The sequence below is a fragment of the Eumetopias jubatus genome, unplaced genomic scaffold (genome assembly GCF_037043125.1).
Source record: "Eumetopias jubatus isolate StellerSeaLion01/CBP00866 unplaced genomic scaffold, mEumJub1_p1.0 scaffold_4, whole genome shotgun sequence".
NCBI lineage: Eukaryota > Metazoa > Chordata > Mammalia > Carnivora > Otariidae > Eumetopias > Eumetopias jubatus.
The window spans coordinates 116,348,423-116,490,808 of record NW_028274810.1 but is presented as its reverse complement, the minus strand read 5'-3'; the positions used below and the strand labels follow the sequence as shown (position 1 = coordinate 116,490,808).

The following is a 142,386-nucleotide window of genomic DNA, read 5'->3' as shown; positions in this document are numbered from 1 at the left end:
TGAGTGAATAACACAGCTGAGAATAATAATAGCTAACATTTATTGAACACTTACACTGAGCCAGGTGCTCTGTTAAGCTCTTTACTCGCGGTCTTTTATTTAAACCATGAGGTAGGGACTATGCTTATTTCCATTTTGTGGATGGGGTAACAAAGGTTCAGAGGAGTAAAGAAAAATGTAGAGTCCCCCATATGGAAATAGCAGACCAGGCTTCAAGCCATGGTTGTCCAGCTCCAAGCCTGGGTTATTATCCACTGTACTCCTGCATCAGTTAGCATTAGGTCTTGCTGCATGTGCCAGAAAGCCCCAAGTGACAGTGGCCTAAATAGGAGGGAAGTTCTCTCTCTCATAAAAGAAGCCCAGAGGCAGCCCGGGCCAGCAGGGCAGTGAAGCGGTCTCCCCAGAAACCCAGGGTTCTGATCTCTCTGCTCCATCCTCAGCACACAGCTTCAGTCTCAGGGTCTCATGTCCCAAGAGGGCTGTGGCAGCTCCAGCCACAGCACCACCCAAATTCTAAGTCACCGGCAGGAGGAGGCAGGTCAGAAGAAAGCAATTTTAGGCGGATTGGAAGAAGGCAATCCTCTCTTTAAGGCAATTTTCTGGAAGTGTCATGCATGTTCTACATTGCTGCATAACGTATTATCACAAAGTTAGTGGCTTGAAACACTGTGCATCTGTCACATCACAGTTTCTGTGGGTCAGGAGCCTTGGCGTGGCTTAGCTGGGTTCTCTACCTCAGGGGCTCGTGACCCGTCCACCCAGGTGTTGGCTAGGGTTACCTCTTCACAGCAGGTGTAACTGGGGAACAACCCACTTCCAAGCTAAGGGGACTTTGTTGAGAGAATTCCAACCCTGTGGCTGTAGGATCAAGGGCCTCTGTTTCTTTCTGGTTTCCCTCAGCTCCTAGAAGCCACATGCAGTTTCTTGTCACGTGGGCTTCCTTAACTGGCCTATTTACTTCATCGAACGAGCAAGGAAGAGGCTCCTCGTAAGACAGACATTACCATTTTATGTATGTAAATATGTGCATGTGTACACGTGATCCCACACATGCGATCAAGGACATCCTATGACCTTTGCTGCATTCTCCATGTCTAGAAGCAAGGCAGAGCTTTGCCCTCCTCCAGGGGAAGGGATCACACACAGATGTGAATGTCAGGATGCAAGGGTCACAGATGCCACCATGACAGTCTGTCGACCATATCCCCTGTGACACTTGTACTAACCTCCCACGGGCTAAAACCTGGTCCCATAGTCACCACAGTGCAGAGGAACCCAGGAATGTAGTTTCTTAACTGCTCAGCAATATGTCCATTTAAAGACTGGGCTTCTATCCCCAAAAGGACGGGTATTAGCAGCTAGAAGTCATTTCTAGCCTCTCTTTCCATCACTCATAAGAGAACATGTGAAAGAAATTGTTGATAGCGCATTTTCTCCTTTCCCTCAGCATGCTTTGTCCCTAATAATATTAATTGAATTTTATTTTTTAAAGATTTTATTTCTTTATTTGAAAGAGAGTGAGAGCATGAGTCGGGGGAGGGGCAGAGGGAGAGGGAGAAGCAGGCTCCCTGCAGAGCTGAGAGCCCAATGCAAGGCTTGATCCCAGCACCCTGGGATCATGACCTGAGCCAAAGGCAGATGCTTAACCGACTGAGCCACCCAGGTGTCCCTTTAATAATACTAATTAAAAAAAAAAAAAAAACACTAAAACAGATCAGCGTGACATCCCTTGTTCCAGAGAAGTTTCCCAGTGGACTTGGCCATGCATTTCTGGTTTCTCTCCCACGCTGCTTTGTTTCAGTTCTATTGTAGACTCCATCATGACACTCTCCTTTTCTTAGAGTTGGTGGGAGGGGTGGAATCCTAAGGAAATGATCTGAGATATAACAATAGCTCCCACACAAGGAGAAGCACCAGAGCATTCGCTAGAATGCAAATATTTGATACAACCCTGATGACCAGCTATTATGTGCTGAGCGGACAAGGTAACGATAAACCACCTGTCGGGCTGACAGGCAGTCATAAAAGTCATGTTTGCAAATGTTTAACTAGGAAAAAAAAAACCTCAGGATATGTTAGGTTTCAGAAAAGCAGGATGGACAACTATATACATAAAACGATGACTTCGATCATCTAAAAAAAATTTTTTTTAAGATTTTTTTATTTATTCATTTGAGACACAGAGATAGAGAGCATGGGCGGGGGGAGACGCAGAGGGAGGGGAGGAGTCAGGCTCCCGGCGGAGCGGGGAACCCGGTGCGGGGCTCGAACCCAGGACCCCGGGATCATGACCTGAGCGGAAAGCAGACGCTTAACCATCTGAGCCACCCAGGCGCCCCGATCATCTAAAAATTAATGTGTCATAAAAAAATCTGAAAGGTAAATGACAAAAATGTTAATATTTGTCCCCGGGTGATGGGATTTCAGGTGTCATTCATTTCCTTCTTCCCACATTTTTGTATTTCCCCTACGTTATTTAATGTGAAAGTGTTGCTTCTAGAGCCATAAAAAGGGAAGATCGGCAGGAGACACGGCTTCACCCAGGCTGAATTGCCTGGATGGGGCGTGGTGGAGCTGCGGCGGCCGGTTTTATGGTTCCCTTGCTCAAGCTGAAAAGCAACACCCTTCCCAGAAAACTGCCGACAGTGGAGCGGGTGGGGCTCTGAGCCCCTTAAACCGGAGTTCATCTCCCACCGCGCCCTCGATGATCAGAAGTAGAAGAGGTGGCCGGGGTTGGGGCAGGGCCGTATGAGTCCCGCAGAGCCCATGTGGTGCCCCCCACTGACAGCCACGTCCCAAGAAAACCCGCTGCGCCCCTGTCAATGCTCAGGTGGATGCTGTCAATGCTCACCCACTTTCTCTCAGTGGCCGATGGCTTCTTTTCCCGGGACCTGCCGAACCCCCTGAGCGGAAGCAGGCTCAGCCTGCGTGTGGAGCGGGCCGGGGAGGACCCGGGGAGTTTCAGGAGCCACCTGTAACCACGGCCGCTGGTGGGTGATGTCCTGCTCTCTCGCCCCTCAGTGCTCTCTGCAGTCTCTCAGGGAACCCCAGTCGGAGCGAGCCCCGGGTGCCCATCGTGGTAGACGGCTCGTGGATTTACCAGACATCCATCCCCTTCCCTGCCTCAACTTCCCACTCCCTGGTGCTTCCTGAGATCACTTCCCCAATAAAGTCCCCGCACATAAATCCTTGTGTTACAGTCTGATTCTGGGAAACTCAACGGCTCTGCTCTGGCATTTTGAACATCCTCTGCTCCTCCTCCATCTAACCCCAGGGGCCCAGCACAGGCAAACATCTTGTCCCACTCACTCCTGTCCCATATTTCTGGCCCGGCCTGCACTCATGTCTCTGGCTCCCAACACAATGAGCGCCCCATTTCCCCCATGGCCCTAATCTCTGTGCAAAGACCCACCTGCGTTGTCTTTCCGGTTTTGCAAAACCGGCAGCCATTATCCCCAGCTTCTCTGCTCCAGCCATTTCCCTGAGGCCAGACATTCTCACTTTGTGTAAGAGGCCCTCAGATGCTGCCCTCCACCCCTCACCTGCCCCCATGCACTCCCTCTTCCTTTAAGCCAGGTGATGAGGATGGATGCTTGCAAGGAGTTTGCTGGAAACATTCAAGGAGATAGCGGATGGACAAGCCAAGTGCAGGGCCAGTGCCCGCCAGGTGCTTGCGAGTTGGATTGAGTCCTGCTGCTTACTCGGGACCTGGGACCAGGAGTGAGGGACCCAGGGAGGCAGCGCAGACTGGCTTTGTGGGCGGAGGATTACGACCCAAGTTACATTCACAGACATCATCCCATTGGATGGATTCCCAGTGGCCCCCAAATAGGGTCATGTTTAACTCAACGGACAGCCAACAATCACCTTGGAGTGTTCCAGGATACCGTGGCCGTTTTGCCCACAATAACAACAAAGACATCGGTAAACATAACCGTTGTTTCTTGACCTTCTAATGGCTTTCCATCTCACTCAAAGGAAAGCCACAAACCAGTGGCTACAAAGTGATGTGTGCTGGCGTTCTTTGCTTTGTGATCCTATTTTCTCCCCTCTGTCCTGGCTCCAGCAGTGAAACATAGGGTCACACAGGGGAGAGAGAAAGGAGGAAGACAAACAGAAGACAGCCAGAATATTATAATTAGGGTTTCTGAGAAAGAAAACAGAAAAATGGGAGAAAAATTATTCACATGTATGTATTAAAGAAACTTTCCTGAAATAAATATGCAGATTTAATGGGCAAAGTCCCCCCCACCCCACTCCCTGCCCTGCCCCACCGACACACACAAAGCCTGCAAAATAATCCATGCCAAGATATAGTTCCTGAACTTTCCTGATAAGGAAAGGACCTTGGAGACATTCAGGTAGAAAAAGCAATTAAGTATAAGAGGGACAAAGCCAGGCTGACTCTCGATTTTTCTCCAGCACTTTTAATTGGTAGAAACAATGGCAATGAAATTTTGAAGGAAGGAAGGGAGGCCCAAACATGTGAATTCCAGCCAAGTTGACTTTCAGATGGGAAGGCAACAGACAGACATTTGCAGCCAAGCAAGAAATTAGGAACCAGAGTGTCCATGAGCTCTCCGTGGGGAAAGAAAATGACAAGAGAAAACCCAGCTGATAGGAGTTCCTGTCACCCAAACGATACATCAGGAGATGGACAAGCTGGTGTCAACAGACTGATGGTGAACATTGAGTCCATTTCAATGTCACAGTAATTCACAACAAACGTGAGAGTTACAGTTCTGAAATAGAATGCAAGTTGTAGGAAACTCACTATTGAAAACTAGTAAGAATGATCACCAGCTGGTGACAATGGAGGAGTGTTGGAAACATACATAAGGGCACAAACATCCTTTTCATCATTACTCATTCACCGTTCCTTTATTTCAACAAATATTAGTCAAGTACTTACTATGTGTCAGATCCTGTTCTAGTTTCTGGAGATAAAACATGGAGCAAGGCAAAATCGCAGCCCTTGTGCTCCTCATGTTCTGCTGGGCATTGGGACAATAATTCCTGCTACTTGCTGAGTTTGGGGTCTTGTTCTGGATCCCTCGGCGAACTTCAGAATCCACCAGGCTTGTTCATGCTTCTAAGTGCCCTCTCTGTCTGGAATGCTTGTCCCACACTTCTATTTTGCTTTGTTGATGCCTACTGCACTTTAAATACTCAGTTTAAGCATTGCCTCTTCCAGGAAGCCCTCCCTGATCTCACATTCTGGCTGGATTAGGTACCCTTCTAATGTGCCTCCTTCAGTCACATCTTCTTCACCCCTGAGAACTTTTGCTATCTTGATACTTACCACATTTATTGTAATTGGTTTTCGTTCAACTGCCAGTTCTTCTAGAAGCTGAGCTATTCAAGGCACAGATTGTTTTTTATGTCTTTGCATTCTGAGCACAGTGCCAGGTGGAAAAATAGGTACTAAATACATTTAATGGATGGATGGATGGTGGTGGGTCAGCTGGTCCCCCTTGCGCACTTATCACCCTCCACAGCCCACACTCCATCTTATTATTGTAAACTAGAAGACTAACCATGTCACAGGCTCTAGATCTTTCATCTTCTCTCCATGGCCCGCTCAATAAAGTCCAAACTCTTCACCGTGATATATATGCCCTCTGTGATCTAGCGTCTTCCTTCTTCTCTAAGCTCAAGCCACTTTTCTAGCCACTTTAGCCCCTGACTCAACACAGATTAGACAGATTAGACAGATTAGACAGGCTCCAAAGCAGAATTACAGCAAACCCCTTGACATGGCCTCTTCTCAACTTTATGTGTTTGCTTACCCTGCTCCCTCTGCATGGGATTTATTTCTCCCTCAGATCTTTTTCTCCTCCCTTGGCTCTCTGTATAACATTACATCTTTATGCCTCAAAATCTTTAGTTTGGTTATGTGTTTACCTACGGGTCCCCTGCACCAGACTGTGAGTTCCTGGAGAAAATTGTCCGGAATCTCATTCAGAGCAGAGTAAGACGCACGCCTGACAAAGAATAGGTAGGTAGGTACTCAGTAAATATGTCTGAAAATAAAATCGTGTGATTAGCAGAATAATGCGCCCTAAAGATGTCCATATCCTAATGCCCACGGCCTGTGACTATGTGACTTTACCTGGTAAAAGAGACTTCACAGATGCAATTAAGTTAAGATAAAGACATTATCCTCGGTTATCTGGGTAGGACTGAGGTAATCACAACAGTCCTTAACAGCTGGAAGAGGGAGGCACCCGGGCCGGACACATGATGATGGGAACGGGGGTCAGAGGGCTGCAGTTTCGGGTTCTGAAGAGGGAGGTAGGGCCACCAGCCAGGGAAAGCAGGCAGAAGCCTCCAGAAGGACCCAGCCCTGCTTTTAGCCCATCGAGTCCCATTTAGGACTTTGGACCCCCGGGACTGAAAGATCCTAAGTTTTTTGTTGTTGTTTTTTTTTTTTTTTTAAGATTTTATTAATTTATTCGAGAGAGAGAGAGGAAAAGCACAGAGGAAGAGCGAGAGGGAGAGGGAGAAGCAGACTCGCCGACATGGGGCTCGATCCCAGGACCCTGGGATCATGACCTGAGCCGAAGGCAGACACTTACCAACTAAGCCACCCAGGAGCCCCTGGAAGATCCTACATTTTAAGGCACTAACTTCCCGGTCATTTGTTACAGCAGTAATAGGACCCCAGTGTAGAAGTAGCGGCTAACACTTCTGAGGGAGGGTTCCCTGTCTGTCTCCACTCTGCTCAGCCCACCACGTCTGCAGTTTCCTGGAGCGCCTGAGGGCTGACAGAGGTGAGAAGTGACTGTCACATGGGCAGCAAGGGGCAGGTGCGGATTGTAACCCAGGCAGTCTGGCTCCAGAGCCCCAGCAGGTAGCTGCTCCCCTTGGATAATAGGGTGCAAGGGACCTTTGGTTCTGTGATCCAGAAATGCACTGGCGGACTGGTTCGGTGTCAGTTCTGAGGGAGAATCTAGAATGATTCTAGCTCCTTCCTAATCCAGACTCTAGAGGCAGGAGCCTCTCCTTGCCTCCTCCATTTCGTATCTTCTTCCTGCGGAGGAAGCCGGCGCCTGGAGCTGTGGCCGCCTGTCCTTGCTGGGAGCCAAGTGAGCCTGGAGACAGGCTGCACCCTCACCCCTGCCTTTGCCACCCCCCCGTCCCCCAGTCCTGGCCTCCCACAGAGGAGGGAAGGCGTTAGGGTGCCAAGTTGGCCTCGGGCACTGGCCAGGTGGGCTGTGGCTTTTCCCAGAAATCTTCACACCGTGCCAATCTTCTCCTGGAATCTGGGCTGCCCACTGTGCCACACAAAGTGGTGGTTCCGCTGCTCTGATCGGCCACGAGAGCAGGCAGCCCCCGGGCCTCGGGGCAGAAGGGGGCCGGCGGTGAGCACCTGCCAGTACCCGCTTCAGAGCCCATGCTGGAGATCTGCATCCTCAGAGCCCGGGGGGGCACAGTGGACCAAGATGAAGGGTGAAGACTCACGAGCACATGGAAAATGTGGTCTCCCCGCCCCAGCAAACAAAGAAACACACACTGGTTACCCACTGGATTCGCAAAGTTCAAAATGCTAGTACTCAACGGCTCTTGAATGTCCCAGAACACATTTTCCAGAGACCAATTTAGTATTGATTTATCATATAGTATTTTTAAATGTATTTATTATATAATACATATTATTTTGAAAACTTCTTACTCTCTAACCCACTAATTCCATCTCTAGGGAATCATAATAAAAAGGGAAGCAAAACCAAAGTAGGCATCTGGATAATGATTTATGTAGAAGAATCATCACCACACAGTGTGATTTATAAGAATAAAAAAAGGAACAAAAGAAATGTCAAAAATTAGCGGATCAGTTCCACAAATCTTGGTAATCTCAGTATGCTGAATAATGAAGATTTTTATAGGATTTCATTATTTTTTTTACTTTATTATTTGTTTATTTATTTATTTATTTATTTATTTATTTATTTATTTATTTTTAGAGAAAGAGACCTCATGAGTGGGGTGTGGGGCCGGCAGAAGGAGAGAGAGAGAGTCTTGAGCAGGCTCCACCCCCAGCATGGAGCCTGATGCGAGGTTCAATCCCACAACCCTGAGATTATGACCTGAGCTGAAATCAAGAGTCAAACACTTAACAAACTGAGCCACCCAGGTGCCCTGTTCTTTATAGGATTGTAATAAGCAAAAGAAATTTTTCTGATACAGGATTACATGAAAATAATACAAATGTGTATACACTGTGTAATTCGGTAAGGATACGCACGTACCTATACACCCACACACATATTTTTAAAAGACTGCACCAGAATGATACGCATGGCTATCTGTGTGCTTGGGTTGTGGTTTTTATTTTCTTTCTTATAATTATCTGTGTTTTCCAAAGTAACATTATATCAAGTTTATGCTACTTTTAGTTTTTTAATAATTTTTTTTAAGTAGACTCCACCCCCAGTGTGGAGCCCAACATGGGGCTTGAACTCACGACCTTGAGATCAAGACCTGAGCTGAGACCAAAAGTTGGATGCTTAACTGACTGAGCCACCCAGGTGCCCCAAAGTTTATGCTACTTTTTTTTTTTTAAAGATTTTATTTATTCATTTGAGACACGGAGATACAGAGAGAGAAAGCATGAGCAGGGAGAGAGGCAGAGGGAGAAGCAGGCTCCTCGCTGAGCCAGGAGCTCCATGTGGGGCTTGATCCCATGACCCTGGGAGCATGACCTGAGCCGAAGGCAGATGCTCAACCATCTGAGCCACCCAGGCGCCCCTATGCTACTTTTAAACCAGAATAAACAAGTGTTATTAATTGAACCAGTATTAGAGATGCACTGTCTCGTTCATTCGCGACATGCACCAAATGCCTATTGTGCGGTGAGCAGCAGTCAAGTCAGGAGCCAGCCAGAGGGGAAGCCCTTGTGCAAACCCCTTCAAGAAGCTCTCGGGTTTTTGGAGGAGGCAGCAGCTGCAGCGGACCTAGGTGACCCGGAACCTTTAGTGAACATCTTTTCTGATTAGAAGAAACAGGTCTGCCCATGAGCTCTGCCAACACCAGCCCATTAAACGACTGGCCCTGGGGTGAGCCAGCTGACCTCACCTTGGAGTGGGCCTCAAACGTGCCTTCCCCGGAAGGACTCCAGGCCCCTAGGGAGGGCCTTCATATTTTTGGAAACAAAACCAATCAACAATAGGCAAAAGCGTTTTCTGCCTCCACTTTTCAGGGGCCTGCTCCTGACTTTTAGAAACCCAGCTCTGATCTCACAAGGCTCCATCACAGAGCCCTCCCTCGCCTACCCGGGTAGCCCTGGGTGTCCCAGCACCAGGCACTCCTCCCGTCCCCTTTCCAGCGGTGTAGACAGCTCCCTTTCCCTGGAAGGCCTGGCCCTGCCCATAGGAGGTTGGGAGCAAGGTGTAGGAGCCAGAGACCTGAGCCTGAATCCAGCCTCGACCTTTGAGCAAATTACTAACCCCTTTAAAGCTCAGTTTCTTTGTCTAAAAAATGGGCATAATCCAGTGCTTCTTTCAAGAAAAGGAATTTATGAGTGCTCATCAATTGATAAGTATTTCCCGAATTCTTAATGTGTGGGGGCCAGCAAGGCACAGAAGAGGCTGTGCCCATAAACCACACTCGGAAAAAGAAGAAAAAAAGCCCTGATTCGCGGCCCTTGCCAGTTTCCGTGGTGTGAATACTCCCACGGTCATCGTTTCAAGTTACCAACAGTCAGGCGGGTTGGCAAGACTCCTGCATATTTAACCAGCGGTTTTCAGGATCTCATGAGCTTCTTCCGACCATTCCTCCCCAGAGGAAGAACTTGGTTCTGGTCTTCATGGGCTCATGGTTTCATGGGAAGAAACTAAGAGCTATTTGTAAAATTACTGAATATCTATCTGTCCTACCTCTAGACTAGTGACATCGGGGTGGCAAGAACAACTGTTTACTTTGGAGAAAATTTTTCCTCACTGTGTTATCCTCAGTCCTGGCAGATAGCAGGTACCGAATAACATGTGTTAGATGAATGAGTAAATGTCTTCAATAAAAAACAAAATGTGTGAAAGTGAGCTGAATGCAGAGGTGGAGAGGAATAGGGGACGAGTCTTTCCACAGACAGCCTCTGAGGAAGAGATACCTAGAAATTAAAAGAAACTCTGTATCTAAAGGGTGTAACACGGTGCCCGCTGTATAGAAAGTACCCACTACCACTACGTGGTACCGAATATCATGAACACCACAGTTCAAATGGCTCCACTTCTTGTCACCGTCACCTCTGACTTCCTGCCCTCTACCTCTGCCCTCTGTGGAGACCCCCACAGTGGCCCTGCCACAGCTTCCCAGAGGGGTATCTCTCTCACCCACAGCCCTGGTGGCTGAGCTGAGGCCTCTGCACATTTCTGCATCTATGCTCTGGAATGTTCCTGCATGGAGTATTGGGTCTTCTCTCCATCAGAGGTAGCCCCGGGAGCCCGCGGACACTGGGAGGAAAGCTACAGGGTTAGAATTGGCTTGTGTGAGGTCACAGATCTGTTCTGGGCACAGCCCTGGGGATGAAGACCTGGCTGTATTCCTGGCTATCGCCTTGGGGAAATCTCTACCAGCCTTGGGAGTTCAGTTTCCTAATCTGTAGATGAAGGATTTAGGCCCAAGAGTGTCTGTGCCTCCTTCCAGCCCTAACATGTTATGATGCTATCAGTAGACACTCTCCTAAATGTCTTTGAAGTCTTCAAACTCTCTGGACCTCAAGCACAAGCTGTACCTTGCACATGGCCACAAAAAAAGAGCCTCTGGCAAGAACACACACTCTAGACCCCTGTGTCCTGGCAGAAAACAGGTTTGAGGAATGGGGATGTCTCCCCGACCCTAACACCTCTCTTACTTTTCTCCCCGGTGCTCCCCATCTCCCTGATGGTCAGCCTCCCTGGAACACACTGCCCCCTCCAAGTGGCTCCCAACACATCTCAAGCCAACAAGCATGCCCATATACGCCAGTCCGTATTTTTTTTTTTTTTTTTTTTAGATTTATTCATTTATTTTAGAGAAAGAGCATGAGCGGGAGGGACAGAGGGAGAGGGAGAGGGAGAGAGAATCCGAAGCAGACTCCGTGCTGAGTGCAGAGCCGAGGCGGGGCTCTGTCCCAGGACCCTGAGATCGTCACCTGGGCCGAAGTCAGACGCTGCATGGACTGAGCCACCCAGGCGCCCCTGACGTCAATCTTTTCCTACTACCCCATGTGTAGAAGTCTTATCTCTGCTGGGAAACACCTAGCCGTGGGCAGCTCCCTACCTTACAGAATGAGGCTTTCCATCGCCGGGGAGCTCTGGGAGCATGGGGTGAGGCCGTGTAGCTGGAGAGCAGAGCAGGGAGCCAACCTCTCCTGAACACTTTCTCAGCTCCAGCCACACGGACACAGCTTTCTAGAAAAATCATCTCCTGACTTGGGGCAGCATGACTAATTATTCTCATTTTAGACACAAGGAAACTGATGCTCTGGGACACTGAGCCACTTGTTTGAGGACACACAGGCGCTTGGTGCATCTGCCATCACTGAGGTGACAGTCCCTGGGTCATGCCCCCCTTGAATGTGCCCCTCTCCCACCCAGCACACCTCTCTTAGAGGCTCCGGGCCTCTGGGAACCCTCAGGGTAAACTCACGCCACTTTTGGTGTCCTGGGACTAAGGAGAAGGGAAACTCCCATTTATGGGGTACTTCTTAGGCACTCCAAATTCTCTCAACTGCCGTTCTTCCATTGTATCATATTCCCCTCGCTCATCGCAGGCTGTAGAGTTACGGTTAAGAAGCATTTGTTGAACGGACAAAGGCACGTCCCTTGTAGACGCAGACCGGGAGGCTCCGAGAGGCTGGGTGACCCACAGCTGGTGAGGAGAGCTGGGCCCTGAACCCAAGGCCAGCCGGCTCAGGGCTCAAGCCTGTCTCCACAGGAGGCCGCCTCTTCTCAACCATGTCGGGTTTGTCCCCAGCCTGAAGGCCCTGGGGAGATGGGGACCAATCAGCTGTGTTTGGAAAAGGCAGGTGTGGAAGCCTCAGGACCCTGGTTACTCATGACCTTTGATTAATTGCTGATATCGCAAACCCTCATAAACAGGCCAAGGAGTGCTAAGTCACCAAAGGGCCAAGCCAGACAAACAAAAACCTTACTGATTAACCAGCCCTGCTTCCCAGGCCTACCAGCTCCTCTGCCACCCCGGGGAGGCCAAAACGGCCACCAAGGTGGCCAAGGCTCAAAGGCTGGCCTTGTTTTCACGCCCAGCTGTCAGGATCTTGAGAACTAGCAGTGCCAAGGGCCCCTTGACTCTGGTGCCAATTCATGGAGTCTCCAAAAGTCCCCACGGAGGGTGTTTTTCAGGGAAGGCACCCTTTGAGTCCCGCTTCCTCTGACCCCAGGAGAGCCCCTGTGGGGAAACCGGCTTTCCCACCCCCTGCCTCTGAGCACTTGGGGCTTGGCTGTCTCCCTTCCCGCTGGACCGGGGGCCTCAGCTATCACCTCTACCCTGGCGTTCAAGCTGGATCGGAGTCAAGGACACTGGCAAACATCCTCTGGCATGCCCATGATGAGCCCACAAGTCTTCTTGGCTTCAGAGTTTTCATGTATTCTACGTGTGGAGAAACAGAAAAAGGGGAGGAAACTGGCCAAGGAGAGAAGCAAACAACCACTGAATCTTCCTGAAATCTTTCAAGAGCCCCCACGTCTCTGTCTTAGCTGATGCTTGCATGCATTCCCTGGGCCTGCTGTAACAAGCTGCCACACTTAGGGGCTCCACACAACGTGAATGTGCTGTCTTGTCGTTTTGGGGGGGGTCAGGTGACTGAAATGGGTCTCTGGGCTAAAATCAAGGTGTCAGCAGGACTCCCTTCCTTCTGGGGAGCTCCAGGGAAGAATGCATTTGCCTGCTGTCCCCAGCTTCCAGAGGCTGCCCACTACTGCTTGGCTCAGTGTGACGTCACTGTGGTGTCACATCTGTGTCTGGGATTCTGCTTCGCCTACGTCCCTCCTATACGTGCCCTTGTGACTCCATTGGGTCCACCCAGGTCATGCAGGGTGATCTTCCCATCCCAAGATCCTGAACATCATCCTATCTGCAAAATCCTCTTTCCTTGTAAGGTAACATGGTCCCGGTTTCTGGGGTTAGGACACGGACATCTCTGCGGAGGAGGCCATTCTTCTGCTGAGCACGGTGAGTTTGAGTGCTTTTTGCAATGATCACTGACAGACACTATGTCCTGAGGTCACCAAGCTTCCTTCCCACTGACTCACAGGCATGGGCATTCTGAGCTTTTCCTTCTGGAGGGCTGTCTGGGAGGGTGACAAGATGCCCCTGTCAGTCTCCTGGGGGCGAGGGGGGGGTTGCCTCCTCACTCTTGGATCTTGATGGAGCTTTGGCTTCTATTGTCCACCATGACTCCTCTCTCGGCCCCGGGTTCGGAACTAGACTTGGCTATGCCAAGGTCACGAGGGACCTTGGAAAAACTACTGCTGCCTTTGAGCCTCCGTTTCCCCCTTGCACAAAAGGGTCCAGGACATCTCCTCCCCAAAGCGATCGTGAGGATGGGCTGAGGCGGTAAACTCTAACTCAGGTAACTCAAATCCCCATAAAGGCCCCCTTGCCCTTTGGAAGGAGGATAAGATCTCTGGGGGTTGCAGCCCAGAGTCTGCCACTCCCCGGCTTATATCTGCCAGGGGCTTCGGCAGCACTCCCGGCTGAGATCGAGCACCAACCCCCCCCCCCCCGCCGCCCCACACCCCTGCAGACACGGCACAGTCCGGCCCTGGCCAGCTCTCCACCCTCACCCCATGTTGTCCACACTGGCCGCTCTGGTTCCTTGAACACACCAGCCAGGCCCACCTTCTGGGACCTGTTCCTTGCTTTCCTTGCCGTGCAGAGCACGCATCCCCAGCAGCATGGACGCAGCAGTGTGGACTCTCTTGCCCTTTAGATCTTAGCTCAGGTCCCATCTCTTCAGACAGGCCTGCCTCGCCCGCGCAGTGTGATCGGTTCCCCACTTAACTCGCTGTCACCGTCACCATACCTCTCTTCTTTCTTTCATCCCCTTTGTCACACTTCTCCTCCTGCTGGGCACCCAGCCAACCACACCTGCCCTCCTCCTGGCCCTGGGCTGTGGCCAGGTGACTGTACCCTTGATAATGGCCTGGGCAGGAGTGATGTGCTCTGTTTGCAGGGCTGGCTTCTTAGAATCTCCCGCATGGTCCTCTCTGCTCCCCCGCCCCTGTCTGTAAGGCCAGGAGGTCCCAGCCCATGGGGAGACCTGTGGCATGATAGAAGAGCCGTGCCCGCAAATCAGGCAAGGCCTGACAAATATCCATGCTCGATTTCTCTGCGGGTAAGAAATGCATTTCCAGCGTGTGAGGTGCTGAGATTTCGGGGTTGTCGGCCGAGGCTGACCTTTGTATTTGCATTTATTGGTTTACTGTCCATTTCACTAAAATGCCCACTCCATGAGGCAGAGCGCCAGGGCTGTCTGGGTCCCTGTTGACGCCTCGGCTCCTGGCACTGTCTCTGGGCGCAGGTAGGCGGACGACCAAAGCCTATCGAACAAAGGAATAGATGAATGAACAAATAAAATTGGCCTGGCTCTCCTTTCTATACTCTAGAAAAATCCAAAGCCCACTCCAAGCTTTTGCAAATTCCCGGGCCCTTGGGCTCCAGGGCTCAGGGTTGTGGCCTTTTGCCACCCTTTCTGCCGGGTTCCTTACATTTAGGTGTCTTCATTCCGCCTTACCCACATGATGACAGGCCGCATGTGGAGCCCCATCCCCTTCTGTGTGCCCGTGCGGGGGAGCCCCCACGCACACGGTGCACATGCACATGCCGGCGCAGGCCTTTGTGGGTCCTGGGTACTTGACTTTGGTCTGCGGAAGGCAGAGGACCGCATTCCCCCCGCAGCCATGCACACAGCTTCCAAAGGAAGGCGACAACGCGGTTTCAGTTTCTCAGGCCCCGCCCCACCGCCCCCATCTTCATCCAGACATTTCCACTGCCATTTCAGCCACACGTTCCAACGGCCTGTGAGTTCCCTGGTTTCTGTTTCCTCTTCCTCCTCTCGCTCTCTCCCCGCTTGCGTCACACTGTACTTTTTCCCCCAGTTGCGACAGTATCTCCCATTGCCTCCCATTGTGCACACTCAGCTCTGTGACCTCCCACCCTCCCGTCCCCACCTCCTGACTCTGGGCAGCCAGTGACTGCATCCCCCAGGGAGAGCGAGGGGGGAGTAGTAGTCATTTCTGAGCCCGGGCCAACAAAGGCAAGGTGGCTTCTGCCTCTCCCGCGGGGACTCTTGGCTCTTGGAAGCCTGGGCTGACACGCGACAAGTCTGGCTCTCTCGAGCCCACCCTCCCATTCAGAAGCCCAGACCACCTAGTGAAGCCATGCCCAAGGCTCTGGTCACCTGCCCCAGCTGAGGCTGCCTCGGCCACCAAGCTGGCCAGTGCACATGCCTTTTGATGTTTCCAACTCCCTGAGGTTGTAACATTCTGCTGAGTCTTCCCAGTTCAGGTCCAGGCATCCTGGATCAGACCCAAGCCACCCTTTTGGGGGCTCCGTCCCAATTCCCAACTCACTGAATTACTGAGCGTAATCAAATTGGGGGTTTCCACCCCCAGGTTTGGGGGTGCTTTGCTATCCAGTAATGTAGAAACTGGAACAGCTCTTTCCTGCTGTCTCAGAGGCAAAAAAAAAAAAAAAAAAAAGAAAAAAGAAAAAAGAAAGGAAAAGAAAAGAAAAAAAGTTCCCCTGATTTTCCTTAAGCCTGGCAAGTCAGCCGTTTCTTTTGTTGCTTGTCTCTGCCCTCAGGGTCTCAGATTCCACCCCAAGTGTCTTGTTAAGGTATTTTTCTAAACAAAACTTCTCTCTGGGAGGTGTTCTGATGCCAGCAATTAAGATAGCAAAGCGTTTTATCTCTGCCAAGTGTCTGAGTGCTTGGCGCATACATATGCTCAATTAATGTTAGTTTGAAATTCTGTATTCTTTTTTGAACTCCCGGGGAGCTGGAAGGTGAATAAAAGGGGAGGGGGGTAAGGGAGTAACTTTTGGATTCCAGAAATAGCCATTTGGCTCATGCCTGCCCCGGCATTTGTATGAAGCAGGATCCAGCAACAAAAGAGCCCTTACCAGGAAGTTTAAGAGAGACAATTAATACAGAGAAACAGGTACAATGGTGTCTTGAAGACTTGAGAAGACTTCCGTGGAGGGTTGCTGGATAAAAGACCGGAAGGCTAGTTAAATTGGCATTTCAGATAAACAATGACTTTTTTTTCCTGTAAGTATGTCCCGTGCATATTTGGGAATACTTATTCTTAAAAAAGGATACGTCGTTTGAAAAGAAAATTGAACTGGACATCCTGCATTTTTATTGACTACTCCTGGGGTTCTTTGCTCCGCAACACAGAAAGCATCTCTTCCTGGGGTGGGGGGGCAAGGGAGGAGGGGCTGATACCGGAGTCCGGGGGCTGAGGCTGACCCTGAAGCTGGCACCCTGCCAGGGATCTGCCAGCCTGGGCCTGGGACCAGGGAAGGGTTGTAGCCACTGCAGAGATGCTACCTAAAGCAGAGGGAGAAATGCCCTTGCTCCCTCCTTCCTCTTGCCCCCCTCCCCCACCCCGCATCCCTCAGGGCCTCCCAAGGCTGAACCCAGCCCACAGCATGGGCCAAGGAGCCTGGGAAATGTAGTTTGCAAGGGTCAGCCCTCGGGGACAGAGTAGACAAGGGTCCCCTGTCTGCACTATACATTTCATCATGCTTATCAAAAATGTATCAGACTTCTTCAACCATTTCTTGACCCCTCACAATGTTTATGGCACCATATTAAGCAATTCATAGGCATTTTGTCATTCGATCCTTAACCAAACTATGAGGAAGTCGCAATTCTTTTCTACATTTTACTGAGGAGGACATTAAGCCTCAGAGAGATTAAGAAATGTGCCCACAAACTACACAGGAAGTATGTATGTGCCAGGCTCAGGTCTTTCCTACAGCAGCAGGAGGTGCTTCAGCCCTCTGGGCAGGTAGAGAGAAGGGCAGAAGTCAGAGAACAGGGGGCAACATCAACTCATCCAGACAGTTGGGTCCTGGAAGGGGCGCCATCTTGATCCGCGTCCACATGCTTTGGCTAACGCCTGAAATGCCTTCTCATTCTCACTCTTCCCAAAGGCATCAAATCCACTTGATCTTGCCTTCCAACACCCAAAACGTACATGTTGGCAGCCATGTGGGGGAGAAAACAGCAGAATATAATCGTTAAGAACCTGAGCCCTCTAACCAGGTGGCCAATTCAAATCCCGACTCTAGAGTTGACTAGCTTTGTAACTTTGGGGAAGTTATTGAATCTCTCTGTCCCTGTTATTCTTCATTTATACAAGGGGGCTGATGATGATGAAGATAATGATCTCCATGATGATGATGGTGATGTCTACAGGACAGTCATGCAGACTGCTCATTGCTCTAGACTGCTTCTATGTGTAACAGATCAGCAGGAGCCCTGCCCATTGATGTGAAGGTCCAGTGAATTCATCCATGAGAGACACTGGTACAGTGCCTGGCCCATCATTTGCATCCAATAAATGTAGGCTGTTACTACATACATTCCAGAATCAGCTAAGCACAGGACAGTGTGCGCTAAGCTCTGAGGGTACAAAGTTAAAAGTCTCTGTGTACAGAGCGATAAGGAGGTGAGAGGGACAGGGAAGCACACCATTTTAGGGTTAGGGTTAGGGTTAGGGTTAGGGTTAGGGCAAGTCTCGTAGAGCATTGGAGCAGGAAAGGCCTTGGGGAATCAGGTCACCCAGACTTCTTCTTTTATAGATGAGAAAATGGGGGTTGAGGAAGGGACAGGGAGGTCCTAGTGCTTTCCAGGGTGTTGGGAATGATGCAGGGAGGGCTCTCTGATCTTCTGACCTAGGCCCCTGCCCTTCACATTCTGCATCAACACCTCCCTTCCCCCTGCTGCCCAGCCACGTGATATTTTTTTTAAAGCGATGCCTTTTTCCACTCAGCCCACATGATTCAGCACCTGTTCACTGCCAGGCACCACGCTGGACGTGGAGAACACAAGAGCTCACCCATGTCTGATTAAGAGCTCCCCATAGAATGAGGTAGACAGAAAGGTGAAGGAATAATTCTGTAGAATAAACGTGCCGGCTGTCCTGGAGGCTTTGGAAGCCTGATGAGCCCTGGGATGAGGGGTGCAAGGGAAAAGGGGTGATTCATCCTCCAGCCAAGGCTGAGAGGATAGCAGATGGCTCTCCAGTGGTCCAGAGGGCTGCTCCATCCCAGTCCAGCCAGCGAGCATAACAGCAGGAGAGGAGGCAATCCATGTGTGGCCAGAGCCGGAGGTTGGAGGTAGGGGCAGGAGGGGCACTCGGTTTTCCAGGGAGCCGGGCTCAGGGAAGAGTGTGACCGGTCTGCCCAGCCCTGCTGCTTCTGACACCCACACTCAGCCACGCATACGTGCAGCAGACCAGGACACGGCCACTGCCTCACAACACTGAGCCAGGGAGGCCGTGCACGCATTTGCCATCTTTAATAGGAAAGTTCAGCTGGTAAAGGGAAGCCACGTTTATGTAACAGGAAGCTTGGTTTCCAGGACAAATGTGGCTGCAATGCAATCACAGCCCTATTTCTGGAACAATTCTACGGGCTCTAATTTCTTTAGAAAACTCCAGTGAAACCCCACAGGCCAGCAAACAATGGAAGGGTTCAGCTTTTCTCTTTCATTGTTCTTGGTCCTTGTATCCCAAAGGCCGGGCTGTGGGGAACGTGTAACCCGAACCCCTGAGTTCAGGACTTCCGGAAGAATCCCCACCATCAGACACAGGGCTGGACAGCTGCCCTGAAACTGGGCCCAGAGGGGGCTCGTGTCTTCCTGATTTCTGGCCATGGGCCCAGAGATACAGACATCGGCCCCTAGATTCTTGCCAAAGCCGGACAGTCTGATCTTTCCACTGCTGCTAAGACCCCAGAGACTTTGAGCAAGTTGTCTATTCACCCTGAGCCTTGGTTTCCACATCCATAAAAAGGGATTATTATTAATACGTATCCTGCCACCTCATAAGGCTCATCTTATCAAATGAGAAGATGATATAGGGGAAAAGATTTATGTATTAGTATTTTAATTTTTTTAGCTTTTTTTTTTAATTTAGGTGAAATCCATTTAACAAATAACCAACATTTTAAGATGTACTACCAGTGGCATTTAGTACTTTTATTGTTCTGCAACCGCCGTTTCTATACAGTTCCGGAATCTTCACATCAACCCAGAATCTAACCCTAGGCCCATGAGGCAGTCACTCCCATGGCCCACCCGTGGCCCACCCGTGGCCCCACGGCGCCCGCCAGCCCTGGCCACCACTGCTCAGATTTCTGTCTCTATGGATTCACGAATTCCGGCTATTTCACATAAATAGAATCCTATAACATGTGGCCTTTTGTGTCTGGCTTTGTTCACTTCGTATGATGTTTAAATATGAGGTGCATCCACATCGTGACATTTCTCAGTACCTTATTCCTTCTTATGGCTGAAGAATATTCCATTGTATGGATACACCGCGATCTATCCACTCTTCTGTTGAAAGACAACTAGGTGGCCTGGACCTTTCAGCCCTCGTGAATAGTGCGGCTAAGAACATTCACGTCCATGTGTCTGAATACCTGTTTTTAATTATTTTGGGTATATACCTACGAGTAGGATTCCTGGGCCATATGGCAATTACGTGGAACTTTCTGAGGAACCACCATGCTTTACTGCGTGGCAGGTCCATTTCCACTTGCAGGGGACAAGCGTTCCGGTGCCTCCACATCTTTGCCCACATTTGTCATTTTCTGTCTTTTTGATTACAGCCATCCCAGCGGACGTGAAGTCGAAGCAATCAAAGTCCTGACTAACGATGTTGAGCATCTTTTCCCGAGCACATTGTCCGTTTGTATAACTTCTTTGGAGGAATATCTATTCAAATCCTTTGACAGTTTTTAAGTGGATAATCGGGTTTTTTACCTTTTTGTTGTTGAGTGGTAGTTCTTTATATATTCTGGAAATTATCGGAGAGATGACTTGGAAATAATTTCTTCCATTCTGTAGGTTTTTAAAAATAATTTATTTTTAGTACCAGTTAGAAATAATTTGAAAGAAAGCTATTATGTATTGGTAGCTATAACATTCGCTCATCTGTCTTTCTCCTTCCCTACCCCTTTTTTCCTCCTTCTGTTTATTCCTGCTCCTTCTCCCCCTCCCCCCGATTCTTCTCCCTCCTCTCCCCTCCCCCTCTTTCTTCTCCATCTCCCCCTCCCCCTCCCTCCCCTTCCCCTTCCCCTTCTTCTTCTTCTGCTCCAGTAAGAGATTCCAGTCATAACTTTCAGAAGTTTTCAACTCCTTTGGGATGCCTGGATGGTTCACAGAGGAACATTGCAAACTGTTCCTTTATGGAATAATGGAGCTGGTCGTCCTCCAAGTGATCCGTGCCTCCCACCCATTTGGAGGACCTTGAGCTTGGGAGTGCAGCAAAGCCCTGCCCGAGTCTTGGCCAGGAGTGAGCCCCAGCAATGGAAACCCGGGCCTTACCATCATAGATCCCTTCCATTCAAACCACTTAGCTCCTCACACTTGCACTGTGGGAATGCAGGGTGGTCGCAGTCATGAGGGGCTCACTGTCCAGCTGGGAGACAGCGGTGGGACTGTGTGCAGAGCTGGGGAGTGCAGAGGGGCTTTAGGCTGGGCTCTGCAGTCCCAAGTCCCGCCCTGCCTGCCTCTGACTCACGGGATGTTGTTCTCAGCCAGATATTTCACTTGTCAGCTCGAGTTCGCTCACCTGTTGCTGGCTGGGTGTTGCTCAAGGAGAGCAAGAATGTAAAGCACCTTATAAAATATGCATTTTATGTAAATATGCTTTCAACCACCACACCTAGCGTTCTTTCGGTGATGGCACTTTAGATTTCCCTACTCAGTCTGGTCTGCACCCTTCAGTGCTCTGCCTTTTCCTGAGGATAAAGCCCAATATCCCCTAGATTCCCAAAAGAATGGGGTCCTGCCTCCCTTCCTCAGTGTCACGAGCACCTTTGGCTTTGTGATCGTGCCACACCCTCCTCATCTCCGGGCCTTTGCGCCTGCTCCTCCCTCTGCTTGGCACCCCCTCCCACCTCTTCCTTGCTTGAGTCACCATCCTCACTCCTCACATCTCGTCCGAGTGGCCTCTCCCTCCAGGAAGTCTCCCTTGATCTCCCTAGACAAGCTCAAGCCCTGGGCTCCACGGAACTCTGAGCTCTGTAGCCACATGTCACACTGTTTTCTGATGGCCGGTTTGACCCATCTCCACCAGAAAACAAGATGGTTACATCAGGGAAGTACAGAACGTCCTCCCATGGCTGTCACGGTGCTCTATACTCCACAAACGTGGGTGGATGAATAAATATGGTCCCTACCCCCAGGCTGTCCTGGGACATCTGAACCCCCAGGCAGGGGCCAGACCGAGGTATAATGCACATGGGGCCAGTTGGTATGTGCAGAGTCTGGCTCTCTTCTCATCTGACCGCCCTGGAGCCCTCCCACCCAGCCTCTGCCCTCACGCCGACGTGCCCCGGCCTGCTCTGTCCGTCCCACGGGGCCAGGGTCAGGATGCCCCAGACGCTGCCCGCCCCTCCCCTGGCCAGGCTGGGCCACGAAGGAAGCATGTAGCCCATCTCCTCTGTTATGTGGATTAAATGTGTGCTAACCTCAATGGCCGTCCCTCGATCCTGGATTTCCAGGTCCCGTCGCATGTGGGCTCCAGGGAGAAAGAGCGGATGTGAGTCGCGCCTCCATCCAAGTAACCACCAGTCTCTGTGCCTCGTGCAGACGGTACCACTATCTTTTTCATGCGGCTGTGGGGAGACTTCACGGAGAAAATGCCTGATAAATGCCTGGCAAACAGAAAGGACTCAGACAACGGTAACACCGCCTGTTTGCCTTGTATGCACTCCGTCACTCAAATACACACATGCCCGTTTTCCAGGTTAAGAAACGAAGGTTCCCGGAAATCAGGTTTTCCCCGAGCTCACAAAGCTAATGAGTCACGGAGAAGGGCCGCAGCGGGAAGCCAGCAAAATTCCAAGATCTGGATGTCCGTGCAGGCCACAGGCCTGCAATGCCGTGTGTGGTGAGCACACAGAAAACTTTCAGCCACTCCATGCTCGCTTGGGGGTTTTGACCTTTTCCAGCTGGGTTAACGCTCTTCCTCCTGACCCAGTTCTCTTGGCTGAGGGCAGAGATATCTGTCTCCTTATCTGGAGGCTTTTGGAATTGATACTTAAAGCCAAGTTTTTTGTTTTGTTTTGTTTTTTAAGTTCTGATGGGTGTGTGTGTTTTCTCCCGTGGTTTTCATCTGCTTTCTGGGGCCCGACAAAACGCTGAGCGGGAAGCTGTCTGTTGACGCCGGCGGCGGGGGGGGGGGGGGGGGGGGGGGGGGGCATTGCACCCTCTGGTGGCTGCCATCGCTAGGTGGCCGGGTCAGTGCTCTGGGCCAAGGTCACAACAGGAACCTTTTTGGCAGCTTGGGCTTTCCCAGGGCAGGACCTGTTCTACCACCTGGAACCAGTCCGCGGGGGCTTGTCTCCAAAGTGCTTCAGTCTGGAGCAAAGCTGACAGTCCCCTGGGCCCCTGCTCTTGTGGGAAACGGAGGTTTCTCATTCTCAGCCAGGACTCGGGAACTCAGGACCTTGCTTTTGAAGTCCTGGGTACACCCCTTCCTTGCTGGCACCTTACTCCACCTCCTGGAGGTTTAGCCTCCTCATTAAATTCTCCTCTAGCGGGGGATTGTGCGTCCTGGCAGGATTGTTGCAGGATTAAATGAGATTAATGTAAGCAAAGTACTTGGCCCATGTGGACCCATGTGCAAAAGGGAACCATGGTCATTATTAACAGTCTCCCAGGGATGGGACGGCTGGGTGATAGACATTGGGGAGGGTATGTGCTATGGTGAGCGCTGTGAATTGTGCAAAGACTGTTGAATCACAGATCTGTACTTCTGAAACAAATAATGCAAGATATGTTAGGAAAAAAGAAAAAGAAGAAGATAGCAGGAGGGGAAAAATGAAGGGGGGGAAATCGGAGGGGGGAGACAAACCATGAGAGACGATGGACTCTGAGAAACAAACTGAGGGGAGGGGGTGGGGGGATGGGTTAGCCCGGTGATGGGTATTAAAGAGGGCACGTTCTGCGTGGAGCACTGGGTGTTATGCACAAACAATGAATCATGGAACCCTACATCAAAAACTAATGATGTAATGTGTGGTGATTAACATAACATAATAAAAAAAAAAATCTCCCACTTTTCCTGGTGTTGCTGCTGTCTGGCTGCCTGCCTATCTGCCCCCCTTCGGACTGTGGTCTTCTGAAGGCAGAGACCTTGTCTTGCCCATGCCAGCACCAGCCCCCAGGGGCCCTTGGTGGGGTATTCACCAAATGAAATGTATGTAAACATAAAGCATATTAGTTCTCCCCACTATCGCATTAGGCAGACAGATCAGAAATCATTCCCACTTTTGCAGAGAAGCCCCATGTCTGGATCTAGGTCTTGGACTCTCGGGGCGTGTGGGGGCCCGTGATCCAACCAAGCCCTCTTCATGGGGGGCCTCCAGGGGGAAGAAAACTTCAGGGATCTACACATCTACACCAACCAGAGCTCCCTGTTTTGGATAAAGGTTCAGGAAAGCCAGCCCAGAGGTTATAAAACATGGAGGGGGAGGAGTTCTCAGAAGTCTTGAGCAGCTACAGGAAGGTGAGGCTGGACATGGGTGGATCCGCAGGCACCCTCAGGGCACTTAGCTTTCTGTAGTACAGTTTATACAACCGGTAAGCTTCTGGAAGGCTTGAGAAAAGATGTTCTCAGTTGATAGCAATCGCAGCCCCTGGCTCCAGTCTTCTGTGCTCCAGGAAGTGTACCGGGCACACACAGGGAGCACCCCGGCCTTGCCAAGAGGCAGGCTCGCTGCATGGATCTTGGAGGCATGCCTGGGGGTCCCGAGGCCCCTGATTGCCGTCCCAGCCCCTGGCTGCTTTCCTCTGTCTCCCAGCAGCAGCCGCTGGGGTCCCTAGGGGCCCACACTCATGGTTCTGGATTTACTACCCCCCCATTCTCCCCAAACCTTTCTCTTGCTGCACCTGCCATCTGCTTACATCACTGTCCCTTCGTGCCCTGGCACCCACCATCTTGCTGCCCACTCTCCCTCATTCCTGGTGGACTTTGCAAATTCGTTAAGTGTGTTTCTACCCAATTTGTGCCTTTAGTGTCCCTGGGGAGCTCATGTATAGAACCTGCCCTTCTGGGCCCCGGACATCTACACTCCCTCCACTTCCTCCCTCCACCTTCTGGCTTGCCATCACCTGGAACCGTTCCATCCTGAAGGCCACTCAGACACCTTGTGCCTCATTTCTCCTTAAGATCCTCTCGGCCCCGGCCTTGGGGGCACCACACAGCCCCGTGCACCTGTGGCCTCTCTGTTCACTCCTTCTAGTCTCCTTATCCCGGTCCCTCTTCCTGAGACTGTCCCTACTTCACCTCCTGCAGTTTCTCATCCGGACCCACAGCCTCCAGGGTCTATAACCTGGCAAGGTCCAAGTCTCTGTGTCCAAGGGGCGGGGGTCTTAAGACCCCAATCCCGCTTTCTTGCAATGAGCTCTGCACTAACAGAGAGATTGATTCAGGAGCCTGTTGCTACTTGTACTTTGGGTCCAGCTGAATTGGAGAATGCTGCTTGGAATTGTGGCAAAAGATCCAGTTTGCTCTTGCTTATCTCATTGAGCTGAACTGACTTTTCTATCCCCGGATGTGGCCTCCTGTCTGCAGCAGGCAGGCCAGCCTGGAGTGAGCCCCTTGGAGGCCCAGAGATGGGAGCCAATATGGTGGTGGTTTCCTGAGCTCCGTGTTGCTGTGTTCACATGGTGGTAGAGGAGGTGGTGGTAATGGAGGGGGGCAGTTTCTTTTGTCTCTTCTTATGAGGGCACTAATCTCATCCGGGGTCCTACCCTGCTCTAAACCGGATCACCTCCCAAGGCTCCCGTCCAAGTAGCATCGACATACGAATTTGGGTTAGGGCTTCAACATATGAATCTAGGGGACACGATTCGGTCCATAGCAGTGGGTTGGGGTTGAATACAGCCGGTCTCTGAATCGATCCGTGTGCTCGCAGAATGTTAGGTGTAGCCAGCATTTCTGAGAAGCAGGTTACCTGGGATCCACCTATCCTGTGAGGACCCAGTGTTTCAGCTGAAGATGACCAAGAAGGCTTCACCTTGTTCTACGGGGCTCCAGGGAGTGGGCAGGTCCCACTAGAGGGGACGGAGCAAAAGGGGCACATGAATACATCAGCATCATCCTACAGATGGGTATTGTGAAGTGAGGGTGTCAGGACCCGAGCCCCGCAGGTGCCTCTACTTGGTAGGTGTTGAGTCAGTGAACGAAGGAGAAGCAGAAACAGAGGTGGGTCCTGCCCCAGCAGGTGCAGAGGGACCCTTGAATCAGCCGGGGGCTTTTCCTCACCAGGCCCCTAGAGCACAGGTGTCCTAGACCTCACAAGACTTCTTCACTTAGGAGGGGATGGGACTCTGAATGTAGAGAACGTTTCCTTTTGTGACATGACCTGTAGTGAATCCTGGTGTCAATAAACCAACTGCCTGAGGCACGCCTGGGGACAGCTGGGGAGGTCCTGAGACACCCTCCCCCTCGCTGGGTGCTACTGTAGTCTCCCAGGACAGGCACGCTTTGTGGCACCCACTCACAGACATGGGCAAAGTGACCTTTGAGGCAGACCTCTAAATACTGCAGGAACAATAATGACGACAGAGGAAGGAAAGGAAAAAAAAAAAAAAAAAGAAGTAGCACAAGTGGAAAACATGCATGATGGTTGAATCTGGAGAACGAGCCCGTGAGGTTCATACACTCTCAATCCGTGCATATATTTAAAAACCCTCGTGTTTTAGAACAAGAAGCAATTAGAACATGTCTTCCCAGGAACTTCTTTTTGATTCCATGAGCTCTTTGCCGAGCAGTCAGGTGTGTGTTTGGAGCAGCCTGAGGGGTGTGCCGGGGAGAACCTTCCCAGGGTTTCCACAACCAAATCCTGGAGGACCTGCATTTGTGGGAGGCGTGGAGGGTGCACAGCAAGGGGGGGGCTCTGGTTCTTGGCTCCTGTACCTGCGCGGGTGCCAGGTGGTCCTAAAGAAGTATCTTTAGGTCCTCGGGTCTCTCTGTGGAGGGCCCTGGCTAATTCCTTTTCCTTCCCGGGCCCCTTACTGCCCGGGGCCCGGTGGACAAACCCCCACCTGGCTGAGGGAGCATTCCTGATGGGTTCTGCCTGCATGTGTCGCCACCCGGTGGCAGCTTTTCCACATTGCAGCTGTAATGGGAGCCCTCCCAGGAGGGAACTTGGGGGAAAATGGGTCTCTAATGGAGGGGGATGGGGGCGTGTGTTAACAATATCTGAGAGCAGGGCGCTGATAGGGTGAGGATCACGAAGTGATGCGGGAAAAAAGGAAAAGAAACGCTAAAAGTTGAAGAAACCACTTGGAAAGCAATCAGAAGTAACCCAAAAGTCCCCAGCAATGGGGCTACGTAGAAGCTGGGGAAGAGGTGCAAGAAAGAAGGGAAGGGGGCCCTCTGCTCTGAGGACTGCCTTCCAGAGGGTCACCGCAGACCCACGTCCCGGATGAACCTGGGAGACTCCTCTTGGGAGGCGGCAGAGTGACAGGGAGCCCTGGATCTGCAGAGGGAAGGCTTGCCTTGAACCTCACCTCTGCCCTCAGCTGGCTTTAATTCTGCATCCATTTGCACCCATGGAGACCAGGCCGGCCCCACAGGGCTGCTTTGAGAATTCAAGATCATGTCTAGGGAGGCGTCGTGCAAAGGGTCACCCGCCACACCGATCGGAAAGTATTACGATTTACACCAATTTTACATTACAGAACTCCAATCCTGGATTTCTGGATCTATTCACAAGAGATTTGTGCCAACTTTGGATCAAACTTGGATCCATCCATGGATGTACCCATTTATCGGGAAAAGATGAACCCTAACTCAGCCCACATGGGGCCCTGGCCAAGGCTGTTTCACTCAGCAAATGCTTAGAGCAGCTGGGGCAGATTTCCTCAGGAGGGCCTCCTGAGTTGCTGTCATTCTTTTTTTTTTTTTTTAAAGATTTTATTTATTTATTTGAGATAGAGTGAATATGAGCTGGTGGTGGGGGGGAGTGGGGAGGCAGAGGCAGAGGGAGAAGCAGACTCCCTGCCGAGCAGAGAGCCAGACTCGGGGCTGGATCCCAGGACCCCAGGATCATAACCTGAGCCAAAGGCAGACGCTTAACCGACTGAGCCACCCAGGCGCCCCGAGTTGGTTTTATTCTTGATCTCCTACCCCCTCTGACAGCCGGTACCGTCACGTCCCATCTGGCAGAGCGGGCAGCCGAGATTCAAGAGACGTTAGGGGGCTCATCATAGTCACACAATAGCGAGAGGCACTGTGGCATTTGAGAGGCTCCCACTCTGCACCTCTGGGCACTTGGGTCGGGGCGGACACTAACTGAGGAGCCCCCCAGCAGGTGAGCCTTTGGGGCTTCTTTAGGACTGAGAAAAACCCGACTGGAAGCTGTGAGAGGCGGCAGGAAGGCAAGGTCCTCACAGAAGGATGACAACCACCCCCGAACGATAAAATAGCTTTGTTTTAATTCACTTTGATTTGGATCACTGGAAATATTCCACAATAAATAAAACAGAGCCGAGGCCGGGGAAGGCAGACTCCTGCTAACTTCATTCAAAATGCATCCAGATTAGCGCTCTGCTACCACACAAACACGGGAGCGAAGCAAGAGGGAAAAGAAAGCAAATTTTAAAACACCAACAACGAACCAAACATGATTGCAAAGAACAAAAAGTGCTCGAGAAACTTTGGCTTTGACGTGCATCCGGTGAGGTGCAGGCACCTGTGGGCAGCCGCGTCCATCCGCTGGGATGGCCCCTCCTGTCATGGGCCCCAGGGTCAGCCTGGCGACCGGCTCAGAGTCAACCGCAGCTGGGCACACACGGCAGTACCGTCCTTTGCGAGAAGCCGGGCAGTGAGGTCAAGTTCAACACGTTCAACGCGAGGGCCGAGAGGAAAGGGGACTCTTTCTCTCTCTCTCTCTCTCTCTCTCTCTCGACCCGTCAGCCAGGACCTCAGGGGAGGATAACCAGCCAGCGGCCTGTGGGCACATGTGCTTCCAACCAGATGTCCATCATGGACACGATGACCCCGAGCTCTCCGGAGGGGCGAAGCAGCAGCTGGTCCCTGATGGCACGTGGTCCGTGGCCAGCCACCTTTGGACTTGCACTCCCCTGGAGAAAGTGTTTTTGGTCATACCCACGCGAGGGACAGTGAGCTCTTTTCTGTTTTCCATTTTTTCTTTGTGCTCAGGCTGCCTTGAAGAGAATTGTTAAAGCAAACATTACGGTTCTAAACGTTCTCTGCGATTCCACTCCACCCTGGACCCAGAGGCCCAGTCCTTCCGGCCTCCAGAACTTGCAAGAATCGCCCTCCCCACCTTCTTGTCTGACTTTCCCATTTTCAGTCCTATTTTCTTGAATCTGGCTTCTCCCACTAAGCACATGCGCTTAAAAGCATCACTTTAAGAACTTCCTTTCCTGCCAGATGGTTCTGGAAGCCAGAAGCTACAAACCCGCCCCACTCTCTGCCCTGTCAGGTGCTTGAGGGCAGGGGCTCAGGGCGGGGGAGGGCATGTGGAACCAGGTGCTGATTTGCAGAGATGACTCCAGCTCGAGAAAAATCGGTCTCCTGGCTCCACAGGGGTTGGGGAGGGTCCTGAGATCTCTCTCCCTCCTCGGCCCCGGTCTTTCTGGCTTCGGGCTCAGCACTGGCTGCAGGCAGGGACGCCTCTGCTCTCTGCCCGGGGCCCAGGACTGGTCTCCAAGGAGCAGGCAGAGCCCTGGACTGGGAGCCCAACAATGGGGTGCACACTCGAGAGCCTCCTCTGGGGGTGGGGGGGGGGTGTCTCGCTATCCTGCCCAAAGCACGCCAAATGCCCTGTGGGAAATACTCTTGTCTGATTCTCAGCCACCCTCGCCCCAGGTATGGACGCCAACTGGCTTAAGTCCATTGTGCATTCAGTCACCCCCATGGGGATTGGCGCTCTTTGGTTAAGACCCCTTGGCTAAGCCAGTGAACACAAAGAGATGTCTGCTGGGGTGGTGGGAAGAGCCAGGTTGTCTCCCCCATGGGAGGGATGGCAGGAAAAGGCAGACACCAGAGCTTCCCAGGGCCACCACCAACCGCCTGGGGAGGAGCCCAGTGGTGAGACGCAGAGCTGCCAGAAACCTCTACCAGGTCACAGTTCTCGAAGATGCTGGATGGAACCCAGCTGGGAAGGGCCACACAGGATGCCTTTAACATAGAGCCAGTAGTGTTCTCTTTTTGCTCAAAATGTTTGACTTGCCCTCTCTGTCACAACTGGCTCACTTTTGCAAGTCACATTCCTTCTCTGGGCCTTGCTTTTCTCCTCTGTGAAATGGGAAGGCCTCTCAACAGCTTGCAGGGCCTAGTGGGAGGGAGGGAAGGAGGGACCAGGCAGCCGGCACACAGCGCAGACCGATGCTCGCTCTGGGGACCTGTTCTGACTGCACCAAGCCCAGACGCAGATGGCGCGCTCTGAACGTGTCATCTCTGAATGGACTCAGTGACCAGGACTCAAGGAGGAGCTCAGGTTTCCACTCTGCTCCCTGTCTCAGTGGGCACTTTTCTCAAGGGATGAATCAGCCAACCAACAGATGCCTGCTCTTTGGGGATTTATGATCAGAACGATGACCTCATAGGGATGTATGAGCCTTTATCGGTCAAGGGAGCCTTACGTTTTGGAGGTTTTTAAAGCTGGAACAGGTTTTTGTTTGTTGGCTTGTTGTTACTTTGTTTTTTGTAAACCGCTGTCTGGATTCTACATCTCTGAGAATCCAGTAAAAGTTACGGAATCTCTCCCCAGGAAAATGCTCCTATGCATAGGCTTAGGGAAAAAACACAAGCGTGGCATATTATTTCTGGGGACACCTGTGAACCGCCTGAAACCACCTGGGGCCCCTGAGCTCCCCAAATGCCTCCCTCCCTGTTTGTAGAGGGAGAGGCTGGAGCCGGGAGAACAGAGCTTGCCACAGTGCAGCAAGGAGCTCGGAGGACACGACCCGTGGCTCCCAACACTGGCCTGCCTCCCACTCCACCAGGACACTGTCACACGTCCTCAAAGTAGCAGCGGCCTGTTAGGAAATGCTCTGGACAGGAAAAGTGGTTTCTCTGGTTCAATGTCAGTAACTGGAGCCAACCATCACTGTCCTCCTACGTGTGTGACCCCACTCCCCACCTGGCCCCAAGGCAGACCCGCTGTGTTCTGGAGATTCGTAGCCTGAGACTGAACCCAGTCCACAATGATGGGAGAAAGAAGGTGGAGCTGAAGGGAAGGAGGTACAGAGCACTCCACGAACCCACCAACCTGAAACCCCGGGGTCCGCCCAGCGGCGAGCCCCCAAGCCCTAGATGCCCCCCACCCCAAGTCTGAGCTTGATTTAAGCTCCCCACACCCCAGCCGCCAGGTGAAGAAAGAGCAAGCTTAATTAAAAATCAGGACCGGCCACAGAGCCACAAAGTGCACGCAATGTCAGTTGAATTACCAAAAAAACAAAACAAAACAAAACAATCAATCAATAAATAATCAGGTAGGCTGATGAGGACGAACCAGAGCAGCCAGGGAGTGAGAGGATGAGGTATGTCTTCTCCCGCTCTGAAGGTCATGTTCCTGGGACGGCCCTGCAGCCCCCAGGACACTGTGCCGGTGGCCAGTAGGGACTTGGCCCAGAGCGTGGGCTCCTGGAGGAAGTGCTGGCTGGTGGAGGTTCTGGGTATGGCCCTGGAAGGCCGTGGGCACCAAATCCAACAGTCTGTGAACATGAGAGTGACGTTCCCTGGCCGACGCGCCTCTGGACGGCGTTGAGTGTCATCCTAGCTTTGTCCCAGCTCAGGCACTGCCTCAGGAAACTGGAAAAGATGTCCCCAGCTCTAGAGCAAGGGGCATGATGCCAGGGGTCCCCCCATTCCCGAGTCAAGGCTTTTGCCTTATTTCAGCCAATGCACACATTTCTCCCCCCAACACAAAGGCACGTGGAAGTAGTCAGATCTGCTCTCAGCCGTAATGATCGCCAAGATCGATGACTCAAGGAGACATCAGCTTGGGAAGAAGACATCTGCTGGAGTCCGAAGCTCTTTGCCAAGTGTCTATGAAGACCTTCGGGCTGGGGAGCCTCTCCTGGCCACTAGAAATGCGCTTTGGGAAGACAGCGGGGCGGGGGGGGGGGGTTGTCACGCCAAGTGAGGGAGGGGCCAGGCAGCGTGCAAAGAAAGGCGCCATCTCGCCCCAGTGTCCACGTGGTCCAACGGGGCTCTGTCCCGAAGTCCTCCTCACTCAGAAAGATCCCAGCAAGAGTCAGAGTCTGGGAGTCAGCAGCCCCGGACCCCCGGGGAAGAGGAAGGTCTCTGCCCATCCTCCCTGGGAAACTGTTCTTCACTTGGGAACACTGAGTCTTCAGTATCTGCCCCCTCCCCAGAAGCCAAAATGACTCGAGCGTTTGGAGACTGGATCTCCCCCGCATCTCCCCACCTTCCCCCAGCTGCAGGACAGCACTGAGGGGGGTCTCCCCATCCAAGGCCAGTTCTGACACTCGCTCTGCAGAGCCGGCAGGGCTTGTGGGCCCTGCTGAGTAGGTGCTGCCAAATGCTGGGGTGCAAGAGGCCACGAGGGGCACCTGAACACACCCCCGAGACCGGCCCTCAAAGTTCCCGGGTCAGAACGGCTCCAGGGAGAGGCTGGGGCTAGCCACGGAGAGGCGGGCTCCGGGGCTCCTTGGCAGCGTCATCTCCCCTTAAATATCCGGATTTTATTGATGGACGCCAAGGTGGCCGTCACGTTGGACTCAAAGTCTCCATCGTGCACCCCGGTCTTGCGAAAAGCCCCCGCCGATGGGTTGTTCTCCCAATAGTGATGCCAGTTCCCCTTACTGTCTGCCCCGAAGCCATACAAGTCCACCTGCGGGGGGGGGGGGGGGCAAAGCACAGGTCAGATCCAGGGGGCGGGGCCACAGGCAGAACCTCTAAGAAGGGGGCGCCTGCAGGTTAACCCTCGGAGCTGCAAACACCATGTCTGAAGGTTCATATAAGCCCTTCTCCCTGTGAACCCTTCTAGTTCCTTACTGAACCTCCCAGGGGCTTCGTGCACCAAAAGCAAGTTATGTGAAAGTCAAGTCGAATGCCAGAAGGCATGATGGGAGGCCCTGAGGGAGGTGGGGCAGGAGAGCCTCCTCTCCAAGGCCTGTGGAGGGGGGAGGAGAGTGGGGTTGAGAGCAGGGCTCCCAGCTCTGCCACCTGCTGGTAGAGCCTGGGACTGCCAAACCCCTGCTCCGAGCCTCACTTCCCTCATCTGGAAAATGGGGCCAAAAGGAACAACCACATCGAGGTAGGTGGTAGGAGCTGATCTTTTTTTTTCCCCCCTGGGGCTAATTTCCACGTGGTCCAGGGGTTCTCAGTGGCCGGTGGCCGGGCTGGGAGGGCTGACACATGACAAGCATTTACTGAGCCCTTATTCTGTGCTGAGCACTGCGCTAAATACATCAGCGTTCGGGCAGACCTTCATCGGGGCCAACTGCGTGGGTGCCGGAGAAATGAGGGACACAGGAGTCAGCTGTCAGACCTCGGAGCCTGTGAATGGCCGTGAGCACCAGTGAGGGACGGGGGCTAACCTCAGGGCTCCCGCACACAGAGGAAGGCAGGGCCAAGGACTCAAGGGATCTGGGAGAGCAGGTGTCATTTGAATTGGGTCTCAGGAGATGAGCTGAAGATGTCCGGGAAGGAATATTCAAGGGCCCCCCAGGGAGAGGAGCTGCTCTCTGGGCTGCAGCGTGGAGGGCAGATTTGGGGGTGGGGGCCGGAGAGAGCTCTGTGGCAAGTGCAGCTTTGTCCGGAACGCCAGCAGGGCCACAGCCCCCCAACAGGGGGGAAGAGACGAGAGTAGCATTTCTGAGGGAGCCAGCTGGAGATAGGAGGGAGATGCGGCTTCTCGCAGAGACACCAGGTTCTCGGTGGCCCTGCGGGGTGGGCGCTGGGGGATGGTGACAGAACAACTCCTCCACGGGATTTCACCCAGGAGCCAGGCGGGCTGGCAGGGGTGGGGGGGCAGCTGCGTGTGACCCGAAGGCACATCTGATGGCTCTGCCTGATGCGGGGCCAGGGAGGAAGTGGGGTGGGGGTGCCGTGGCCTCTCTTGCTTCTCTGCCCCGGGCTGCAGCGAGCCCCCCACATAACTGATGGAGACACGGGCACAGCCTGGAGGACGGTCAGGCAAGTCCACGAAGGGGAACACGAAGACACTTGGCAAGATCACTGGTTCTCCACCTTGGGGAACAGCAGGACCCCCGGGTGCCTGCTTCCCACTTTCTGGTGAACGTGGGCCTGGCGTGGTCTGGGCGCTGGATTTTAGCTCCGGGGGCGATTCTACGGAGAGGCCGAGATTGAAACCACGGCTGCCCCTATTATGATCTGCTGCATGATTCTGCCCCCCGTAGCCCCTCCCGAGCTTCCACCCACTGGTTCTGACTCTGCCTCGGGAGCCCGCACGGAGGGAGTGGGGACTCTTGCTCCGAGGACATCGCTACTCCTTGCCGTCCACTCTGAGAGTAGCACAGAGATGCACTGCAAGCACCAGCATAGAGACCAGCACTCGGAGCTTCCGCAGCAAGACCTATGTCGGGGCCCCGGGGCAGGGGCGGAGGAGGTCCGCCCGATGCGATGGCAGACGCTCACTCTACGCGCTGGGAGACGAGGAAGGAAGAGCCCTTGCGGGCGGCCCGGTGGGCACGGGGACGAGGCTGGCCTACCTCATCGCAGATGTGTAGCGAGAAGATGATGGAAAGGATGCCTGTGGATGGGTACCGCCCGTGGCCCTGCAGCCAGCTGTCGAAGACGTACTTGATGAAGGCCGGGTGGTAGATGAGGATCTGCGGGAGGAGGACCCAGCCCTTCGTGAGCCGCTACCAAGGGCCCCAAGCACCGGCGGGGTGCCCCCCCTGTTGTGGCCTCGGGGGACGGAGCAGTGCACAGGACCAGCGCCCCTGCCCTTGTGGGCCTGACGTTTAGTGGGAAGGACGGGCAGCAGCCTAACCACGGGGCCAGAGGATGCTGCACCACAACCATTATGGGAACGTGGAGAGAAATTAAGCAGACAGACAGTAAAGCACTGGAGGGGAGAAGCCTCGCTGAGAAGGAGACATCCGAGTCGCCTTCCAATCAGGCCAGGGAAGTTCCAGAGAACAGCATGAGTTGGGGCCAGGAACATCCCTGTCACACTGCAGGAAACACAGGCACGGGGACACCCATTCTGGCAGTGATGGGCTATGTGCTAGCCTTCCCTCTCCTCATGTTACAGATGAGGAAACTGAGCTCAGAGAGGCTAAGCGAGGTGCCCAGCGTCACACAGCCAGCTGGTCAAGCCGGGAGGCGTCTGGTAGCAGAACTGCCCTTGACTCCCCCCACCCCCCGCCTCGAGGACAGCAGAGGGGACTTCTCAGGCAGTAGAGGGTGTGCATATAGGTCCAGGAGGCCCAACGCCAGCCCCCAGTAATAGACTGGAGCAGAGGACCATGAGGTTTCTGCTGAACCGTTCATCTCTCAGCCTGGCCTCAAGCCACTGGCGTCCGGGAGGCTCTCCCCTCTACCCACTCAGCCCTCCAGGGATTCCCGCGTGGCTTCTCCCCCAGGCGCTGCACCCCAGTGCGAAGGGCAGGTGCTGGAGCGCTCCAGTTCCAGCCACACCATGAACAATCTGTGTGTTCCTGAGCCAGTCCCTTGACCCCTCTGACCCTGATCTCACAGTGTGTGCAAAGGACCAGTGTCGTGGACACTTCACTTCTTCCATCCTTCTGCCCTTTGCCCAAGTCTTGGCCAACTCCATTCCGGGGGCCCACTGGGGAAGATGGAGACGGGGAGGGGGCAGGAGGCGAGGTCTGGCTTTGAGAGGCTCACACGGTACAGCACCGGTTCTCACGCTGCAGCCCACATCAGCATCCCCGGAGGGTCAGTAGAAGCCCAGGCCGCTGGGCCGTTCCCCTCCCCCCAGAGTTTCTGACGCAGTAGGTCTGGGGTGGGCCTGAGTGTCTGCATCTAGGACTGTACCCCAGGGATGCTGCTGGGCCGGGGTCCCACATGGAGAAACTTTGCCGGGGTCAGTCTGTCCCTGCGTAGGGGCTCTGGCTTCTGGCAGCCCGGGGGGGCCCTGAGGGCTCTCTGCAGCCAGGTGCTGGCAGAGGGGAGACGGGGCTTTCTGTCATCAAACTGAGCCTCAGCTCAGAGGACACGGGCCTAAGCCTCGACTTACCTTATTCTTTTTCACTTTGATCTTTGCAGGGACAGGGACATAGGTGCTGCGGGAGAAACAGCAGACAATTAACGTGGCGAGGGGACCGGGCTGCCCGCACGCAGCTCTGGGGACGGGCCCTGGGGAGGGAGAGGGTGGTAGGGACGCCACCTCCCTGCCACAGGCCCGAGCTCCTGTAGCAGTGGCCCATTATGGACACCAGAGGGCGCTCCTGGCTAATTCGAGAATGTTTTTTAAATGCCGCTTTCCCCCTACAAAGCTTAAGACCAGGGGACTTGCTCTGAGCAAGCCCAAAAGGAGGCTGAAGGAGCACAGCTCACTGCCGAGGCACTGAATGATGAGCCCCACAAAGGCCCCCTTTCCATCTCCAAGGTGATGTGTGCCCCAAGATGAAGGTACAAATGCCTGGCCATCTGGCCTTAGGTTAAATCTAATGGGGGCCCTTCACGCTCCTGATCCTGTGGGAGGGGGTGGGAGGAGAGGGCAGCTGAGCGCAGGCCTGGCCCGCTCCTCCCCTGCCGGACCCCGCTTCCCTCACTGCCCTCCTGAGAGGGTGGCCCCCAGCTTCCTGCACCCCAATCCACCAGCTTGCTAGCCGGGGGCTGTCATCCTCGGGGTGCACGGCAGAGATAAGGAAGGGGGCAGAACTATCACCTGCAGAGTCCTTTCCAGCGGGGCCCCTCCTTCCGAGGAGTTTTCAGTAAGCCTAGGAGGCCTGTCCTGGAGTCATGAGGAGGGGGAAGGAGGGAACTTGCGGGGTGTTAGCAGTTTAGGGAGGCAAGGGACCAGGAGGAGCCACAGGCTGGGTGGGGGCCTGGGGCCCGGGGGCCTGGTGCATTCCAGAAGGAAGTCTGGCGGGGGGGGGCATTCTGGTGTGGGAACAGCATGGTGGGGGGCACGGAGGATCAGTGAGGGGGTGGGGCAATGGCCTCTCCACCCCAACATTCCCCCCCCCCGCCCCGGGGGGCACTCACTGAGAGATGGTGCCCGTGGTGGTGGCACTGACCACCCACTCCAGGTCGGTGGTCTTGAAGGGGACCAGGACCATGCTGACGTTCTCCGCCAGCTCCCTGAAGCTCTCGGGGTACACCAGATGGTGCGTGGTCTTGCTCCCGACGTCCATCTCAAAGCCCGCCGTGGGGGCCTTGTTCATCCTGGGGGAGAAGGGACAGAGGGGCACGCATCGCATCCCATGGGCGCTGCTTCTGGGCCCCAGCTCCCTCAGCTGGGAAATAGGGATGATTAAGACGCAGCTAGAAACCTTCTGCTACTTTCTCTTTCTCGATCTCGAGCAAGCCTGGCCGTTGCCACTACTGCCGACCTACCGTGTACAAGGCACCATCCTGACCGAGTAACGCAGCGCCTTGCACCTCAACGACAACCGTGCCCGGGAGGTATTCTGTCACCCTGTTTCATGAGGGAAGAAATCTGAGCGCAAAGAATTTGTCCCGGGACACAGAGCTAGTGGGTGGAAGCCTTGGACTCAGGTCTGTCTGATCCAGAACCTGACACCTCTCCCCTCACCACAGACATTCCTGCTGCCAGGTACACCAAGGCTCCGAGAAGCCAGGCGCCTGGTCGGAGGACATAAATGCAGAGATCACAGGAACAAGAGACTGTTCTAGAAGTTGCCTGGGAAACAGCAGTCCCACTGCCAAGTGAACAGTCGGGGTCGGGTTGGGGAAGATGACAAGAAACCAAGGATACACATCTTCCCGGAGGATCTATTTTATTTGGTGACAGGGAAATGTATTTACGTTAAAAGCATATAGTTTTATTATGGCCTCAATTGCAAAATGGGGCCAAATTTTAAAGACTAAACCAGTCTTCAAAGAAATCTTGCCCTCTCGCCAGGCCTCTCTGTGCCGAGCTCTGGCCCCGCCGGCTTCCTCCCGTGTAGGGTTTCCCATCGGGGTCCAGAGAGGCACGGCTGATCTGCCTTCTTCCTACGATGCACAGTGGGGGAAACTGAGGCCCACAGGGGTTGTGGGGGAGCCTGGGGTCTGTGGGGAAGTCTGGGCGTGCCAGCACTGGGGTCTTGACCTCCTGGCCCTGAGCGGGCACTCACCTCAGCACGAAGTCATGTCTGTCGATTTGAGGCCCGTACCAGGACTCCCTCAGGTTGCCGGAGTTGCCCACCACGGCACAGCGCCGGCAGCCCACCGACCTCTTCCCCAGCAGGGGGTCCACCTTCCCGGGCACCACCTGGAACAGCTCCCTGATGGTATCGTTCAGGTTACTGGGTTGCTTCTCCCGCTGGAGCCTCTGGGGGCCGAGGACGGAAGGAGAAAGGTCAGCCCGGCTCTGCTGCCTCTGGCGGGGGCCGCTCATGGAGCTCACTTGTGCTCACGGAGCTCCTCCCTGGTACCTTCCTCTCTGCTGGGCACCTGGAGACTGACTGAGGAGGCTCAGACAGCCATTCCCCCCTCCCAAAGCCCAGGGGCTGCTCAAGGAGATGGGAGAGAGATCACCTCCTCATTCTGCAAATGCTTTTTGAGCACCTGCTACGTGCTTGCTAATGACACCGGATGAGAGGAAAAGGGACAGGTGACCCTCCAAGGCCACCTCCCCAGCCTCGGCTCCCTCCATCCTCCTGCCCACTCCCTGGGGACCACTGGGCTCCAGCAAGACCAAAAAACCAGCCCTTTGCTAGATGCATCAAGGCTTCTGATGTCTGCCTAGCAAATTGTTTTCATTCTCTAAGACTGAGCTCCAGACTTCTGACTTCCTCACTCATGGTAAAACCTGGAGACATTTCCTAAGCAGTATCACCTCTGACCCTGTCACCAGCCGCGGTGCATACCACACCACATTTGAACTGTAGACAAGAAGGACGCCGTGAGGCCCAGACTGGTTGAACGCCACGTGTCCCACATCCAAACCAAGATTTGCACCCAGGCTTTCAGAAACCCACTAAAAAGTCTCTCCCACAATACTGCCCATCTCAGACCTTTGGAACCTGGACCTTCAGAAAGCCCAGTCCCTGGGGCTGCAGGGGCTGGGGGGGGTGGGTTGGTGGTGGGGCGGGGGGAGAAATGGCTGTGGGGTGAGTCCCACCAGCCTCTCCCAGCCCCAGGCCCAGGGCAGTATCTGGGAAAGGAAGGAGAGGTTAGAGCTCGCTGTGGCCATTGTCCAGGAGATTTGTGATGAGGTATATGGGGAGATCCAGAGGCATGCAGCCCCCCGCCCTGAGACAGGAGGAATCAGATCTCCAAAGGAGAGGCCCCCCAGGAGTGTGGCTCCTTTAGTTAAAACCTTCAGCGTCTCCTCCACCATGCCATGGGAGAGCCATGGGCAGCGACATCTGGACCACTCACCAAACCCCCTGGGAGGGTTATAATAAATAAAAAAGAGAGAGAAAGAAAGAACAAGTGTTCTTTCTGTGCCACCCTCGTGCATTGCTGGTGGGCACGGAAAATGGTGTGGCCACCGTGGAGAACACACACAGAACGCCCACGAAAGGCAGCGCTTCCATTCCCAGAGATGCACTCGGAAGGACTGAGGGTCACTCACAGTCTCGCACACTCATGTTCACAGCTGCCTTAGTTGCCGGAGCCAGAAGGTGGAAGTGATCCACGTGTCCCCTGGCAGGTGAGTGTATGAAACAAGGGTGAAATGTCATGCAGTCATAAAAAAGAAGGGAATTCAGGGTCCTGGGATTGAGCCCCGCATCAGGCTCGCTGCTCAGCGGGGAGTCTACGCTTCTCCCTCTCCCTCTGCCCCTACCTCCGCTTGTGATTTCTCTCTTTCTCAAATGAAAAAAATCTTTAAAAAAAAAAAAAAAGAAGAAGGGCTGGGCTTTAGAAACACACTTACGGCCTAAGCCAGACACAGGAGGACAAATATTGTAGGATTCCACTCTATGAGGTCCCCTAGGGGAGCCAAATTCATAGAGACAGAAGGTAGAAAGGCAGCTAGCTGCCAGCGTCCGAGGGAGGGGTGAGGGGAGGTGAGGGAGGGGTGAGCTGAACAGGGGCAGGGTTCGGGGGCACGATGAAAAACTGCCAGCTCTAGAGGGTAGTGTTGGTTACACAACAGTGTGAATATCCTCAGCGCCAATGAACTGTACACTTACGAATGGTTACGATGGCAATTATGTTATGTACACTTCAACACAATAAAACAGAACAATACCCAGATTAAACACCTGCTTGAGATACGATCTCCCGGGGCAGCTCCAAGCTCCTGGATGGACGGTCACCCAGGACCTTGCTAACTCAAAGAGCCTGACTCAGTAGTTCTGGGCTGAACCCGAGATCCTGCGCTTCCAACAGGTTCCCAGGCGATGCTGCTGCTGGTGCGGATGGAGGGCCCCTGCCACACTCTCCTGCAGGCACCTCCACGGACGTCCCCGGGGTTTGAAGTCTTGAGGCCCCAGGAGACGTGACTTGGGAGCACAGCACAGGCAATGTCTTCACCCGGCTCTGACTGACTGAACTCATCTTTAATGGCTCATTTCAGAAAAGGGAAAAAAAAAGTTCATTTTCAAAGGAAATCTCACATCCCTGCCACCAGTGGAAAGCGAGGATTACTTGGCAGAAGTAAAAAAAGTAATTGCACCCAACCGTGAAAACAAAACAACGTTATTTGATTCCCGCTCATACTGTTGCTGGCCCAGGCACGCTGCCCACACTTCGTTAGAAGGAAGACGGGCACGGGATTGGAGGAGTGCATAACCAAACATCGGGCCGGATTAAAGTCCTTGCGCCTGCAAACACAGCCAGAGAATTACCGCAGACTCCAGCCCTTGCACTGGGATGTGCGGTTCTTGAACGCCCAGCCCCGCCATCACCCTAGCCCCAGGCGGCGTGTGGTTCCACGTCGGTGATTTCGGACCCGCTATAGTGCTTCGCCGTCAGGAGTGGAGACCGAGGCCCAGGGAGGAGAAGGGCTAGGCCGTCGGGCGTGTGCAGAGCCAGCAAGGGCTTACGTGGGAAAGCTGAGCTGCGTTTCTGCAGGTTAGAATCCTAACTCGCGCACCTGCCCGCTGGGTCAGACGGGGCAGGACACTCAGTGCTGATCTGTGTCCCTGTGCCTGTCTTCCCTGGGAAGGGATACTCTGATGTCCCTGACTCTTGTAAGTGACAGCAAAAGGACCACCAGGCTGCTAACTCGCACATGGAGGGCATGTTGAGAAGTTCAAAGACATCCTCCCCCTCTCACTGTTCCGAAGGAGCTTCCAAGTATCCTTCTTGGTCAGCGCTCCACAAGGGTTTGCCCATTGGGGGGTTAGGGCTCCTTGAGGCTGCACTGTGACCTCGGGCAAGCGGAGGCTGGAGTCAGGGGTGCAGGTGCGTGGGGCGGGCGCTGCCCACAGCGAGGGAGGGCGGGGGACAAGGGTTCCACGGCGCAGTCCACTTCAGCAGGCGGGGGCGAGGGAGGTGCGCGTCCGGGACACACACTCAGGGCACAGATGGGGAGAGCCTCACTCACTCGTCCTGCACTTCTGCCTGATGGCATGGGGAGCTTGGGGGTGTAAACTGTGGCCCAGACTGTCCAGCCTGGACACAGGACGTCTGGCCTTCTGTACTCCCGTCTCAAACCCCTGTGTTGGAAAGAGGTACCCTCTCCTCCAACCCTTCCTCTCTGCTCTGCCCAGTGAACCTTGCTCTTCCTTCCATGTCCAGCTCGCCATGCGGCACCTCCCACAATCCCCCCAAAATACTGGTCTTTGCCTTATGCACGTGCTTGGCACGCAGGTCCCTGGCCACCGGCGTAGTATAATCGGCAGCTGCCGTGGGCTTGTCTGTCCGGCGCCCTGAGCATCTGAGCAGCAAGCACGGACTGACTGACAACACCCACTCCATGTGCTGAGTGAGCGAATGACCTCTGCCAGGGTTGACACGTGTTCGCACATCCACCAGACCCATCGCTGCGGAGCCCCCATCATGTGCTAGATGCCGTGTGTGGAGGGCAAATGAGAACAGGCACGCGTGCTGGCCTGGGAACGCTCGTCACAGGTGGCAGTGTTGTGTTCTGTGCTTCTACGCCAGGCCCCGCGCGAAGAACTTCATAGGCATTTCCTCATTAGTCCCTGTAACCGTCCTATGAGCAAGGGTGTATGAGGTACCCGTTTTACAGCTGAGCAAACTGAGGTTCAGCGAGGTGGAGTGGATGGCCCAGAGCCCCCAAGATAGCCTGAATACCCCGACCTGACTGCAGAGCTCGTCCTTGAATTAGAATGTAATCCGATTGTGCCCCTCATCAATGAGGTGAGCCTGACAAGTGAGAAACGGAGGTAAGGTGTCCTCACAGGTTGTGGTGAAGGTGGGGGGCAGGAGGGCAGTGCCTGGCAAGCTTGGCCTGGGGCCTGGCCAGAGTGGCACTTGGCATCGGACGGGGGTATTACTGTCTTTTGTGCACGGAGCACGACGCTTAGGGCAGGAAGCTGTCTCCCGTGGGCGGGTCCGACAGTGTGCGGAAATGAGGCCGGGCCAGAGGGGACCCTTGTCCCGGTGACTGGGACAGAGGCGGGAGGAGAGGGCCACAGGGTCTGCAGGCTGACTGAGGGCGGCGGGGGGGGGGGTGGCCCCGTGTGATTGCTCCTGTCTTCCTGCTCCCGCTGGAGCTTACACCTGCCCTGTCTCACACCTGCCCTGTCTCACACCTGCCGTCTCACACCTGCCCTGTCTCCTACGCCTGCTGGGATTACGATGCCCATTGATGGCGACCCTGAAGCTCAGAGGCGAGGTGGGAGCTCGGGACCCCACAGGTCCGGCCTCAGACTCCTCCTGGCTCAGCTGGCCGGCCCGTCGCGTCCACCCCTGTTTCCTGGGGAAGGAGGCATGAAGGGTCTGTGGGCCTGGCTCTGCCAAGGGCTGCTCACCAGGATCAGATGGGTGTCGGCGGGGGCCGTGCCCCAGGGGACAATGGAGTCAGCACCCTAATGCTGCACTCACCAGGTGCTTTGCCATTCCCAAGGCACCTCAGTCCCTTAGCCTCCAGCTTCCCTCCGCTCCTTCTCTGATCTGCCCAGTCCTGGCCTCCCTTCCATGGAGCAGATGAGCAGCCGTGTGCAAGGGGCAGGGAAGGCAGGGGTGTCGGGACAGGTGGCCGAGTCCCAGGCCATGCTCCGCACCAATGGCCGAGTGGCCTCAGTCTTCACTGGGCTGGGTGCTCCCTCGCACAGACCAAGTGGGAGAACAGGGACCCTAGCGGTCTGCTCTACCCCAGGGCTCCGAGGGGTCTGGGACAGAGCGAGTCTAGGGAGAGTTTGGGCCTGCCTCCTGGTCCTGTGGCACCAGCCACCTGCTGCTGGGTTCGGTGCCAGTTGAGCGCCCTGCAGTGGGGTTCCACAGGCTCTGAATGTCTAAAAGGCAGGGGCTCTGTGGTTGGGGTCCTGGGTCTGGACCTGCCCACAAGCTTGTCCCAGCTGCCTGGGGGGCCTGCATGCAGATCTATGATGCAGCTTGGAATTCCCAGGGTGGTTTTGATTTCAAATATTCTGTGCTCCACATGGAGAACAGGAGATCTTGTCCTATGTGGTATCCTGATTCTTTACTCAAGACATGTGACCTCTGTGTTGTCCGGGAACCCAGAAGCTCTACAACCTTGCTCCTCTCTATTGATTTCTATTCACAAGGGCTCTCTATCCCCACCACCCATTCCTTCCAAGTGGCCACGGGGGGCTGAGCTCCAGGGAAGAAGGGCTACAGAAGGGCTGGGGCTGGGGACATGGGAGAAAACTTGATAAAATACCAACAGTCACTTGGAAAAATGTTCAGCCTTGATAAGCGCTGGGCGGGGGGGGGGGGGGAAGAGCAAATTCATTATTGCTTGCCCATTCATCCAGCAAAAATAAATACAAGTGTTAAAACCTAATGTTTGCAGTGTCGTAGAGAAGCTGGTGAGGTGGCTGTTAGAGCCTCAATCTGAGGACTCAGCCAGATGGAGAGGTTCCTCAAAAGCACTCTTGATAAGACCTAGAAAGTCAGGAGCAAAACCCAGGGACCGTGATGCCACATCTTAATTCCTAAGTCTAGAAGGCACAGAGCAGGTTCCGCGAAGATACACAGGTTATAAGCAAGAAACCGAGTTTTTTTGTTTCTTGTTTTGTTTTGTTTTTTCCTGTACTTTTTTACCCATCCTGGGCTAAGCCAGCCTGAGTTTCAGAAACTGCCCTCCCCGAGGACCTTTAGGAAGGAAGTAGATGAAGTCATCCTGGCTACCCACTCTAGAAGTTTCTTATCACTACTTCCAGGGGCTGGATGGGACGTGCTCTTTGGAGCAAGTCACCTTCTTCTCCAAGTTTTTGCTTCCCTCCCCCCGTGGTCATGGGGGCAATTCTACACACCCCGTCCCCTGCCAGGGTCAACTGGCAATGTCTGGAGACATTTTGGTTCTCACAGCTGGGGGTGGGAGACGCCGGCATCTCATGGGTAGAGACCAGGGATGCTACTAAACATCTTACGATGTGCAGGATGGTCCCAGAAACAAAGACGTATCCAGCCTCAACTGCCACGAGTGCGAGGTTGAAACCCTGCCCTAATCCTTGTCAAGCCTGGTCCGCTGCCTCCTTTAGCAGACACTGGAATCTTCGAGGGGGTGAAGACCCTGCCTGTTCTGTTCTCTGTCACCTCCCCAGGACCACCCCAGGACCTGCACCCTGAGATGCTCAACACAGCTTAGTAGACTGAGCCTGGACATTCCGATTCACTTCTTCTGAGTCACTGTAGACTCTTCTAAGCTGTTCAAAGAGACTGTAAGCTCCCAGATTGCAAGAGTTGCCTGAAGAGTTGCTGACTGGGAAAGCCGGCCTCTTGCAGGAAGGCCCCCCTGATTTTCTCAGCCTACGCGCAACTCTCTCTAACTTCTTAACATGACATCGGAAAAACCTCATGAGCTACATCAATGGCCTCATTGCTCACACCCCACCCCCTCACTCACATTCGGATTTTAGCCATGATGCTCTGTACCTCCAGCAATCACACAGGCCTTTCTCATACCTCCAGGCCGATACACACACTGGTCCCTCTGTCTGGAGAGCCCTTCCTGCGGTCCCCGCCAGGACAACCTCTCGGAGTCCTTTAGGAGGAGCTCCACCACGGTCTCCTCTGGGAAGCCTTCTCTGACAGCCCCCGCCCTGGCCCCAAGGTAGGTCTGGCACCACTCCTCTGGGTCTCTGCACTTCCTGGGCCACTTCCAGAGCAACACCTATCATCCCGGCGTGTGGCTGGCTGTCTCCTTCTCTCTCGCCACCCCTGCAGACCAAGAAAGGGGAGGCTGTCTTTTCGATCTCAATATATCGGTGCCTGGCATATAGTAAGTGCTCAATAAATCTGCAAGAAATAAATTCTTTCTTACTCCCCTTCACTCCATTTTGGGGTTCAACCACCGGAATAACCTTCAAACCACTAGATCAGATCATGGGACTCCTCTCAGATTCAAAGCGGCTTCCTGCTGCACAAAGAACCAACCAGAAGCCCCACCGGTGGGTTGTCCACTGCTGGGGCCCCCGCTCCTCCAACAGACCCAGCGGATGCGTCCCTGGGGCTCCTATGCTCGCTGCTGTGTGACCTGTAGTACATTCTCTGGATCCTTCCATGCCCGGTGCCTTCTCTACCTTCGGGTCTTAGCTCAAGTCGTGCCTCCGCAGAGACCTTCCCTGATGACCCCATTTACAGAGGCCCCGGACCCCCAGCCTCCCTCCATCACAAACCTCATCTGACCTCCCTCAGAGCATTTCCACCCGAGCCTGTCTTCTTGGTTTCTTATGTCTCTCTCAGCCAGGACACAGTTCTGTGAGAGTGAGGACCTCGTGTCTTTTTTGCATCTCAGTATCTGTACTGCGTGGAACGAAGCTCCACACAAGCATGTCCAAGTCCCCACTCCCCGTGAACGGGACCTGGTGGGAAAGGGTCTTCACAGCGGTTATTAAGCATCTCGAGATGGGATCATCCCGGATTTAGGGAGCCCTGAATGGAGTAACAGGTGGCCTTGCAGAGAAAGGCAGGGAGAGACGGGGGACGCAGAGAGGCCGAGAGGGGAGGGTCAGGTGGAGATGGAGGTAGAGCCTGGCGTGATGGGTCTGTTGTATTAAGGCACCCAGTTTGTGGCAATCCGCCAAGGCAGACACGGGAAGCGAATACAGAACGTTCTGCTCTGATTTACACGTCGCGGACCCTCCATAAATGGTGGTTGCACGAACGAATGAATGCCACCACCCCGAATCCTGCTAGGCGCCTGGCAGGGCCCTCACCGCCCCCCCACCCACCCCCCGGCAGCCACGCCCCGCTCAGCCCCAGCCCCAGCCCCGGCCCCGGCTCTCACCAGCCACCACCTGTATGTGTCCTTCTCCAAGAACGCGTTCTGCACGGTCAGCAGTGGCTGCATGGACCGGTTGAACCTCTCGTCGAACCAGGCCGACACCCTCTGCTGGCTGATGCAGCGGGCGCAGGTGCAAGGCCTGTGCGGGTATTTAATGAACTTTTTGAAGTTCTCCGAGAGCTCGACGACCATCTGCCTGGGAAACCAGGTGGTGGTCACCATGGTGTGGGAGTAGTTCAGGAAGAAGGAGGTGAGGAAGATGAAGAGCACAAGGAGGGTGAGCACTTTGAGAGTCCGCTTTCGCATGGTCACCATTTCTGCCGTCCGGATGGGCACCTTCCGGGGCTGGCTGGGCTGGAGGAAGTCACGCCTGGGCCGGAGGGGATTTGGGAGAAAAATCCCAGAGACGGAGGCGCGGTCACAAGGCGAGGCAGGGATTCCCAGGGGGGCTTCCAGGCCTGCTAGGGCCGACTTCACTCCCGCCGGGCGACGGCCACGCCTGTGTGCGGGGCATCACCCCGTGACGGTCGGAGGCTAAGAGGACCCCTCTGGGGGTGTTGGCCCTTCTTGCATATAATTTGTCTTTTCAGGAAATAAGTAGGCTGCTTTGTCAGCAGTCCTGAAACAGCCAGCGATGTCTCTTGGAGCCTGAATCAAACTTAATAAAATGACTTCCTTTCCCATCCGAAGGGGTTGAGGGGTAATTAATCTCGGTGACAGTGCAGGGACTCTCGGGGGTGGGGACCTCGGAAGAAGGGTCACAGTGTGGGACAGAGGCACGATGTCTTTGCCACTGTCCTCCGGAAAGGGTGATGGGTGACGATGCTTAATTAGAACCGGGTCTTTCCCATGCTGTCTCCAGAGATGTGGCCGTTAAGCAGCATGCCGGGTGGAGGCACTGAGGCTTGCCTGTTACCTGCACAGAAAAGGAGGAAGAAAACAGGATGAAATTCTACTACCTTGTTATAAAACAATCCTTCTTTCTCCCCACCTCCTCCAGGATAAACTCTGTGATCTTCTGCTCTGGCGTCAAGCCGACGGGGTGGGTGGCTCTGGACCATTTATTTACCCTCTTGAGCCTTGGTGTGTGCATGTGTATGATGGGATGTTAACGCCCATTCTGCAAGGTCTGCTAAGGGACACAGGGGTCACCCCGCCATCTTTCCTGCAACCAGAACCGGGTCCATTTAAGCATGCCACCAAAGTCTGTGAAACGAGTCAATGATGCACGTGCAGCGGAACGCATACAGATTGCTGAGTACCTGCCAAGTACATGCTACTTTCTCCTTCACTCTTTTGGATTCTGAATTTCAGTAAGAATTGTAGGCTCCTGCCCACCTCGGCATTCAAGCTCTGCCTGTTTGCCTCAGTCCTACAGAGTAGGCTTTAGCCGGCCCAGGTTCAAGTGCCGCTTTACCAGCTCTGTGGTCTTGGGAAGTTAGTCAGTCTGCCTGGCCCTCAGCCTCCTCTTCTGTAAAGTGGGAAAACAATACCTCCACTTACCAATGGTTACAAAGATAAGATAAAATGCTATATAGGCTGAGCTGCTGGGATCTATTAGGCAACTGCTAAGCTTTTCCTTTTTTCAATGCCTGCATGAATGAGTATTCTTGGATGATCCACTCAAAGCCGGACATGATGGGCCATGCGTGTACATCTACTTCCTCCAGCAGTCCTCAAAGTAGACTGCCAGACAGATGGGGGGTCCCCATTTTGTCCTCAGAAGAAACTGAGATTCAAGGAGATTAAATGACTTGCCCAAGGTCACAGGTAAAGGAGGAAGCAAAACCTGAATCCAAATCCACAGGCCTCTGATTCCATGCGCGTGGAGGGGCGGCGGCACCAGGAACTGGGGGCAGAGGGTCTGCTCTGGGAGCAACACCATATCTCTCAACTGGTCTTCAGTGGGAAGAACAGAGAGAAAGGGGGAGTGTATTTCCATCAAAGAGAGCACCTCCTCAGATGTCCATAACACGAGCCCCCAGACTGCACTGCCTTTGTGCTGGTCACATCTCTTCACTTGAGCATGATGCCTTTGATCTTTTCTTAGAATGTGTCCCCTGTCCCCGAGCCAGTCTCTGTCTGGTCAATTCGTCCCCATCCTTAATATGTAGATGGCAACGAGCAGGATGCATTTTTTCTAGGAAAGTGATAGTTGAAGGGTTATTGATTACCTTTTGGTAGAAAAAGAGGGGGGTGCTCAAGAATCAGGTTAAATCCATAGTGCTTCCTGGAGACATCCAAGGTCCAAATGTGCATCTACTCCCTCCACTCTTCAGCTCAGTTGGCAAGGGCATTTTGGTTCACCCACTTCTCCATTTCTCATTGTCCAAAACAACCTGACTCATATTTATAACCTAATGGTGTCCAGGGTCATCCCTTCCAGCCACCCCCTGCTCCTCCGGCAAGAAGCAGCTCTGTCACTGGAGTGAGATTAACCTGCTTATTTTCAAGGGTGGGCTCTGATTTAACTTGGCTGGCGGAGATTCTTAGTCTTCTTGGTCCTGGGATGGGTCTGTGCTAATTCATGGAATCACACTGAAACCCCTACTTGTAGGGAGGGAACAAACTTTATTTTGTTCTGGGTATTTGATTTTTGCATATAAAAGTCAGGCTCGTGCTGCCCATTTTTAAATTTTTTTACTATGTAATTTTTTTTACTTAAATTCAATTAGCCAACATATAATATGTGCTGGCCATTTTAATAGCTCATGTGGAAGAGGTAACAGCTGAACAGGGCCGAGACAAGTGGTGCTGACTCCCTGATCTAGCCATACCTGTAGTCCACCCTACACCTCAAATTTTTAATGACATGAGATAATAAATCCCCTTTATTGCATAAAGCAGATTACTTACATAAAACTTGAAGCAGTGTGACTGACCCACAGGTCACAGCTGCTCCTGCCTAGGCTGACCCCCACTGTGCAGAAAGTCCATCCCATCCTGCTTGGTTCTTACTCATTCTTCAGGAATCAGCTGGTGCTGACTCCTGGAGGAAGGCCTGACCTCTCCTGGCAGGAGCAGGGTCCTCTCTTGGCTTCCACGGTGCCGTGGCTCCCCTCCCCCAGCACTGTTTACTTATCTGCCTTTTCCCTGGGTTGGGAGCCCCATGAGGACAGGAGCTCGGTCTCACTCATTGTTGGGCACCTGTCACCTGGCATGAAGGAATGCAGAAGCAAATGAAGGGAAAGGCATGGGCCAACAATTCAGAGGAGAGATGTGAGCAGAAGAGCACAGACCAACAGTCAGAAGACTCTGATTCTCAGGCTGTACCACCCATTTGTTGTGTGACTGTGAACAATTTACCTGCCCTCTCTGAACCATTTCTTCAACTGGAAAATGAGGGTAACACTGATTCTGTCCACTTTTCTGGGCTGTCAACTGGGCAAAGTCTGTCTAGTCGTCTGATTTACTCACTACCTATTTTCTAGGGGCTTGTGATGGGCCAGGCTCTGGGTGATTGGGTGATTGGGACACATCATGAAAGATTCTAAGGTGGAAGCTTTGGAGGCATCTGCAAGACCCTGGTGCCTTCAGGAGAAAGGAGGCTGGTACCCCTGGATCGATGGAAAGGAGAGGAAAGGAGAAGAGAGGGCATGTGTGGGGTGGGGTGGACAGCATGGGGCTGTGGAAGCCATTAAGCAAGACTAAGTTTGCTCTGAGTGACGTGGGACCCACCGAAGGGTCTGAGCAGAAGGGCAACACGGTCTCACTGCATCTGTCTCGGTAATGAGCACAGCCCAAGGCGCTCTCGCTGACTCTGCATCCTGATGCCAAGGTCCGAGACAAGGTCACTCAAATAAATGACTGTTGAACCACACGGACCAAATACAATTCTGAACGAGGGCTCAGGTTCCCAACAATGTCCTGGCTCTGCAAGGGAGGTATTCATGGTCTAAGTTGATGCTGGGGTGGGGTGAGATTGGGGACAGAGGACAAGGCTGGGCTGCAGAGGCAGGAGGACCGTGACACCCCCCTCCCGTCCACTCAGCACATGGTGGGAGCCATATCTCTGAGGCCAGAGTGCGTGCTCGGGTCCTACCGACCTGCAGAGGTTTCTGAGCTGCTATTAATTAGTGCTTTTCAGAGCCTTTTGAAATAAGCTGCAGTGGAAAAGCAAGAACACCCTTCCACCCCCTTCCCTGGCCCCAGGGAAGCAACGAGGAATGCGTGACTTCCCCGCACTCCAGTAAGTGAGGCAGCCTGCAACACCTGGGGGAATGCCAGCCCTGGCTCCCTGAAACAGAACCCAGACCAACCAAGATGCCAAGTGTGCGGCGAGGGAGGCCAGCCCCGCCTCCCCAAAACAAAGTGGGGGGAAGACACGGCTCCCTGTCTCGCCGGCAGAGTGGCTAACGTCTCGCAGCCACATAGTGAAGGACAAGCATATCTTATTTGTCCTGCTCTGCAGATACTGTGCTTTTTACAGACGGAAGGTTTGTGGCAAGCCTGCCAGTGTCATGCAAATCTACCCGTGGCATTTTTCCAACAGCATTTGCCCACTTCACGTCTCTGTGTGACATTCTGGTAATTCTCGCAGTATTTCCAACTTTTTCATTACTGTATTTGTTGAGATGATCTGTGATCGGTGATGACAACAGGCTGAAAGCTCGGAGGACACCACTTTTCGGCAATAAAGGATTTTCAAATTAAGGTATCTATCTTGATTTTTAAAGATAAAACGCTATTGCACATTTAATAGACTCCTATAGTATAACCGCAACTTCTTTTTTTTTAAGATTTTTTATTTATTTATTTGACAGAATGATACAGAGAGAGCACAAGTAGGCAGAGCGGCAGGCAGAGGGAGAGGGAGAAGCAGGTTCCCCGCGGAGCAGGGAGCCGGACAGGCTCAATCCCAGGACCGTGGGATCATGACCTGAGCCGAAGGCAGACGCTTAACCGATTGAGCCACCCAGGCACCCCCAACGCAACTTCTGAATGCAGTGGGAAACCAGAAAATTCATTTGACTCACTTCGCTACAATATCCACTTTATTGGCGGTGGTCTGGAACTGAACCCACGATTATCTCCAAGGTCCGCCCTGTCCTGGAGAAGGCACGGAGAATGCGTATGTGACAGTCTAACGGGGTCACCGGCACAACGTTGAACACACATTAGCACCCTTTCAAGGGTCCAGAAAGTCAAGATTTCTCAAAAGAGGGTCCCTAACAAAGATAAACCCACCCGGCAACAGGAAGACGTTGGCAATGACCAGCCACTGACAAATGAGCTGTTTCAAATGCTTGGAAAACTAGGTGAATGAACAGCATGGGTTTCTGAATGTTTAGTTCACACCCGCTCAAGTGCACAATTCTCCCCAGGCTGGGATGCCCTCCTAGCCCTCTGCAGAGTCCCCTGCACGAGGGCTGCTGGTAACAGCAGCACGTCTAATAAGGAGGTGCTGCAACTGTCTTCCGTGTGATCCTCACTCACATCAACTGGGCAAAATGGATAATCATGCTTATTTCCCTGACATACGAAACTGAAGCCCAGAGAAGGCAAGTGACTCGACTAAGGTCACACAGTGAGACAGCGGCAGAGCCAGCACTCTGACCCAGGCTTCTGCCTCCTCCCGGATCTTTCTACGTAGCCATAGCTGACCCTCTAATTCATTAATACCTGCTCTCATCTTCATTATCTCCTTTCTTGTCACCCCTTTAGGCTTGAAATCTGTCATCTTTCCAATTTCTTGAGACGGATACTACATTGTTCACATCCTCTTCTGCTGTGTGAATTAGGGTATTACGTTCATTTCGGTTATTGTCTTTCTCAGTTCTAGAATTTCCATCTGAGCAAAATTTTTATAAGCTCTAGTTCTTTTCAGGTGAAATTCCCCACCTTGTCCATCTTCCTGCAATTATTCATCACAGTTACTTTAAAGACTATGTCTGCACCTTGTGACATCTGGATAACATAGGGATCTATTTCTATTGTCTATTTTCTCTCTTTATCTCTCTTTGGTCACTTGGTTCTGTCCCCTGGCATGCCTGGTAACGATGCAATACTGTGTGAGCCAAAAGTGTAGAGGCTCTGGAGCAGGCTGTCCTTATTCAGAGAGGAAGGCGCTTTCTCCTGGTTGGCAGGTGGAGCGGGGCATGTTACTTTGTTCTAGGTACCGGGCTCCCCCCTATTCATCTCCCTTCTCTCATGGATCTTCACCTCTCAAGTCCTGGCTGCCTTGGCTGTTCTCTTAATGCCTCCAAAGAGCTGGATTTCTAGCTCATTCAGCTTTTTTAGTCCTTGGTGGGAGAAATGGTCTACAAGCCTCTGCCACTGCTGGACGTGGAGGACACACTTTCTTTCCTCTGCCTCTCTGGATGCCCGGTGCCTGGCATGGAGTCCTGGGTGTGGGGGGGAGCTTGGAAAATCCAGAGAAGAGGGCGGGGCCCAGAGAAGCCCTGGAGATACCACACAAAGCAAATCCCCTCACACCAGCCAGGCGAGCAGATGGTGGGAGGGAAGGCAGCAAATCAACAGGCGGAGGGCGTCAGCCGCAGCCTCTCGTCTGTCACCACCTGCCCACCCCCGGCTCCATCTGCTTTCACGTTGTCTCCACACACACCAGCTTCAGGACACATGGAAGGATGACTTCCCAGCTCAACCCATCCTAACACTATGAGTAATTACGGGGATTTAGCATCCAGGAGCCTTCTGATCATTGATCCCACTATGTCCTGGGTGCTTTTGGTGTCCTGGCTGCTTCACATGGTGGCCCAGGTGAATAAGAACTGACCTCAAGCTTTCTATCGAAGAAGATCTATTCTTTCCTGAACTGCTATCCAGCCCCGGCCTGTTCGTTGGACACGCAGCATCCACCTGGTCTGGTTCTGTGAGGCACCTGCTAGTGGGTCATGGTCAACAGCTGTCAGAAAAGAAAATGGCGCAGACAGACTAGGGTTCAAATCCCGATTCCTCCCATTCCTAGCCGTGGGCTCGTGGGAAAGGCACTCCATCACTCTGATATCAGTTTCTGAATCCAAGAAGTGGGACTAATAGCACCCACCTGGAGGGTCGTGGTAGATTTAAAGGACATGCCCAGAAGTGACCAGCCAGTCTGGCACAGAGTTGGTTCTAAATGTGGCACAGAGTTGGTTATAAATGCCAATTCTCTGCCCCTCCCCAAGGTCCAGGCCCTGATTGTGAAAAAAAAAAAAAAATCCAACTAGACCCCCGGCTTGCCTTACTGGCAGGGTCATTTAAAAGAACCAATGAAATCAGGCATGAAACACCCAGAGGCATTACGACAATGATGATCCCACCTTGCTCCATGAGTTGCTTCCATCCCTCCAGGGACTGCTTTTTGTTTTACTGGCCATGACCTCTGAGAACCTGCAGGGAAGGGGTCCCTAAGCAATGAAGGGGCTAGAGGTTAGCAGAGTACGTGCAGTTCACGTGGCCCAAGTTCTCTGTGCAAAGGTTAACGCTCAGAGTGCCGACCTTGTCTGCACCTGGGGGCATTAGGACATTCTGTCTCTTGCAGCTTGCAAGGCCCCTAGGCTGCGTACAGTCTACAGGAGTGAGGGCTCTTCCGTCCCTCCTCTGTGCCCTCTCCCCTACTGTAGGGCCTGAAAGTCTGGAAACCACATTTCCTGGCTTCCCCTGCCCGGAGGGCTCTGGATGCTGCTTCGATTCATTGGACTGGCGAAAGGGAAGCAGGGCCGTCCTCCCTCCCACCGAGGTGGAGGCTGCTTCGTGCTCCGAGTGCTGGATCCAGAACCACCTGCCTCCCTCACCTCTGAGCTGGCTTCCTGTAGTTTCCCAGCCTCTGGACCTCGGCCAGGGGTAGTAGGACAAGGCCTCCCTTCCTGTCAGCTTTCCAACACCTTTGGAAGCACCAGATCCCCTGAATCCAACCCTTCGGCTTAAAATTTCTGCCTCGGTTTCTTCGTCCGTAGCACGAGGATAAGAATGGTACCTACCTCCCAGGGTTGGAGTGAGAAAAACACGAGTCAAGGTGGGTCAATTGCATAGAGCGGCACCTGGCACACCCCGAGTGCTCCCTGAGTGTGGGGTGTTATTACTGCCCCGGGTTCTGTTTTCCCGCACGGAGTGCCAACACCGCACCCCACATTTCTGCCCCATTTCCGCTGACAGATGTGGAGGCTGAGCTCAGAAGGGGAAATGACTCGTCCAGTGACCCGGAGATACGGCGCCAGAGCTGAGAGGGGAGCCAGGCCCCAGATTCCATGACATGCCTGGCCTCAGAGATGGAACTGCTCTGTTCCCACGGCTGCCCCTGGTGGGGCTGTTTGCACACTTCCCCGGGAAGGGGCTCGGAAGGCGTCGCGGGCTGAGCCCAAACAGAGCAAGAGAGGTCTGGGAGCTGGTCCAGCTGCTGCGACCGGGGGTGAGGCCCTGCAGGGAAGTCCAAAGGTCCTGAGCCCCTGGCGGTGTGACCCCAGGGGCAGAACCTGGGCTGTCTGAGCTTCGAGCCCCTCGTCCATAAACGGGGGGGGGTGTAAACACCACCCTTGCCTCTGAGGGGGCTGCAGGGCAATAGTTAATCTGTCAACAGGAAGGAGGGGTTCTCTCTGGCAGATCCTATTCTAAGCAGGACAGTAGATCACACTGCCCGAGCCCACGACAGTCGTGGTGCTGGAACCGGGGATTACCTCCATCTTTCGGGGGTGGGAACAAAGGCCCCAGCGGTCAAGTTCCCCGCCCAAGACCCTCCACTGGTAGGTGGTGGAGAGGAGTTGCAGGCGAGGCAGAGCCTAGTGGGGGGTGTCCAGGGGTCTGCCCTGCCCTGGGCCTGGCATCTGAGTCACAGGAGAGGTGAGGAGCCCCACCAGGCAGTCCCTATGGGGTCTGCATGGGGCCCAGCTCAGCAGCTGGCTCAGGGCGAGCTCAGGCCCTCCCTGCTTGTTTGGTTCTCTTCCTAGTGGGCTCACTCCAGCTCAGCTCCACCCGCTGAGTCAGCCCCGAAGCTGGCAGCTGGATCCCCATGGCCTGGCCCAGACCTGAATGCCCTCAATGCCTTGCTCCTCCCCTGGGCCAGCAAGGACCAGCCACGCTGCACCCAGACCCTGTTCCCGGCACACGTCATCACCCGGGAGAAACCTGGCCACAGTGAGGTGAGGCCTGAGAGGTGGCCCCAGCCACACAGACATAAGTAGGGGTGATAGGCTCCCAGACACTGCAGAGTGGGGAGTGGCTGCTTCTCTCCTTCCAGAGTAAAAACCAGGTCTCTAATTAACCCAGCCAGCAGGTGCACTGACCTCAAGGCCTCTCTCCTCCCTGTGCCTCCCAGGGGACGAGGGACAAAGGAGACAGCCCCCGCCCTGGGGCAGCAATCCTGTGGCCCGGCAGTGACACGGAGGCACCTCAGGACTTTAGGCCAGGGCACATCTCTGGGCCTCAGCACCTCCTCTGTACAATGGGACGACAATGGCAGCCCCTGCTCACCCCAGACTCCGCTAAGAGAGAAAAAATTAATGCATAATGCATACGACGTGCTTAGCACTGAAGGTCACTTTCCAAACGGACTATAACAGGTGGCCCCCACGTTATAAGAATGCTACCTAGAGTACTGAATATACAACATGCATCAGAATCAATGCTAAGGGTTTACGGATCTAGAAAAGTGTCTAGAATGATCCTGACCTTCAGTAAATGATAGTTGTCATCAACATTAATGTTGAGGAAATTTCACCTTGCCCTGGTGTCAGCGTACATTTGAGCAACTAAGAAGCATGTGTGTGCGCTGGGGGGAGGAGGCAGGGTTCAGGATGAAGGCGCGGCCTGTGCAAAGTGGAGCACTTACCACGCAGTTACTGTGCACCGGACAGACACCCCTCTCTGATCTGCACCCCGCCACACCCTCTGCAGATTCTCTCTCTCCCTTTGATTCTCTCACACAACCATTACTGTGCACTGGCTATGCAGCAGTGGCTCTGTCCAGTGCTGGGCAAAACAACGGTTAGGGAAAGTATATGACCTTCATCCTTGCCCTCCTGAAACCTAACCTTACGGAGTGCGGCAGAGGCTGAGATCATTAAGGGCTCACAAGAAGAACTGAGAAAGGCTGTGACACATCAATTCTGTGGCCTGACTCGGCTAGGCCATGTCGCCCAGTCGGCTGATCCAGCTCTAGCCTAGGTGTGGCTGTGAAGGCATTTAATCGATGTGGTTGCCATCTATAATCAGTTGACTTTAAGGAGACGATCCGCCAAAATGTGGGTGGGCCTCATCTAATCAGTTGAAGGCCTTAAGGGCAAAATTCCCAGAGAAGGAATTTTGTCTCAAAATTGCAACAGAGAAATCAAATCCTGCCTGAGTCTACAGCCTCCTGTCCTGCCCTATGGATCTGGAAGCTGCCCGTTCACAATACATAAGCCAATTCCTGAAAATGAATCTCTTAACACGCATACACCTATACTCTATGGGGTTTGTTTCCCTAGAGAACCCTGACTGATACAACCGTCTTCAGTGCTACAGAGAAGTGGGCATGGGGTGGGGCTGGCAGGTGTCCTAGGAAGTGGTAATGGCCTGAGGCCTGCACGGCAGAGAAGACAAGAGCCTCCGGGCTGGGGAAGCTCCGGGCTGGGGAAGCTGCAAGTGCAAGAGGTCTGTCGGGGATAGCAGGTGAGTCTGAAGGAACTGAAAGAGAGAGAGGCCAAGCCAAGCAGAACCCCAGAGAGAAAGATGCAAGATGGAGCTGGCCGGTGGGCTGGGGCCACAGGAAGTCCCGGCAGGGTTGGACCCAGTGAAGTTTCCGGATCAGGCTCAGGGAGGTCAAGGCTTGCCTAAGTCATGCTGCCAGGATGCAGTCAGGGCTGAGAAAATAGCTCCTCCCACAGCAGCACCCCCTCACGGCCCCGCCTGTCCGGGAGTGCTGAATGTGTGCACCCAAGCCTTCTGGGGGTTCTGGCGGGAAGCTGGGCATCTGGGGGTCCCCTCCACCTTTCCCACCTTGCTCTGTACCCAGGGGCTGGCCTTAGTGCCTGCAAATGGGCTCCCACTCTGGCTGGCTTCCTGTGGGTTTGGCCCACGGGAACTCGGTGGGAGACTGGAGAGAAAGGGGACAGAGACTGGGGGCTCCAGCCCCTCCCTGCATACACTGGCCGTGTCTCAGGGTCTTAGCAACATCTCTGATGTCATCCTCTCACCTCCTTAGGCCTGGGGCTGGAAACATCCCACGGTCTCCATCCCCAGGGATGGCCCCAACCTCATGGTTTCTCTGCCCCAGACCACGTCCTCGTAAACCCCCCTTTCACAAGCTGCCCCCTGTGGCCCATGCTGAGGGCACCATCTGCGTCCTGCTGAGTGGCGCAGGTGGCCCCAGGGTTCTGCTTGTTGCAGGCGCCAGCCCTGCACCTCTAGGAACAGCCCTGGCAGCCTCAGAGGATTTGCACGAAGAGCTGGCTTGGGCCAGCTGGATGCCCAGAGCCCTGGCTCCCCTCCCGCCTTGGGTAGCTGATCTTTCTGGAAACTTCCCAGCCCTGCAGCCCAGGAACTCACCAATCAGGAGGTCTTCCACTGAGATGGTCTGGGGCAGCCAGAGAGCCAGAGGCTCCCCCTGGGCTCCCTTCAGGTTCCAGGCTCACCACATTCCAGGTCCCACTAGGGGGCCTTCTAACAGGTCCCGGCAGGTGACAACCACCAGCTGCCTCCAGGGCCCGCCTCCCGCAGGAACCTGCAGCTGATTGTAAGCAAGACACAGGGCCAGACCCATACAGCCCAGAGCTGCTCCCAGTGCTGACAGCAGCCTGACCCCCAGCCACTGTGCAGCCCCTCTCTGCCACCCATTCACCTGCCTCTCCCATCCGCCGGCCCTTGGAGTCCTGCTAGACTTCAATATCAAGCTGGTTTTGCTGGCAGACAAAGGCCCACAGGACATCTCTAACCGGCTCGGTGGCCACTGGCAGGGTCTCCTCCTCATCTCGATAATGGTTTGGCAGCCTCAACCGCCTCCCAATCTTCCCCATGCACGGTCTGCCCAATCGGCAGTGTCAGTATCTGGCACGTTTTTGTGCTGGACTCCTAGCAAGATGCCCAGAGGATCTTTGGGACAGGTACCCTTCCCTCTGCCTTGTGGGGGAGGAGGTCGTTGGGCTCTGAGAGTCTACACAACTTCTTAGGACTAGCCAGGGTGTGAGAGAGGCAGTTCCCGGTCCTATGAGGAAGGTAGTACTATCAGTCCCATATTATAGATGGAAAAGCTGAAGCCCATGGCCTCAGGATACTTTCTCAAGGTCACACGGCTAGGAAGCGCTGGGTGGATTCCCGAGTCTGCTCTTCAAGTACTACTCCGGCTGGCCCCTCACCTGGGCACCGCTCACCCGGCCTCTTACCTCTCACCTGTGAGGACACCTGTACCGCACTGCACACCCCAGGCGGCATGTCGATCTTCACCTTGAGCTAGTGAAGCCAGACTATGCCAGCTCCAGGATCCAGTGCATGGCAGTTCACACATGGACTGTCTGCTCCTAAGGCACATGCACCCCCAAGGCATGAACCCCAAGGGCCCTGGAGACTCGGAAGTGGCGGGCTGATGACAACAGGAGGAAGAGGGAGGGCTCCATGGAGGAGGTGGTCGTGGAGACTGAGGGAGGTAGAGAGGGTGGAGTAGAGTAGGCAGCTTCCCAAAAGTGCATGGTGGCGGCGGCCGCGGTGATAGGGGGCACCTGGCACAGTTTCGGAAATCAGCGTGCCCTGAGTGGGTAGGGCCAGCTCCTGGAAGTCTTCAGGAATGTGGACTTTGGGATAAAGGCATCGGGGAGCTACCGATGGTTTGTGAGCAGCACACAGTAGTGGCGCAACCGGCATCAGGAAGCTAGACCGGACGGGGTGGAGTCTGAGACCAGCCCCGTGTCCATCTTGGTGCCTTGGGAAGCCCATCTCCTTCGGGACCTGTTTCCCGACTCCTTCCTGCGCTGACCTGACCATCTGTCTGCCCAGGTCCCCCACACCCAGGCGGTGCTGACCGCTTGAGAGAGCCCCCTTCCTGGGCTCGACAATCCTCCTCTCCTTACCCTGGTATCTCTTGCTTGCTGGAGGGGAAAACAAAGATTCCCCACAGCACAAATAGTGAGCGGTTCAGAGCGGGCGGTTTGGAGAAGCGCGTCTGAGAAACGTGATTAAGCAGGATTAGGGTCATATGAGAAGCAGTGGATATATCTTCATATTTTGAGCTGCACAAAAGGAATTTAAATCCACAAATCTTCTTATGTGTGTAGCTTGAGCAGTGCTAAATTCAGAGTCTGAAGACACCCTTACAACATGCCAGGCACGTAATGTGGTCAGGACTGCATCTGCGTGGCCAGGCGGACACCTGACCCCACCTCAACCCCCCGGAAAAAAAAGGGGGACTTCCCCGATTTGAGTGGTGTCTAAGTCATGGCAAAGGAAAGACTATTCAGAACTCTGAGACCCAGACCCCCACCCCAGCCCTGCCTTGGGGGTCTGCCGCTGGTTCTAAAGGGCTCCCGGGTAAGTGACAGGCTGGAGTCCTGGCTGGTGTAGACTGAAGGTTTAGATAGTTGAGGTAAGTTCCCTCCCAGGCCCCTGACTTCCAAGGAGAGATATTTTTTTAACCATCTACAGGGGCATCCAGTAGGCTCCTGAAGGGGTTGAGGGGGGACGATCTCTGGTGATGTCCAGAAGACGGATTCCGATTGCAGGATCAGTGCAGTGGCTAATATGGTGGGAGGAGCCCAGCACCCCCCGGGGTTTGGAAATGGGCAGGAGCCCCAGATGGCAAGCACGAGTCTGGCATGAACCATCCCAGACACCAAGGGCTGAAGGGGTGTCATGATGTCCAGTAGGGTCACTGGGATACCGCTGACCCGCCCTAGACCCCTGGAGCCCACTCGGGAGGAGAAGAAGGGCAGCTACCACCAGAAAGAGCCACCCGTTCAACTCCCAGCACCCTGCGCCCAAGCCATCTGTGTGGGGCCTTCCTGAGCCCACCCTGGGAAAGGAGGGACATCTTGCCTCGTTGACAAGGGACTTTGGAGCAGCCCACTGTGGGGACCGGGAGTGTGGGTGCCTGATGCAGATGGGCAAGGCTCACATCATGGGCTGGGGAGCTTTCAGAGCAGTTGAAACCAGCCAGCCCTGTGAGGCTCAGGGCAGGAAATACAACAGCACAGGGCAAGCCTGGTCAGCAGGGGCCCAGCAAGTAGGGCGCAGAGGCCAGTGGCACGTGGGGTGAGCGTGTGGGAGGCGTCCCCAGAGCTGGGAGCAGCCAAGGGAACAGGAGGGCTTAGAGCCAGGGATAGAAGGAGATACTAGTCTTGGCATCCCAGAGCTGGTGAGTCCTGGAGAAATCCATGCACAAGCATGTCAAGGGAAGGAGGCATGGGCACCTGTCTCTAATGTCCACAACTGGGTGCCACACCGAGCTGGACGCTTCTCCTAGGGCTCATTCAGTCATCACAACAGCTTTGCAAGGGGATGACACTTCGTCTCGCGTAGCAAAGGCCGACGGGATGAGCTCAAGGGCACAGAGCGAGGGACGGGCTCCGGATTCAACCCGGAGTCAAAGCCTGTGCTGGGTGCGCACGCGCAGCACCTACGGTGCCGCTGATCCCCTGCCGGGTTTGTATTTTAAAATATTTTATTTATTTGAGAGAGACAGAGATAGTGAGAGAGAGCTCGAGCAGGAAGGAAGGGGAGAAGCGGAGGGGGAGAAGGAGGGGGAGAAGCAGGGAGCCCGATGCGGGGCTCGATCCCAGGACCCTGGGATCATGACCTGAGCCGAAGGCAGACGCTTAACCATCTGAGCCACCCAGGCGCCCCTGGTGTTTGTATTTTAAAGCACGTAGGGATGCTGGGGTCTGGGGAACATCCAGGCAGCTCTCTCCCCTCAGCATCACTTCCTGCCTCGTGTCATTAGCCATTATGAAGATGCCTCATCATCTAGCACCTACTGGCCACACGGGCTCAGACAGGTTAGAGGACCCGCTCAGGGTCACTCACCTGGGAAACAGAGGATGGAGGCAGAGACCTCAGGTCTAGATGCTATGTGGGAAAGTGGAGAGTCGATGGGGGTTGCAGCTCCAGAGGCTGATTAGCTGTGTGACCTTGGACAAGCCACTTGACCACACTGAGCCATCCCCTGCCCCTGTGTGCAAAACCAGAACAGTAACAGCACATGCCCTACGAGTTCTGGGAAAGAACATAAGCCAGTGTAGAGCTCTGGGATCTATCTGATCCCTTCTCTATATTAATCTTCTTGAGAGCAGGCATTTCCAGTTCACTGACTTCTGCCCAGTGCGGCTCTAAAAGCTGGTCAAAGAGCTCTATTCTTGGTCACTCACTGAATCCGTTAATCTGTCCATTTTACAGATGAGAAAACGGAGGCCCAGGTAGGTTAAGCCAGGATCATACATTGTGTAAGAGTGAAGCTCAAAAGTGATCCAAGCCAAGGATAGCCACAAAATGGAGCTTTTCAAGCTAAGTATCTGCCCTTCAGGTGATGGAGTCTATGACCTCCCCTGAGGGTATGCCCACACCAGCAGGGGTACTGTCCCCACTCAGCCCTACTCTCCCTGACCCCTGCAAGGTGTACACAACCGCTACTCACCCTCTATCAATGGAGGAGGCAGGTCGAGCGGGAGAGAGGGAATGAGTGAGCTTCGATGACCCCCAGGACAGTGAATGCCCTTGAGGCCGGGGTGCCCCTGCCCCAGCAGAGCCGGCTGCCGAGCGGGCATTCAACACTGGGAGTCTTCTGCGCACCCCCACCCGCATCTCTGCTGAGTGCTGGGGTGGGAGACTGCACAGCTTGTCCCTGCCTCCCCATCAAACGCCCCCCCCCCACTTGGGGAACACAGCACCTTTATGGCACTTTCTTGTTCTGCCCAATTTGCTCTAAAACAGGTGTCCTTTGATCTCCTACAGTGCAGCGGAGAGAGGTAAGCTTTGGAAAGGCTGCCTGCTATCCTGGGGTCGCAGAGACCGAGGCTAGACAGGCCGGCCTTGGTGCGAATCCAGGTGTAGTGGTGCATACCCAGTGCGCGGCAGCAATCACGATCTGAGTATCAGAACTTCTCTTTTGCCCACTGGGGGACCCCCACGAAGCCTTCCTTGTCTTTGAGCGTCCTGGGCCGACTCAGGGAGCACACGAGCTTGTGTGTGAGGGACGCCGAGATAAGCCTCGCTCCCTCCATATGAACAGCACAGCGTGGGGCAAGGGACCAGATCCTGAGACAGGGTGTCCCACAGGCTTCCTTTTGCTCTTTTCTTTGGCCTTTTGGGGTCCTGACCCTTTACACCTTCTCCTTCCCTGCCTTAGTGAGTGACTAACAGCATCCTTTGCCATGGAAGACACTGGTGGGTGAATTTTGCATCGGTGTGCCTGTGTGTGTGCGTGCATGTGTGTATGTGTTGTGCACCAGAGCTACATATCAAACATTGCTATGTTCTGCAAAGAAAAAGAAAAATAAAAAGACCCAGAGCGATGAACCATCGGGCTGAGCTCCCTTCCTCTTTGCTGTGTTGTGGTTTGTTAGGATTTCAATTTTACTTCTTTAGGACTTCAGCGCAGTTGTTTTGATCTCGGGGTGAGTCACTTCCACTGAGGAAGCTGTGTCAAGATGTGTCAGGATATCTCCATGGACATCTGGTTCCGCTGGCGCTTGGGAGCCCGGTGGCTGGTGGCCGAGATGCTGGGGGCGTGGTGATAAGGACACGTGGAGCAGTGGCTGTGACATAATGGACCTTTGAACTGTAAATACCAAGAACTGTGAGGACTCACTGAGTGTCTGGTCCAGGCGAGGCCCCTCTTTGCTGACCTGAATCGCTCTCTGGAGACCTTGGGACACTTGCTTCCGCCTTGGCCAGGCCATTTCTGGTTGGCAGTGGCGTTAACCTGCTCGGCGGTCTCCGGAGGACAAGGGCACCCGTTCCTGCCTCGGCGAGCCTTCCCCCATGGGCAGGGGCACCGGCCATGTACCAGTACCCGGGGCACTAACCTTTGGCGCAGCCCACCGCTAGCCGCGTGCCCCAGCATCGAGGGACCCAAGCCAGCATCTTTTACTTGGAAGGACTGACTCCACAGACACACAGCTCGTAGAAAGGTACACCTCAACTAAATTTGGACTTTACTCTGCCTGAAACAACAGTGTAATCAATCATTGCTTCGGAGCATGTTATTTCTTTAATGGCTTATTAAGAGACATCATCCTAAAGACTACTGGCTTGTGAAATATTACTATTATAAATTACCATTCCCGCAGTGAACCCGTGTTAAATTATTGCCAAAGAGCATCTCATTCTCTGAGCATAATTTGCCTCGAGTAAAATATTCTGGCCAATGCAGATAATAAGCACACCGTCTTCAGATTCAACTTATATTTACGAGGCTCACACAGTATGCCTGGCTGCTAATTTTCTCCCTATTTGACAGGTACACATAGAGAGATGGGGGCTTTCTGATAAGCCGTGACCTGGATCCAGCCCCAAGAACCTTCACTCCTTCCTGTTTCTGGAGCTCAGAATCTGCGAGTGTTGACTGGGCTGTCAGCTTCCCCCAAATTTAGAAGGGGTCACACTGAGCCCTGACTCCAGGCGTCCCCCTGGGGGACGCACTCCCCCTCCCCTTCACAACAGCCCTTGTCCACACCCCGAAGCCTCATGGCACCTTCCAGGATCCATGACACACGAACAGGCTAGCTTCTCAGTCAGCAAGAGGGGGATAGGATAAACTCAAAGCTTGGACCATAGCTTTCCAGCCCCTCCATACCCCTCTCTGCACATGCCTCACACTACCCAGACGTCTCTAACAGTTCCCTCCATGCCAAGAATGAAATCCAAGGCTCTGGCCACAGCCTGCAAGATCCTACTAGAGCTGGCCCTTGCCTACTTTCTTACTCCACTCTCCATGCCTTTTCTTTGCTCACTCTATTTACCAGCCCCGTGCCCTCCGCAAGATGACAAGCACATGACGTGGGGACAGGCTATGTGCACTGCCCAGATGCTCCTCCCACAGATAGGAGGCTAGCCATCACTTAACGCAGGATGCTGAGTCTCATGTCAGACTATCCTCGGAGAGACTATCCCTGCACCTTCTGCATCCCTGAATAATGATGTCTATCACACTCTGCATTTCGCCCACCTGTTTTCCAACATTATATACTTATGAACATCTGAAAAGATTCTCCATGCAACTAGGCTCCTTGAACTCAGTCTCTGTTTTTGTTCCCCACCATGTTCCTAGAACGTCGATCTTATATAATCTTGAATAGTCACCTGAAAGGTAGGTACTATCCCATTTCGCAGGTGATAAAACTGAGGCTAAAAGACGTTGAGCAATTGCAATTTACCTAATCTCACAATTAGTAGGTGATAGACCCAGGATTCAAATCCAGACATTTTCAGTGCCACCCTATTGTCAATAGATGCTACTCCATGGGTCTCTGGCATTCCCATGTGTCTTACTGGACAGGCTAAGAACGCAAGGCCCCACCAGTCCTTTATCTGGATCATTCTTCAGCATTGCATCTGCAGCAACCGATTGCAAAACATGAGGTAATGTCTTTCTCTGGGACCAAAAGATGGCTCCCTTACTGTTTGCTACAAAATGCTGAATTTTACAATCAGGAAAATGCCCTTACTGATGGAGCCACTTTTCTGGCTCATGCATCCCCCAGCTGGTGAACTCCGTGTCTCAAGTGCCACCTGCCCAGGAACACTTCCCTGGTTCCCTCCCCTTCCCTTCCCCTCAAATTCATGTGAGACGAGGATGTATTGGAAGGAAGGGAGCAAAAGAAAATTTGATTTGATCGAAGAAGGCTAAGCCAATGAATTTGGGGCAGACACCATGGAAGACAGATTAACACAGAGAGGAGAAAGTTTTGAATGTTTACATTTTTGTGACCTTGAGAGCAGCTCAGCCATGAACTCTCTGGAGTTCGACCAAATGAAGAAGCTGGTCAGGTTGAGCCTAACCTCCCACTGAGAGCACATACCGTGTCTCATTTGGTTCAAGGTCTCTGGTACTGTATCCACATGGGGGCCTGCTTAATGGGTAGATGGACAGAGGGATGAGCCAACGATGTTGACTCGCAATAGGCTTGCTGGTCAACCCATAGATTACCTGCTCCTTACCAGCAGGACGGGCTGGGCTGTCTTATGCTTTTTTGAGAATTCCTTTTGGGAAACTTTCAAGGGGTTCACAGGCCAGTAACCAGGCAGAACTGCTTTCTAATTATTCTTTTTCTGGCTGAATGAGATTCAGTTAATGGAACACTTAATAAGTCCTTCTGGGCCCCAAGGAAAGAGAGACATTTCTCTGCTCCTCGAAATGAATTTCTGGTTTCACAGCCACAGAGCCCAGATCAGGGAGAGGTGAGGACTGCTTGAAGCTCTTAACTGAATGCCTGAGGCAGGATTGCCAAGGTCATGCCGCCGGCATTGGGCATCCCTCTGCTGAGAGCCCTGGCCTACCTAATCAAAGGGGAGCTGCTGGAAGGCTCTGTCTCAGTGCCTGGCTGCCTCCTGCCTTGGAGGCAAAGGCTTGCAGCATTTCAGGATCACAGAGGAACACAGGGAGGACCATACCTCTCTGCTTCCTTTTCCAGGTAGGAAACCAGGGCTCAGGGAGGGGACGTGACGTGCCAAGGTTGTACATGAGTCTGTGTTGGCCCCAAGACTAAAACCTGGGGTCCCTAACTCTCCAAATATGTCCCTTCCAGCACACCTGGTCCATGAGCTACTCCAACAGGCGCCAGACAGGTGTCAGTATCCACACCGATGGCAGAAGAAGTGACCCTTGGGCAGGACAAGTCTGTCCGAGATCACAGCCCCACTACCGGCCCCGCCGGGACACAGGTGTGTCTGCCTCTGCCCCTCCCCCAACCCCACCCCCACCCCAGGTTCTGCTTGCTGGACTTCCCTCTGCCGAGGTCAGTTCGAGGTCAGTGGTACAGCCCCAGCACCATTTCTTGCTCTATTTCTGTAGCTTTGGAATCGAGGCTCCTGCCCTGCTTAGAAAGACAAGCCTGAAGTAGTGGATCAGAGTCCTGGTTCAAACATATGGTTTGAGAAAAAAATACAAAGCAAGGCACTATTGGAACTATGGAACTATTTCAAATGCCACGCAAGGGTTGACGGTACAAAGAGGATTAAGGAACAAGACAAGTAGTTTCCTGTTAGATATACACCTTCCTTCTGCCCCATTTCAGTTCTGTTTGATTTTTCTTGCTACACAGCCACAACTCCCTGCCTCACCCCCGCAGACACATGGAGGGTGGCAGATGGAGGAGACAATAGAGAGTGGTAGCTGTGTTGGCCCCAGGGCCTTTGCACATGCTGTTCCCCCTGCCTAGAACATTCTTACACTAGAATCCACATGGTTTGCTCCCTGGCTATATTCATGGTTCTGCCCAAATGCCCTCCTTGGAGGGGCCTTCCCTGATCAACGTAAAATAGCATCACTGTCACTGTCCACTTGCTCAGCTGCATTTTCCATCACGGACTTAATCACAAAATGACACTTCACTGTATACAGAATTCCCTCTTTGTGTGCCTGTCTCCCTGTACCAGGAGGGCAGGGACGTCACCTGTGGCCCTGCCTGCCGTGTCCCCCATGTAGAGGACAACACAATGTGTACAGGCCAGAGGCAGGATGAAAAGTGCTCAGAGCTCAGAAAGCAGAGGTTCATTTGGGTTTGTGTGCAGTGGGAGGAAGGGGGGGGCGATCCTTGGTCATTTCTGGGCCTCAGTGTCCTCATACGGGAAATGGGATGGTGACAGTGACGACCTCAAAGCAGTCCTGCCCACAGACGGCCCACGGCAGCATCCAGCTCCAGGCAGGTGCCCTTTCAACCTGGGACCTTGTCCTGGGGCCTCTTAGTCCCTGACCAAGCAGATCAGCCACCCCCAGGAAGGGAAGGCAGAGCTCAGCCTACAGATTTCCTTTGGCTTTTGCAAAAACAACAAAACCAAAAATACTACAAAACCACACTGTGCATCTGTGCAGTTGCTGAGGGCAGCGGCATACGAGCCTGAGTCCTGCTTCCTGGGGTCGGTCCTCTGTGGCTGAGGCAGGATGTGGGGCACACAGCATGGGGTGGGGACACCTGGCTCTGCTGGGGGGCTCATGGGCTGGGTTCCCAGAGAGCCTGGAGCCTCGAAGTGACTTCCAAAGGGAAAGCACTTGGCAAAAAAATAAATAAATAAAATAAAAAAATTGTTAAAAATTCACACAGTGTGATGTATAAGAGCCAGGCCTAGAACCAGCTTTCCAGACTTCAGGAAGAGAACATTTGTTAGCCAGTGGTTTTCAAACTTTCTTTAAACTGGAATCTCCCCCAAGCAGAAACTAGCCACTTGCACAGCGTTTCGGGGTGCGGTGGGGGCGGGAACTCCCAGCCCAGCTGCTGGGTCTCACCACCCAGGACGCTGGTTTGCAAATCAAAGTCACACCCCTTTTACCCCCAGTCCGGAGTGTTCTCTGAGGATTTAGGAGACCAAAGCAGGCAGTTCATCTGCGGTCATGTTTACTAAATGGGGTTTGTTCGTTCTCAGGTTCTAGGGAACAGGTTCTGGGAACACTTCTGAAAACAAAAGAGTGGGTTTCAAGGATGAGGGCGGGGAGACGGGCAACCCTAGTGACGGGAGGTAGGGGACGTGAAGCAGCAGGGCCAGGAGAAAACAGGGAGGGTCAGAGCCACCGGGAAGATGCAGAAAAGGCTGAGGGAGAGGGTGAGGCTCTGGCAGGACGCTAACGGTATGTGAGAGGAGGGTGCTGGGGGCCCGAGCGGGTGTTAGCCCCAGGCCGGACCCCATCTCTGCCACCCGCCCTGCCCTCCTTCTCACCACAAAGTCAAGTGTGCCTTCTGAATCACAAAGACACACCCACGGTCGAGATAATCCACCACTACAGTCTGCACATGGCGTGTGAGACATGCTTTATAATCAGCGCAGAATGCATTTCTCCGTGCTGTGTTTGTTGGTGACCTGTTGACGCATTTGAACATAGCAAAAAGGGAACACACTTGGTTAACCAGAACTTTCCAATGATGAGAGGAACCTCCCATTCCCAGAGCACTGCCCAACCGCTTGGCCTAAGCAAGCACTCTGCCTTCGAAACATCCTGTCTGTCTGGAGAGCCTACTGTGTTCTGGGTACCCCAGGAGAAATAGCGAGAGATACAAAAACCGGGTCACAGGTTTCCCCCACATGCGTGGTGGGGGGACAACCATTTCATCACAGTTTAAGGCAGAGAGAGCAAGCAATTGAGAGCACGGGTTCTGGAGTCACAGAGAGCAGGATTCGAATCCCAGCTCTGTCACTTACCCGCTGTGCGACCTCGGGGGATTTCCTTAACCTCTCTGAGACTCCGTTTCTTCATCTGAAAAATAGGGGAAAAAAATACTCAGACTCACCGCAGGGAGAAGGCATGACGATCTCTCCAGAGAGTGCCAGCGACGTGCTCAGCTCACACGCACAGAGTACGCATGAAGTGCTCTTTTGATGGCCAAGCCCCGTCAGGCCCCTGGTGAGGGGAGAGAACAAGTCACCTTCAGTGCGCGGGGTCCGAGTCAGGGAAACAAGTGCAAGGCTCTGTGCTCCAAGCGGAGAAGCGAAAGCCCCATGCTGCCTGATCTCTGAGACCACTTCCTGCCCTAGATGGAGGACTGGAGGGTGGAGTGCGCTCATTCAGCCATCTCTCATGCACCTGGCAGGGTTAGCTGCTCCGCACCTGCCGCTCCCGGCAGTCCCTGAGGCAGTTCCAGCCTCCCGGCACACCGGGGAGAAAACTAAGGCTCATGCAGAGTGGCCTGGTGGGGCCACAGGAGCGGCGAGCAGCAGAGTGGGGCTGGAAGCCATTCTGCCCCGACGACAGAGGACAGAGGATTTTCAGTTGCACCTGCAACGGGGCTAGTGGTGAGTCCCAGATCACATGGCGGTGGGGGAAGGTCTGATTCTAGAATATTCTAACTGGCAGGAATCAGACAGCTGGGCATTTTGTGAAGGAAGTTACTTGAATCTGAGTAGCAGGGAGGTGTTTTAGCCTTTTTTCCCTAGATGCTGAGTCGGGGGGAGGGCCCTTCCTAAACAGTAATAAGGACGGATGAAAATACCCACTCTGCCCGTGGGATGAATAATAACCCCCAGCTTGCAGCAGCTTCAGCTGCACGCTGTCTTGGCTCTTGTCACCTGTGAGGCATGCAAAATGCTTTCCTTCTGGGAGTGGGGTTGAAGAGAACTTTCCGTAGCGTTCCAATTTTAGTATGTGTGCTGCCAAAGCAAGCAAGAAAAGAACTTTCTGAATAGTCAAGACCACCTGGGCTGCTTTCTCTCCCTCTCACCTGAGTGCACCTGCGCCCATGGACCTGAGCTTGCTGACCTCTGCACATCAATAATAGATTCTCCAGAAGCCCATGGATGTTAATAGTACATAGCGGCCGCCCCAGCCAGCAGGAGGGAGTTGGTGCCCAGGATGGGCTGACTTGCCTCTGACTCTCCATGGACACAACATGAAAGGAGAAATTTTTAAGAACTATAAAACAGTTTAATTAAAAGTAGTTACTTTCCAGGGCGCCTGGGTGGCTCAGTTGGTTAAGCAACTGCCTTCGGCTCGGGTCATGGTCCCGGAGTCCCAGGATCGAGTCCCACATCGGGCTCCCCGCTCGGCGGGGAGTCTGCTTCTCCCTCTGACCCTCTTCCCTCTCGTGCTCTCTGTCTCTCATTCTCTCTCTCTCAAATAAATAAAATCTTAAAAAAAAAAAAAAAAGTAGTTACTTTCCAGAATAAGCAACATGTGTTGCAGACAGCCTCTCTCCCACCGCATGCAGGGGAACATTGAAGGGAACGCAACGCTGCATAAGTAACACTGGTGAGCCTCACCCATCGAGGCAGTGGCTGGGGGACCACCAGCCTGTCACTCCCGGCTGTGCATCCTTCAGTGAGCCACTTACTCCACTGTGCCTCAGTTTCCTCATCTGTAAAGTGGGGAGAAAGATAGTGCCTAGCTCCTGGGTTGCTGAGAAGATTAGTAAGGTCAACATATATGAAGTGTTTCAGGCATGCCTGGCTGGTAGTAAGTGCTCTCTAAGGGCTAAGCTGCCATCATCACCATCATTACCACCACCACCATCGCCATCATCATCATCATCTCCATCACCATCATCACTATCATCATCATCATCGTCCTCACCATCATCATCATCACCACGATCACCATCATCATCATCTCCATCAATATCATCATCACCATCATCTCCATCACCATCATCACTATCATCATCATCATCACCGTCCTCACCATCATCACCACCACCATCACCATCATCATCAACATCATCATCATCATCACCATCATCATTACTATCATCATCATCACCACCATCATCATCACCATCCTCACCATCATCATCATCACCACCATCACCATCATCATCTCCATCAACATCAATCATTACCATCACCATCACAATCATTACCATCACCATCGTCATCACTATCTCTATCAACATCATCATACCATCACCATAAGCATCACACCACCACCGCTATCATCATACCATCGTCATCACCATCAACTCCATCACCATCACCGTCATTACCATCACCATCATCCCTCACTGTCTCTACCAACATCATCATCATATTATCACCATAAGCATCACACGACCATCACTAACATCATATCATCAACGTTATTGTATCATCACCATCATCATCATCACCATCACTGTCACCATCACCATCATCATCATCTACTCTGGACCAGATGTGACACATTTTATGGAAAGTGTCATTTTGCTCCCATTTCCCAGATGAGGAAATTGAGCCTTTGAGAATCAAAATGCACTGAATTACTCATCATGCCAATAATTAATTAGCAGTGAGCTGGGAGGAGGCCGAGAACTTGCACATGGTGCCATCCACCCTGACACTGTTAAGCTGAGCTGAGTTGAGCCACATCAGGCAGAGGACTTCAAAAGGCGGGCTGTCCCTATGTCCTTTGATCTTTTTCTCCTTAGCTGGTGGATCCCTCTGCTAAACAAACACCCTCAGACACAGCCCTTCCTAAGCAAAGCCAGATGTGAATTAGGAAGAAGAAACAAACATGGAGTTTGGAGTGTCACCACTGAATCCCAAGAGGTGGTTCCGAGCCTGGTGGTTCTGTTTCTGAGTGGCTACTCAAGATGAATATCCAGATTCATGAGCAAGACCCAGAAACTTTCCTGGACACAAGGCAGTAAGAGTGAGTTCTCCTGATGCCCATCCACACCCAGCACTGTCATGCGGGATCATTATGGTGCTTTATTGGTGGGAGACAGTACCTGTGGGAGGGGGTTTGCAGAAATACTACCACTTTGGAGTTTACAAAAGATTCTTTGTAAAAAGCATCTCTTGGAGTCAATTTTGGTTCTGAACATTGCCCAATTGCCTTGGTGCAGGCATCAAAGGCCCTGAGAAAATGAAATCTGCTGAGATTTTGCTGGCACAACCTTTGGCCTTTTTCTTTAAAAAAAAAAAATTCTAGCGTAGTTACCATACAGTGTTATATTAGTTTCAGATGTACAATATAGTGATTCAACAATTTTCTACATTACTCTGTGCAGCATTATTTACAATAGCCAAATTATAAAAGCAGCCCAAGTGTCCATCAATAGAAGAATGGAGAAAGAAGATGTGGTATATATACACAATGAAATATTCTTTGGTCATAAAAAGAACGAAATCTTGCCATTTGCAAAAACTTGCCTTGATGTGTTGGATCCTGGTTGGCACAAGACAATGATGTGCCTCAAGTCACAGCAGGTTAGCAATGCCCAGGGTTCCCCAAACCTGGGTGGCTCCCAGTAACTGCCTACCGCTTCCCTGTAGGATTCCAAGAAGTATTTTCGGAGCACCTGGTCTGTACCAAGGGATAGGTGCCAAGGACATAAAGATAAATGGAATGGGGATTCACCACTACAGGCAAATACACAATCAGTATAATGGGGGACAAGCAACAACCAAGCACTACGAGCAACCTAGGTTCTGTTCAATGTGCTTCCTTGTGAAACTCTACCCCCCCATGTGATTGTATTTGGAGACAGGGCCCATGGGGAGGTAACTGGGGTTAGATGAGGTCATAAGAGTGGGACCCTAAGCCCACAGACAGGCAGCCTTGTAAGAAAAGGAAGAGACACCAAAGAGCACTCACAGTGCACCCACACAAGAACGGCCAGTAAGGACGCAGTGGGAAGGTAACTGTCTGCTAGCCAGGAAGAGAAGTCTCACAGGACACTGACTTGGACAGCACTTTGATCTTGGACTTCCAGCCTCCAGAACTGGGAGAAAATAAGCTTCTGTTGTTTAATTCACCCAGTTGCAGAACTTTGGGATGGCAGCCCCAGGAGACTAACACAGGACTGTAATTACCATCCCCATTTTACAGACGAAGAAGCTGAGGCATCAGGAGATGTACCTTCCTGAAGGCCATGCAACTACTAAGTGGTAGAGCCAGGTGGTCAGACTTATGCATCTGGCTGCAGAGCCCAACAGTTGATGGCCAATTGTATTAAGAAATATTTATTTTCCCCCTCCCTGCCCCCCCATCACCGCGAGAAGGCTATACCTCCCCACTCCATTGATGTTGGGTTTGGCCCTGTCTCTTGCTTTGGCCAGTGGGACGTGAAGAGATATGATGTGTACCATCTCAAAGCAGAAGATTTAAATTAGATTATGTGGGCTTTTTTTATGTGGACTTTTCAGCTCTGGCATGATTGTGACATGCCCTAGAAAATGACTACCTTTAGCCTGGGCCTTAAAGATAACTCAAGGCACATTGCTGGCCTGCAGTTGACCCACAGTCTACTTGTAATACGAACAAGAAATACACATTTGTTGTAAGTCACCGAGATTTGGGGATTGTTTGTTATGCAGCAGAGCGGACGCATATAGGGCTCATTCTATAATTTTCCTATCTCCACCCAACCAACCCACATTCCGTTTGTAAGAATGGAGTAGGTGCTCATGAGATCGGACTTCCAGAACAGGCTCTGTCCTTCACCAGCTCCATGGCTTTCACTTCTCTGGGCCTCAGTTTCTTCATCTGCAAAATCGGGGTAATAATAGCACCTGCATCCTGGGGTTCTTGCAAGGATTCTGCAAGAGATGATATGAAGTTCTCAGCACAGTGCCTAACACAGTAAAGGCCCACTATGACCACGGTTGCCATGTGGGACGACTGCGTGTTGCGTTAAAGCTGAAGAACCATGGCTGGGTTCAAATCCAGTGCTCCTTTTTCAGCCCATCTTACAGCTAGTGCTCCCTTGGCCAGCCAGTGTGGAGGTCCATATTCTACAGGAGGAGGGCCAGAGGCTGGTCCTGCTTAGGGAGGCAGCCCGAAGTAGGATGAGGGGGGAGGAGGGAGGCCCTTGGTTCTTGTGAAGGGGAAGACGGGCTCTCCTAGGCCCAGAGTTGTGGAAGCATGAATTGAAAAGAAGGGTGGGAAAAGAAGGTACTTTGAGGGGCTGGTTCCTCTTCTCTCAGTCCTGTCCCACTTCTTAGAGGAGAAACTGAGGCCCAGAAAGGGGAATGTCTTCCCCAAGGTCATACAGCTGGTTAGCATCAGAACTGGGACTAGAACCTTGGTCTCCTGAGACCAGCTCAGGCATCATTCCACTGCCTCCTGCTCATTTAGGAAGAAATGAGACTCATTCTTTGTGCTGGCTCAGAAGGCAAATGTCGAGTTTTTCTATCCTCATGGGTGGATTTATCAAAACTCCACAATTCAACAAGCTTTTCTTTAAGTCATTTCAAAACTCCCCCTTCTCTTTCCAGGAAACTCAGTCCTCTTCACACACCCTGGCTCCTGGAGTAGGCAGTGGGGTAATCTGTTGTGAATACCGTTCAGGGCATAAAGCAGGAGTTGGTGGTTGCTAGATTTGTTTTTTTGGGGTGGTCTCTGTTTGCTGGTTTGCTTTCCCCAAGGCTTGCAACAGGCACTGTGCAGGGAAATTCAGCACAGGAAGGTAAGTCTCTGCTGTCCAGAGCTGCCAGTCAGGAGTATGAGACTGGATGCGCTGTTTTAGAGAAGAAACAGACCGGGCTGGACAGGGAGGGTTTCAGGGAAGAGGCAACCCTAACCCTGGCCCTGGCTCTAGAAAGATGGGAAGAACATGACAAGACCAAAGAGAAAAGGAATTCCAGAGTCTCGTAGGGTAAAGTTTTGAAAGGGAGCAAGGAGGACAAAGGTCTCAAGTTTTTGTTTTCGTTTTTATTTTGCAGGGTAGGGGCAGAGCTGACAATGAGTAACAGGTAGAACAGTCCACAATTTCAACTTTCAGGGAGCGTAAGTGAAGGGAGCTTCAGTTTATTCATCTGAAAAATGGGGAAAACTGAGGCCAATTCCAAGATGTATAGAGAACGGAAGGTAGAGGTTGTGGGTCTCTCTGGAGCGGAACTCAGATCTGCTTACCATCCAGTATCATAATGTCTCCCTCCAGGGGGAAAAGCTGGGGAGGTCTGCTTGTGGCCCATTATAAAAGATCACAGTCCCTCAGCTGTGAAGCAAAGCCACGGGACTTGTGGAGCAAGTCGAAATGATGCAAACGTGAAGCTCAGGCTGCCCGGCTGTGCTGGGCGTGATAAAGTAAGTCCTTTGTCTCTGATCCAGGAAACTCATGTCTTCTGCCTGTATCTGCCATCAGGCTGATGTCTTAGCCAGCAAGCAGAGTCACATCTCAAGATTTTCACAGTTCTGCATGGCCACTGGCCACATGTAGCGACTTTTAATTAAAATTAAATATAACGTAAAATATAGTTCCTCAGTTGTATTAACCAAATTTCTAGCGCGTCCTGGCTTTAGGTGGTTGGTGGCTACTGGACTAAACAGTACGGCTCTGGATCATTCCCATGCCTGGGAAAGTTCTCTTGGTGAACCCTGGTCTAGCAGATAAGAGCTCAGGGTGTGGGGCTCAATCCTTCCTCCTACCACTTGCTGGCCACGAGAATGTGAGCAAGCTACGTCACCTCTTTGAGTTCCTCTCCCTCATCTCTAAGACCAGAAAAATAGGGCTGATCTCGTGGGTTCTTGGGAGGATTCCACAGAATAACCCCTACAAAGTATACCTAGCCTGGGCCTATGGGGAGGGCTCCCCAAACAAGAGCTAACATTTTTAGGCATTGAACAAATGCCCATTGCCCCTTCACACCACAGGGAGGTTGGTGGCGGGCAACACGAGGGATACAATGGAACAGGAAGGAAGGTGGCAAAACACAGAGGGGCGTAGGAAGCCAGGCCCAGAGGTTTGGCCTTACCCCAAAGGCAAGTGGGAGCCTTCAAAGATTGTGGGCAGAGGGATGCCTCTTCTCGCCCTACCCAAGCTCACCAAGGCAGTGTGGAGAGAAGAAGCAGATCACAGGCTTTGGTGCAGAGGACATGGGCGAGATTCTCCTACTACCACCTCTGAGCCATGAGGCCCTGGACAAGGCATGTACCTCAAGAGCCAGGGCTTATGCCTTGCAGACACCCAGCATCGTAAGACCCACCCCACAGGGTGACTGAGAGGGTTAAGTGAGGTACCATGTGCAAAGCTCCCACAACAGTTTCTGACACACAGTAGGGACACTAAGGAAAGAAACTCCATTCCTTTTTTCCTCTCTGGAGAGAAAGGCTGGCCTGGAGGACGAGCAGGAAACCTGAGTGGTGCCAAGGGGCAGGCGATGGTAACCAAGAGCTGCTGGGCTTTCCTTAGGTAGCAGATTACTCCCAGTGACCTCCGGACTCCCTTCACCTGGAAAGGCAGGTTTCGGGTTTTCATTTGCTTAGCTGGGGTCAGGCTACTTGGAAGGCTCCGGGTCCCTGTAGAGCAGAGATGCTGTTGGCACCCAGCCTGAATGGCCATTCCCCCTTAGCTGCTGTGGCTGTTGGCTCCAGAGGACTGTCTCGGCTAGACAGGAGCTGCCTTGCCTGGGAGGAGCCCACAGCCTGGCTCCCTTCACCCTGGGCAGCCCCCGGAATGACTGAGGTGCCTGGGATTACACTGAGGTGCTGGCATCCTTTGCCTCCGTGTTGGAGCCAAACTTGTCGTGGGCACGCTTTGTGCTCAGGGTTCCCATGGAGTCAGCTGAGGGTTGACTACAGCTGGAGGCACGTCCCTGCTCGGCTTCTCTCCTCTCCCTGCCCTCCCCTGTCTCCCTCACGCCCCCTTCTCCTGGAGCACCTCCTTAGTAATCTACGCACACCGAATGCTTGCCTCAGGCTCTGCTAGCAGAGAACTGAGATCCCTGCATGAGGCTGGTCCGAGCAGTGACTGCCAGTAAGAGGAAGCCTCAGGAGTGAAATGCTCTCAAGTGCATAGAACTTGTCAAGAGCAAGGAATCTCTTCTGCAACCACCTGGTCCAAGCCCTGGGCTTTATATAATGAGCAACCAGGAGCCATCGGTCATTTAGCAAGGACTCCTTGGGGCCCAGAACGTGCCAGGCCCTGTTTTGGATACGGGTGATACAACGATGAACAAGGCAAAGTCCCTCTCCTCTTGAGGCTCATGCATCAAATCAAACAGTAGAGCATGGCGAACACTTCTACAGAAAACAAAAGCAGACAGCGAGACCGTGGACAACAGGGAGGTGACACTGAAGTGAACGCTCAGCCGAGCCTCTGAATGAGTCGGCCGTGCAAAGGCATGGGTGAGGGAAGCAGAGTTCAGGCAGAGGGGGGAGGCAGAAACAAGCTGGCCGTCCTCAGTGCGGGGCCAGTGCAGCGTGAGCGTGCCCAGTGGAAGGGGTGATTTTACAAGACAAGGTCAGACAGCGAAACAGGACCTGATCACGTCAGCCCGGAAGCGCAGGGACCTGTCAGCCAACAAATGGGCAAAGGTGACTCCTCTAGATTCCCTTTTCCAGTCACTTCCTCTGGGTTGGCTCCATCCTTGGGAAACCAGGAGACCCACCTGTTCCCACCGGAGCTCCCAGGCCAAGACCACCTCTCACGTCGCATTTTCAATACCAGAGATTAAACCTTGTGAATAAACCAGTTAGTAGCCTTTTGAGCAATTTTGAGCACCAGCTCCACGTTCCAAACTGCTTCTCTGGGCTTTCCTGGGAAGGCGCCCATCAGGCACGAGGCCGATAAATATTTCATCGTCCTTCGTTTCATCCCACATCAAATGAGACCCGGCTGCAGGAGGCGTGGGGAAGACCGGCTGGAAGTCATCGGAGACGAGCTGAGGCAGAGGGTGGACTCTGGGAGGGGCCCGAGGCTCTCAGAAGGCAGCTAGATGTACCTTTTGCCACTTGCTTGCCAGGCAACCTGAAACCAGTACTGAGAGCGTCAGGAGCCCCAGTCTCCTCCTCTGGAAAGTGGGCACACCAGTAACCGTGACAGAGTGGAGTGAAGGCAGCTCACGGACTCAGCACACGGGGCACAGGTGCCTGGTCTCATCACCACTGATAGCGTCGCATGCCTGGACCCGGGAGGGGGGATCCTCCTCTGCCCAGGGGCGGCCACCATGGCTGGGAGCAACTCGGGGATGCAGGGTGAAATCCCTCACGAGGGAAGACTGGGGGTGGAGGAGGAGTCTGAGAAGGCCAGCCTCCGGTTCTTTCTTCCTGAGTCCTTACGCGGTGCAATTCTTCTACAATAACCAGTGACCTTTTCAAATAGGATTTTAAGTGATCAACAGAGGTGCTCGTGGCCACAGCAGATAGAGGGCAAAGGAAGGAAACCCTTGCCATTCTCCCTCCTTCGGTCTCCAGCATTATTATCCCGAGCCTGAATTAAATCCTTCTGATATACTTGCCCATTTTGGCAGTAAATACTCATCTAAGGGGTTTTAAAAGATCAGCAAACACAGTTTGGAAATTCTCATCAAGCCAAAGCCTGCTAAGGACAGAGAACCAAGGTTATCCAGGTGTGTGAGGAGGTAGATAGGCGGGGACCTGAAATCCCCGGGGAGGTAGCGAAGATGAAGATGGTGGTGATACCACAGAAGAGCGACTGTCTTGAGTGATCAGCTATTATGTGCCCAGAACATCACATACAACACCTGCCACTTACTAACTACTCCCACGTGCACTGTTACAAACACTTGATGTGGATTAAGCCATTTCATCTTCCAAACCACCTAGCATCAGGGGCCTAGAGGCACTGCACATGAGGCAAGCACAGAGAGGGGAAGTCACTGGTCCAAGGTCACGTGGCCAGCAGGTGGCAGAGTCAGTGCCTGAATCCAGATTGTCAGGCTCTGGGACTGACGCTAGGAGTGACACATGACCTTAGATAATCTCCCTTCCCCTTGGCTACAGACCTCAAGAGTTCCACATGATCACTTAATTCTGAAGGACTGCCCACTGAGGTGCAGAAAGGTGAAGGATCTGTCTGTGAGTGTCCTCGGAGACTCAACCCCAAGCCTCGGGTCTGCAGGGGGCCCTGAGGCTAAGCAAGCCAAGGGGGTGGGAGGTAAGCAGAGAGGGAAGGAAGAGAAAAGCCACTGGACCCCGCAAATCCAGGGAAGTAAATACATCTCCCCGTTTGCCCTTTGCAACACCAGGTAAGGTTTATGAGTTTTTAATTAAAATTTTTGACAGGCAAGCTGTATCCTGCGTGCAGCACTGGGTGTCAAAAACACCTTCAAGATCCTCTGGCTTGGTATGAAATTCACATGCGATCCTTTAACATCAGGCTGACAACCCGGTCTATAGAAGGGTCCAGATCTGGGGGGAGGAGAGCAGGCAAAGGGGACTGGCTGCTTCTGTGGAAGGTGGGGGGGTTCTCACTTGGGGTCCCATTGGGGCTGCCTAGGACTAGCTAGTTGACTGGACAGGTCTCTCAAGTGTCCCCTGAGAACACACTTTTCAAGGTCAGTGGTGAGAGCAAAGGTCAGAGAGGAGGGCACGGGGCAGAGGAAACCCCTCTGGAGTGCCATCCTCCAATCTGGGCCACCGTGCTCGGGGTCCCGATGCCACTGGCCTTGACCCAGTCCTGTGCCTCTCCCTACAGGGGACTTGGGACGGGCCAAGGTGCAGGGCCGTGTCGGCACGTCCAGGATGCTCTGTCTAGAACCAACTGGCGGAATTAATCACTCGTGGGGCATTTGGCTCACACTACTTTTGAGTATTTTTTTCTTATTCTAGCTCCCCCTACCCCATTTAATCTTGGAGTGGGAACGTCCTCTGTTGAGCATAAAATTCCATATTTACATAAAGGAAAAGATGGAACACATTAGAAATGCAAACTTTCCTAAGGCAGGAGCTGTAAACTGGAGTCTGGCCCCGTCTTTGTAAATAAAGTTTTACTGGAACACAGTTGTGCACATTTATTTCCATAGTGCCTGTGGTGGCTTTTGTGCTATGACGACAGGCGAGTAGCTGTGACAGAAAGGCTGTGGCTCTCAAAGCCTAAAATAGCTGAGACCTGACCCTCTAAAGAAAAAGGTGTCTGGCACCTGCTCTATGGGATCAAACGCCCTGAGCAACAGTGAAAAATAAAGGCGAACCAAGAAGCATATATTTGCAGCCTGCCAGGCACCTGGCTAATATTCATAATACATAAAGAGCACTTACAAAATAAGGATACGCACACAATTTCTAAAAATGGGGAAAGGACAAAAAAGGCAGATCAACGGAGAAGAAACGCAAGTGACCCATTAGCTATAAAGAGTGGCTCCAGGTCACTAATAATCGAAGTGATACACACAACAAGGAGATGTCATTTCTTACCTACGGGAATCTCAAGGATTCAAGAATGATCCACAGGACTGGCCAACCCCTAGTTCATCCTTCTTCTGCCCATCTCCCGTTGGGTACAGCATGCTCCCAGGCAACGGGGAATGGGTGTGTTTTGCTGTGGTTTCAGGGTCACCGGGAAGCTCAGAGTGCCCCAGAGCCACCTACACCAGCTCTCTCTCGTGTTGCCAGCATGGCGCACAGAGCAGACGCGCCTTCCATACTGTGGAAGGGAAGCAAATGGCCTGGGGTCAGGAAAGAAGGGGCCACCTGTGGCTGCCCTTCTTCCTTCTAGCAAGTGCCCAGGCTCCTTCGGGTGAGCCCCTTCTCTCCCCTGCGTGCCTGCTCTGTGGGATGGTCACTACACAGGCTGCCTCTCCACGGCAGGAGTGGAGGGGTCCCAGGAGGCTCCTCAGACTTCTGCATTCTCAGGCAGTGAGATATCCTCCTGGGGCTGTGACTTCCGAGCAAATAAGTGAGGCTGGAAGGAATGGGGGGTTCCTGCATTCTCGGGGCACAGGTGGACACGTGGAGTCCAGATATGACATGGGTGTGCCTGTTAAGACCCCCGAGGTCCTCCGGGTTCCTGGCCTTTCCAGTCCAGGGCTCTCCAGGCTTTGTCCTCACTCCTGAATCTCACGACAGCTTTCCCAGAGAGAGGGAAGCAAGCCTGCTCATTTCCATGCCGGCTCCGTGGCTAATCCCAAGCCCTACCTGGGAAATCTATCTACCTCTCACCATCCAGCTAAACCCTACTCATGCTTCACACCCCAGATGATCCACCCCCTTTTCCTCAATGTCTTTCGGGGTGATCCCCCTCCCCCACCCTACTGTCTTCTCCATTTTCTGGACCTCTCTGTTCTCCTGCCCGGCAGGCCCCAGTAGAAAGGTGCGCCTCAGAGGGGTGAGCTCCTCCCCACCATCTTGGGGGGCAGCACCTTCCCATGAGATGCCACCAGCCACCTGGCCCTCCCTCCAGAAACCGCACCCTGCTCCTGGCTGTCCATGGGCCACCTCTTTCTGCTTTGCCGCCCACATTCTCCCTTGTCGTCTCTGTTCCGATCCTACAAACTCCATATCTGTTCTTGAATTCTCCAAGCTCATTCTTGCCTCAGGGCCTTTGCACCTGCTGAATGTTCTGACTCCTCCCTATCATTCCTGCTCCAGTTCAAGAGGAATTTAAGGCCAAAAATAATTTCCATTTCTCTAGCATTTTCTTTGGCAATCTGGATCCAACTGCCAGACTACACTCTCACAATAAATAGCTTTGTGAGGTCAGCAGGGCAACAATTACTCTAATGGCCAGCCAGTGTCACGGCTAGGACATCATGAACTGGAACTGCTCACAACTCTCATAATTCCAAGCCCAGGTTCATTTTCCTAGGCCATGAGGCTGGCCACAAAGGAGAATAAACATCCCCCACTCCCACACAGGCAGACTCTTTAAGAATGCCGGTTCAAGGGTAAGGACACGTCCTTCAATCAGACTCCAGGCACGCAGTTGGTGGGACCCTTCAGAAAGAGGCCAAAGGTGTTCTCTGCACCGTCAGGCTGAGATCAGTAGCTCCATGAGCCTACAGACTGCCCACAAACTGCTCTCCAGGCCGCAGCAGGGCCTCGCCATTAATGCCCACGGGTGGGCCAGCCACTTCCTGTTGACTGGCTGCCACTCAGAATGTGCCCTGTGCCAAGCTCCTGGCCAGGCTTTTGCTGGAACCATTCCAGGGTTGTTTCTGGCAGCACAGTGGCTGGATAGTCCCATGCAGGAGGGCTCAGAAGCCCCAGCCCTCCTCCGGACTCTGCCATTGCAAAGCTGTGTGACTTAGAGAAAGGCCCTATCCCTCTCTGGGCTTCAGTTCCTGCCTCAGAGACAGGTAGCACCGAGGGGCCCCTCAGGGTGGTGGAAAATGCGCCTACACTAAGCCACAAAGGACTGTGTTTTATATCCCTTGGGTCACCACCCCCTGGGGGACTTTGGCAAGTTCCCAAATTCTGAGCCTCGGTTTCCCACTCTGTCAAATCTGGTGTTAAATCAGAGGGTGTTGAAACTGCTGTCTCATGGGCCTGTTTTGTCTGGGCCATACAGCAATTGACAAAACTCTGAATTAGCAAACACTTATTTTTTTTAAAGATTTTACTTATTTATTTGTCAGAGAGAGAGAGTACAAGCAGGGGGAGTGGCAGGCAGAGGGAGAAGCAGGCTCCCCACTGAGCAGGGAGCCCGATGCGGGACTTGATCCCCAGACCCTGGGATCATGACCTGAGCCGAAGGCAGACGCTTAACCCACTGAGCCACTCAGGCATCCTGCTAACACTTTTAAAAATCAGAAAACTTCACATAAAAATCTGGACCTCTGGCTTTCTTTGCTAAAGGAAGAGAAGATGCAGGAGCCCGGTGCTCACATTCCCCCGGGGCTAAGCAACAGCCATCTCCTTTGGTCAGTCTGCCGGTCTGTCACAGACCCCACTACTCCCTACTGCTGACCCAGGCCTTTTTATCTGTCTGTACTCTCCACACAGCCCCTGCGGACCCAGGAGACTGTGACCCCGGACTGGATATTCTAAAGGCCCCCTCTGCTCTCGCTTTCCATGACGTTCCTGATATTCACACGCCACCAGAGGCCGCCCTGCCATCCCTTGGGGTAGGGGGCGGAGGGCTGTCTCTTGTGGGTCTGAAGGCTGAGGCCCTGCCTTTGCCAGGATTCCCATCCCCTGGTCAGCGGAAAGAGGATAGCTCCTGAGCGTACCGAGCAGCCATCGGGCCACGCAGAGCTCCGGCTGCCACTGCGGCCTCTATAATGACCTGCAGCGTGTAATCAAGCCCCATTGAGAGACCTTAGGAAGGAGGGCTTTTTCCATTTCCTGATCGTAGAATTTCAGGGTTGGAAGGGACTTTAAAATGGCATCTAGACCAACCCATCATTACTGTCTTGCTGTTGGACCAGCACGCTGGCAGCTGAAAAATTTAAGATGAGGCAAAAGGAGCACCACCCCCCCGCCCCCGCCCCGGAATCCTCCCAAGCTGCAGAGGCCAGGAAAGTAAACAGGTAATGACAATGCAGGATTACAAGGGCTCCGGGACCCCACAGCTACCAGGCACTCAGCCATATGAGAGGCCAAACACTGCCCATAAATAATCTCCCCTAATTCTCAAGAAAACTCTCCTAGGAGGTGCTATTTTTCATACTTGGTTTGCAAGGGAGGACTCTAAGGCTCAGAGAGGTTAAGGCCCTTGGTGGAGGTTGCAGAGCCCGTAGGGTGCTGGAGCAGACTTTGATCCCAGTGATGTGAGACTCCACAACTGGATTTGTGCACATGACTTTATCCTGCTCTTCTGGAAGGGCAGTGTGGGGAGCAGAAAGGAGAGGCCTGGGACCAGAGCCTGCTGAAGGGGCGAATGTCTACACTTCCCTTGAAGGACAAACAGAAGAGCGAGTGAGCTTGGGATGGAGGCGCGGCCGGGCTGAGAGCAGGGCAGGCACAGAACTCCGGGGCCTCCTTAACAATCCAAGAAACGCACATGCAGACAGGAGGAGGCACCACTTGACACCGATGAGCCTGGCACAAATTAGCAGGCGCTGTGATGCCAAGTGTCCGGGGTACGTGTAGACACAGAACCTCTTGCCGTGCTAATGGGAAGGTAGACTTGTCAACCGTACAAGGAACCACCGGCGGTATTGGGGCAAGTGACATATAGGTAGGTTCTATGCCCCAGCAATCCTACTCTAAGGTGAACACCAGAGCCTTCCAAAGTATGAAGGAGAGTGTGAAGTGCATTCTAGAATGTTCTTCTATGTGTGAGAGGAAGAAAAATCGTGGTTCATAGAATTTTTTTTTTTTAAATGAGGAAAATGTTTCTGTTATAATGTTAAGGCGGCAGGAGTCAGGAAACAGGCTGATAACATCCGGCATCCCTTGTAGGATGGCCCAGGAGGTGTCCAGGACTGGATGCCAGGCCCAGACGAAGAACTCGAGAAAGGAATGCAGGCAAGGATTGTTACTTCCAACGCTTATGCTTTGGGACCTGCCAGACGGTCTTTACATTCGCTCCCACTCACCATTCATTCATTCCATACATACAGACTGCACACATGCTATGCACCAGGTAACGCACCGGGTGGTAGGAGGGCAGCAGGGAACCAAATGGATGAAGCAGCTTAGATCCGAGGTGTTCCAGAGACTCAACAAAGAAGCAAATGTGTGATCGGTCAGAGGTGCAGAGACCAGTGACAAAGAGTGAAGAGTAGGGCCCAGAAGGAGCCCGCGGCTTGGGGGTGCATGCCTTTTCGTGCATAGTCTACGGGGAGCTCCTACAGCAAGCCTATGCCAGCATCACAGAACCTTCCGTGTCCTGATGCTTCTGCTTTCCAACCACTACCAGTCGTCCCAGCTTCGGGCGGAACTTAACCTAGACCACCATGACTCCCAGAGCTGCTGAGCTTGAGCCTGGCCCCACCTGGAGCCTTCCCGAGCCTTCCCTTGGATTCTGACCTCACTTCAGGGGCATCACGAGAGCCCTCCCCCTCCCCCGCAGAGGAGGCCTTGCTCTTGTCTGCTGTGCAAGACCACAGCCTTCTGTACAGAACAAAAGGACATTCATGTGGGGCATCGAAGGCCTCAAACAGTTCTGGCTTCCACTCTGTAATTTCCTCCAGGAATCTCTGCTCCAGGAAATGGGCTGACATGTGGTTTTCTGCCCAAAGAGGTTTATCACCATGTTATTTTTTAATAGCGAAATGCCAGAGGGCTCCAGCTTGCCCCACCTGAAGGAGATCATGAAGAGCAGCGTGGCAAGTTCAAGGATCCGTCCTCTGACGCTAAAGTCTCCATCATTAATAATGCTCATGAAGAGTTTAAAATAACACGGGGAAACATCTGCCGTACTGTTAAATTGGAAAAAAAACAACCAAAAGAAACAATACCAGAATCAGAATTATAGTCTTAACAAGAAAGGAACCAAAAATGGAGAGAAAAGAAATACTCTAAAATGCTAAAATCAGTACTTTCTGGGACGGTTTTGTTTTGCTTTGTTTTGCTTTGTTTTCCTCCGGGCCATTATACTTTTCTCTATTTTCAGGATTTTCTTCAGTGGTCATGGCTGCTTTCATGGTTGTAAAATGAGGCGACCAAAAACAAAACAGACCCTCAACAAATAATGGCACCTTTAAAATCTTCTCTCGCAGCCCAATGCTGGGCTGGCGTCTCCCCAGAACCCTGACCTAGCAAGCTCCCAAGGGCTGTATTTAAGGAGAAAGCCTCCCAGGATTTGGGATTTCATTTCCAGAGACTTAGGCCCAAGGCAAAGAAGGGAAAGTAGGGAGCAGTAAAGAAGACCAACAGGGACAGAAGGTAAGGGACATGTGACCGCACAGACCCAGCAAAATTTTCTAAATAAAAAAAAAAAAAAAAATACAAATGGCTCCCAGGAATGAGGGCTTGGGAAGATTGTCCGGGACCCCCATGCTCCCAAGGGCCCAGCCCCACACTCCCCAGCTGGAAAGTCTGTGGGATGGTGGCGCTGTCCTTCGGGAATGTAGACAGGTCCTTCCCGGACTTTGAACGCTGTGGCCCAGGCTCACTGTAGCTGCACCTCCTCGTGCCCTCCTGGTGGGGACGTAACACAATGTCACATGTTACACGTCAGAGCTGAAGGCCCAGCTCAGAGAGGTCATCCCACTTGCCCGAGGCCACATAGCTGGTCAGCGACAGAGCAGGACATGGGACTCAGGCCTCCTGATCTGACCCGGAGGTACTCTAACCACAGCACAGCTGGCCCAGAAACCACGCACTGGCATCCAAAAGCCTGGGTTCAAATCTGCACCAGACGGTCACTCGGCGGCTGTGGGCCTTGCCCGTTAGCCCAGACCGGGTTTCATCTGCGAACTGGAGGTCCCCCATCCGGCGCAGACAAGGTGCCGGGCAAACGGGCGTTAGAGCAAAGAGACCGGGATGGAATCTCAGGAGGGGAGTTGGCTCCGCTTAGACATTTGGCAGGCTGTTTCCACACTGCTTTCTGGCCTACGAGAGCCAGTTGCTGGCCAACTGTGTTCAATGCCTAATTCCAAACAGATGGGTCCGTGCCCTGCCCCCCACTCCTCCGCCGTGGCCTCCCACCCATCCCTCCCCAACTCGCTCCGGGGGCCTCCTGCCTCTGACCAGACTGGGGGGGGGGGCGGCGGGTGCTGCGCAGGGTCGGGGGAGGGACAGCCCTTGCTGAGGGCTTGCTGGCTCCTCCTAACACCACAGAGGCAGAGACAGGGGATCTAGACCTGCATTAGCTGAAGGATAAACAGACCCCATCCCCCAGGCATGCCTCTGTCCCAGCACGAGTCAGGTGACAACCACCGTACAGGTGCAAGCCTGTTTCTCCCCACGCGCCAAGAGGCAGGGCAGCCTCATGGTTAAGCACGTGGATGAGGGCCAAGCTGCCTGAGTCTGATTCTGGCTCTGCCAAGTCTTCGCTGGGACAGATTTTGCTGGGCAAGTGTCTTCCCATCTCTGTGTCCTTGTCCTCCTCTGTAAAGCCGGCGTGGCCATGCTGAAACGAAGCCGCCTTTCAACGAGCCAGAGAGTTTATGCCAAGACTTAGAAGAGGCGTGCCATGGGGGCTGGGGGATGGGAGGGGGCAGATCGGCAGGGCAGTCACCTCTCCTGCTCTGTGTCAGATGCTCAGTCTGCTCTCCTGGGACTCCCAGGGCCTCCCTAAGGCCGGCAGCGGGTTCGGCACTCTCCCCACGTAACAGACTGTGGACCGCTCAAAAAAATCTGTCTTTAATGAGGCTTGAACAAGTTGTAATCATTCCAATTTTTCAGAGGAAAATCAGAAACACAAAGAAGTGAAGAACGCCAAGGTCACCCGGCCCATACTCGGCCCAGCCAGGACACAGACTCGGGCAGTCCCCCCAGGACAGAGCTCTTAACCACCAGGCAACAAGACCACCTCCAGCAGACAGCACCGTTCCGCAGGCGAGTGGATCCTGCCACTTCTCCCAAAGGCAGCGCTGAGTGGGGAGGCCGGCCTGGGCTTCGGGCGGCCTGCAGCTGGGCGAGCTCCTGAGCTGAGGGTCCCTTCCTGGCCTCACACATGACAACTCACCCCAGCCCTGGAGGCTCCTGGACACCGGAAACCTGCACCCCTGCTGTTCCCTCTCCCATCATCCACTCCCCAGCCGGCCCCCAGGGTCTGGGCTCCCACAGATTGTTCTAGATCAGGAAGAAGAAGACAGAGCCGATGAAGAACTTTAAGGCTCCTCACATCCAGAGCCAGCCGATCCATGTGGCGTTCTCATTAAAGGGTCTGGCTAATCATAGCTTTGGCTTCAACCAGCTAATGTCTTCTTTTTGACCCAGACATCTGCCTCCAGAGAAAAAGGCCTCCACTGAGGGGCCAGGAGCCTCACTGCTTGGGTTCCTGAGATACGATTATATGTCAGAGAGAAATGAGAGCAGACTAGGACTCTCGGGCAACAGAGAAACCACCGTAAAACCCTGCCAATTACAGGCTGAGCAAAAACACGGAGCTGCCATGGCCTCCGGGGTGGAGAGAGCCCGACCTGGTTTCCTGGACTTGCAACACTGCCCCGGATGAGGTCAGAGTGGTCGCTCTCAAGGAGTCTCCGCATGAAGTTCTGCAGCTGAGTGCAGTGAATGGGATGTGCTGCCGTTCCTCGGGGCACAGTGGGCGGGGGGAGCTTTGGGAGGGAGTCAGGAAGTGGGGAAAAGAGGCCACATTTGCTGAAAACCCAGGGCGTCGGGATGGCTGGACACTCAGGTACATCGGGGCACTTAATTCTCAGGACACCTCTGGCAAGGTGGGCCTGGCAGTCCCAGGAGCCAGAAGAGAAAAGAGAGGGTCAGAGAGGCAAGCGGACCTGCCCGAGCCCACCCGAGTCCTGATTTTTGAACCCAGATCTGGGAACCAGATCCCAGGACACCCAACCACGGCAACTAAGGTGCATATCTGCACTGTCACCCCCAGGAGAAGGGGCTGCTTTTTTAGCAAAGGATGAGGTGAGAGGTTGTTTTACTCTAGGTGGAAGGAGGGACCTTGGCTCTGTTTATTTATAGGTCAAAAGTCAAAGAAAGGGTTCGAGTGTGTGGATAAAGCACTGGATTAGGAATCGAATCAGGCAGCTTTAAATCTCTCCTCTACGATGAGGGACACCTGGGTGGCTCAGTCGGTTAAGCGTCTACCTTCGGCTCAGGTCATGATCTCAGGGTCCCATGTCGGGCTCCCTGCTCAGTGGGGAGTCTGCTTCTCCCTCCCACCCCTGCTCATGCTCTCTCTCCCTCTCAAATAAATAAACAAAATCCTTAAAAAGAAATCTTGCCTCTACTACGAATGTTGGGTGACCTTGGGCAGATGACTTCAGTTCTCTGTGCAAAGGTGTCCTCAGCCAGAGAGAGGGGGTTGGAGTGGTAGCTTGTTCGATCCACATGGTTCCCTCCAGCTCTGGATCCTATCTACTGCGTGTCAGCTTGGCATTGAGGGTTATGAGCAAAGGCCCCAGCGTCTGGTCGCTAGGTTCAAGTCCCGACTCTGCCCCTGCATTACGTGAGCTCAAGCAAGTCACTTTTCTGTGACTCAGTCTGCCGTGTATAAGATGAGGATAATGATATCCGGGGCCTAGGCTGTTATGACAGTTACGTGAGATAATATATGTGGAGCACGTGGGGTTTTCCATAGCCTGCCTCAGTGTATGTCAGGTCTCAAGCCAGGGCCACGCAGAGCCCAGGACAATCTCGATGCAGGAGGGAAACGGCTTGCCTGCTGGGGGTCTCACACCTCAGTGCCTCCTTTCTGGGGGACTAACAGCAGGCAGGAAGCTCCATCTGCCCCGACCCCCACCCCAGCTCCGTGGACAGGTCAATCCAGGTGGGCGCTGATCAAGGCTGGGTGCTTAGAAATCTGTGGGTTTGTCCACTGGGCTTCCAGAAGGGCGGCATTCCCAGGATGTTAGAGTCTAGAGAGGGCTGAGCCGAATCCTCCCAGGGGAACCTCGAGGGGACTGCGCCCATCCCCACCCAGGGCTCATTAAACTCATTCCAGAAATGGTGCAGTTGGAGGGGGGGATTGGGTCTAGTGCAGGGGTGGGGGGGCAGCTTAGGTGCCTAGAGGGAAGGGGCAGGTCTAGCCTAGAAGACTAGGCTCAGTAGCTGTGGAAAGGTCATTCCCGCACTCGCTGACCCATCCCCGGGCTCACTGTGCCAGGTACCGGGCTAGTACCCGAGGACGCAAAGCTGAGTGCAGCACAACGTAGGCTCCCCAAGAGCCCCCTGTCCCGCGAGAGGCCACAGGAATTAGCAGACAGTGCATACAGGGGCTAATCCAACTCTTTCCCTCTACAGCCTAGAAGGAGTCAAGACCAAGGGTCAGTAAACTACAGCCCACGGTCAAACCTGACCCGCCTCCTGTCTCGGTAAATGCCATCTTACGTACACCCACTCACTTAAGCACTGCCCGCAGCTTCTTGTGCTCTACAGTGGCAGAACCAAACAGTCAAACTGGAGACCATCAAGCCCGCAATGCTGAGAATATTTACAGTGTGGCCCTTTAGAGACCAAGTTGGCTGCCCCTGCAAGCGTGGGGCCACCTGAATCCCTCTGGCACACTCCACTGTGGTTAGACGAGAACACTCCACCAGGACAGGGACAGGGGCAGGGCCCTACATGGAAGCAGATGGGGCATCCGTGACAGTCGCCCAAGGAGGTGGCCCTCCTGTTGAGGAGGTAAGGGCTGGGCAGACACACTTGTTGGGTGAAGAAATAGGGGTTTGGCACCCTCGGCAGAGGGACAGCTCACCTGAGGACACACGGACCGTGCCAACGCTGAGCTGGTTGTACCTACGGTGCAGGACAGCTGATGCTCAAGAACCAGGCACCAAGGCCTCTGGGGCAAACCTGGAGCTGCCAGTCCCTATCCGGACAGAACAGAGCAGCCAGCGAAAGGCTTCCTAGCTCTCTAGTCTAGTGCAGGTGACATACACGGAGTTCAGGCCACGGTTTCCGAGGTGTACCTAGTCTTTGCCCCGCAGAATTTAGCATCTAGCAGGGGAATCTGACAGGCAAATTCCAGGCAGGATGAGCTGAGTGCCTGGGAAGGGCACAGAGAGAATGTGAGCAGGGTTCTGAGGAAGGAGGAGATGGGTCCATTTGGGACCATGATAAAAAGGGTCCCAGGGGAGAGCCAGCATTTGAGGAGGGCCCTAGGAGCTCAGATGTTGGGGGTGGTGCTCCCGAACAAAGGTAAGAGGTCATGAATCTCAGGACCAGCGGGCTGTCCCACTTGGCAGGTAGAAAACTGAAAGACCCAGCTAATGGGAAGACAGACGGGCAGGCAGATTAACCTGTCTATGCGGGATGGCATGGGCACCCAGAGGAGGGGTCCAGGCCCAGTGATGGGTGCAGGCATGGTTTTCCAGAGGAGGCAACGCTGTGGTTTGAGGAGCTTAGGGTATTAGCCGTAGGATGTCACTGCCGACCATTGAGAGGCACAGTGTCACACTTGGGAGATGTCAGTCACCTAAAGCCCAATGAGGCCACCACAACGGGCCTTCCCCCTTCCTCCCTGACCATCCGCTAGCCCCTCACTTGCTCGGCAGCCCTGGTGTCTGCTGCTCAGATGGCCCAGGGATGCTCCTGCCCGCTTAGGGTTTGGCAATGGCTGTCCCCCAGGTGCCACGTGGACAAGGCTATCACCTCCTCCAAGCCTCCTGAGAGTGGCCAGCCCCAGCCACCCTCCACTGGCAGCTCTCTCCCTCAGCACTTCTCACCCTCCTACAAATTCTAGACTCCACTTGCTAACTTCGGAGTTTACCAGAAGTTCCCCCACCCGAATGTACATTTCACAAGGGATTGCCTGTGAGTTACTGAGGCCTTCTTCCCAGCTCTCCGAAGCCCGCCTGGCATGAAGAGGCATTCAGTCGATACTTGCTAATTGAATTAAGGAATTTGCCAGAGTGGGGAGCCACAGTCCACACTGGAGCAGATGGAAGAGGAGCCGGCATTTAGCGTGAGATCTCCCAGATTCCTTCAAGCGGGTCCCATGCTACGGCGACATAATCCAAGCCAACCTTTTATCTTTTTTATTTTTTGAACTTCTGTGTATTTTCAAAGGCTAAGAGGATGCATGTGCCTTTGTAAAGCTCATGCTGTGAGCTTCCAGACAAAAGCATTTCAGGACAAGGCTCCCAGCATGAGTTGCGCCCCTGACCGAGCACAGCGCTGCCCGTGAGGTGCAGCTGGGGTTTCAGGAAATCCCTGGGCCCAGGCGCTGTGGGCTCCTTCTTTGATTCTGGCCCTGCCCAGTGGCCAGATGTTTTCAATCGGATGGCTAAATGAAGATGGTAGTCACCAGCAAACAGAGGAAGAGAAAATGAGGAACGTCGTCAAAAGTTGTCACCAAGCCCTTGATCTGGTTTCCAGGGAAGTTAAGAGGAGGGGAACAGTCTGCCGGCCGCCCTGGGGCCTGCACAGCTGATCTCTCATCTGGGTCCTGCACTTACGGTTCTGCTCCATGAGGCACTCCCTGCACATAGCCTTGGCTGGCGAGGGGTCAGAAATGCTGCCTTAAGAAATAGCTGTGTTAAAAATTCGGTTTCTTAGAAATGATGTGAAATGGGTGACTTTTGCTGTAGTAACTTTAAAAAATATTTTATTGGCATTAGTATATGTATACATATGCTATATATAGTACATACACACACAAACATGCATATGAGTATATGTGTGTATACACATACACACGTATATTAGCATATGCATCTGCATGTGTGTGTAGACAGCGCACATAGCATTTAATATGTGCCTGGCACTATTCTAAGAGCTATACATATCCACTCATTTAATGCCCATAGTAATCCTATGCGGTGGGCCCTATTATCCTATTTTATAGAGGATGGAAGTGAGCCACAGAAAAGTTAAGTAATCTCGTCTAAGGCCACTAAGCTGGTGGCAGGTGGACCCCAGGATATGAGCTCCTTTCTCCCCTAGGCTGCCTAAGCTGCGTAAAAAGCCCTATTCTCAACCACCACACCTACACTTCCGAAATTATGTTCCCGGGACCCCTGGAGGTCACCATGTCCCTTCCAGGGAGTTCATGATGCAAACCATTTTCATACTACTACTAAGACATTATCTCCTTTTCCGTGTCTTACAAATGCACAGGGGAGTCTCCCAGAGGCAAGTGACAAGGGATTTCAGCACAGATAGAACACAGAAGCAGACAGGAGGACCCAGCTGTTCTCATTTAAGCCAGACACTGGAGAGAACTGTAAAACACCAGTCTTCTCACTAATGTTCTGTTTTGGCATGTTTTTCATCATCCGTATCTTACCGCGTGATTCATTCATTATTGTTATTTTTCAAGGAAGGCATACATCTGAAAAGCACTCCTCTATGTTCATAACTAACATGAGACATGTTACGAGAGAGAAGCCACGTCAAGAAAAGCTGTTTGGGGCCATCGGTAATGTTTAAGACTAGAAAGGAGGCGGGAACACAAGCAGCTTGAGAACCACTGCAGGATAGCCCAGGCGATGCGGCTCCACGTCCCATCCCACAGGGTCCTGGGGAGGGCACCCTCGGCGGTTTGGACAGGACTCCTTCTGCCTGCTACAGGAGGTAGAGCCTCCCAAGCCCCTACCTGCAAAATGCCCGAAGATAACCCCAGTGCTGCGACAGTCAATATGCCTCTCCCCACTGTGTGTGTGTGTGTGTGTGTGTGTGTGTGTGTGCACAGATTTGAAAGGATCTTCCCTTCCCTCCTCACTCATTCTTGTATCTATTCATTCAAACCACCGAGGAGCTAATTAGGAGCTGGGCAGAAGCTGGTGCAGCCGCTGTCCATTAGTTTGCCGTTCTTGACTCTTTTTATGGCGGAGGGATGATTTCCGGGCCACAGCTCTGTGGCTTCCCACTGGATGCTGGAATGCTGGGAGCCCCCAGGGTTCCACGGAATGTGGGCATACTGTGCCCCTCACAGTCCAACGGCACTCTGAGTTCCAAGGAGACCCATGGAACTTTCCAACCCTGGAGTTCTGCAAAATTCCTGAAGCCTATAGGGTCCAGGAACCAGACCAAAGGATTTGCAGATGTTACCGACACCCAGAACGTCAGCATCCCCGTTCGTGCTGCAGGAATATATTTTTCCCTGTGAATTACCAATATCCCAGCTTTATAGAGGAACATGAGGGGCGCCTCCAGCTCCAGTCCCACCTGCACTCAGCCGAGAGCACCATCCTCCTCCCATCGTAGAGAAATACGCAGTAACAGAAATGGTTAAGTCCTTCGGTACCACCACCTGATGAAACATCACGCAGCCACATAATGTGACAACCCTTCACGTCACCTCCAGAAGCACTCCCTGATAGACCCCAACTCCATCCGGGTACTGGGGCTGCAAACGGGGAAGGACACAGCCCCTGCCCTCAAGGAGGTTCCAGGTAACTGTCCCATCTGCATGTCTCTGAAGGGCAGAGAGTCAATTCCATTCTATTCAACCAACAGAAAACAAATCCATGGCTCCTGCCCCAAAGCCTTCCCTTCCTTCTCATTTTCTGCTGGCCAATCCCCCAACACAGAGGATATTTTTAGCACCTGGGAGGAAGTGTTCACATGAAGGCCATTGAGCAACATGGAGGCATGGCCCTGGGATGTCCCATGCAAGACAGTGCTTACCAAATGTATTTCAGACAGGCTGGCTTTGGTTCTCGTCCACACTCTTCTTCCTTCTCCCCATTATCCAGATCAGAAAGGGTGGTTGGCTATTTTGCCAGGTGCGGTTGCTTAACTTAACCTGAGGCATGCGCATCATAAACAGCTCTTCCAGCGAGCATACAGGCGGAGCTGAGAGCAGTTCAGGAACAGTGGCTACTCCCAAAGTGAAAGGACCGTGAGCTCCCAGACATGGGATCCCCCCCATTTCCAGTTCTTCAGAAGCTGGAGGCAGAAGTCACAAGAAGTGTGGAAGGCTGATGGATACCCCCAGAGAACTGAAGAAGAGAGAAATAATCCCCCAGGGGGCCCAAGCCTGCATCTAGCCCAGCTGAGCGGTCAGCTAGCTGGACATCATGTTTATCAACCCAGCAGCTGGGGCTGGTTCTGTGTGGCCAAGACAGGCAGTCAATTGTGCCTGCCTTCATATATCCACTCTTGGCTCTGCGGATGCAGAGCTGGACCTGGCACAGGTGGGTTTTCAGTGAGTCCCCTTGAAGAGCGAATCCCACTCCTGCTCCCCAAGGAGCTGCCAATCTAACAGAGAAAACACACATGGGCACCGCATGATGGGCAGTATGGTCAAGTCACACACGGGGGTGCTCTGGGGGAGCCAGGGGGAGGCTGGGGGACAAGCTGGGGGGAATGGGTTCCCAGAAGAGGTGACACTTGAGTCTTGAAGAGGGATGATTTCAACAGGAAGGTACAAAGAGGAGGGTGTTCAGGTGGAGGGATGAGCACATGCAAGCCACACGTTCCAAATCCTGGGGACGTGAAAATTACTTCATTTAGAATGAGTGCTATTTATGATAAACAGAGAACGTATCTAGATCTATATAGGTACATCCGTAGTCACAGCCAAAGCCACATCTATACTAAGTACCATAGTTCAAGTGCCTGACAGTTAGCTTTTTCGATTGTGATGTTAGTAAGTGCCTGACATTCTGACTGCCAAAACATTCACTTTGAAGACATCCCTCTCTCTCTGACTAGGTGGGGTATGGGCATTAAGGAGGGCACGTGGTGTGATGAGCACCGGCTGCTGTAGGTAAGGGACGAATCACTGAATTCGACTCCAGAAACCAATATTGCCCTGTCTGTTAACTAAGTAAAATTTAAATTAAAAATAAATAAATAAAAATAAAGACATCCACCTCCAAGACACGCAACACCAGCGACACGACGAGAGCAACAGCACATCTCCCCACCCATGGAGTTCCCCTTTTAGAAAAGCCCGAGGTGACAGCTTGAAGTGACCCCACTTTTCCCTTCCCACGCCCTTATTCCTGCTTTTATGTTTGCAATTCACCAAAAAAGACCAAGCCTGCAAAAACCTGGCACCCCACCCCTCAACCCCAGTAAAGGCAGGACCACAGTCCCCTCACTGGCTCGGATCTGGGGCAATGTCCCAATGACCACAGGGGCTCACCACAAGGAGCAGATCCCAGGAGAGCGCCCCCCAGGGGAGTGCCCCCCCCCAGGGGAGTGCCCCCAGCAGTCCGAGAGCTTAGCCCGACCCAGAACAGTACTTGAAACACAGCACTGGAAGTCAGGACTGCTGTGTGTCTAGAAGGGTCCTATGCATCTTTACATATGTCAACACATTTGATCCTCACAACACCCCTATGAGGATGGCACTATTTTCATCTCTTGGGTCTGTTTTGCCCATGAGAAAACACAGATCAAGGCAGGTGCAGTGGCTTGCCCAACATGGTACAGTAGGCCACAGAACTGGGATCTCAACTCAGGCATTCTGTCTTAACAGTCTACACTCTCCATACTACTCTAAAAACTTCTCTGTGGTTTGCAGGAGCACGGTGATAAGGCCGGGGTCCTGGGTGGGGCCCAGGTCACGGTGAGCTTTGTCCATCCTGCTGTGGAATCTGGACTCTGTCCTGGGGCCAGGAGTGACATGGACACTGAAAAGAGAAAGGACATGACTGGATGCCCTTGGGGAACAAAGGTTATTAGTAAATGTCCAAATGCTCATCATCCAGGCATGACTGGAATAAAGAGTAGTCATTTGAGGTTGACTCAATCTATGGGCTTGGCTTCCAGAAGCACAAAGGAAATTTCCATGCTTCTGGTGGTCTGGTGGCCCCCCATGCATGTCATCAAGGCCTCCAGTCTTGGCCGCAGTGGTTATTCCAGAACGTTCGTCCTGCCATGGAAGAAATGGTTATTCTGGAACGTTCGTCCTGCCATGGAAGAAATGTCTCGGCTGCAGCCAGACACCTGCCCCGAGCTGAGGGGGAAGCGGAGCTGTGTGACAGCTCATCCATGGCCCGCCAGTGTGGCTTAGCTAGGAATAACAACACGGGTGACGTGTCACATTGACTATGGGCCAGGCACCGGGCCCGGCTTTGTGCGCAGCGTTTCACCCTGACAGGCCCTCACAGGTGGGGGGCTGTCTCCCTTACAGCTGGGAATCCGGGTGGCAGAGCTGGAGAGATGCAGATGGAGAAGCCTCCAGGCCCTTCTCACGCCAAGACCTATTCTGGTGAACCCTCAAAGCTCACAAATCCCTGTGGGGTCCCTCTCCCCTGGTGGGTGGGACTGGCCCCATCTTCCCAGGGGAGCCAGGCTCATCAGCTTAGGGAGCCGCAGCTGGTGAGTGGAGTCAGAGTGAGCTTGTGCTGAGGCTTGTTGCTTTCCCACTTCCAGCCCGGTTGTCAACCAGGGCTGGATCTTTGAGCCCCCAGGGAGGGCATGCACCATCGTCAACTACGGTCTCAGGCAGGGTGCCTGACCTTTCCAGCAGATGCTAATGATGCAACATATGCCAGCAAAGCCTCTTGCGACCATGGTGAAGAGCGTGTGCTCTGAAGACTGGGGGGGGGGGGTCTGTGGGTCCCCCGCTCCGTTCTTCAAACGAGGCGACAGGTGCAGGGAGGCATGGGCTCCGAGGGCACTGGGACCAGTGAGGGACCAAGGAGGGCTGCTGCCGGAAGATACGGCCCTGCCACAGGGTGGGAGAAAGTGCAAGCAGAGCGAGCAGGCAGAAGCCCGTGCTGTTAGTGGCATGAGAGCAGAAACCAGGTCTCCATTCCTCAGCATTGGTTCTCCTGTGTCAGGCTCTCAGAAACCACCAGCGAATGACGTGTGGACAGATGAGCCTGGGGGACTGTCCGGGAAGGGGGGAGGGCCGAGCGGGGCTTCCAGCCCTGTGAACACACAGTTACCATTTACTCTGGTTTTCTGTGTGTCCCCCTCCGCATCTGCTAGCAAGCCCTGTGGCGTGCAGGTCCCTCACACGTTATCCCGTTCTGTGCATGTCCTTTGGCCCTTCTAACCTTGGCCCCTCGCACTGTCTCCAGCGCACTGCTCTAAAAGAGTCAGGCGGAAAGGATCCTGGACAGGTGGTACAGCAAGGGGCCTGGGCTCCAGAGGCACATGACGCGGCGGGAGAGCCCACCTCCTCCACTTACTGACAGCTTGTGTCTGCGGCTGAGTTACGTAACCACTCTGTGCCTCCATCACTGGTGAAACAAGGAGAATGACAGAAGCTCTCACGTGGCTGGGGGGGAGTTAAATGTGTCGATGCTTGGGGCTCTTAGAAGAGCACGTGACCCACAGGCAGACCTTTGCAAGTGTTGGCAGATGCTCTGCCAGCACCTCTACTCCCAAGGTTCAGGTGATTGCTCAGAACGCAGTCCCAGAAGTGGCATCGTAATATAGACCCCTTGTAGAATGGCCAGGAAAGTGCCTTTGAAAGTCCCAGGAGCACTCAGAAGAACAAAAGTCTTTAGCTCTCATTAGTTAGTCCGAGAACAAGGGCTTGGAGGACCTGGAAGGTAAGACCCCCCTCCCCAGAATCCCCATTACCAGCATTCCTGCCAAGTCTCCGTCCTCAGGCTCCTGCTGCAAAGAACCCCTCATGCCCAGTCACCCCTGCGGCTTCAGGTACCCCCGGAGAGAAAAGATTTTCCCCCATCCAGCAGGAGGCCCGGCCCGCACCAGGGAAGCTTAAGCTCCAGCCCCTGGCTGCACCCCACTTAACTAGGGCTTGTGTTTCTTTTTGATTTTTTAAGGTTTTATTTATTTATTTGACAGAGAGAGAGAGAGCTCGCACAAGCGGGGGAATGGCAGGCAGAGGGAGAGGGAGAAGCAGGCTCCCCCCAGAGCAGGGAACCCCATACAGGGCTCAATCCCAGGACCCTGAGATCATGACCTGAGCCGAAGGCAGATGCTTAACCACAGGAGGCACCCAGGTGCCCCTAGGGCTTGTCTTTCATTTTAAATCCCTAACTTGTATCATTATTTCTTAAAGAGGACTCCCAAATTGTATTAGCTTCAGGTCTCCGCAAACTCAGAACTGCATCTGTGCCTCCTGCTGATCTGTTAATTTGTCTGTTTCTCCCACTGAATCACTACTGTCTCGAGGATGGAGCTCTTGTCTCACTGTTTCATCCCCGGTCCTTGGCACAGTGCCGGACACCCAGGAGTATCTGTTGCTTGAGCGAATGAACGAATGGATGAGAATGAAGGAAGGAACACCACGGCCTGAACTGGCACCTCTCTGCTAATTCCACTCACTCCCTGTGGATTCCCTCCTTAAAACCACCTGGGACAAGCTCACCCTTTTGCACCTGCCAGCCCTTCAGCTCCTCGAAGCTGGCCCCCAGGTCTCCTCTCTTCCAGGGCAACGGCCCCTGTGCCCACAACTGTTGCTCTTTCCTTTAAAGTGATCAGCAACAGAAATTTCACCCACATCCCACTGCTGCCCGTTTCCATATCTATGACTGCCAAGACCGCCTCTTATCTACTCAGAGGGCCTTGGCCTCCAGTTCGCCTCTGGGCGGCTGATAACAGTTTGAGATCTGAGGAAGAGTGCCCACGTGTGTGGACTCCTGAGGCCTGAAAAGATGCATGGGAGCAGGCAGGTCTGGCTTTCCAGGGCAAAGGCCACAGTCCCTCAGGGAGGGTAATGAGTCCCCCGTCCATCCTCTGATCAGCAGCCCAGGCTCCTCGTCTTCACTGTTGTGCTCCCTCCTCTGAGCAGTGTGACTGGATTCCAGCCACGGCTCCTCCGAGTGCCCCTCCTGGACCAGGATGCCACACTGTGCCTCCCACCCCACCCCACCTCACCCAGTCCCCGCCTGGCACTCTCCACCCCACCCCACCCTGCCGCTGTATATTTCCATTCCTGTTTATTGTCCATCTCTTCCCCTTCCCTGCCCCCAGCCAGTACGTGAGCTCCCTGGGTCTCTGGCTGCCCAGGACAGTGCCTGGCACAGAAAAAGACCTCAGAAATAGTTGTTGATGCACGAACGGAACTAGCATTTATCAAGTTCGTCTCCTACAAATGCTCTGCTGGGAGCCAGGGATACAAATGTGTTCTCAGTTAAGGCCTCTGGGCTACAGAGGCTCAGCTGGGAATACCCCACGGCAAGAGAGGAAATGCCCTCTCCCCAGAGAGGACTACTTCTGCATTCACACCCTCAACCTGACCGAGGGCTTTGCAAGCACAGGGCAAGGGCCAGGCACCGCCCCTCCCCCTAGGACAACGGTCACGCGCACACGCAGTGGCCCACGGTTGCACCTTCCTGCAGCCATGCGTCTCTGCACACCCTGTGTGATGGGCTTTGTGACTCCATCAGAGAGGCAGGCCACAAACACGTGCCAGGAGTGAAGGACGTGGGCATCCACCAACATGCCATTGCCTTCCTGCTGCTAGGAGCCACAGTGGCCGTGGGTCCATGGGGACAAACACTTCCCTCACCTTTCGCTCGGGTTTTCTTCTGGGGTAGCGGTGTCTCCACAGGCCATTGGATCCAATGCTGACAGGTGAACAGGCACTCACTGTACGCTTGCCACATCTGCTAGTTGTACAACTTTGCAGAAGCTAATTATCTTTTCGGAGTCCTGTTTCCTCATCTGTACTCGGGCCGCTGGGTTGTTATGAGCAGTAACAGTAAGGGAAGGATCTGGAACACGGCCTGACCCATGGTTTAATAAATGCGGCGGTCTGGGGTATTGGCAGTGGGACTGGGTCAGCATCATTAAGACAGACGTGGATTTCAAGAATGTGGCTAGCATCACCAGTGTGCACTCACAGTGGTTTTAATATATATATAGGTTGATTTAGAAATGATCTAGATGATGTGCCTATATATGTATATTCACACATATATATGATGGGTATGCATGTATATGCGGATATGTATACACGTCTGTAAATACGGAGGTGTGTATATGTGTGGGTATATGCATGAGTGTATACTCACACACGTGCACACAAACCCACACTCCCTACTCCCCAGCTCTGTCTACTCAGAGGGCCTAGGGGCAATGTATCTCAGTAGCAATGGACATACCTCATGACCAAAAGGTATTTCTAGATACCATTCTCCACTGAAAGGAGCCGGGGCCCCTTGACAAATGGCCGCTTCCATCATTAACCAAGTGATAAAGCCAACATCACAGTAATGGGACAGACCAACACCGGCCTTCCAATTATGAGGCACCAAAAAGACACCACATGAATTCTGCAGGATGCCCAGCAAAAGCATGAAATCTAAATCTAATCATGAGGGAGCATCAGACAAGCACCAACTGAAAGATGCTCTGAAAAGTAATTGGCTTAAACATGTCAAAAACATGAATGTCACAAAATACAAGACTAAGGAAGTTTTTCAACAAGGCCATGTGCCAAATGGATTTTCTTTTGCTGGGAAGGATTTCACTGGGGGCCCTTGGTGAAATCAGAATAAGGTCTGAGGATCAGGTAACAGTAGCAAACCAATGCTAAGTTTCTGACTCGGTTCTATTGTCGTTATAAGAATCACCAAGACAGCATGGTACTGGCACAAAAACAGACATATAGACCAATGGAACAGAATAGAGAACCCAGATATGGACCCTCAACTCTATGGTCAAATAATCTTTGACAAAGCAGGAAAACACATGCAGTGGAAAAAAGACAGTCTCTTCAATAAATGGTGCTGGGAAAATTGGACAGCCACGTGCAGAAGAATGAAACTCGACGATTCTCTAACACCATTCACAAAGATAAACTCAAAGTGGATGAAAGACCTCAATGTGAGACAGGAATCCATCAAAATCCTAGAGGAGAACATAGGCAGTAACCTTTTTGACATCGCCCATAGCAACTTCTTTCAAGATACATCTCCAAAAGCTAGTGAAACAAAAGCAAAAATGAACTTTTGGGACTTCATCAAGATAAAAAGCTTCTGCACAGCAAAGGAAACAGTCAACAAAACAAAGAGGCCACCCACAGAATGGGAGAAGATATTTGCAAATGACACTACAGATAAAGGGCTGGTATCCCAGATCTATAAAGAACTTCTCAAACTCAACACCCAAAAAACAAATAATCAAGTCAAAAAGTGGGCAGAAGACATGAAAAGACACTTCTCTGAAGAAGACACACAAATGGCTAACAGACACATGAAAAAATGTTCATCGTCATTAGCCATCAGGGAAATTCAAATCAAAACCACACTGAGATACCACCTTACACCAGTCAGAATGGCAAAAATGGACAGGGCAAGAAACAACAAATGTTGGAGAGGTTGTGGAGAAAGGGGAACCCTCTTACACTGTTGGTGGGAATGCAAGTTGGTACAGCCACTTTGGAAAACAGTGTGGAGGTGCCTCACAAAGTTAAAAATAGAGCTACCCTATGACCCAGCAATTGCACTCCTGGGTATTTACCCCAAAGACACAGATGTAGTGAAAAGAAGGGCCACATGCACCCCAATGTTCATAGCAGCAATGTCCGCAATAGCCAAACTGTGGAAAGAGCCGAGATGCCCTTCAACAGACGAATGGATAAAGAAGATGTGGCCCATATGTACAATGGAATATTACTCAGGCATCAGAAAGGATGAACACCCAACTTTTACGTCAACATGGATGGGACTGGAGGAGGTGACGCTAAGTGAAATAAGTCAAGCAGAGAAAGTCAATGATCATATGGTTTCACTTATTTGTGGAACATAAGGAACAGCAGGGAGGACATTAGGAGAAGGAAGGGAAAAATGAAGGGGGGGGAATCGGAGGGAGAGACGAACCATGAGAGATATGGACTCTGAGAAACAAACAGGGTTCTAGAGGGGAGGGGGGAGGGGGGATGGTTAGCCCGGTGACGGGTATTAAGGAGGCCACGTACTGCCTGGAGCACTGGGTGTTGTACGAAAACAATGGATCGTGGATCACCACATCAAAGACTAATGATGTATTGTATGGTGACTAACATAATAAAATTAAAAAAAAAAAGAAATTCACCTTTATCTCTGAAAAGCCCATAATTCTGATTGGCTATATTACTTAATAAAAAAAAAAAAGGAATCTTCGGATTTCAGGAAAAAAAGAGAGAGGAAAGGATAGAATGGATGTAGAGTAAAATGTCAACACTTAAGGAATCCGAGTAAAGGGTATCCAGGAATTTTTTGGCTCTTCTTGCAACTTACCTCTAAGTTTGCAATTATATCAAAATCGAGCAATTGAAAAAAAAAATGTAATTGAAAAGCATACTCCGGGTTCATGTATTGAGAAAAAGTGAGTAGAGTGCTTAGCACAATAATTTGAAGCTATTATAATAATAATTATTATTACCAGAATTGCGCACGTGGCACCTAAGGAGCTTGAAATGGATGGACGATATCATCGCTATTAAAATCACCCTCATCACCACCACTGTTGTCCCTGATGTGCTCAATACTACATACTACAAATCAATATCTTTTCTTATTGTTACTTCTAATTACCTCATATCTGCATTAAGCTCCATTGTTTGAAGGTCCACTATGGAAACACCTGTTTCAAGTGTTTCCAGCACTCAGCAGCAATGTTGAAGAGCTTAAAAACCAACCAAGAGAAGAGAGGCAGGGCCCGTTTCAGATCTAGATGTACAGATACATATCAATTCAATCCTTTCCCATCGTCTGAATCTCTGCTCTGTTCTTGCTAGTTCTTGGGCAACCCACGGCGGAGAAAGCCCAGCTCCTAAAGACACAATGTGGGGCCTTTGCCTATAGGCCTCCTGGTCACCTAGGGTTTCTTCTCTGTTCCGTCTTGGGACCCATCCATAAATGCTATGCAGCTAAGTGACTGGCCCTCTTATTCTGCACTGCACACTGCCTTATTCAACAAGTAGAACCTCTTATTATACCCCCAGTCCTGTATAAGTACCGCGCGCTAACCGATTGCGCCACTGGAGCTCCTATACCCCCAGTCCTGACCCATCCAAGATGATGGGACTATTGCCAAGTCCAAGCTTCTCCCCATGGGTCTGCTATATAGGAATGGTTGTGCTCAGCCCGATTCTGAGATGGGATAAGGTCCCAAACATTATTACTCTGTTTAACACATTCTTTGAAAGTAAACCCATGGTTATCTTTTGTCTCCATCATTCCTCATTCTTCCAAGACTCACAAACACCATATCTTTAGCTTACTTTCTTCCTCTCCCTGTTTCTTATCTCTCTCGCCCCATCTTGAGCCCATGGGGAACACTATGGCCATTGCTTCGTTCCCTTTACAGGAAGCCCTATACTGTATCTGATCTTCCCGTGACCATAGAAAAACTCATATTTGTATCAACTTATTTGCATACATAAAACTGATATATCTCAAAGTCCAAGTGGCTTAGTTTTTACATGGACTCATATACAGCGGCCATAGTTTGGCTGTCCAAAGAAATTTTAGAAGTAATTCCATTTTTATGGATAGGTAAGTAGATAAATAGATAGATGTCCTAACCAATAATCATACAGAACAGCCACACACACACATACATGGACCAACCTTCCTTCTTCCACGATGGTGGCAGCTATATCCAAGCTGAGTTAGACACTCAGAGTGAAGAGAGGCGTTCCAGGGTGACCATAGATTTCCCCAAGCCAGCCTTCCTCACTGATGGAAACTTGCTCAATGTGCTGTCCAAAATGGTAGCCATGAGTCACATATGGCTATTGAGCACTTGAAATGTGGTGAGCATGATTGAGGGTTGAATTTTTAATTGTGATTAATTTCAACGAATTAAAATTTAAATAGCCACACATGGGGTGGCTACATGTGGGCAGCTTAGCTCTAGACCAGGGGCTGGCACACTCTCTCCATGAAGGACCAGACTGTAAATATTTGTGGCTTTCTGGCCACACAGCCCGTCACCACCGCTGTTGTGCTGTGACACATATCTGAAGGAAGGAATGTGGCTGGGTACCAACAGAAATGATCTATAAAATATGACTGGGCCAGTTTTGCCCTGTGGGTCAGAGTTGATTGCTAACCCTCATTCCAGGACAGTGTCATTCCAGACTGTCTTTGGGATGGCCGGCACTGGTCATATGAGGCTGTTCCTAATTCAGTTTCTACCTACTTGTTTAATGAGAACACAGAAGGCTTTCCTTTTAAGAAAATCAGGTTGCTTGATATTCTAATGGCCGTGCATTTTTCCCTGAGGTAGAAAGTGTTCCCTCTTAATGGCATATCCCTGGGAGAGCAGGCCAAATTACAAAGAGACCAAGACATAGGGGAACATCTCTCCCCCGCTACTCAAGTTAATGTATGGAAGAAACCAGAAAAGACAACACCTCTCACTCGTGCTGGGGGAGAGGGCAGTCATTTACCTCAGGAGGCTGGGGGACTGTCCATCTCAGGTCCACAGAGGAAACTGTCCTGGCCACAAAGCTCAAAGTGTTTGCTCACCACAGCTCCTGGCGATGATTATTACTTCTATTGGCATTTCCAGGTCAGAAAGTTTGATTCTGAAAATGGTCCCCAACTGGAAGGGAAGAGGAGAAAAGTTCAAGTCAGTTGTGACCTTTCGTTCATCCACTGTCTTGGGAAGATGACTCAAGACAATTCAAAGGCATTCGCCCATCATTCCACCAACTCACCCAATGATTTATACATCAAGTGTTTTTTTTTAAATAGACGCCTATCCTGTTCCATGCATGCAGCCAAGTACCAGAGACAGAAAGGCGGGGAGACCATAGTTCATACCCTCAAGAAGCTCAGCCTGGTGGAGAAAACAGACATATAAACAAATAACTCAGGGCAGCGTGATACGAGGATGTGAGTGATATTTGGGAGAGCTAAGGGAGAAATGACCAATTCAGTATGAGAGGAGCAGGTGGGTTTTTAGTTGCTCCTCACTCGAGTGAAATGCTGTGTGACAAAAAGAAAAAAATTGGGGGGAAGTGTCTCTGAGGTAGAGGATAGGGAAAAATGTAAGTAGTGAACAATAGTGAACGTGTGAGATCAGGATTGGGATGCACCACCAGGCTTAGGCCAGGTGGCAGAAGGCTTTGGAAGGCCCCACCTGAGAGTAAGAACAGAGACCCCTGGTTGAGCTCTTTTTTTTTTAGTAGTTTTTTTAAATTTTTTATTGTTATGTTAATCACCATACATTACATCATTAGTTCTTGATGTAGTGTTCCATGATTCATTGTTTGTGCATAACACCCAGTGCTCCATGCAGAATGTGCCCTCTCTAATACCCATCACCAGGCTAACCCATCCCCCCACCCCCTCCCCTCTAGAACCCTCAGTTTGTTTCTCAGAGTCCATCGTCTCTCATGGTTCGTCTCCCCCTCCGACTTACTCCCCTTCATTCTTCCCCCCCTGCTATCTTCTTCTTCTTTTTTTCTTAACATATATTGCATTATTTGTTTCAGAAGTACAGATCTGTGATTCAACAGTCTTGCACAACTCACAGTGCTCACCATAGCACATACCCACCCCAATGTCTATCACCCAGCCACCCCATCCCTCCCACCCCCCACCACTCCAGCAACCCTCAGTTTGTTTCCTGAGATTAAGAATTCCTCATATCAGTGAGGTCATATGATACATGTCTTTCTCTGACTGACTTATTTCACTCATCATAACACCATCCAGTTCCATCCACGTCGTTGCAAATGGCAAGATCTCATTCCTTTTGATGGCTGCATAATATTCCATTGTGTATATATACCACCTCTTCTTTATCCATTCATCTGTCGATGGACATCTTGGCTCTTTCCACAGTTTGGCTATTGTGGACATTGCTGCTATAAACATTGGGGTGCACGTACCCCTTCGGATCCCTGCATTTGTATCTTTGGGGTAAATACCCAGGAGTGCAATTGTTGGATCATATGGTAGCTCTATTTTCAACTGTTTGAGGAACCTCCATACTGTTTTCCAGAGTGGCTGCAGCCTGGTTGAGCTCTTACTGTGTCCCAAGCACTGAGAGATGTACAGACCACACGTTTTCTCAAGAAATCCCTGAGGTGGTCTCAATGACTATCCCATTTTATAGATGGGCAGCTGGGGCTTGGAGAGCTCCTGTGAACAACCCTGACCAGGATGACAAAGGCAGTTAAGTGATACAGAACAGCCCCCAGCGGGACGCCCCCATTCTGTCCGGTTCCACAGTCCTCATCTTAGCCCCTGGGACAGATGTGTAGAGTAACGGACCCCATTTGCTCGGGCCACCTTGTACACATCCTCCTTAGCAGTGTGTCTTTGATCCCCGTCCCCACATGAATTGAGGTCCACTTCTCCACCCTCTGAATCTGAACTTGGCCATGTAACTTGCTTTGGCCAGTGAGTCAATAATAAAAGACAGAAATAAAAGCTTCAACAGTGCTTATGTCCCAAATATCCCCCTTTCTCGCTGCTAGGAATCATTCTGCAGCCACATTACCCCAGCTTAGCTGGTTCCCTGGTGCATAGACCACACCACCAAGTCCCAGCCACACTGCCGAGACACAAGAAATGTCTAGTCAATGCACAGAATCAGGAGAAATAACAAATGTTTCTTGTTTTAGGCATGAAGGCTTGGAGCTGTTTGTTACGCAGAGAAAGCTCACTGATACAATCACCAAGTCATCGTTACACACACAGCGATGGTGATAAAACACAACAAACTTGCAACTTAGAAAGATCAGCCCCGAGTTGGTGATTCTGTGAGATGTGGAGGGCCAGGACTAAGGCAGGGCGGCCGTGGGGTGGAGGAGAGATGGAAGATTCAAGAGCTATTTTAGATGCAAAGTCAACAGGATTTAGTTACAGACCAACCGAAGATTTGTCTAAAGGCGCCTGGTGTTGACAATAAATAGATTCTATTTGGAGTTTGCTGAGGGGATGGGATGTTTCCACAGAAGACACACAATGTGGCCTGAGCCAGAGCAGTCAGGGCTCAGTGTCACAGAAAAGACAAGCTCCCGGAATGAAACTTTCTTTTCAGCCCCTGATATTTGAAAGAAGAATGAAGACGGGGCGCTCACGGCCCCGGCCTCCGACCTGCCCCTGCCACCTCCCCTGAGGCCAACCCCTGCTCGCAGCAGCCCCCAGAGGGACCTTTGTAAACTGTAACCCAGACCTTCCTCCCTCCCAACCCCAGCTCACACCGTCCCCTTTCCCTGGGCATTGCCTACTTACCCGTTAGATTTCGTATCAATGGCCCTTCCCAGGGACCTCTTTGCTGACCACCCAGACGAGGCCAGACACTGTCACTACCCAGAATTCCTTGCACGCCTAGAGAGCATGTGTCACTAGCCTGATAACCCCACAGGAGCACGAGCATGCCTGTCCCACACAAACACTCTGCCACCACCACCCAACACACCATGGGCCACGTGGGAGAAAGTCGGTTCCTATTTCCTGAATGAGAGAATGAACAAAACAATTCGTTCACGTGTCACACGCCCAAGATGTTTTCTTTCACCTACTCCCTTGCGCACGCCGAGCCGAGTTAGCCACCTTACCTTCGGCTGCCCATGGCTTCCTGTGCGTATCTTCAGTCCTTTGCACTGGATTCCCAACCCTGACTGGCATGCTGGCAACTATGGGATTTCATAAGCTAGAACCGTTCCCCAGGTGTCACGCACCTTCCAGGCCCTAGGTGTCTTGGCTCCTAACACAGCGGTGGGGTGCTAAATGCACAGAAAACGTAATTATCCCACTCTATTATCTGCTCATCCCAGGAGGCAGCCTAATGATCTACTGAGACTCTCCTTGCCTTCTGCTTTTTTATTTTATTTATTTATTTATTTATTTATTTATTTATTTATTTATTTGAGAGAGAGAGAAATAGCAAGAGAGAGCACAAGCAGGGAGGAGAGGGAGAAGCAGACTCCCCACTGAGCAGGGAGCCTGACCCCAGGACCCTGAGATCGTGACCTGAGCCGAAGGCAAATGCTTAAGCGACTGAGCCACCCAGGTGCCCCTGCCTTTTGCTTTTTAACACACACCCCGAAAACTTCTGGAATGCCACACCATGGCTGTCTTCCCACACCTTGCCATCCTGCATCTCCCGAGACCCCACCTGCTTCCCTCCCTTCCTCCCCCAGCCGTTCGCCCCCTCATTTCTATCCATATAACCAGCAGCCATGAGGTACTGGCCCAGGCCGTCAGCAGCCAACTGCTGGGCTTAAATCGGGAGACTCGGAAGCAAGAAACATTTCCACCAACTCTATCTGCGGCACAGGAGATGGGAGCCCATAAATCATTCCTTCTTCACCCCTACTAAAACATCCCCATTGGCAGGCCATCATGCACTAGAACATGATAAATCTCCTCAGAGATTCTGTTCTCTGATTTTGGTTCTTTAGGGAGGGGAGCAGAGGACTAGACGCAAAATTCCACATCACTTCCAGAGGAGTGCTGCCAGATTGCTTAGAAATCCTAGCCTCTCCTTCTTCCACTGGAGAAGTGATCATCTGGATCCTTGTGAACGCTGGGGCCCGCTGAATAATAGTGCTGCCCTTTAATATACAGACATCTTTCCTCAGAGGCCTGTGGTCATGTCCTATCCCAAAACAGGGTGCCCAGCAGGTGGCTGTGCTGACCAGGAGAGGCTGCTCAAGCCAGGCTGTGTGTCTGCAAACGGTCTTCCTCTGAATCTTAGTTTGCACCTTGCTAAAACAGACACCGTTCCTGCTTCAACTACTTTGCAAGGTCATACTGAAAAACAAGTGGGTAAAAACCAACATGAAATCACTTTAAAAACAAATATAGTAAAGTGAAACTAGTAGTAGGAATTGGGGCAGATACCACTTTAAAGGGCTGGCTGGTGCTTTCCCAAACTAAGCCCTTTGTTCTCAAAAGCTCTGCTAATCTTCACAGTGATGTGACCTCAGCTATTATGTGTATCATTCTGTGGATGAGTATGTAGAGGTTTGAAGAGGGTAAGCGACTTACTCAAGGTCATGGCCAAGATCGGAGCCTGAATGATAATGCAATTCCTCCCCAGGGGCGCTCACTGAGCCTCTCTTTGGTGCGCCCTGCAGGCTCCATGCCCTGCCCTGGCAGGGACAACAGCACACTCTCGGGGTCTGCCAGTGAGGAGCCCACCCTGTGGGGAGGGGTGTGGCACACAAGCCAGCAGCCGCACCACCCTGCACTGGGGGGAAGGGGAGACAGTCAGCACACAGGTGGGTAGTTTCTTAATCTGAATTCCTGACCAGAACAAAATGACCGCGGAGAGTGAGATCAGCAGGGAGACTGTCTGGCAGATCTGTCTGCAGAGGGGACAGGTGACTCAGATGTAGGAGGTGCAGGGGCAGATCGGGAGCCAGCGGGGAGATGACCCAGAAACACATGGAGTAGGAGATGGGATGCCTGGAGCAGGGCTGCTGGCCAGGCTCGGTGAGGGGAGCAGGGCACAGGGCAGGGGAGCCAGGGGTGCAGCAGCTGACTCGAGGGTGGAGGGGCTGAGAGGCCCCTTCCTGATGCTGCTGCACCACCCCACCCCACCCGCCCAGACTGGAGGACTGATATGAAAAGCACCAACGGCAGCAGGAAGCACGTGTGCTTGCTGGCAAGAAACCTGGACTCCCATGCGGACCCGCCCCTCGGGAAGGGCTTCACCCAGGCGCAGCCCTCGGCCTGAGTGGATTTCCGGATTTGGAGGCTAGGTGCTTCTCCAGGGCAGAGGTCATCACTACCAATGGTGGATGGATGAGTACAGACAAGGAGGCCAGCACCGGGCTAAGGATCTCGTGTGCATGACTTCATGCAATTTTTGCAGCAGTCCTCTGGGGGACGGGGGGTGTGCAGGCTGACCCCCATTTCACAGATGCAAACTGCGGCTCTGAAAGAGTCAGGTCCTTTGCCCAAGGCCACAGGGCAGGAAACGGGCCAAGGTGCGGTTCAAAGCCAGGGCCGCCTCTTCCAGGTACACAGGCCCTTCTTCCCCCCTTCTAGCCTGGCTGGGCTCTAGAAAGTCATCAGTCCGTGTCCCCCTCGCCCCCCCCACAGATCCCTATTCGGGGTGGTGCAGTTTACTGGTTTGCACCTCTGCTCTGGGCCTCCCAGCTCTCTCCAAGCAGCTTCAACTTCGGGTTCCCAGCGCCAAGCACAGTCAGCTATCAAAGCCCAGAGAAATGAAGACGTGGGTGCTACTCGCATGGGGGGGCAGACGCGCCAACACGGCTGGTGATTACTCCCACGTGCACCAGCCACTGCCAGCCTCCACCTTCTGGGGTTCCTCCAGCATGGGTCTGGCTGAACCTTTCCTACGTGCAGCCAGGGATACCTCGGCCACACCTCATTACTGAAAGAATGCAGGCCGTGCAGGACTCCCAAACCACAGCCTTGCTGTTTTTCCTCTCTTACACCCCCTTCCTCTGAGCACATGATGGGGAGGGGCCCCGGTTCCAGCTCGGGGTTCCTTCATGGGGTCCCCTGGGCACTGGCCCTGTCCACCCTCACCGCCGCTGCCACCGGGTCCCACCGTCTTCCAGCCGGAAGACCTTCTGTCTTCTGGGGCTCTCCCCGTCTTCTATTTTATTTCATGCACCTCCTGGCCAGGAGGCCGGGCGGTGCTACCCCAGAGAGAAGTGGGGAGACTGAGGCTCAGACACAGAAGTCACCCGCCCCAGTCCCATTGTTGCCCCAGAGCCTGGGTTCTCCTGGCCCTGGCTGCCCGCTCGGCCCCCAGGCCTTCCCTCCCGGGGACACTGAACTTGCCCTCAGAGCAGGGGGATGCTGGGGGCTGCGCCGCCTCCTCGGGGCTGCCCAGAACCGCACTCCGATCTGGGAGGAACTGGGAGCCACGACGCGTGGGTTTGTTTGCCAGGCAAGCAGGGCCTAATTTGGGAGGCCTGACCACAGACTTTTGAACAAGATTTTGTGGATGAGAGGGAAGAAGGAAGGTTGTGCTGATCAGGAAAACCTTGAGCCAGAGGACAGGGCTGGCATCACACAAAGTCTGTCCATGCTGAATGTGACCGGAGAGAAGAACCAAGAACCATCCTATTTATAGCCCTTTGAAATATGGCTGGGGAAGGGGGGGGGGCTTTGTTCTTTTGGCCTCTTACCTGATTCTCAGGAACAAAGGGAAGGGAGGTGGGAGGGAGGTTGGTGACAGGCTGTTGGTACGGGCAGTGAGGGCAGACACACTGGGCCCAGGAACCTTCTGGCCCGTGGGCCCGCAAGAGCGAGCCATGGTGGTGTGGGATGGGGCGTAACAGCCCCCACCTCGACCCAACCTGGGGGACCTTAGGTCAAACGGCCAACACCAATGAACTTCGGTTTTTCCAACTGTCAAAACACCGATAACAAGAATGACCACAGAGCCCTGATTAGAAGGTTAAAAGGAGTCCAAAACGTCCAGTACACGGTATTTCCTGGGCAGAAACTCAGGAAGGATAAAAGGGCAGACAGCCACCAGAATTCAAAAAACCCAGCACAGACTTGCTCAGAGGGAGACCTATAGGAGCCTGTGGGCACGGGTGGTCTGGTAGACGGGGTTATAAGCGCCACGCCAACAGCCTGGTGCAGGGGGTCAGGCAGGAGACCCGGCTGCTGGGGTCCCTGGCTGCTGGCCTGGGGAGGGTGCAGAAGGCTCGCTCTCTAGGACACCCTGAGCTTCCCAAGTCGGGCGGAAACCCAGCCATGAAGGCAGGACTTGGCAACTCGAAACTGTGTGCTCTCTTCCAGCCCTGGCTCTGCCTGCTAACAGGCTGAGGAACCGCATAGGTCAGGCCTCTGAGCTGTCTGCTTAGCTGTAAGATAGGGGGCAGGGAATATCCAAAATGTCTCGTCTTAGGTGTGCTCACCTGCCTCTACGGTCCAGTGGCCACACCACAGCCCAGCCCACTCTCTCAGCCTTAAATGCAGATAGCCTGGGAGAGGTGCATCCTACCACCTCCTCCAGGCAGCCCTCCAAGGTTGGAAGCTCTGTGTGGGGAAGAGCTTCTTCATCCATAGAGGTGTCCAGGACAAAAGGCCACTGTGTGGGGAACAGATCTCCCAATCAAGAGGACAGAACCACCACCACATGGGAGAGTGGAAGTGAGGAGTCAGTTCATGGGAGACTGAGCAAAGGGTTTCTAAACTTGAATGATGATGATGATGATGATGATGATGATGATGATGATGATCGGAGCGCACACTGAGCAAGCCCTTAGGGTGGGCACTCTGCAGGGCACTGTTCTAAACCCTTTCCAAGTACCAGCTCAACTCCTTTAGTGCTCACTTTAGTACCCGGTGGGAGGTAGATAAGGAAATGGGGACACAGAAAGGTAAAGCAACTCACTCAAGGTCACACAGCTAAGAAGTGGCAGAGCCAGCGTTTTTTATTGGGCCAATCAATGAATGACTCAGTAGATGAATAATTGAAATTTTGGACTAGGGGAAGGTTGAACAAGGGCACTGCTAAGCCTCTTTGCAAGCGCTCGGATTCTACAATTCTCTCTTGTTTCATGCTCTGCAAATGCGCAAACTCTGTCATTTGTTATCATTCAATCTACTCACTCCCCCCCACCTCCCTCCGGTAATGGTCACAGCTTATGATACCAGGGCTCCTGCTCAGAGAAAAAGAGAAACCTCCTTTACTTCATCCCAGGGGCAGCTTCCCAATGAGGCAGGCATACTCCAATATTCAAAACTGTTGTTTGGCATGGTAGAGGCATCGGCTTAATTTTCTAATCCTAGAGTTCGCAGACCGGTTTTGCTCAGTTCCGTTTGTTCCCGGTCACAGGTAGAGACGGAAAAATAACAGCAGAACCAATTCTTCAAACCACTCCAAGAAAGGCGGTTTTTTCATTTGAAATTTCTCATAGGCAGTGGTGCACAATCTCACGGGCTTCTCAACTCCTCCTTTGGTTTAATTTCCTTTTTTGCCTAAAGACTGAGGTTTGAAATTTCAGATTTTGCTTTAGGAACAACCAGGAATACCCCCCACAAGGACATTCTTGTTCGTGGTAGCTCCTATGTTTCCCAAGCAACCATCTTTCTTCATCAGACTCTCCACCAGGTGGTAGGACTAACAGTGTTTTCAAGGAAGAACAACAAGCAGACCTTTCTCTCCATTGTGACGATGTTATTACAAGGGAATTTTCCAATGTTGCAAGAGCCACTTTTACTAATCATTTTACTCAGAGCAGGCCCTGGGAGTTGGGTGGGTTTGCACGTCTGGTGACAAACTGACTAAGCCTTTCTGCTCACAGTCCTGTCTCTGCGGCTGGCTCCCAGCCCTTCCTCAATCCCCAGGCACCGTGGGGCTCTCTGAATTCAATGTATGACAGCAACCCAGAAGATGAGTGCTTGTAATCAGCAACACAGGGACCCGGCGCAGAGATTTAAACTCTCCCCAGACTGCCAAGGTTAGCTAACTAAACCCATCCAACCAACACCAAATGGGGAATCCGGGAAGAGGTTTGGAGCCCCAACCGCGGGCTGGGCTTGGAGACAGATGGCCAGTGTGATGTGTTCTCTATCTGCACCTCTTAGGGCGGCTGTCCTGCCCTTCCCAAGCCCCCCATGTAGAGGAATGGGGTGATCCCGGGAATTACACAGCATGGTGCCTGAGATTTGGGGCTCTGGGCAGAAAGGAGGCTGTTAGGGATTCTGGCTCTGCCACTTTCTAGCTATGTGACTTTGGGGCAAGTGGCTTCACTTCTCTGAGCCTCAGTTTCCACATTTGTAAAATGGGATTAGGGAAAATGTACGAGCAGTGATTTTATAGGGCTGTTATGGAAACCAGGAAAGTAATATTAAAGGAAGGGTCAAGTCTGCTGATGGAAAGAGCGCATCCTGGCCCAGCCCCACGTGGAGATGCTGACGGTAGACCCCGGCCACAGGCAACCAAAGACAGCCATCACGGAGGCTCCACAGTTCAACTCTTGCAGTTTTCTAGAAACTCCCATCAACTGAAAGGATATTCTTTGAAATCCCCAAGGACAGAATGCACACAACCTCTTTGCTCTGTTCATCAGTTTACCCTGCGAAAGACTTACAAGCAAGGTTCCCAGTTCTCAGGCTCTGCTGGTTGTTTCTCTCCCCTTCTCTTATAAATCCTGTTTATGCCTTTGTTCCTTGCCTTTGACCCCATGTCCTCACTGACTTCCTCCCCTTGACAAGAGTATTTACGTGCAAAATAACTACATGGTTGGGAAATCCCCTAACTGAATGTCCGAGTTATTGGTTAACTGGTTCTTCTGGGGCTTCTGCTATGTGATCTGCCTCCCTGGACCTCACCAGCAGAACCTGCCCTGGGCTTCTCCCCCGGGCCTCCCCCGGTGATGGAGCGCTCACTCTGGCTTCCTAAGGCCCAAGCTGGTTTTCGGCCAAGTCGGCTTCTGGTCCTCCAGACCGACTTTACAGGAATGGTAAGCACTAGCCGTGGCTGCTATCTGATGTTATGTGGTCTTGTGCTGTCCTGTGTTGTGTTGTAGCATTATGATGACAAAGGTTGGGCTCCTTAAGTTGATTCTAAGATCTACTTAGGAAACCGAGACTTCGATTATGTTCCTTTGCCCCTGTTCTCAGACTCAGCCACGCAGATCGGGGGAGCCTAGGGTGAGATGGAGATATAGCAAGGCCCCCAGGGGCGAGGATGAAGGGAGGGGGCCCCACCAGGGTCAGAGACCTGGATCTGCCTTTTCCCAAGCACAGGCCCTCGTGTGGACCAGGTCACCCGACTCATCTGGACAGTTCAGGTGGGAAGGTGGGGGCTGTGAGGGGTGAGTTGAAGAAGATGTGTCCCGGGGTAGCCAGGCTGTTGGGAGGCATGGGCTTATGCCTCCCCACTCCGCACAGAGGAAATTTCGGGCACACGGAAGGATCTGCGTGCAAGAGACCGTGTGACCTTGGGTCAGTCACTTCCTCTGTAACATGGGGAGGACCCTCATCCTAGCCCAGCACCTAGACGAGCTGGAGTGGAGTTCAAACAGGGTCAGGGCTGCAGATGCCACTGGCTGTGAACGCAGACCTCGGGGGTTTCAGGAGGACTTTGAGCTCTCAGGAGGGCTTTGAGCCTCGGGCGGCTCTCTGAGGATATTACACTAAAGACCGGGAGGGGGGACACAGCCCTTCGTTACTGGGCCAAGCGATTTCAGGAGGTTTATTTTGAGCTCCAGTCTAGCCTTCCAAGGAAAGAGGTTTTCTTTTCTTCTTTCCTTTTCTTTTCTTTCCGCTGAGCCTTTTATTTCTGAAAAGGTAAATGCCCAATTAGATGGATTTTCATCTTTCATGTGGAGTTGTTTTAGGCTCTTTGAGCATGAAACAATATTCTGGAGTCATTCCACACTCTCAGTTAGAGAAGGAGCTGGGTCTGCTTTGGTTGTGGTTTTTCTTTTCTTTTTTCTTTCTCTCTCTCTTTTTTTTTTTTGGTTGGGTTTTTCTCAAGAGCCCTCTGCTAAGTAAATATTCATGAAGAGAACTGTTAGCCACTATAGTCTGTTAGTTCAATGTGGACTCAAATGGATTTTTTTTTAATGTAGCAAAATCTATCACGATGGTATCTATTTGGGTTTGAATTTTTTGAAGGTAGCTGGTGAAATCCAAAGAAACGATTTTCTTTGCATACCCACACGTGGACCTACCAAAAGTCATCTGAAACCCCCTTTTTAATTCCACCAATAATTTGGAATGAATGTTCTTTCCTTCTCAACTTCTCTGAATTACTGAGATTTTTAACCTGCATTTTATATTCTCTTAAGGGCTCCAGAATCAGACCTGGTTAAGATAACTTTTAAATACTTTAGAGGAGGAAGAAAAAATACACACACACGTGGGTACACACATGTACATACACACACACACACACATAGTCAGAAGAAATGGTCCAAACATCCCCAGATATTTTTGGAAGGAAAAAACTTTTAAGACAAAAATATTCAAACACTATTATCTGAATATGGAATAGACCAGAAGAGCAAGAGGGAGCACAACCCGCCACCCACCCCACACACACACTCACACCACAAGTCCGAACCTTGGTCCTCTTGGGAACAAAAGCTAACATCTGTTGAGTGACTCGTTCATTTTTCACATCAACTGTACGGAGTATCATCCCCATGACAAAAGAGGAAACTGAGACCCAGGAAAGGTAAGTGACGTGATCACTGAGCCATAAGTGATAAGTCTTAGACCCCGAAACCTTAATACTGAGGCTACTCTGCTTCTCAAAGATGCTACTGAAAATGTAAATGTCCTTTTTATTTTTTAAAGATTTTTTTATTTATTTGAGGGAGGGGAGCACTAGTGGGAGGTGGGGGAAGGGTGGGGGGGGAGAGAAACAGACGCCCTCCTGAGCAGGGAGCCGGATGATCCCAGGACCCTGGGATCATGACCTGAGCTGAAGGCAGATGCTTAACCGACTGAGCCACCCAGGCGCCCTGAAAACACAAAGCTCTTAATAATAACATCTTACTCTTGATTCTTGCATCTTACTAGGGGAACAGAGCACGGAGGTTAAAACTTGGGCTCCCACCAGTGGTACGGCCCTGAAGAAGGGAGTTCCCTTCCTGCCTCCAGCTCTGTCCTTTGTGGATCCTGTGACCACCCACGCCCCTGGCTGCTGTAGAATCAAAGGAGATGACAGGTGAGTGCAGGATCAGCCTCCAGTCCTGTCCAGTCCCCGAGAAGCTCCAACAAGGAACTCCCTGGCCTCCGGCTGCTGGGTGAGCTCAGCTCTTGGTGGCACAAGGATTGTGAAAAGCAGGCAGGACAGAGCAAGGTGTCAGCCTTATCCTCCTGGCTGAGGAGAGAGGCTTTCTTCAGAAGCTTCGCTCAGCTCCTATTGCCACACTCCTGGTCCTGCTCACCCATCCCTCCATCTGCCCCTTGGGGGTTGGGTAGGGGACGGTGGGGGGGGGTGCTAACTGGGCTCAGGTCCTGCTATATCCCTTGCTGACTTCCCTACATACCACTCCCAGCTCTGGAGACATTCCCTTTATTAAACTCTGCTCCATTTGTGAGTGTATGTTTCCTACTGGAACCCGGGGCGAGCCGATGTTTAAAATACTTGCCACTGTTCCGGGCATACCCTAAATGCTTAATAAAAATTAGAAGCTACTGTATTTTTTACCACTAAGGCAGGTCCATGGTCTCATCCTACGGACCCCTCCCAACTCTCCCGGCCAGGGTGGGAATTACATAGTGCCATCTACCAACTGAGCAAATGGGAGACTCTTCAGAGGTTCAGGGACGTACCCAAGGTCCTCAGCAGGAGCAGGTGGATTATCAGGACCAGGAGCTAGGAGTTCTGAGCCCTAGGCCTGTGGTTGCCCTGTCTGGATCCACCTGACTCAGGAGGAAATACCCGGACCCCAGGGTCCTGTCCCTAACACTCATCCCAGTGTGCACCACGATAGACTGAGTCTCCTCCACGTGCCTCCAACTTTGACACAGATCACACCTGTTGCTAAGCCAGCCAGGCCACACAGGAGGGGCTCGGGGCGTGCCACGCCCTCACTTGTGCACTCCCCTCCGCCCCCAGATACCCCTGCTCCTGGCAATGCCCTAAGGATAAAGAAACTTTCAGCTTTATGCAATCCACAGGAATGAGAAAAGCAAGCTGTTACTCTAACCCAGTCATTCGGCCTCGCTCCTTCCAGCGGGGGCTACTAACAAACCATTTAACATTAACTCCAGCCCCGTACGTCAAGTGTTTTTCCACGAGCTTTCCAGGACGTTCCGCCTTCCATCAGCTCTTCTATTTCCCACATGCTCTGTTCGGATACCATGCCTCCAGCATTCAGCACTTACCCTGCTAACCCTCCTGCACAGGCCCTTAGCTGGGATATGAGGAGGCCCCTCCTGGGGCACTCTCCCGTGCATGAATTTTAATCCTCACCATGCATCCGGAGATAGTCACCCACCTGCACTTCCACCCTAGCCCCTGAGGTACAGGGCTTGCCTGAGCTCACACAGCTAGACACAGTCCTGTGCCTGAAACCCTGGGCACTGTCCCCCCACACACTGCCTGCCATACCTTTAACCCCGTCTCCCAAGGCAGCCATTTAAATCTGAGATCAAGTATAAGGACGAGGATTAAAAATAAAGCACCGAATTTTATTTTTCTTAAAGTGAAAGCAAAGCAGCTAATCTCTATCTTACATACTATCACTGCAATGCCCATAACCCTTGGAAGATCATAACTCAGGGACCTGCACTCTGGCTGAGCAGCAATGATAAATCCCACCAAAGTAAACCGGAGATCGGCATCTACTACAGGAATGGGGCCATATCATTGAGCCCCTAAAATCTCAGTTCCCGCACCCCTGCAGAACCACGCAGAACAGACAGACCAACGCCCAGTCTGTTATTTTATTTTACTTTAATTTTTCTCGGCAGGGTGCACACCACTTTGATTAGACATCAGTTCAATGCAGTCAAGAAAATAACTTTGCTTTCCCGCAGTCTGATTCCCCTAGGTATTTAGGCTTTGTCTCCTCAGTGAATCCTTCCGTGGGTCCCACAAGGCACAGGAACACGTTCCCTTCTCTGTCCCAGCCCTCTCTCAGCACACGCACGTGGTCACCCTGTACAAACCACTGTGACATACTCTTCATGCCCCTGGGCGCCCCCCCCACCACATGGTGACCTCTGAGGGGCAGGCCAGAGGTGGGGGGAAGGCAGAAGGATCGATCACATGTTCTTCCAACCCTATACTTTCAGCATCTTGCACAGTGACCAGAATATAATAAGTTCCTAATAAATGTTGGTTCAACTGAAATCAAAACGATGCAACCAACAAGACCCAAGAAACAATAAAACCCCAGGGTTCCCAAGGAATGCCAGTTTCCAATGAGGAAACTTAAATACGCAGAAGATACGCAGAAAAGAATATGGGTGTGGGGAAGGGGAAACAGAGAGGTCTCACCTACTTGGGAGTTTAGGAGACCAGCGAGCATTCTAGGTCAGCTCTGTCACCCAGCGTCCCATGATTTCCCCCCTGGGCCTCAGTATTGTTTTCATTAATATGAAAGATTGAACGAAATGATTTCTATGAACATTCTCAGCTCTTGGAGTGGGAACCAAATTGGTCCTGGTGAAGTCACCAAGGTTCCTACTGGCCACACGCAGCATTGGGGATCCCCACAAATGTTACCTCGGCTCTGCCAACTTTCAGACCCCAGAGTCTGAAACTTCCGGGCCATCTCTCAATGTCCAGTGCTGAGAATTGCTGGCGAGTGACTTCACCAAATGGGCATGGGCTCTGCAGGTCTGGAGAACTCTCTGTGAGTAAGTAAGGGAAGGGAGGCATCCCTGCACGGATGGCCCTATTGTCTGTGATGCCAGGAATATCTGGAAGGTTCTAAGGATGGAGCTGGAGCAAAAGCAAGTAGGGTGCAGGCTGTCTTCATGAAGAAAGGCTTTAAAGGCCCCAAGGCCATGTCAGCAGAACTCCAAGCCTCTCATTTTGCAGAGAGTGAAACTGAGACCAGAGCCTGGAGCAGTGTGGGTGCCAAGTTACAAAGCAAATTGAGCACTAGCCCTGGGACTAGAACGGGTTTCCTCTGGGGCCCAAGGTTGGGCTCGTGTGCCCAAATTAGAGGAGAGAGGCCTCAGATCCTTGGGTCTACAAGGGAGTATGAAGTTTCCCCATGTGCTCCACAACAGAACAAAGTGCCTGTGAACCTTATTCTAGAATTCTCTGTGACCAGGCCAGCAGCTCTTCCACTGGCCAGTGGCGTTCATCCTTGGTACATATAGGATTTACTAGGAAGCAGGATAAGGAGATGACTGGTGGATTTTTTTTTTCCTTTACTTTGGTTGCTTTTCATGGTGTGGGAGGGAGCCTAGGGAGAGGGTTAAGGTTTAAATCCCATAAGGCAAAAAGCCCTGTCCAAATATAACTCTTCTGAGTCAGCGGCCTGCCACAAAGCAAGGGACTCAAGCAAGGTGAACTGACCCAGCGATTCAAAGAGGCCCCTTACTGGGGGATGGGAGGCTGCTGAGAGCGTGCCTCCAGGAGATATCCTGGCCTGGGGGGCAGCTTGGTGCAGAGGGGCGACAGAGACCCACCTGGCACAAAGCCACACACACCCCTGAGGCTCCAGGACCTGCAAGGATCCCTCACTACCAGGCCCGCAGATGGATCCACCCCACCATACCTCGGGGACCAAAGGCTCCAGACAGCCAATTCTATGGAGGTTCCCAACTTTAGCGGGGTGCTGGTAAACCCAGCTGAGGGAATGCCCAGTCTGTGCCTCCAGGTGGGAACAGGGCCCTGCGGTCAGCAAGAAGGCTGCTCAGAAGTCAGCTTCCGCAGCTGAGGCGGAGCCTGGAGGAGCAGAATTCACACCCCCTAGAGAGCCCTCTGCTCTCACTTCTGGCAACACTTCCTGTTTCCATTCTCAGGGCAGTGTTCAAGAGGCGCCCTGTGGCCTGCCAACCCAGTGAGGTGAGGGGAAGACCCTGCTTCTGCCCAGGCCCTTGCCTTGTCACACGGGTAAAGCCTGGACAGCAAATGCAGGACCAGCAGAACGCAGGGGCAGCACATTTCCAGGCTCGTAGGGTTGTCCAAAGATGGAGGAAGGAGCTCCCTACTCATTGTTATTTATTTATTCAGCAAAAATAAATTTTTTGTAAGATGAGATTCCCTTTCCCAGACTTGAAGTCAAAGATTGGATGAATATGCACATATGTTGTGAACGTGTAAACATGCACACACATTCACACAATGATATGTAACACTCTGTGCCACACATCTGTATGGTAATAGTAATGACCCCATCTTACAGATATGGAAACTGAGATTCAGAGAGTTCCAAGTCTCAGGCCTGAACATCAGAGAGGGAGATGGTGGAAGACCGGGATCTGGGCAAGGGCGGGGGGGGGGGGGCTGGAATGGTGAACTTTGGTCTGTCTTTTCAGCCAACCACGGGATTTCTGAAAATGGCCAGGCCATGGTGTTTGGGGCAGGGAGGGGAGGCTCAAGGAGGGACCTGGAGGGAGCCCAGGCACCCTGCCTCTGGCGCCCCTTCCCCACCTCAGAGCCAAGCGGCAGTTTCCAAAGCAGCCGGCAGGGGGCACTGCACCTTGCCTTTTGCGAAAGTCCCGGGCGCCCTTACGCAGCTCCCGGGCAAGAACACCAGGCGCCTCCGCCCTCAGCTTCTAAGCACAGCCCAGCTTTGAACCCGGCACGTAGTAGGTGCTCAAGGCACGCCTAGACGCCTAAAGGGCTTGATTCGGTGGATGAACGTGAATTTCGTAGTAGAAATAGGGAGAACAAGGAGAGAAGGTGGACGTCAGACCCCTGCCAGCGCATTTCCATCTACAGGCCTTTGCAAACAGCCTTTCCCTACTGTGTGTCAGGCGCGGTGGCGACGACGCTTGGACAACCTCATTCCCTGCTAATCACGTTCTCCCCGCACTCCCCCTGTCCCAACACACACACTCGGCCTCCAGCAGGGGTGCGCGCTCGCTGTCTCCCTGGGGGCCCATCTCGGCACAAATCCGCGGGGCGAAGGGGCCCGCGAGGAGGGTGAGCCAGAAGAGGCGAGGAGTCCCTGAAGATGGGCACGTGAAAGCCAGGGGGATGCCTGACGCGGCTCCCCGGCAAAGGGGTCACTGCCCTCAGGGACCGGGCCGTCTTCAGCTGCGGGACATGCAGAGCCCGCGAGACGCAGTGACCCGCCCAGCCCCCACCACCCGCGCACTTCTGGGCGCGCACGTGTCCACCCGCCGAGCGCCCCCACCAAGCCCCGCGAGTGGCAGGCGCTGGCTAGGACCTTGGGGCGGCAGGCTGGAGGGACTCCGGGCTCCGGCCGCCGAGCAGAACCCAGACTCTGCAGACGCCCTTCCCCAGAGACCGGGCCTCGGGACAAGGAGAAGGCAGACCCGGCGCAGCCTCAACCCCCATCTCAAGTTCAGCAGCGCTTCCTCCCGCAAGGTCACGCTCAAACACACGCTCGGCGAAAGGAGGAGCTCAAAGTTGCGCCACGGTCCCGATTCCGAATCTAGCCGTAGCCCCATCCGGGCGCTCTGACCCAGTGCCGCGGCTGCCCGCCCCTGCGCTCTCCCGAGTAGCGGACTCTGCCCCGCGCAGGTCACACACCCGAGAAACGCAGACAAGTTGCTAACTTTTGTCAGATTATGTCGCTGCAACTGCGGCGCCTAACGGGGTTGGGGCGGACTCAGGAGTTTCGAGTTGCCTCCCCTGCGCCCACCCAGTCGCTCCCTGCCCACCACGCCACGTCCAGCTACCGCGCCAACTTCTCCATCTCCGGAGCAACGAGGGCCCGCGGCGTCCCCGGGGGCGATGGCCACCTCCCGGATGTGCTCCTGCTCGCAGTGGATTTGGAGGCTCGATCACAACCCCGTCCCGCCGCCGCCGGACCGGATCACCGGCAGCCTCCGCGCGCCCCCGCGCCCCTCGCTCCACTCGGAAGCGCCGGAGCCAGCCGCCCAGAGGGAACTCATCCCACCCGCGGCCCCGCTGGCCGCTTCGCCCTCTGGCGGCCCCGACCCGGGAGATTGTAGCCTGGCGCCGGTGCAGTGTCACTGGGGCCACCCGGGGGACCGCTGCCCCGGACCCGCCGCAGGGTCCCCGCCGAGGTCCCAGCAGCTCTTCTAATAACGGCTGAAGATCCCGGAGCCCCAGCCTCCTCCTGGACCTCCGCCCTCTCTCAAAGACCCCGGTGGACGCTGTGGATGGGGAAGGGGTCTCCCTACGTGTGTGTTCCTCCGGGCGCCTGGGGTCTTCAGTCCCCACTTCCACTGTGACACCCTCCTAGACCCCTCCCGACCACTTCTGTTCCCGGCTCCGGGCACTCACCCCTCCACTCGGAGAACACACTCGAAACTGCCCGAGCCCCAACTCCGGCGGACGCAGCCCCCCGCGCACCCCGGCAGCGTTGGGCTCGGCGCGCTCGCTCACCGCAGCTGGAGACACGCTGGAGTTTCCGCGGCTTTGGGGATGAGGGGCTCCGGGGAGAATAAAGGGGGGGGTGTCCCGAACACTCGCCCCCTTCCCAGCTCACATCGCTCCGTCCTCCTCTCCCACCTCCTCTTCCTCCTCGTCCTCCTCTTCCTCCTTTCTCTGGTCTTTGTCTTTGCAAAGTGTCGAAACTGTCTGGCATAGTGGAGCTCCGCCGGCGGAGGCTGGAGCCGGGGAGGCGGGGAGGCGGGGTGAGGATGGGAGCGGTCTCGGGAACACCTTCCCCCGGGTGTAACGGGAGGGGCGGGCGGGCGGCCGGGGAGGGGCCGCTTCCCTGGCCGGCCGGGGCCGGGAGCGCGGCGCGCCGGAGCGGGGCGGGCGCCTCGGCGGCGCGCGGCCCTCCCCTTCCTCCGCCCAGCGCCCGCCCCTCGGGCCCGCGCTCCCCCCCCCCCGGCGCCCCCTCCGCCCGCTCTCGGCTCGGCTTTCCGCTAGCTCAGGGCTTCCTGCGAGCTCCGGAGCCACGTGGACCGCAGCCGGCTAGCGGAGGCCAGGCTGGGGAGACGCCGGAGGCGGCGCGGGGACCGGATCGCCGCCCGGAGAGGGCTCTGCGGGGACAGCTTCGCGACGCTCCGCGCCGAGGCCTCCGCCCACAGGCTGGCGAGACCAGGGAAGAACCTCCGGGGAACCCGTGCGGTCAGCCCCCGGGAGGAAGTGGACGTGGAGGTGCCCCGAAGAGCCCGAGATGGGCTCGCACCGTAGCAAGAAGGGGCCGATCCCCTGCTGGCGACCGGGCAAAGCCGCCGACTTCCTCTAAGGGCGCGGGACTAGAGGTGGGGTTCGGGGAGGGGGAGGGGAGGAGCGCGTTGGTGCTGGGGCCGTAGTAAGGCCCGAGCCCGGGGCCCAGTCCCGAGCCGCAGAGCGGCTCCCGCGGCGCGGCATCCCCCCCCCTCCCCGCCCGGGTTCGCCGGCCCGCCACCGCTTTTTCCTCCCAGATGCGGAGGCTGCACCGCGGTCCAGAGCAGGGCGAGCGCCAGGCCTGGGAACTGCAGGCAGGGGCCAGTCCCGGGGCGGCCGGGGGCTGGGGCTTCTGGGACCGGACCCTGTTTCGGGCTCAGGTTTGGGGGCTCAGGTTTGCCCTTTCTCCTTTAGAGGGAGGTGGGGGCATTGGAGACATCTTGCTCAATGGCAGAAGGCCAGTCTTAGAGACTAAATGCTGGACACAAGGTTTAAGAGGTATTAAAAAAAAAAAAATGTGACTGTACAGCTTTTATCCCCTTACAGGGATTGTACCTCTTCTGCAACTTCTTTGAGCAATGCTAAGAGGAAGGAGGCACAGTGTGTTCTAGAGGGCACTTAATTCTTCCAGCTTGCATTGCTTTCCTTGGAGAGGTCAGCCTTTTGCGGCGGAAGGGAGATAGCTCCCTAGCACATCATTCATCAGAGGGACACTGTAGTGTGTGCTTCAGACCAGGGCCAGCTGGATGGGACTTCCAGCTTCCGATCCTGCCTTACCGTCATTTGATATGTGATCTTAGACTAGTTTAGGTAGCCCTGTGCCCCAGTTTCCTCTTCTGTGGAAATGGGCCTAGTAATTGTCTATCCCATAGGTTGTTGTAATAATCAAGTGAATTCATACATGCTGAACCCTTAAAACTAGGCCGATCATGTAGTAAGCGCCCAGTGAAAATTAGTTGTTTTGATGGTGGGCCTCCAACTTGGGCCCCCACCCCTGGCAGAGAGGTGGCCTGCCGCAGGGAATGGGTGAAGACTGGTCCAGGAGACTTCTCGGCCTTCCTTGAGGGAGGAAAGGGGAGCTATTCGGAGCAGAGAGAAGTAGAAAAGGAGCATATTGAAAAAGAGGGGGAGGAGAGAGTGAGAAAATTCACCACTAGAAGATTAACCATTTAGTAATTAGGACCCTGCCATCTTTTCCTAGCGGAGTTGGAGAGAAGACCAGATTGGGCATGTAAGTGGACCCTGATCATCCAGCTGTTCCACTTTGCAGGCAAGAACCAAAGTCTGCTCTTAATTTCAGCCCAGGTTCTTGGCAGTTCCCCTAGGTGACTCCACAGTGAGATGGGAATTCCTAATTAAGTGACTCCATGGTGAAACATGCATAAGTCATCACCTTATCTATAAAGATGTGCATCCCAGGCTCCGATGGGGTAACCTGGCAAGGCTTTTTCTGGCCCACATCCTTTCTGTTATAATGTTCTTACCAGGTAGGAGAGAGGACTCCCCCCACCCTCCTGTTTATTCTAGTGTTGTGATAGGCCATGGAGACAGCACTTATGAGACCCGTGGACATTTCCGGGAGTTCGCGTCGGGGGCTGTGTCAGGGCATTCCCCATTGTCACCCTGAGTGTGTCTCCCGACATGCCCTGCCCAGGAATAGCAGTCATAGTCATTGCTGGGAGTGTCTGCAGGGTGAGTCCCCCAGGGAGCCCTGACATTGATTTAATGCTCACACACACACCCTCCCCCATGTACTCCAAGCAACTGCAAAGCTCTCAGTAATAATGGTGAAGGAAATTGATTTCCCTCTCCCCCCACTCCCTTTCTTCACCTATCAGAATGGAAGGATCCTAATGGGCCCTGATGCCATCTGGGTGATTAGGCAGAAAAGGGCCGCCTGGCTTGTCAGTGGTGAGTTCGGGGCTGGTGCACACGTGGCGGTTTGTTTAGGGCAGTGTTTTACTTACCACGGTTTGGGGGGTCCAACTTTCCTTAGATGAAAGGAGTAACAGAGGGAGGGACTGACAGAAGCTGAAAGGAGAAAGACAGCCGGTCTTTCTAGCTCTGGCTCTGTGGCCCTCCTCCCCCCCACCCCCACCCCTCGCCTTTCTCTCCCTCCTCTCGCCCCCTCTCTGCTCTGTTCTCTCCCTGCCTACAGTCTTCCTCTGTTAAGCCCTGGGGTCTGCCCTACCATTTTCCTGGTGGTTGCAGCCCCAGCCCCTCTACGTCGTGACGATTGTCATGACACTCCTTACAGTTTCACTTCCCGCTGTTCGTCTATTCTGGGGTTGAGTTTTTCCAGAAGAGGAATCTGGCTGGCAGGCCTCACTGGGTCATGGGTCAGCAGTCGTGTGCCTATCTCAAGAGTAAGCATGTGGAAGGAGAGCTGTACATTTTGCATCACAGGGAATGCAGGATGCAGGACCCTTAAGCCCCCTTCTACCCCTGGGAATCTTGGGGGCATCTGAGCCAGCAGAACTAACCCAGAATCACTCTCTACACTAATGTGTTACACCCAGCATCCATGCTAAGGCAGCTGATTAATCGTGTCCAATCATGACCACCCTCATCTCTTTGCCAGAATCTGGCTCGGGAAGATGTAGATTTAATCCCTGTTTGGATCAACAAGATACAGAGAGAAATATACTTGTGTCTTCTAGGAAAGGAGTCCTCAAGAGTCCTGGGAAGCTTCTCTTTATTTCCAACCGTACATGAATATGAAAGTGTTTTTAACTCAGTAACTCAGTTCCTCCGGAAGACATCTTGTGCCCATGAGGGGAGCCAAACTGAAGCTTAGTAGATCTAGAGCCCTGATCACACCATACCTGAAGCATACTTCTAGTCTTTCTGCTGTATTAGTCAGTAAGTACAGTTCCTTTGTTTGAGCCACCTTAGATCATGGTCCTGTTACTTGCTGCCAGATGCTTGATAACTGATACATAGCTATAGCCAGATCATTTTTCCCAAAGCCACAAGGCATTCCCAAGCTCAAAACCCTTAAAACTTCAATGGTTCCCATTGTCTAAGGATGCAAATCCAAACTTCTGAGCCTAGCAGTGAACGTCCTCCTTGATATGGTCCCAGTGTAGGTTTCTCATTCATTTTCTCCCAATATTTCTCTTTATGAGCCCTGTGTAAACAGACGTGATGCAGCCCAGACATTCTGGTTAAATGATATGTTATGTCCTTGAAATTAACCTGGATCTCCATCTTGCTGGGCCGGTGAAGATTCCACTAACAGCCATCATGGGGCTCCCCAACCCCTGCAGTATATAAAGATCTGGAGGTCTCGTGCAAGGCCTGGTGTGTGGGAACTCTGCTTCCTAGCAGTCCTCACTGTATCAGCAGAGCCTTTGCTGTTCTGGGTTGCCAGACCTGGAAACACTTTTGTCCCTGGGTCTAGTCTTCCTGGATGTGTTCATTTCCTAGTGCTGCGGTAACAAAATACTACAAACTGGGTGACCCCAAGCAGCAGAAATACATTTTTCTCACTGTTCAGGAGGCCGGAAGTCTGAAATCAAGGTGCCACCAGGCTTGGCTCCTTTGGGGAGCTCTGAGAGAGAATCTGCCCCGTGCCTCTCTCCCAGCTTCTGGTGGCTCCTGGCAGTCCTTGGCCTTCTTTGGCTTGTAGATGATCCCCTTGATCGCTGCCTCCCTTTTCACATGACTGCATGTGTCTATATGTGTATGTGTGTGTGTGTGTCTGTCTGTCTTCTCCTCTGGTAAGGACAGTGGTCATTGGATACTTAGGGCCACCCTAATCTACCAGATACTCTGCTAAGTGCTGGGGATGTGGAGATGGACAGAACACAGCCCCCACCCTCCAGGAGCCCACAGTCTTTCAGGGGACTGAAGTTGCTGGGAATTTCAGCACATTGGGGCTGTGCTGTGATAGGCTAACAGGTGGGCACTTAGAGGGTGTTGGTTCATGAGCTCAGGAGCCTTTGGGGTGAAATCTGAAACTGGCCCCATGCACAGCAGACAGGGAGAGATGGAAGAAAGACTGGTGAGTGGCAGGTTTAATAAGCAAGAGAACTTACTTACAAAGTCTTATCTTGGGGGCCTCAAGTTGAGTAGACCTCTGAACCTACCTTCTAGAATCTTAAAAGTTTATAGAGAGGCCTTAATGAGGTTCAGTCGTACACACCGTCCGGATGGTCTCAGCAACACTTGCCTCTCTCAAGGCTGCGTCCCTGAAAACAGCTCCCACTGTGGGAACACGGTGTGGTTGAGGTGGCGTGTACATTCCAAGGACAAGGGAGGGGGTGAAGATCCTCCACCTGTCCTGAGCCAGCTCTCCTTTCAGCTGGCGGTCACGTCCTCTGGATGACCTCCTCCACCCGGGGATAGCTCCTGGGGACGGGTGTCCTGGGATCTCAGGGTGAACGAGGAAGTGTGCAGTGTGCAAGACGCATGAGCTCATCCAGTTCACCCACAGCCTTGCAAGCCAGGTGGGGCGGTCTGGGCTTTACTCGGAGAACCATAAGAAGCTCGGAGACTTCACCGAATTGGGCAGAGGCAGTGGGGACACAGCAACATTGGCATGCCGGCCAGACCACTCGGGCAGCCTTGTGAGGCACGGAGGGGGTTGCCCAGACTGGAGGCAATGATCATTCTAGTAATCCAGGTGTCAGGGGTCTGACCAGAGGAAGGCACAGAAGCCTGGGCAGAGGTAGATGAGTTTCAGAGGAGAGAAAATAAGCAGAACACGTCCATGATGGGTCAGTGGCCGTGAGAGGAGGGGGACACTTACATCTCTGTGTTGGTGACAGATCCGGCAGTGACATTGTCAGGTACACTCTCCCAATGTCCATCTCCTACTTCTTTCTTGCAACGGAGTTACATAGTTAACACACACGTTCACACAAGGATGGGCACGAGACATCTGGAGAGGCGACAGCCACCTCTCATGGCAAGACCAGCGTGAGCGTGATGGGGTTAAATGCTAGAGCACATCCATGTGCCTTGGGCTTCTCAAGGCATAGAGGCTGGATTTTGAGACGGAGCATCGCAGGAGAACCAGGTAGAAGCTGTATGCCTTGGTGACCCAGCTTCCAAAGTAACCATAATGTCATCCTTGTGTTCTGCTCCTCGAGCACTCGTAAGCCTGTCCAGACACGAGGGAGGGGATGGAGCAGCAGAGTTGGCAGTCCACGAGCAGTTGAATGTTTAGGACTGGGCAGCAGGACTAGATTCACAGGCAACAGGTGGTGGTGGAGACCAGGTATGGATGGCAGATCACCTGGAGATGTTGGGGACAATGAAGAGGGACAAGGTCGGAGCCCTGAGGACATGATGATTGTCAGTAAATAGTTATGGAATAAATAATTCAAGAACAGAACTTTGTAAGTAGCCCCCCAGGTCAGTGGCTCTTCATTCTGGTCCCAAGCAGGAGAAGGATCACAGCCAAGAAAGTCTCCAGTTACTTCCTGGAGCCAGACAAGGAACTGTTAGAGTCTACTTTTCAAACTTCAGTGTGCTCAAGGATGACTCCAGGAGGCTTATTCTAAGCACAGAGTCCTGCATCCCACTCCCAGAGATTTGAAATTCACTAGACCTGCGGAGGGGTCCAGGAATCAGCCTTTGTAAACAAGTTCCTTTTGTAAAACGGCCACAGGGGCTGGGTGGACAGCACCTTACTCAGCCACTCAACCATAAATCCCAACAGGGCTGTGGACAAAGTCTTTTTGATAAGATGTTCTAGCCCCAAGTCCTGGCTCTGCTACTCTGTAGCCACTTGCCTTTGGACAGTTTCCTTTCTCTGAAGACTTTCTTGTTAGGAGGTTGAGTTGGAGCAAAGTTTTCAAACTGCTTTGTCGAACTGGAGGGGCTTGCACACTGGGTACCCACCTCCATTAATCCGTTTCGCAAATATTTATTGAATGGCTGGATACTGGGGATATTAGAGTATCCATGATTAATTATCATTATGGAAGTTATTTCCAAAGAGAAGCACAGGCAAAGGTGACTTCAACTGTGCATGCCCTTCCACTTGGGTTGCCATTTGGACAAACTGTTCCCAGGATGGAAACTACTGGCTTAGATAATCTTAAGGGTCCTCGCAACCGGAAACCTTTTGTTCTATGGTGTTTTTCAATGATTTTATTTCTGAGTAAAGTCAAAACAAGCAGAATGCAATTACTGTATTTGAAATATGTCAAGGACTCCAAGGTTAACACTTTCATTCTTGATAAGAAATTGCGGGCTCTTTAGGGATCGAAAATGATCTCTGTCATGGTTTTCTGACATTTAAGAACCAGCACTTTCACCGGAGAAATTGAAGGAAAGAACAGACAGCGAAGCTGAGCCCTGCTTCCTTGCTGGAGGAAACAGCAGAGCGGAGGTAGGGCAGCGGCCCCAGCCAGAGGATGATTTACACTTTCTGAGCCTTCCCGTTTTTGTCTGCAGAATGGGCAGATGGTAGCCTCTCAGAGTCGTTTTAAGGAGAAAGATTATATATGAAAATTATTAGCTCAGTGCCAGATACTTAGTAAGCATTCAATAAATGATGGCCATTATTAATTTAAGTATCTTTCTTATGCATATTATACTTGTCAACATTCCTGCAAATGTTTTATAGATGGGAATGGAAAAGTACTCAGTGTGGGAGTTGCCAAATACCAGGGTTCTGCCAGGCCAACAGCATCTCTCTGGGGGGAAGAAAGCCCTGTAATTCCCTCTTTTCTAAACTACATGCCTATGGAGTCGGCCTTGCAATTTTGAATTTGCCTCCGCACTCACCCACCCCACCCCCCGCCCGAAGGAGAGCAAGTTACTTTTGCTCAGTAGAAACCAAGCCTATATCCAAATTTTGGATAGAGGGTTTCCATATTTAAAGAGAATAAAGATGACAGCCTTATATGCTATTGAGAAATCGCAAAGCCCTGAAATAATTTCTCTGTATTTTTTTGTAGTCAAACAGGCTAACTTGCCCTGAGACTAAACTGGCAAGCATCTTTCTGTTCTCTCTTGATCATTAAAACCATGAGGAGACTGCACCCAGGCAGGAGTACCTCTAACACTTAGTGGATTGTGGAATGCTGCTGCACATCTGAGCTTGGGCAAAACATGTGGCTGTGGCTTCCTTATGTCTCAAATGAGAATAATGACAGACTTCCCCTTCTAGGATGTTGGAAAGGTTAAATAAGGTGGTTCTTAGACAACCACGCGCATGGTAAGTGCGCAGCAAACTAACTATTGCCATTTTCATGTGTATTGATGTACTAGATATTTTGGTGTTCAGTTACATATTTCGAACTGCAAACTCAAAATATAATGTTAGCGTCTTGCATTTAATGATGTGCATGTAATGATTCTGGAGGCAGCTAAATCTACCTTGATGTTGTGTTGGGAGAGGTATAGCCTCAGTTTTAAGAGATGTGACAGCTGCTACTGGTTTGGGGCGTCAGTTTGGTAAAATCCTGTAAGTCATTGGGGTGCCTTAGGACTGTAGTCTATAACCAGACACGGGTGATTCCATCAGGCACTAAAATAGCTGACTGTCGAAGAATCCTGTTCCCTGGGGAAGAATTCGGAATTTCACCTGTGCAAATCAGGCAGAAGTGTCAATAGCAGTTAGGATTAGTTTCAACAACAGAAAACCCCAAATCACAGTGGCTTATTAGGTGGAAGTTAATCTTCCCTTTTTCTAAGTCCTGGGACACAAAGTTGGCATGGCATTCTATAGTGTCAGGGACCCAGGCTCCATCCAGCTGGTTCTAGAGTAGGCTGCACCATCCAGCCCCAAGGGACTTCCTAGTCCACGTTGGCTGCTCCAGCTTCAGACATCAAATCTTTATTCCAATCATTCAGAAGGAGATAAGAACATGCCCTTTACCTTTAAGGACATTTTCCTACACATTGCCCACACCACTTCCACTTGGGATCTCATTCGCAAGGCCACTCCCAGCTGCCTAGCTGCAAGGGACACTGGTAAATGTAGTCCTTATCCTAGGAATGCATGCTGTGGGAAGTGGCTATTTGGGGACAATTAGCAGTCCATGCTGCAAGGTTAGAAGGGGTTAGAGCACTCAACCTAGATGCAGGGGCAAGAGTGCAGAAACGAATCCCAGGTGCACAGGGTGGACTTGGAGTAGCTTGTTGCCATAGTAACTAGGAAAAGCCTGAACACGCCACCTGTCTCGACGAAAAAAAAAATTGTCCTTGTCCCTCAGACCTTGTGTTCTGGCCAGAAATCTCTGATCGCTAAGTTCATAAGTGTAGGTCAGTCCTTGCTTGTGATGTTGAAACACCTTGTTTACTCTCCTAGTGCTGACCACTTTCCACCCTGGCAAAAGTTTAGAATGTGTCATACAGAGTGAAGGGAAAGGAAATCCCAGAAGTAAGGTCTGTGGGGAGATCAGCATATGTTTGGTATTTGAAGTCTGCGGTATAATAAAAAGAAAAGGAAAATGTTTTGATACATTAGAGTCCGATTAGCCTGAGGATGCCGATTTAAAATGTAACTGCGTAGTGCTGTAATTTAGATTTGTAAATTTCCATTGGGAAAGTTTTTTTTTTTTAAATTAGGAAGTTTACCATGTTTGATCGTTTAGAAGAATCAGGGAGTCTTCAAACTTAGTTATAAGTTGAATTATAACTTCACTAGATGATTTAAATACTTAGGCAGGCTTTTGAAACATCAGTTTAAACAAAGGAGGGGATTTAATGAATTGAGCTTTTATCTGGCCCAGTCCTTTGAAGCTATTTAGGGTTCTTTAAACACTGAACAAGAGACTCCTTGAAAGTAATTGTTAAAATATAGTCTATGTTAAAAAAGATTTGTAAGTTGAATTCAAAGACCTAAAGAAAAATTAATTTTTTTCAGTTTATTTATTTAAGTAATCTATACCCAACTCAGGGCTGGAACTCATGACTTCAAGATCAAGAGCTGCAAACTCTTCCCATTGAGCCAGCTAGGCACCCCCAAAATGGGTTTTTTAATGATTTTCATATTAAAACATATTTCAATGTACAATAATAATATAATAATAACGAACAACTCAAAACGGCAACTTCAACTTTTTCCTCTTTTTATTCATACACAAAATAAGAGGCTCTAAGGATAATTTCTTTTTGTAGTTGAACTCTTTTTTATTTGTTTGTTTATTGCTTCACACTTAATCTTCTGTGGAACCCCCTGTTGGCCTTTGTTCTGAGAAATGGCTCTCCCCCATTCCAAGTAGTTTTGGGGAAGTTTCCAGCCATGAGACCCAACCCTTCCTCAGTTACAAGGTGGCAGGCATCCCACACTAGGCCTGTCATGCATGCCACGTCCCTGAAGAGATCATTCTTTGCTTCTTTCCACCTAGAGCACTAGACATTACCTTCCTGCTTGCTTCTTGTTTTTCAGCATAGGGGTCAAAAGCATTGGTTCAGAAACCAGATTTTGTGTGTTCACATCGTGGCTAAGATGCTACCTACCTGTGTGACCTTGGGTTTATTACTTAACCTCTCTGAATCTCAGTTTTCTGAGCTGTAAAATCGGCATTATAATAGTGTCCACTTTCATATTTAGTATTGTTCTAAAGCTTATATACATTAATAAGTGTAAAGCTCTTGAATAGTGACAGACAGATAATAGGTGCTCAATATGTGTTTATTATTATTGTTGTTGTTGAGCCTTCCTTTCATTTATGTAGAATGAGCCCACATTTTTCCATTGAATTCCATTTGCCCTCCTTACTTTTTAACTGTGAACTGTTTCTGTTCCTTGCAAGAAACATTTTCTGGCTGAGACAACCCTGGTATAAAAAAAAGATATCCTCAATGTAGGGAAAGAGGACCCTTGGACCTCCTTTACCTGCTACAGCAGCTTAAGATCCCCTCCGTGGATCATGGGCACAGCTGGAGACCCATCGGATCCAGTCACCACGAGGGCTCCTCAGTCTGTGTGCTCGGATATTTTTTCTCTGGTTACACCTGCTGGTCCTGGCCCTAAGGGTTATGTGCTGAATAATGACCTCAAACTCTGGACAAATATGCAAACATATTTGGGATGTTCACAAGAATCTCTTCTCATTAAGACAAAGGAATAAACTCATAATTTTACAATATATTCAGCAAGGGTCAATTGAAAAAGGAGAAAGGAGGAGGAGGGAGGAGGTGGGGAGGGGGGAGGAACACGAGTGGGGGGAGGAGGAAGGGGAGGGGGAGGAGATTACCATTAGCAGCAGCATCTCAGGACTACCTGGACCTCCCATTGACACACTCAGGTGTTCTTCTGCGACCCCCCCCTCATCTGCAGGCTATAAGTGATACCACGTCAGCAGGGCATGCAGACCTCCCTGGACTGCCGTTGGCTGCCTCCCCATCCCAAATCCTGCTCCTTCTCTCCATTCCTCATAGTGTTTTGTTTCCTGAGCACCAGACTCCTGCATACTCATCCTGCGTATTCTATGTTCTCTCATGCCTCCATATTTTTGTGTATTGCCTTCTTGCCATCTTGTCCAGCCAGCCCTGACTGCTTGACTTCAAGCCACAGATGGCACGCTGTCTTCCCTGCAACAGCCCTGGCTTTCCCAGGCATGTTCTCGAATCCCTTCCCCTTGTGCGCATTGTACCTTACACATAATCTCCCTTTTGCACTCAACAGATGTGACCGTCTCGCAGGCAGGGTGTGTGTCGCTCCCATCATTTTGTGCTCACCCCGCCTTGTCCCTGACCCAGAGCTGGTGATCTGGAACATTTACTATACGTGGTCTTCCCCAGACCCCACTATCTTTCTCTGATGTTCTTCCCCAGACCACACTATCCTCTGATGCACACTTCCCTGTGCCCGGCTGTTAGGGCATAATCCCAGCTGGACATTGGTTTTGGGGAAACGCACTAGTTCATTTTCTGCATTCCCCTTTAAAAATGCACGATGAAGGCAGAGATTGTCTTCCTTTTTCCCTGCTGGGTTTCCAGTGCTTAACGTGAAGAGGCTTAAGAAGATATATGTATTAAATAGAACAATACACCCATCCATGTATCTACCTGCAGATCTCTCGGTCCAAGACTACCATGCCCTTAAATGAAGTGATCTCCCCTGAACAGACGGGTTGTCATGTTCTGATCGCCCCACCATGAGAGGCTGGCTGAGCTTCCCCAAGAAGCAGAAATGCGTTACTTGCAATCTGCAGATGCCAGGGTTTGGTGTCAAAATGAGCTGATTCTGATACCTATGAGCAAAAAATGTGGTCCTGTGATACCAAGACGAAAAGAAAACATGTCAGTGCCACTCTCTGGGGACAGTGTGACAACATCAAAATAAACTCACAGCAAATGCTGTTAGCTTGGACTGAAGGGAAATGTTTGGACTTCCCTAGACACGAGAACCTCAGGCAGGGGGAGGATTCCTAGGTGCATGGCTCCTTTCCACACTCCCCTGCCACCCACACCCTGACAATGTCTCAGCCTGTCCCCCTTGAAGCCTACAGAGGAAGTCAAAGGCTCTGAGTTTCTCCCGTTGCCATTCATCTAGGAAGGTGATGAAAGAAATCTTACCTTGTTTATTTTATGCAATAGTTTAACACTATATGAAGTGTTTTATGGACAGGTAATAGCTTGGAAAAAATTTTAAAAAGCCAAACCAAACCTTCATCTAGCCCAAATTTCTGGGAAAGGTGAAGTAGCCATGTGTCAACCTATGTTGAGCACCCACCGTTTGCCAGCTCCAGTGTGATCCGGCAGACAGAGAAACAGACCCGGGAGCTCTTAATCCCAATGTGCTCTGTTGCTTAGGAGACCCACTGTCACAGCGTGCACACCAATGCACCCCTCCCAGGCGGCCCTAGCCACCGGGCAGTGGCAGGAAGCATCGAGCACACAGAATGACACCTATTCAATAATCTCTAAGTTGCCAGGAATGCATCTAGCCCTGGAGTCTCATCTTGAGCCCAGAAGCTTAGGTCTCTACAGACGTACTTTGTCCCTGCAACAGGATCCCACAGCTCACTCTGTACCATGTACAAGTTACTTAACCTCTCTGAGCCTTCCCTTTCTCGTCTGTAAAATACAGGGAACTCACCACAACCTCACAGACCTCTTGTGAGGATAATTATGGCATAGTTTATATAAATCTTAAGACCATTTATATAAGATCTCAGGACCATCCCTGACTCGCAACGGTGCTGGATTCACATTAGCGCCCGGGTTCTCTTTAAAAAGCAGAGGCTCAGAACTAGAGGAGCCCTTTATCAATTCAAACCTTTCATTTTATTGCTAAAGAAACTGTGGCCCAGAGAGACTCACTCACTTCCTCAGAGTCCTGCCTACAAGGTCCTGGGAGAGTTAGTTGACTTGTATGTTTACTAAGCACAGAAATAATACTTAACAATGTATCAGACACTGTGCTAGGTGTTCAACAAATACCAGTAAGCTTAATATTTACAGAAACCCTATGATGTAGGAATCATTGTCATCTGCACTTTCCAGATGAGGAAACAGAAGATTCAGAGAATTGCCCAGTGACAGGCTTGTAACTAACAGAAGAGGGATGCAAACCCCGGCAGTCGTCCTCAGTCTGCCATCAAGTCTGTGCACTGGACCACTGCGGCCGATTGCTGGAATGCTCCTGATGCTTCTTTAATACCCACCTCCAGCCAAGGGCACCTCCTCTCTCCCTCTCTGTCATGTTCTGCCTCCTCCTTCCTCCCTTCCCTTGCCTCTTAGCTATCCTAATTAATAATAATGAGAGGGAAGTTACTTTCTCTTAGAATCCCACTGAGCAAAGGCTAGGGAAGCAAAAGCTTCCTTGTTATTACTTTACCAGAGAGAAGAATTCCAAAGAAGCTGGAGAGAGAAGGGGGAGGCACATGGGGAGGGAGGGGAACACCCTGGAGGGTGGGGGCTTCACTTGGTATTGTTCTATCTCAGGGACTGTCCCTAAGAGGCTCAGGAACTTCTGCATCAGGGAGCAGACTGCGGAGTGATGCGGAGGGAGAGGGAAGGGAGCAGGTTCACGGGCTCCCACTTCCCATCCATCAGAGATCTGGCTTCATGGGTCCCCAGCCACGGATGCGGGTCATCCCCAGGCTCCAAGAATCTCATCTCAGGAGCAACAGAGAAACCCCCCGGGGTGGAGGGGAAGCGTGTCACTGTGGGAGGGGCTGGAGCCCTGCAGGGTGGGGTGGGAAAGTTGTCCAAGGTCAAGGTTGGACCCCTTGAGGGAGGCTGTGAGGTGCTGGGGTGGGTGCTGGAGGGCAGGGCTCTCTGATACACCTGCCCGCAGAGCTGTTGAATCGTCTCAATGACGTCCAGATCCAGCCAGGAGCTCCCAGTCTACTGTATCTTCCTCGTTCCTCGTTTATGCTTAGGCTAACTGTCTCTGTAATTTGGGGCAGGTCTCTTTCTATCGCTTTTCCATTTATTAAATGGGATATTATGAAGATCAGATCAGCTAATGAATAGGCAAGGCAGGCATCCAAGATTATACAATGGGTGGACGGTAGAGCCAAAAGAAACATCTAGCTTTTGCAGTGACATTGGGGTACTTTTCAGGCAACGCTCTAGAGGTAGAAACTCTTAACCATCTCCATGCCCACCACAGAGCGAGAGCCTCATGCACCCTTCGTGGGCATTGTCTGTAAATGGCTGCGCACCCCCTCATGTCAGGGCCACACGGCTGGAAACAGAAACTCATGGAGAGCCACGAAAGTGCGTTCTCCTTGTTCCCTGCCTTCTCAGTCGTCAAAAAAGGGCTTCATTCCCAATTTATAAACAATGCCCCTGCCTCAAGATGGGATCAGTAGCTGACAAATACTCCCCTCTTTACCTGATCGTGACACAGGTCAATGAAGCAATGAAGGTATTGGATAATCTTGACAAAACACAAGATAAAAATAATGATCATTTGTTAAGCATCTCTTAGCACCAGAAACTGTGCTGGGTGCTGTCTATCCAGTGGAAGTGTTAACATATATTATGTGTTTCTGCCTTTCTGGGCACTGCTCAATGCAGGGTAATGTGTGCAACTCATTCTGGCCCTCCAGCAGCCTGGGGAGATCGGTACCAGTGTGAATAGTCTCTGTGTCACAGGTGAGACAAACGAGGCTCAGAGAAGTTAAGTAACTCACCCCCTGTCCCACAGCTGGTGACATGGAATTGAGATTACTGTTCAGGCCTCAGCGTCTGCTAGAGTCCATGCTGTACACTTGTACTCGCTGCTAGTTAAGACTCAGCACGGCTTAGCTGTGGCCCCCCGCCGGGGTTGCCAAAGGGCAACCTCTTTATGAAATGTGCTACCCAGTCGACCTCCCCGACCCTACCGACCCTTTCCCACCCTCTGCGCCTCTGCGGGTGCAAATCCTTATCAACAATCCAGTTCTATGACCTTGAACATGTCCCCTTCACCTTGGGGCCTCTGTGTTCTTATCTGCAGACCGAGGGGAAGAAGCTCTTCCTTCATAAGGGTCTTAGGAAGCATGCTTGGCATTGTGTGGGAAACACGTCCATGCCAGGAACCGAGAGGAGTTTAGCTAATGCCCACTTTCTTCCCTTCCGCCTTCTGAACTGCTGAACTTGAGCTGAGATTAGTTTGCAACATGAACCGGGTGCCTCCCACCCGATGTGTCCCTCCCGCACTTTGCACGAGCCCTGGGAGTGAGCACACTGTGTTATATTTATCACGGGATGTGTCTCTCTTCCTCCCGGGTCATGTAAGGGGAAAGCTTCTGGGTTCACCTCTTCATCACTGCCCCGGTGCTAATCACGGTCTCTGCCAAGCACAGAAATTTCGTGGATAAAGGCTCTGCTGGATAAGCGAGTGAACAATGCAATAGTGTATATTGAGGTGCATAACAAGCATGCAATAATGATGTGACGACTTGGGATTTGACTTGGTTGGACCTGTGTGTGCCTGGCTGGATCTCCAGGGGAGCAAAGCTGACAGGGGTGATCTTTTAGCTTTTCTCGGGTCAGCTCAGTTCAGCCAGCATTTCGCTAACACCCACAATGAACCCGAGGTGGGGACAGGCAAAGGCCTGGCGGTCATGAGGAGGGCACGGCTCAGCCCCCATGTCTGGGCTTGTCATGCCAGTTCTTCCAAAGTCCTGCACAGATTAGCTACTCGAGGAGCATTTTTAATGAATACACCGTTGTCCGTGTCCTTTGCCAGGTTCACAACAGAGGAGAAAAAGGAAGCAGACAGGCTCCAAGAGAAAAGAAATTTGAGGTGTCTACCTTCTACATTCTCTCTCTCTCTCTCTCTCTCTCTCTCTCTCTCTCTCTCTCACGGGCACATATGCTGTATTTTCCAGGTTTAAGAGGAAGCCATCTCAAGTAGCATGGGGTAGTGGGCATGGCCCTCCTTCCAGTGGGGGTTTAAAATAGTCTGATGACTGCTTAGCCCGGGTTTGCAACGGAACATTTCACACCCCCAGGAGGGACATGCCCAAGCTCCCCCCCACTGAGGAGGGAGCCCGGACGCTCTCCAGATGGAGGCCACGCTGACATCCCCACAACGGGCCTGTTCTTCAATTCATCAGCGCACAAAGGCATCCACCTCAATTAGCGTGATGCGCAGGCTAAGCAGGGCCAGGGGCCAGGCAGGACGCGCCGCACCGCCTCCGTCGTGACCAACGGGTGACAGACGATCCCACGTCGTCTGATTTAGCATGAAGGAACCACATTCCAGGGCAGATGGGGCCTGTCCAGGAGACAGTGTTAGTTTGTGCTGACAGGTGGCAGACCGGAGCTCCCTGCTCTGTGACCCCAGTAATCAGCCTTCACAAGAGTAGAGTGAGGCTGAAATTGGAGGAGGCCTGTGGATGGCCTGTGGTGGAGAGACACACGAAGGGACATGTGCCCCTTTTATAGGGAACAACTTCTGGAGAGGGCATTGACCTTCAGCGTAAAGCTCGATGACCTTGTACACGCCAGGCACCTGTGTAGGGAAGTGCCAGGAAACGGGCACAGCCCAGTCTCGGCATTTTGGAAATAAATATCTCCTCCTTCCCCTTCCCTCAACGTACGTTACCCCTAGGTCCTAACTGACAGGGATGAGAAAAGACCTTTGAAATGTAGCACACTATTGGAAAACAGATGTTAACTAGGAAATCGCCCCAATTTATTGCTGCTTTTGCTGCAATTTTTTTTCCACCAGGTATGTACCGAATATCGTTACCAACAACACAATGACCATTTATTAAGAATTTGCTTTGCCAGGAAGTTATAAAGACATGGTACCATCCTATAGCCCCATGCCCAGCTCCCGTTGTCTTAGTTGCTGCATTTTGAGAGACGCCCTCAGAGATTGCCAAACCTGAGGGTCAGTTCTACTCCAAATCATGCCACTAACAAGTCACCTCCACAGGGCAAGTCAGTCTGCCTCCTGGAGCCTGATACTCCCCATCTGTAAAACCTCAGGGGTGGGTGACATTTGCTTTTTTATTTCTATGTGCTTTAAAAGTGAAGTCTCCTCCATTCCCAAGACCACTCAGGCCTGGCTCCCTCCAAATCCTCAGACACAGTTGGGACATTGCTAGCTTACACGGAGTCTCTATGCAATTAGAAAGAGGTGCGTGCACCTGCTGGGTGGATGCAACTCCACAGCGCAGGGAACAGGTGATCTTTTCGTAGGAAGAAAACTCCCACTTGCTTTGGATGGATACAGTCTTGCACCAGGGAACACATTTGGCCAGAAGAGAGTGGGTTGGCTTTGAGCCTCTGCTCATCTTCTTTGTGCAGTGCACAACCTACAGAACTGTAGATGGTGGCAGCCTAGCAGGTTGTTGACGTAGACCTTTGTCACTCCTGACTTAGCTGACTTCAGCCTCCCTGATGGGGCCTCCAGCATGGATCCCGCCCCCACTCCAGGCCGTGAACTGGATCCTTGGCATTTGAGGATTTTCCTTTCTTGGTTTTGACTCTTGCCAAACCCATTCAGAAGGTCTGAAGTAAAGGGATTAGTTTGGAGCAGTGGCCACTCAACCCAGGCATAGCCACTCCTTAGCTTGGTGACTGTGGTCCAGTTATGCTTTCCAAGTCTCTGTTTGCTCATCTGTAAAATGGGACAATGATGGGTGTCTCCCTGGGTGTATTGATTGGGAAGAGTAAACAGGGTCACTTGGGACGGCCACTGGACACATAGCAGGCGCTTGATAAGGGAGGCTGTTCCCAGGATGGTTCCCTGATCCAGATTCTTTTTAAAAGCGTAAAATTTATTCTTGGTGTGTGGGCCATAAAACATCGGCCATGGGCAGATTTGGCCTGTGGGTCACTAAGTATCGCATGAAGGAAGGCACAGGATGTGATGAGCGCTGGGTATTATATGCAACTGATGAATTATTGAGCTCTACATCTGAAACTAATGATGTACTGTATGTTGGCTAATTGAATTTAAATTAAAAAAATTAGTATCTGAAGGAATCATTTACCTTTTAATTTTTCAGTTATCCTTCATTGAATTTTATGCAGGAAAACATGATTGTGCGTGTGTGTGTTTGTGTTTTAAAAAATTGGAAGAGTCATGACATTTGTGGGGAGCCCTATCCCTCAATGACTGACTCTATAGTCAAAATACAAGCTCCCTTTTATTGAGTGTCTGTATGTAACAGGCCAGGCACATCCAGTATTTGACATATATTTAATTCAACCTCCAGAGGTTGGGATCATTCCCATTTTATCCATGAGGCCAGGGAAACTCAGAGTGGGTAAGTAATTAACCCAGAGTCACCCAGCGAATCAGAGGCAGAGCCGGATCCTATCTCGGTTCTGTTTGCCCCTCGAGCCCTGGGTTTTCAGTGCTGTTCTCTCCCAACCCCTACCTTCCTTAGCTGATCCCTTGGGTCCCATCCTGGGTCCTGAGCTGCCAGATTTCCCTAGTCCCAACCCCATCATGGAGAGGGATGGAAGATTCTGCTTAGCACCATCTGCATATATTCTGAGCCAGGTGCCTTTTGTCTCCTAGCAGTCTCTGAGTCCAGCAATGTTGGGAAAGAAGGTCCAAAAAGGACCACAGTCAAGTCCAGAAAATCCTCAAAGAAGAGACGACAGGAAGGACTCAGCCAGCGCTGGATCCTGAAATCGCCTAGAGAATGGAAGGTGGGACACAGCTGTCTTATCTCTGAGCCGAGGGCACAAGCCAAGGCCACCACGGGGGGCCCCCCCGGGGACTTCAAGGGCGAGACGTCCGGGTTGCTGCATAAGCTTCCAAGTGCTCTAGGATCAAGGCAGATCAGAAATTGAAAGAAACCAAAGACAGTGGAAACAAGAGGGACAGTTTTACATAATATACGTCAGCAATGGTAACGAGATAAGTGCATCACCAGAAATGTACTATTGATCTCATTGGGGGAGCAGAACATTTTGTCTTGCCAGAGGTTGTGAGGTCAGCCATTGGCTGATAAGCAAAGCAGTTATAAGCTTTTCTGGTCAGATGATATTTTTGAGACGTTTGGAGCTGTCTGTGGTTGGACCGGGAGGCGGAGCCTCATGGTGACGACTGCAGCTATCCTTATTGCTAATGGTGAAAATGCCTCTTGAAAGTCCGAAGCGATAGCCCTAGACAGATGTTTCCCGAACTCTTATGTACATACAGGTCGCCCAAGGGGCTTGTTAAAAATGCAGATTTTAATCCAGCAGGTCTGGGCAGGGCCTGAGACTCTGCATTTCTAACCAGCTCCCAGGGGCTGCTGATGCTCCCAGTCAATGGACCACGCTCCAAGTAGCGAGGCCCCCTGCACCACATCTTACGCACAGCTGGCCCCGACTTTGAGTGACCTCCAGGAATCACGTAGGGTCGCTTTGCGAATCCGTTTATAGCTGAGTCATAACAGAAGGAGCCACCACACTAGGGAGCAGGATACAAGAGTCCAAATTTGGTCGCTTCCTTGTCTGTAATGGGGTCTTTGGGCAAATTATTTTGGCTCTGACACTCTCCATTTCCTCACATATGAAGCTGGGAAAATAAGTATCCCACAGAAAGGCTGGAAGGAGTAAGTGAGGTAGTGTGTGCAAAGAGGCTCAGCGCATGAGTGCATGTGTCTGAGTCTGAGATTATTCCCAAGGCCAGCCCCCACTCCAAGTACCCTCGGGGCACCCCTGGGGGCCACAGACTGGAGCCCAAGAGTGCCTGTGGTGGGTGTCGGCTCCATGCTTGAGAGTTTGGAAAAGCACTGTCTTTTCCAACATCTGTTCTCACCCTGTCCCCAGCCTGGATGTCCCTCTTTTCCCTTCTTCCTCGCATGTCCCTCCCCTCCCTTGCTGTCAGCAGCCCCCACTTGCTTGCACCCCCCCTTCCTTGCTCTGTTTAAAGGTTTGAAGTTCCCCCCCGTCCTGTCAAGATGGGGCCTTTCAAAGCCCCTCCTGCTGCCCAGCCCCTCAGGCCCCTAGAACTAAGCCCCACTGGCCAGGCCAGCAGGATGGACAGGGAGGGAACTGCCACGGGGCCCCTACCCCTGACCTTGAACTTCATACAGCTTCGCTCACTGGCGGCTTCCTACTGCTTCCTGACCTGGTTCATTTTACCTCAAGTGCAAGCGCCTTTCACTGCCCCTCCAAAGGCTGCCCGCGTGTAGCAGGAGGGACCCTGACTCCCTGCTAGAGGACCAGGGCTTACCTATCAGTCCTGATGACAC

The 142,386-nt window shown here is 52.4% G+C and overlaps 1 protein-coding gene and 1 long non-coding RNA gene across 12 annotated transcripts; both read right to left on the bottom strand.

The window, feature by feature from the left end:
• Positions 1 to 19,195: 19,195 nt before the first annotated feature.
• On the bottom strand, positions 19,196 to 22,334 carry LOC148164601 (uncharacterized). Its single transcript, XR_015768055.1, has 2 exons — positions 21,712 to 22,334; positions 19,196 to 20,077 (listed from the first exon to the last, which is right to left on the bottom strand). It is a non-coding gene; the product is annotated as an uncharacterized LOC148164601 (long non-coding RNA).
• A 5,335-nt stretch (positions 22,335 to 27,669) lies between these two features.
• On the bottom strand, positions 27,670 to 122,394 carry ST3GAL1 (ST3 beta-galactoside alpha-2,3-sialyltransferase 1). Of its 11 annotated transcripts, none has more exons than XR_003609671.2 (10): positions 122,093 to 122,394; positions 103,617 to 103,771; positions 67,936 to 67,990; positions 45,691 to 46,603; positions 37,490 to 37,686; positions 36,396 to 36,575; positions 35,422 to 35,467; positions 33,926 to 34,045; positions 30,739 to 32,082; positions 27,670 to 28,423 (listed from the first exon to the last, which is right to left on the bottom strand). XR_003609671.2 is itself a non-coding variant. In XM_028105619.2 (10 exons), exons 5-10 carry the CDS (start codon positions 46,000 to 46,002, stop codon positions 31,909 to 31,911), a joined length of 1,029 nt encoding a protein of 342 aa, XP_027961420.1. In that variant the 5' UTR covers positions 46,003 to 46,603; positions 67,936 to 67,990; positions 103,617 to 103,771; positions 103,887 to 104,008; positions 121,991 to 122,394; the 3' UTR covers positions 27,670 to 31,908. The 11 variants fall into 11 exon arrangements, 9 of the variants coding, with proteins under 9 accessions (XP_027961420.1, XP_027961421.1, XP_027961419.1 ...); XR_003609672.2 differs by having other exon boundaries at positions 27,670 to 28,419; XM_028105619.2 differs by adding an exon at positions 103,887 to 104,008 and having other exon boundaries at positions 27,670 to 32,082; positions 121,991 to 122,394.
• Between the last annotated feature and the right edge of the window lie 19,992 nt (positions 122,395 to 142,386).

What these genes read in the sequence shown, in the direction of transcription:
- ST3GAL1 (XM_028105619.2), bottom strand. Translation starts at nt 46,002, where the DNA reads ATGGTGACCATGCGAAAGCGGACTCTCAAAGTGCTCACCCTCCTTGTG. An exon ending in ACACATACAGGTGGTGGCTG is followed by an intron (nt 37,687 to 45,690) that starts GTGAGAGCCGGG and finishes CTCGGCCCCCAG; the next exon opens with AGGCTCCAGCGGGAGAAGCA. An exon ending in TCAAAGTGAAAAAGAATAAG is followed by an intron (nt 34,046 to 35,421) that starts GTAAGTCGAGGC and finishes CTCCTCCCGCAG; the next exon opens with ATCCTCATCTACCACCCGGC.